The sequence below is a fragment of the Pogona vitticeps genome, chromosome 3, assembly GCF_051106095.1.
Source record: "Pogona vitticeps strain Pit_001003342236 chromosome 3, PviZW2.1, whole genome shotgun sequence".
In the NCBI taxonomy this organism is placed as follows: domain Eukaryota; kingdom Metazoa; phylum Chordata; class Lepidosauria; order Squamata; family Agamidae; genus Pogona; species Pogona vitticeps.
Window position 1 is genome coordinate 248322251 of NC_135785.1, and position 121896 is coordinate 248444146.

The 121896-nt window shown below is 41.5% G+C and overlaps 4 protein-coding genes across 7 annotated transcripts; 3 read left to right on the top strand and 1 right to left on the bottom strand.

Moving 5' to 3' along the window:
* Positions 1 to 15762: 15762 nt before the first annotated feature.
* LOC110089077 (macrophage metalloelastase) lies at positions 15763 to 22983 on the top strand. Its single transcript, XM_020811856.3, has 6 exons — positions 15763 to 16130; positions 17851 to 18071; positions 18163 to 18308; positions 19578 to 19703; positions 21461 to 21622; positions 22834 to 22983. The coding sequence occupies exons 1-6, from the start codon at positions 16020 to 16022 to the stop codon at positions 22845 to 22847; spliced, it is 780 nt and encodes a 259-aa protein (XP_020667515.2). The 5' UTR covers positions 15763 to 16019; the 3' UTR covers positions 22848 to 22983.
* A 9014-nt stretch (positions 22984 to 31997) lies between these two features.
* LOC110089076 (macrophage metalloelastase) lies at positions 31998 to 38600 on the top strand. The gene is made up of 6 exons (XM_020811855.3): positions 31998 to 32224; positions 33508 to 33731; positions 33815 to 33960; positions 34124 to 34249; positions 36260 to 36421; positions 37642 to 38600. The coding sequence occupies exons 1-6, from the start codon at positions 32123 to 32125 to the stop codon at positions 37653 to 37655; spliced, it is 774 nt and encodes a 257-aa protein (XP_020667514.3). The 5' UTR covers positions 31998 to 32122; the 3' UTR covers positions 37656 to 38600.
* An 18968-nt stretch (positions 38601 to 57568) lies between these two features.
* On the top strand, positions 57569 to 94007 carry TMEM123 (transmembrane protein 123). The gene is made up of 5 exons (XM_020795993.3): positions 57569 to 57760; positions 69348 to 69404; positions 79953 to 80201; positions 84853 to 85006; positions 89607 to 94007. The coding sequence occupies exons 1-5, from the start codon at positions 57706 to 57708 to the stop codon at positions 89629 to 89631; spliced, it is 540 nt and encodes a 179-aa protein (XP_020651652.1). The 5' UTR covers positions 57569 to 57705; the 3' UTR covers positions 89632 to 94007.
* Positions 94008 to 101333: 7326 nt separating this feature from the next.
* BIRC2 (baculoviral IAP repeat containing 2) lies at positions 101334 to 120919 on the bottom strand. 4 transcript variants are annotated; one of them, XM_020795988.3, is made up of 10 exons: positions 120696 to 120847; positions 119249 to 119439; positions 113991 to 114949; positions 113776 to 113875; positions 110986 to 111064; positions 109271 to 109319; positions 107731 to 107973; positions 104476 to 104727; positions 104129 to 104170; positions 101334 to 102056 (listed from the first exon to the last, which is right to left on the bottom strand). In XM_020795988.3, exons 3-10 carry the CDS (start codon positions 114853 to 114855, stop codon positions 101863 to 101865), a joined length of 1824 nt encoding a protein of 607 aa, XP_020651647.3. In that variant the 5' UTR covers positions 114856 to 114949; positions 119249 to 119439; positions 120696 to 120847; the 3' UTR covers positions 101334 to 101862. The 4 variants fall into 4 exon arrangements, with proteins under 4 accessions (XP_020651647.3, XP_020651644.3, XP_020651645.3 ...); XM_020795985.3 differs by having other exon boundaries at positions 113991 to 116099; positions 120696 to 120833; XM_020795986.3 differs by lacking the exon at positions 119249 to 119439 and having other exon boundaries at positions 113991 to 116099; positions 120696 to 120919.
* Positions 120920 to 121896: the final 977 nt, after the last annotated feature.

The window sequence follows — 121896 nt, forward strand, 5'->3', positions numbered from 1 at the left end:
GGTGTATTAATCACAAAGCCTCTGTGTTGGGTCTAGTTTTCTGGTGTAGGAAAAGAGGAAGACCAAATACAAGCTTGATTGATTCCCTAAAGGAGCTGACAGGTTGGGGTTTGCAAGAGCTGAGCAGGGCAGCTGAGGACAGGGACTCATTCACAAGATGGTCATAATTTGGAGGTGACTTGACAGTCCATAACAACAAGTTGATCAACCAAATTCAAGCCAGTCTAGCAGAGGTGAATTTTAATTAGTGAATATCAGATTTAATTCAAGGACACATTTGTTTGTTTGTTTTTTCTTCAATTTTTAAGATCCTTTCATCTGGATTTTAAAAATCTAGGGTATTTCTGACTCTGAGGAAATGCTAGTGTACAGTATTGAGGGTTACCAATACGGTTAGGGACACCTTTACATACAGTGGACCCTTGACTTACAGACGGCTTGACTTACAGACTTTTTGAGTTGCAGACTTCTCTGGCCGCAAAATTTAGGTTTGACTTGCAGCCTGAGAATTGACTTACAGACCAGAAAAAAACCAAAATGGAACAAAAACGGCCTGTTACGGGATTAATCGGTTTTCAATGCACTGTAGGTCAATGGAGACTTGACCTACAGACTTTCTGACTTGAGAACCGCCTTCCAATACGGATTAAGTTCTCAAGTCAAGACCCCACTGTATCTTGTATTTCCTGAACCCACTGAGAATTCCAGGGGGAAAAATTGGTGACAAACACAGTACCCTGATGCAGCATCATGGTTTGCTTTTGAAAAAGTCTGGAATATTATTTGTCCCATTATGTGACATTAATTAAGACAACAAAGTTACGATAATGACAAAAGCAATAAAGCTGTTAGGACAAAAACTGTCCTAGCTTGGATTTTTTTTTTTTTTTTTTTTTTGTTTTTTTTTTTTTGTCTCTAAAAAGTGTAATTTTTAATACAGGGACATTATTTACAAGTTTCCATGTGGCAATGTTTGTCATTTACTTTTCTGGGAATTCTACAAAATAATGTGATTCCAGGAAACTAAACTCCAGTCCATAGGCTATTAAGTGACTTCTAAGTAACCTAGTTCTCCATGTGAGCAGGAGCCAGATGGTTTGGTGGTTCCATCCCTTTTAAGAGATGGGTAATTCTTTCCACATTATAGTCCTACCATTTCCTGTTTTTTCTTCAAGATTTTGTCCATGAATTAAAAGGGGGATCTATCTTGCCCTCTGCTTCAGACAACTGTCTTAAGTTATTCCTATTAAATAAGGAACATTGATTTGTGGACATGGAGCTCTGGAGTCTAATATTTGACCAATATATTATATGAACATTAAATTATATTAGCATTGATGTGATGAGTGATAGTACAGTGGGGTCTGTACTTAAGAACGTCCCTACTTAAGAACAATTCCACTTAAGAACAGCTCCATTTGCTACATTTTGCTTCTACTTGAGAACAAAAATCCAGATAAGAACAGGAAAAAAAACTTTCCTGCTCTTTTTTTAACCTTAGGTCATCTTAGGTTAAAAAAAAGTTCTCCCCCTAGTGGTAGAGTACGTATTAACCAGCTTTGCATTAGTTCCTATGGGAACTAATGCTTCAATGTACGAACACACCTCTACATAAAAAAACCAGCCAGAACGGATTAATTGGTTTTCAGTCCATTGCTTCAAAATTAGCTTCGTCAGAAGTGCTTTTAACACTGTTCCCTAACCTAAGGGGAAAAAAAGAAAAAAATCCCCCTCTAGTGGTAGAAGGCGGAATAGCAGCTTCCCATTAGTTTCTATGGACGGAAAAGAGCAGATACGGATTAAATGGTTTTCAATGCATTCCTATGGGAAATGCAGATTCTACATAAGAACTTTTCCACTTGAGAACCACCTTCCAATACGGATTAAGTTCTTAAGTAGAGAACCCACTGTAGTAAAATGTGTATGGCTTTCTGCTGCATCAGGCACTATGAAGCTGCTATCAGTCAGCACTGATTATAGGTGGGCGGGCCACTGGTCCAACTTACTCCATGATCCTGTCCTTTTCCTGGATCTTCATGTGATGGGACTAATGATGGGGGTATTCGTAATCGTATACAAATATGAATACCCCCATCTCTAGATGGGACACATTTCCACAATCATGTCTCATGTCTAAGATTGCCAGGTCTCAGATTTTGACCCCGAGATTCAAGTTCAGGACTATATTTTATGAGCCTCAAGCTTTGGACCTGAAATCTTAGGGAATTGAATGTTGCCCACCTAGCAACCCTAGTTTTGGGGGTTCATTTTGACATGCACAGAAACACACTTGCCTCTTTCATCATTGTACATGTTCTAGAGATTAGGAACGGCAGCAATGAAGGAATCAGAAGAGATCATCAAGTGTATGGATATGTCACTGGAGACCGAAACAAAGACCATCCACACTCTTGTATTGTCCGTCACCATGTATAGGTGTGAATGCTAGACAGTGAAGAATACTGACAGGGGAAAAATTGATTCATTTGAAATATGGTGCTGGAGATACCCTGGACTGCTTTGAAGATACCCTGGACTGCCAAAAGGAAGAACAAGTAGGTCCTAGATCAAACCAAGCCTGAACAATCACTGGATGTAAAAAATGTTGAAGCTGAGCCTTTTGTGCTTTGGACATGTTATGAGAAGGCAGAGTTCTCTGGAAAAGAAAACTATGCTGAGAAAGATGAAAGGCAGCAGGAAAAGAGGACAACAAGATACAAGATGGACTGACTCCCTTGAGTTTGGAAGACTTGAGCAGGGCAGTTTAGGACAGAACATTTTGGAGATCATAAGATTGACAGATGTTGGAGATGACTTGATGGCCCATAAAACAGCAGCAGCAGCAATAACAGAGCTGCTGCTGGTGGTAGAATGCACATAAAATTACAAATTAATCACATGCTCTTTCTTTCTTCCTCACACAAACAACCTTTTGCTGCTGTCACCGAGGAGTACACCTCTGAGACTTCAGAAGGGTCTGCCCTTAAGATCTGCCCTTAAGATGTGCAGGAAAGGCCCTTTTCAACATACCCTTCCCTTGCATAGACCGGCTAGTTAGGTGCACTTGAAGGACCTTTCAACAGTTCTGCATCCCGACTTTACATTCCATTGTTTGGGAGTGATAACAGTATCACTCCCAAACAATGGAATGTAAAGTAGGGGTGCAGAACTCAGCTTCCTTTTCCCCCACATTTCTATGACTGTACCGGTGTGGTTCAAAATATTTGGATAGAATGCAGTCTCTGAGCCTTGCATTATGGGCATGCTGATTGTGCAAATTGTCCCTATGTGCATAATTTCTGCAAGTCAGAAAATTAAATTTGTTTGGGTGACCTTCTGGTTACAGTTTTCTATGTGGCGATGGGACTGGAAGCATACACAGAGGCCTGCTCACGTTCTAGTTGAAGATCTAAAGCAAAGCAACAGAAAGTATCAGCTTGGCTTTACAGTGGACCCTCAACTTACAGACGGCTCGATTTACAGACTTCTCTGGCCGCAAAATTTAGATTCGACTTGCAGCCAGAGAATCAACTTACAGACCAGAAAAAAACCAAAATGGAACAAAAACAGAATAAAAACTGCCAGTTATGGGATTAATCGGTTTTCAATGCATTGTAGGTCAATGGAGATTCGACCTACAGACTTTTCGACTTGCAGCCACCATTCCAATACGGATTAATTCCGTAAGTAGAGGGTCCACTGTATCTATGGACGAGAGCTTCCACTGAGGTGGTCACGAACAGCTGAGAACCCAAACCCATCTCATGATCTTGACTTGCCTGTGCAGCATGGTATTTAATCACAGCATGCTTTTAAATGGTTGTTTCAGATTTGAAACAAATGACATGTTGCTTGCTTCACTGAATTTCAGGCACCAATTTATTGTACTGAGTATGCAAATTCCAGAGTGGGGGAAGCAAATATGTGGTGAAAGCATTAAAAAGCACTGCATAAAAATAAAATACCTCTTGGTATAACCTTTCAGTCCAGGTACTAAAAGTTGCTTCTCCGAATAGCTACGTTGAGTCCAGCTTTCCTTGCTGATATACCCCCACCAGAAAGCATTGGGGTTTGGGAATTATATTCCGAGGGAAGATGTATAAACAGTAATTTGCCAGGGGGGAACCTTGGAACCATAGCTACTGACCTCGTTGTTTTTCTCATTCCAATGAGTTTCTGACAGGTCTAGGCAAGAGGCTGAAATGAACCAGACAGCCTTGCTTTACCTCCAAGATAACTACCCTATCTTTAGTGCACTCTTAGAAATGAGACAGCAGTTTGCATGCTATATAAAAACCCACACACATCTTCTGAAAATCTTTCATGGTATGTTCTGGCGATTCTAAACAAAACAAGAAATTCTTCTGGTGTTTTTTTTTTTTCTTCAAAGAAAATAAATCCTGCAGCAAGTAAAAATGGAGCTTAATTTTTCTGCACCATAGAATACATGCTATGTGCTGGGCAGCTCATGATTATGAGAAAAAAAATACTTTCTTAATCTCCATCTGATGCCTGGTTTATTGAGCAAGGAGGGACATTTCAGACCATTTCTGTAAAGGCAGCTGAGTCATGCCACAGTGAAAACAAATGCAGAAGAGTTCTGTCAACATGGGAAAGAGAGCTATTGTGACATATAAGACTGAGTTCCTTCTGGCTGCTCCAGTCTCGCAGGTAGATGGAGCGGGTGACGGACTCATTTGGTTCCCCTAAGCAGTCTGTAATTTCCAGGACACAGTTATTTCTGGGTGTGAGAGAGACAATTTACACAGCCAAGAATTACTGCACAGAGTTACATCTTTTGTGTTCTGTGTTTGTAAGAGACAAGGCAGAAATATCAAGAATATGTGAGAGAACTGGTTGGGGGGGGATCCCAGAAGCTTGGATAGGTTGCGCTTATATGAACCTTTTCAGGAACTGGAAAAATGGTAGGCCTTGTTTCTCGCTAAGGAAACCCTGGGATAATTTGTAATTAAGCCACCCTTCCATCTTTTCATTCAGTCTGTAAATTTTTCTGTCCTACATTTTTTCAATGAGTTGCAATAAAATACAGTGGTGCCTCGCTTGACGACGTTAATTCGTTCCAGCGAAATCACTGTAGAGCGAAAACGTTGTCAAATGAAATTAAAAAAACCCACTGAAACGCATTGAAAACCGTTCAATGCATTCCAATGGGCTGAATACCTGCTCGTCCAGCGAAGATCCTCCATACGGCGGCCATTTTCGGTGCCTGTAAAGTGAGGAATCCATCCTAGAAAACAGCAGGGGACCATTTTCTTCAGCCGGTGGCCATTTTGAAACTCAACGATCAGCTGTTTGCTGATCGTCGTAAAGCGAAAATCGGTTCCCGAAGCAGGGAACCAATCATCGCACAGCAAAAAAAACCCATTTAAAACATTGTTTTGTGGTTGCAAAAGCAATCGCAAAGCATCAACGTAAAGCGGATTTGTCATAGAGTGGGGTAATCGTCCAGCGGAGCACGACTGTAGTTGAATTTTTTGAAACAATCCAATGAATGCTGCTGTTCTTGCTTATACAACACCACTCCTCTGATCACTGACCTGCAAAGCGGCAACACCAGAAACATTACTCAAGAATGTTATCTATTTCATTATCAGACAATACACTAATTATCCTTGTGAAGGAATTGGATTTGAATTATGCTTGGTTACAATGTGCTGACCACAGTATATTTTACTTATTTATTTAACATTTATATCCAAACAGTTCAGATATTTAAAATAAATAAACATTTAAAGGTTAGAAACATTGTTGCATAACATGAAATACAAAAATGTAATTTCAGCTTTCTATTTCATTCTTCATAAATAATGTTTATCGCTACTGCACTGCTGAGCCATTTTCTGAGATTACAGAATTCTCCTTCTGCACGCCTTTGAACTTGGCAGGACTATCTGGTGAATTGGCATTCATGTTTATTAATACATTCCCAAGAAGGTAGCTGTATTGGTCTGTTGCAGGGGGGAAAACCCACCTCTCATGGTACATTTCAGACTAACAACTTTTTTTTGGCATAAGCTTTCATGGACATAGGCCATTCCTTCAGACACATGAAGTACTTACATACAATACAGGTTTATATGCACATTAGTTTAAGTTATGTGGGTGGAACAGAATGAAATGGGATAGAGGAAAATGTCATTTTCTTTATAGCTGTAATTTTCTGTGTCCCATTTCATTCTGTCTCAGAAAAAGGGGGCTTTGCTGAGTAGCTTCCAATGTGATACCGAAGAAAGATATGTATTTATAAACTACTTGTTCAATTCAGTTGTAAGTATATTTCCAGCAGCATACTCTGGAAATAAACTAGGAAAATATAGCAATGAAGTGTAGTACTATAGTGCTAGGAAAGCATATCATCTCAAGAGACACATTTCCATTGGCCGGCATCCTAGTACACCAGAAGAAGTCCCCCTTGAGTACAATATGCTGACCACACTGTTTGTATTATATTTCCACATTGGGCCACATTTTTTCTCACCAAGACCAATAATCCATACTCTTGTATTTCTGATCACCATGTATGGGTGTGAAAGCTGCACAGTGAAGAAAGATGTCAAGGGGAAAATTGACTTGTTTGAAATGTGGTGCTGAAGAAGTGCTTTGCAGATACCCTGGACTGCCAGAAAGACAAACGAGTGGGTCCTGTATCAAGTCAAGCCTGAGCAATCTCTGCAAGTAAAAACGTTGAAGCTGAGGCTGTCATACTTGGACACATTCTGAGAAAGCAAAATTCTCTGGAAAAAACAATAATGCTGAGAAAGGTGGAGGGCAGCAGGAAAAGAGGAAGACTAAATATGAGGAAGTCACAGGCTTGAGTTTATAAAAGCCGGGCAGGGTGGTTGAGGACAGTACATTTTGGCGAGCCCTCATTCATAGGGTTGTCATGAGTTGGAGGTGACTTGATGGCGCATAACAACAACAATAATAACACACGTGCCAGTTTATATGAATTTTCAATTTCTAGTTATGAGCATTTGTATGTTACATAAAACCCACTAACACTCCTGTGGGCCTTAAGCATTCTATACCACACAATATATATATTTAATTCCAAGCACTTGAATTTAATTCACTGGAAGGACAGATCCTGAAGCTGAGGCTCCAATATTTTGGCCATCTCATGAGAAAAGAAGACTCCTTGGAAAATACCTTATTTATTTTATTTTATTTATTTATTTATTTGATTTATACCCCCCCAAAAAAAAATCTGGCCTATAAGACCACTCTAGGCAACTTGATGTTAGGAAAGTGTGAAGGCAAGAGGAGAAGGGGATGACAGAGGACAAGATGGCTGGACAATGTCACTGAAGCTACCAACATGAATGTGACCCAACTCTGGGAGGCAGCGGAAGACAGGAGGGCCTGTCGTGCTCTGGTCCTTGGGATCACAAAGAGTCAACATGACTTAATGACTAAATAACAAAAATTCTAAGCAAATCAGAAAATACACCACAGGTCACTGAATGCAGGCTTGGCTTGGTCCAGTTTGGTTCAGTTCCATTCAGTTTGGTTCAGATCAGTTTGGTTATCTGAATAAAGGTTAGCTACAGCATGGTATCTGTTGAAAGCATGGGATTGTGCATAAAAGCATCCCAAGAATGGGCACCAGTATACCTTTCTATTGATCCATTTTTCATGAAGTCCCTTCCCCCCCACCCATCCCACTGCCATAAGGTTGGAAAGTTTTCACCAGACTGAACAACCTGCAGGACCAAGAGGTTCTCTCCAGAATTAGAGCCCATTTTTTTCCGCTGTGCATTTTCAAAGTCTGGCAGCAAAAGCTGGAAAAAGAGGTTATTAATATAGCATCTGAGATATCTTTAAGAGAGTAAAGGCCTCTCATGACCAAAGGCCTTAGCTGGTGGCTTACTTAGCTTGTGTATAAAACCAGAAACTAAAGATAACCACTAGTATCAATGTTTTCAGTGTATCAGTTCCTTTGCATTTAGAAGCGTGAAGTCTCAAAAAAAAAAAAGAACAAGATCTGTCAGAAGGATCTGAGGTGAGGCTTAAAACTGTACAAAATGAATGGTTTTCTTTATGAAACATTAAGACAGAAATCCTTTCTAGATTTAAGAAAATAAAAGACTAGCAAATCTTTTCCTTATTTATGGCCAAGAGGTACTGTATCAGTAGTTACCAAACTTTAAACAAAGAAATGACATAAAGTTGAAGGTTTCATTTTATCACAATGATTTTCCTGGATTTGAATTTCAGGGCACCGTGCCACACGAAGTATTCTTGAGCATAACAATTTACTGTATTTCTTTTGCCTAGTTTCTACAAAGTCTTCTTGTGAATTGACTTTAAAAAATCATTTTGAACCAGCTGTTCACAGTTGTGATCCTATACACATTTACCTCTTTAAACGTAGGGGTGCTTAATTCTGTCCATTCATTAATAGCATTGTGTTGTGAGAGGAGATTTCATATGAAAACTGCATGTACACCAAAACAACAAAGCAGTAAGAGAAACCATAGAAGAAGAAATTGTTGAGAAATAGAACAAAGATTTAAATTAACAATTACAATAAGCACTTAATAAACAGTAATTCCAAGTGCTCTTAGCTTTAACCTCCCAAGAAACACCAAGTTACTAGTAATAAATTCCAAGGGGAAGCATTAAACCCTACCCTTCACTTTGATCCCAATACACACCTCCTAATGGCTACTTTCTTTTAAGTAATTAAAATGTGGGTGTATTAATCACAAAGCCTCTGTGTTGGGTCTAGTTTTCTGGTGTAGGAAAAGAGGAAGACCAAATACAAGCTTGATTGATTCCCTAAAGGAGCTGACAGGTTGGGGTTTGCAAGAGCTGAGCAGGGCAGCTGAGGACAGGGACTCATTCACAAGATGGTCATAATTTGGAGGTGACTTGACAGTCCATAACAACAAGTTGATCAACCAAATTCAAGCCAGTCTAGCAGAGGTGAATTTTAATTAGTGAATATCAGATTTAATTCAAGGACACATTTGTTTGTTTGTTTTTTCATCCATTTTTAAGGTCCTTTCATCTGGATTTTAAAAATCTAGGGTATTTCTGAGTCCGAGGAAATACTAGTGTATTGAGGGTTACCAATACGGTTTAGGGACACCTTTACATATCTTGAGAATTCCAGGGGGAAAAATTGGTGACAAACACAGTACCCTGATGCAGCATCATGATTTGCTTTTGAAAAAGTCTGGAATATTATTTGTCCCATTATGTGACATTAATTAAGACAACAAAGTTACGATAATGACAAAAGCAATAAAGCTGTTAGGACAAAAACTGTCCTAGCTTGGATTTTTTTTGTCTCTAAAAAGTGTAATTTGAAATACAGGGACATTATTTACAAGTTTCCATGTGGCAATGTTTGTCATTTACTTTTCTGGGAATTCTACAAAATAATGTGATTCCAGGAAACTAAACGGTCAGCCAATATCCTGTTGCGTGGCTTCACTGGAAGTGACATCACTGGCAGTGATGTCGCTGGAAGCAGCAGATGGGTGCAAATTAAATACTGTAATTTCTCCCTCTGTTTTGCTGCTCGTGTGCATATGAAGTCATGTACACCCTGAAACTGAAAAACTCTAACTCTTTAATTAGCAACAATTTGCCAGTGCTAGCGACATCACTCACACTGCACATGTAGAGCTATGCAACAGGATTCAGGCCATCTCCTCTGAGTGGAAGAAGGTTAAGACTAATATGACTCCACTATGTTATTATGATGTTATTATAAAATGTAACTGCCTTCTGACAACAGTTTTGTTAGCTACAAGTCCACTTTTAAATATAATTTTTACAACTCATTATGACCAATACAAATTGGCTCTAGGCTACCTGAAAGATCACATGCTCCCAACAAACCCACCCAAACTTCAGAAGCCCATTCAGTGGGGACTTGAGAGATGGCCTTCTCTGTACCCACTCCTGGGTGCCAGAACAGTTTACTGGGAGAAGTTAGGTTTGCTTCCTTCCTGCTGTCACTCTGCCAACAGGTAAAGACTGGTTTATTTAGGCAGAGCTGTGGTAAATAATAGCCTTCAAACCCACAGGGTTTCAGCTGATGCTCTAGTTTCCTTGCTTTCTTTAGGTAAACTAGTTTTAGTATGTTATTAAGAGATTTTCATTATAATAACTTTAAACTTCATTTTACTGATAGCATGAGTTTAGTTCTATTTAATGTTCATAACCTGTAGTATTTTAATTCTACCGTTTTTAATTGTTTTGAAAGCTGTGTTGGGCCTCAGTTTTAGTGGAAAGGCAACAAACAAAAAAGGAAACAAGCAAATGGGTATAAACTGGCATTGAAACTTGGTATAGTTAAGGAGACATTTTAAAAATAGCAAAGGCATGGAGAAAGACTGTGCAGGAATAAAATCTTTTCCTTCCCTCTGTCGTTTTCTTTCAGAAATTAATCTAAAGTGGAGGAAGTGGAAGACCCTAGGCAAATGCTCCTCATTTATCATCCTATAACATCTAATATTTCCTCAGTCTCAAACATTTAGCTTTATCCCATTCAATTAAGAGCTGTAACTTCTCCTCCAGAATGACGACTATTTGTTTGTTTCTTATATTTTCTTATCATCTTTTACGAACATGTAGGTTTAGTCATTAACATTCTTTGCCACAGTTTCCTGGACCATTCTTCCTTTAATGGAAAGTTCTGCTTCTTTTAGTATTTTGCAATCAATAGACGTGCAGCACTGATATCCTTACAGTAATTTGATCCCTCATAGGTGTTCAATGTCTACTGGTCCTTGAACAAATCTCCAGTTGGCAGAACCAGACATTCTTGATTTGATATGGTACGTAGTTACAGAGCTTGGAAATTAACTTCTAAAAGTAGTTACAGGATCCAAAAGCAATCAATTACCTACATAGTTGCAATGAGAGTGATTCTTGGCTGGCATGGGAGGTATCTTCCCCCCCCCAAAAAAAATTGGGAGGTGAGGTGCTCTCCATCCCAGTTCACAGCCCATTTCCCATTTCTCAAATGTAACTTATCTAGAAATAACTCACTGTCACAAGCTGTTTGTCTTTTCCCATCAAGTGTTGTTATCTTCACACGGGTAGGAGAATACAAAGCAGCAGCATGAGGCGCTACACAAGATGACACTTGAACCAGATGCTATTCTTTTTCTAACAATACTAACAACTTTGTGCCGTGAAGTCAATTCTGACTTATTGTGATCCATTTTGGAGCTTTGTAGGTAGAGAATACACAAAAGTGGTTCACCATTCCTTTCTTCTAGAGACGCCCTGAAATTGTGCAGCTTGCCCAAAGCCACACAAGCTGGCTGAACTTTCCAAGAGGTACAGTGGGGAATTGAACTCTCAGCCAGATACCTAAACCACTAAGTTATCCAGCCAGATCTTTCTTTCCCTACCACCTTAGTAAGACCATTCCCCCTTAACTAAAAAAGTAATTCTTAAAGTTACAGTTGCATTGCAACAGGACCAACATTATGCCACATAACATTGTAATCATAATGGCCAGAATCCTGTTGGGTGGGTCTTCCTGCAAAATGGGAATGGTGTCATTAGAAGTGGCAGATCACTGCTAACTTCCTTTCATAATTCCAGGATGTAGGCAACTTCATCATATTCCAAGACACCTCAAGACACCTAAAAATTACAAAAGGAAACTTTTCATCGTCAGTGAGCTGCCACTGCCAATAATGTTATTCTCATTCTCTTGTGGAGTAGGATTTCAGTCAATGTAATTTAGTTTCATCTTTGTTGTTGGGAAAGGAGTTTCAGGGAGTTTTTAATGAGTTACTACTTCCAAGTTAAGATACATTTGTATCCAAGGATTGGTTATTTTGGCTTCCGAGGCAGAAAAGCCCAGGGATACACGCCTCTGGAACAACCTCGTGCGGCCCCGTCGATTTTTAAGACCCAACTAAAAACTTGGATGTTTAAGCAGGCCTTCCCTCCAGATAATACTTAATTCTTCTTTCTCCATTTCTTCTTTGTCATCTTTCCATCTTGAAGTATCTGTTTATTGTTTATTGCTTATTGTCTATTGTTTTATATTTTTTATTTTGCTATACAGTATGTATTTGGTTTTTGCATTTTTATTTGTCTGGAAGCCGCTTAGAGTAGTCGCAATGACCAGATGGGCGGGGTACAAATAAAATAAAATAAAATAAAATAAAATAAGTAAACAAACAAACAGAAATAGTGCCTGGAATCCTGGTTATGTTTGCATAAGATTTGTACGGCATGCCATAGATAATTGCTGCTAATTGATAAAGTACCAGATCATGTGTCAGTTGTGAACTCAGTCACGTGTCCAGTTTGTAGCCACCTCATCAATGAGCCTCAATTAGCCAGAGCAAGTTAAGGAAACCTAACACAAACACTGATAGGATTATTATTTTATCTTTAATATTGTCTTTCAAGGATGTAAGCTGCCTTGGGTCCTTTTTAACAAGAAAGATGGGGTATAATGTTCATTCATTCATTCATTCACTCATTTACTTATTTATTAACAAACAAACAAACATTTTATGTCTTTTCTTGTCCCCTCATATAAAGTACTTTTCTTAATAGCAGGGGTGTCCAATGGATTGGAGGGGTGTCTCATTCCAAAATGTTCAGGGGATGCCTCTCATTGGCCCTGTTGACAAGCTACCCTCATTTAATGATAGAATTGGCCCTGGCACACTACTTTACCTGCTTTCACCCATCATCTTCCAGAGATGCAAGACTATAATACATTTGAGGTGAGGTCAGAGATGGTTGCTAAAAGCCCTCTCATACTTCGAGAGCTACAAAAAGAGACATGCCATCATGAGGGGCTGCTAATCTATATTTTTATCTGCAAAATCCTTCGCTTGGTTCTTAATCATGCCTTTGATAATGCCATGGTTGCCGATCTGCCCTGAGAGACAAAATATTCCAGGAAATGCAGGATCTGGGTTTGGTTTCTTTTGGTTGAGAGAACACTGAAAACTAACAGTGCAATTCTAACACAAAGGCATGCTTGCTGTCTAGAGCTAGGAATAAAGAAACATCTCTTTTGTCAGCAGACACGCTCCTTCAACTGACTGATCTCAGAGGTCTGTGAAAGAGGAATTTGCCTGCAGAAATGCCCTGCTAGATGAGGTCTGCTAAGAAAAAAGCCAATAAAAGGGTGGGAAAGAGGCATAGTGGGTGAGGAGCTGGGGAATAATAGATCAGGTTTGCTATGCCCCATAAAGTGGTGATTAAACTGCAGTACTGAAATCTAGCTTCTGCTCACAACCTGAGTTTGATCCTAATGAATTCAGGTAGCTGGTTCAAGGTTGGCTCTATCCTTCTGAGGTCAATAAAATGAGTAACCACATTTCTGGAGGATGAAGTGTCGTTTGCATAATTATGTTGTAAACTGGCCAGATCCTGCTTCACTTCTATGGGGTGGTATATAAGTCAAAACAACAACAAATAATTATACTAAGCTGAGAGTAGTCCCAAGTAATTCCCAATATCTCCAGTTTCGATTAAGTTTGAATGCAGAATAGCTTCATGCAGACTTGAGTTAGTGCAGTTGACCCACAGATACCTTGGCTAATTAGGATTGTGCCCTTACACCTCATCCAGGAAGCATCTTTTCAACACCCCAGAAATTTTGTTTTGTTGCAGATATCATATAGAAATATATGCAGAAATCTGCCTACGATGTAGATGTTTTACCACATTGCTACCCCAAAATTGGTAAACAATGGCCAAAAACCTGTTGCTTAGCATAGTAAATCATACTAGGGTAGGCCTATTAAATCCATGGAGATTTGGTGATGCAACTGTTCCATAAGTTCAATTGGTTCAAATAGTCCTATTCTACTTATAACTTACTACTCTGAAGTCACAACTATGGCAGGCGCATTTAAATCAATGGAATTTACACAGAAGTTGACTAACCATATCCTCATTGATTCATTGTGCCTACTCTAGTGTAATTTACTATGCTAAGTAACAGGGTTTGGGCCAATATTTCTAGTTTTAAATGGTTTGAATATCTTAGTGTTTAAACTGCGTAAAATAATGTTAAATATTTTAAACTGTTAAGTTGTTTTATATGATTTGTTGGACCCCACCCTGTGATCTTGTGTTATAGCACCCTATTGTGATATAGCACGGAAGGAAGGAAGGAAGGAAGGAAGGAAGGAAGGAAGGAAGGAAGGAAGGAAGGAAGGAAGGAAGGAAGGAAGGAAGGAAGGAAGGAAGGAAGGAGGGAGGGAGGGAGGGAGGGAGGGAGCGGCCAGGGTGGTCACTGGATATATCTAAATTTGACCATATTTAACCTGTCCTGGGCTAGGGTATCAATTTAGACAGACAGACAGACAGACAGACAGACAGACAGACAGACAGACAGACAGACAGACAGACAGACAGACAGACAGACAGACAGATAGATAGATAGATAGATAGATAGATAGATAGATAGATAGATAGATAGATAGATAGATAGATAGATAGATAGATAGATAGATAGATAGATAGATAGATAGATAGATAGATAGATAGATAGATAGATCACAATACAAGTATTTTTAAGACACAGAATTTGTCTTATCTCCCCAAAAAGTGTTACTTGAAGTACATACATAGATAGGCATCCTTCAGTCTTGAGAGACTATGGTAACATGCTCTGTATGGAGGACTTGGAACAGCGTCTAGTGTGGCTGAGAAGGCCAATTTGAGAGTGGCAATCCCTTTCCGTGTTGTTTTGATGCTATATGCAAAGCTGGAGTGTCCTCTCCAGAGCACGAAGCCTGGGTAAAATAATATAGAAGATAGGCTGTTACCCAACCAGCAAATCCACCCTCTCCACGTCAGTGAAATAGTCCAATGGAAAGGCAAGAGCCAATACAAGTGGTTTCAGTGACATCGCAGGAATTGACAGAACGACATGAACTGCCTCCGGGACTCCGACTCTGGATTTTGCCTCGAGGTTAACTCCTGAAGCCTTTTCCATGAGTGGATATAGCCACAAGGCAGTGGAGGTTTAAATTTCCTTCTCCTAGATGGGCTGCCTCCCAAGGCTGACAAGCCCCAACTACCCGATACTTAAAGTAAATGTTCATATAAGTGCAAACTTGCATTTTCTGGATCTGTTTTTTTTAATATCATGAAATAACCTTTCTTCCACACCCAAAAACGTTCTTCAATGCAAGTTTTTTTAATCCAACTGGATGAAAGTGAAGTATTTGCAAAGGTTCCTCTTTTTTTTGCAAGGATAGAAGTAGAGTATTCATGGACGCAAACAAAACACAGCTCTACTAGCAAGCATTTTCATTATTTATCTATATATTAAATATTTGTTAGCTCCTTTCAAGATTAACTTCCATCAGCTCTTCAGAGACTTTGGGCAATGCTTTTTATCTCCAACTGATTCTCTGCATTCCACACTTCTTTCTGACTATCTATTCTAATCTCGTAGTCTCTATTCTAATCTCATAATACCTGTCTATTTCTCTCCGTCTCTCCTCTTCCCATTCTCTGTCTCTATTTCTCTCCCCAACATCCGCGTGCTTGCATGCACACATGCATGCGCCCCAAGGGTGATAAAATTTGCTTTCTCCTATTCTTCCCAGACGCTTAAGTGGTTTTCTCATCGGATCATAAAGAAGAGATAACCAAACCACCCACCCATTCATTCTCAACAAGGAAATATTAGCTAATCTATCTGACAAAGGAATGGTCCACAACCGCATTTAAGGAAGTCGGCTTCTCAGTATAGTGTGGTATTCAGCAAATGACACAGGACAATGATGTAGACCATTTCCTATGTGAAACTGGCACGACTTCATGTTTTCATTTTCACTTATTGCAGAATTCAAATTCTAAAAATATTACACAAACATTTTTTAAAAAACCCCGCAAACATGTAAATGTGACAAACTGAGTCATGAGGGGGGCACCACCAGATAGCTAGAAAGCTCTATATAAGTTCAGCCTTTTGGGCTGATAGACATCACAGATCAAAGACTTCCTCCATCAATACAGAGCATCCAGGAAAGGCCATCATGATGAATTGCCTCCTAATCTTCACTTCACTTTTTCTGCCTTACAGCTTTGCCATCCCTATACCTTCTAATCTTGAAGAGCCAGGTACTGGAGACCTGAAGTTTCTTGAGGTATGTAGCATCATCAATGCTTTTCAGCATTATGTCCCATGAATTGTCTTAATTTGAGTTGTACTCAGAGCAAATGGAATGGAATGTATAAGTACAACACTGATTTGAAAACTAGATTTGTTGGGTCCAAAATTGTAGTGGGCATTTTGATTTTCATTTTCTTTCATACCTCTGTAAGTAAAATGTAAATTTTGTAGATGACATGTGAAGAATTACATATTGACCTACATCCCACCTTTCTTGCATTGTGGCATGCAAGATTATGTACACTCGGTTCCAAGACGGTTTCTGCATCCAGCAGACCAAGAGCAGAACATAAAAAGCTACCCAAGATATTTTGCTATCTAAGGCAAAGAGGATTATGTACACCCTCCAATTCTGCACACATTGGGCATCAGGGCTTTCTGTTGAATATTTCTTCATCACTGGTGGTGGAAGAATGTTCTCCATTACATCTCAGGAAGCAGGCTAAGTTAGCAGGATGCAGCATCTGGCCCCTACGACAACCACCTCACTCTTCCTGATAATAGGACTAGTCCTAGAGGACGTCTTGTATTGGCCAGTCTCATGTTAGTATTTGCCAAACATGGAGAAGCAGAAAGAGCTATTTTTCAAAGTGCTGGTCGCTTGACGGGCACCTGTCTGGTGGCATGGACAGCCCCTTCCCAAACAGCAACTTCTGTTTCCGTTATCATAGCTATGCACACAATAAATACAAACAAGATACTGGCTCTTGAGTCAGACCATTGGTCTCGACACCCATTGGCCATGGATCTTCAGGGTGTCACCCAACCTAAACCAACAAATGCATTAATTATTCAAAAAGAAGGACGGGAAAACTGTGTCTCGGGTCTGCTGACAATGTCCCGAAGCAGAGGATGTTTTTGTGTGCATTTGTTTGTTTCGAAACATTCCAGGAGAGGAGTGTCTTGATAGGAGAAGTGCCACATCAGCCCTAAAAATACAAAAATCAAAAGCAGAAATGAATGCCTTTTCATTTCTGGTCTTATTTTTAAAGCATTTTCAGGCCTGGTCCATCCCACAGAGGGAGCTTTGGTTGATTTAATTAAAATTGATTTATGGCAATCCTCACAGGGGATTTCTGCGTATGGAGTACTCAGAAGCGGGTTGCTGCTCCCTTCTTCTGGAAGGGGAATGTGCAGCTTGCCCACGGCTACACAAGCTGGCTCTTCTCGCAGCGAGCAGAGAGCGGAATCGAATTCCTGAACCTAGGCTTTGCAGTCAAGTACTCCTTTTCACAAGGGACATGGTGGCACTGCGGGTCAAACCGCAAAGACTCTGGGCTGCAAGGTCAAAAGATCAGCAGCTTGAATCCACACAGCGGAGTGAGCTCCCGTCGCTTGTCCCAGCTCCTGCCAACCTAGCAGTTCGAAAGCATCTAAAAATACAAGTAGATAAATAGGTACCACCTTGGTGGGAAGGTAACAGCATTCTGTGTCTAGTCGCGCTGGCCATGTGACCACGGAAACTGTCTTCGGACAAACGCTGGCTCTACGGCTTGGAGACAGGGATGAGCCCTGCCCCCTAGAGTCAGACACGACTGGACAAATTGTCAAGGGGAACCTTTACCTTTGCCTACTCCTTTTCACTGAGCTCCCCTACCAGCCACAGAGGGAGCTAAGGAAGGAAATTTGACCCCTGCACTTACCAAACTTGTCCACTTCTGCTCTAAAGTGACTTCTAAAATTCCCCAATCCAGGTGTATCTCGATAAGTTCTTCCCATCCGTTCATAAGACAGCGACTCTTGGCCTGGAACAGCGACTCAGGGAAATGCAGAAGTTTTTCCATGTGACCGTCACGGGGAAAATGAATCGTGAAACACTAGAGGTAATGAACCAACCTCGCTGTGGTGTCCCAGATGCTCCAGGATACAAAGCTGCAATAGGATCAAGATGGGGAAAAACAATCCTTACTTACAGGTTGGTTATATTTCGGCTTCATTTATGCTTGTTTTTGAAGCACCAAAAAGTACTGCTTTCTAAATATTATTTTTCTCCCTGTGGCCAAAAGGATTAACAACTACACCCCTGATATGCATCCAGCCAAAGTGCGGGAGGTGATAGCAAAGGCATTCAAAGTGTGGAGCGATGTGACCCCACTGCAGTTCAGGAGAACAACAGGGCCTGCTGATATTGAAATCCTGTTTGCCTCTGGTGGTAAGTCTTCTCACATTATTCCGCTGGCTGGGGGTAAAACAACGCCATACCACATGTTTTTCCCAAGCAGAGGCACAATGTAGCCATTTCCAAAAATGAATGAATGGATAAACAGAGATAGAATTTCATTTTTAAAGAGAACTGTAAAATCTCTGGCTTATGTTGTTGTTGTAAGGAGTATTTTTACATGCCACGGAATATGGTTTTAATTTATGCCCTCTTTTTCTCCAAAAAGTGGAACCCAAAGCAGTTATGGAATATATATTTTCTACAAGGAACAAGCCACACGGCATAGCTGAGATCTTTTGCTCATTTAAAGATATGAAAAACTCTCAATCTTTGTTTTGTTTCATTTCTTCAAATCCGTGCAGTTTCTTCCCATCCGTGTTTCCTATTGGGCCAAAAGACTTCGTGTGCATTCATGTCTATTTTAAACACATTTGCCAACTGTGTGCATTTACTTGCACATTTTACTGAATACAGTACCTGTATTTCCCACTTTAGTTGCTCTTATCCTAAAATGTGCACACCCTTTCTCTGAAATACCATGCAAGGCTTGAAAATATACAGTTCCTGAAGGCAAAATGTTTCTTCTGCACTGAACCACAGGGGGAAAAAACTACTTTGAATCCAACAAAACTCTTTTCCAAACAGAAGAGATTTTTTTTAACCCTATGTGCTGAAAAAAATAAGGAGGCTGGCTTTGGTCACTATGAATGGAACAAGGGGAGATCATTTGTTGATTCTTCTTAGACAGCAAACTGTCCTGAGCAAATCCTGACACAGATGACAGAATACAGTACAGTGGTGCCTCGCTAGACTATGATACTCCGTTCCAATGAAATCGCTGTTTAGCGAAATCATTGTCTAGCGAAAAACATTTCCCCATTGGAATGCATTAAAACCTGTTTAATGTGTTCCAATGGGGAAGAATTGTCGTTGTCTAGCGAAGATCGGCCATAGGAAAGCTGCTTTGCGAAACACCGATCAGCTGTTTAAATCGCTGTCTTGCGAAGCTTAGGTCCCGAAAACACCTGTTTGCGAGCACGGAGGGAGCTGTCAAAATCGTCATCTAGTGAAAATCGGTTTGCGAAGCAGGGACCAAACATTGTCCAGCGAAATTCCCCCATAGGAATCACTATCGCGATTGCAAAAAGCCAATGGCTAGCGAAAAAACTGTCATGCGGGGTAACTGTCTAGCGAGGCACCACTGTATTTTGGTATTAACAAAAACGTTATTGTTCATTTTACATTTACTTTCATTTTTAGCACATGGAGACTATGCCCCTTTTGACGGTAGAGGAGGAGTCTTGGCTCATGCTTACTTTCCTGGATCAGGCATAGGGGGAGATGCTCATTTTGACGAGAGTGAGCAGTGGTCAGAATACAACCGGGGTAAGGCGTTCTTTAAGTTGCATTTTTATCTGATTGACAGATTATTGCTTGTGTTTCTTCTATTCCATCTTTCAGTGAACAACATAACCACAGAAGCTTACAAGTTATTAACTATAACCAAAAAAAGTCATAATTCATAAAATAATAAATTTTATGAAAAATAACCTCAGGGATGAGAGCATTGATGGCCTCTGGTATACACCAGAGGTGGGGGGCTCATCCTGCCACTCTGTGATGAGCCCCTTTCTGATCCTAGAGTGCTCCTAGATAAAAGCTTCTTGAAATATTAAAATTAGCTGTCAACCTCTTCATGTTGTTCCTCTCCTAACTGAGGCTGGATGTCATCATAGCCATATTGACTTTGTGTTGACACAGCCCTAAACAGGAATGTTATGTTGCATCCAAAATAGTTTCCCAAGTTCTTCTAACCGTAATGTCTTTTTTCCCCTTCCTACTTGTCTTGTTTCATGTCTTTTACCTTGAACGAACAGCTTTCAACATGATAATCCGCACTTTTCGTTTCTGTTTTCCAGCTGCCATATGTTAGCTTTCTGCCTTTTATGTATTCTGATCTTTATTCGTGTGTTCTAGTACTTCTTCATTGTTCACCTTCTCGATCCAGAACATGCTTAGATTGATATGAAACTCAGAATTCACCTTTTTGTGTGTGTGTGGCTCCCACATTTTCATTTCCAAAATTGTATCAAAATGTCACAAATAAAATGCACGTTAATACATATGTTAAATATGTACATTTAAAGTATCTTTTGATGGAAAATAATATCTTTCCATGGCATATCCTGGAACAAGTTTTACTTAGGATCTCCCTTAAAACCTTGTCATCACAATATCTAGAAGGAATAATATGGCACTGGCTACTTGTATACTTGACATTTTGAGGCGAATCATCCCCTCTTCTGCTTTTACCATTGGCCGGCCTTCATATATGGTTGAGTGAACAATAATGATAACTAGAGGTGGGGATATTCATATACGAATACCCCAATCTCTAATGATAACCCTTGTAGAGATCATTGCAACTTCAACCTATGCTTGAAGACAACAATGGTCAGAGCGGGTCTAATATCAGAGGAAATAATATTCCATACAATGGGGGCTACCACACTAAAGGCCCTGTTATGTTAAAAGTGCAGTGTAGCCATCAGAAACAGGGGCCACCCCCAGGACTGCTTCAGAGACCAAACTGGGTATGAAAACAGAAGATAATCTATAAGACAAACTCAATTTCAGATGGAACAGCAATGAGTGTGTCTGCAGTACCACAAACCCGATTACAGTGGTGCCTCACTTAACGGCGATAATCCGTTCCAGGAAAATCGCTGTTAAGCAAAAACATAGGAAAGCGAAAATAAAAAGCCCATTGAAATGCACTGAAAACCTTTCAATGCATTCCAATGGGTTAAAAACTCACCGTCCAGCGAAGATCTTCCATACGGTGGTCATTTCTGGTGCCTATATAGAGAGGAATCCATCCCTAAACACAGCGGGGAGCCATGTTTATTACCCAGCGGCCATTTTGAACCCGCCGATCGACTGTTAAAAAAACATTATTTTGCGAAGAATCGGTTCCCGAAGCAGGGAACCAATCATCGCAAAGCGAATGCAAAAACAATCACAAAAACGTCGTCGTGAAGTGGATTTGTCGTAATGCGAGGTAATCGTAAAGCGGGGCACGACTGTACCTTACATGCATTATACTCACCTGTGTCTCTTCTGTTTTTTCTCCTGTGTTTCAGAGACCAACCTGTTCCTTGTTGCTGCACATGAATTTGGCCACTCTTTGGGACTGAGCCATACAAATGTCCAGGGGGCTCTGATGTTCCCTTCCTATTCTTACAGGAACCCAAATAACTACAAACTACCTTATGATGATAGGCAAAGAATCCAGAGATTATATGGTAATGTCAGTGTGAAATGCTCCCACAATGTTTGGGAATGTCCTTTCCCTCCCCCCCTTTTTTTTAAACCTCAGCGCTGAAAAGCTATATTGGATATGCAATTCTGGGGATTTTGCTCTCAAAAGCTAACTTTCCTGAACTCTGGTGTCTCATAATAATAAGGGTCTCTCTAGCTCAGAGGTTCTCAGCCTTAGGTTTTCAGATGTTCTTGGACTACAAACCCCCCCCCCCCAGGAATCCTGATCAGCACAGCTGGTTGTGAAGGCTTTGGGGAGTTTGACAAGAGCTCAAAAAGGTGCCAGTTGGGGCGCCCTGGGGACAAATTGGTGTGTTTGTCATGTGGGTGCTGGGAAAAAAAGAGTGAAACAATCTGCCCCATCAATGCACCCCAAAAAAGGGGGTACAAATTCCCATCCAGACATGCTCTTGGTCTATTTTCCTTTCACACCATCAGAGACCCAGCCACCATTTCAAGACTGGCCACAGGGCTATAATCATGTTATTTTAAAAAGGATTAAAACTATTTAGGGAAATAAAATCACCTTTCTGAAGAAAGAGCCTTCCCTCTGCATTTGTCTCTTTAAATGTTGTTTTTGTATAGTGTACACAGAAATGGCCTACGGCTCTATATTGAAACCCAATATAAAATATACCAAAGGTTTTGTAGCAGAACTTAGGGTCATGCTATAAGGGAAATATGTGTGAAATAATCACACTGTCTCTTCAAATATAACTGAGCAGTCAATACATCTGTGGCTGCAGAAGATTAGTAATGGTGTAACTTAAAGTGTTTCTTGCATCATGTCAGATAACTAACACATTTATTATGGCATAAGCATTCATGGATCGGAAGTGCCATGAAAAATGTGTGCATGTCTCTTCCACCATCTACTGGGGAACATGAAAAGACAGGTGCTATTGTACTTATGTCCTGCAGATGGATTCATTCATTCATTCATTCATTCATTCATTCATGGGTGGTCACTGTGAGGACAGAATATGGGACCTTGGTCTGGCCCATCAGCCCTCTTTCTGAGTTCATAGGCCATAAGAAATATGTTCAATGCCAAGATACCACAAGACAACTCTCTGGTAATGGCAAAGTGAAATGTCTTCCCGAACAAATCTCATTTAAAGATGCTTGATATACAATCGTCCTGCTTGCACGCTCATTCTTGACACTTGAACAGTATTTTTTTTCTTTTCTCCAGGAAAAAGAAAATGAAACTCTCGTAGAATCTTCTTAAGCATCTGAACGACATGGAATGTTTACATATTTTGCACAAGTCACGTTTATTTTAGAAAGGAAAAAAGTGCTTTTCAATAACAAAGCAATTAATAATAAAGCAACATGCAATCAATCAAGTTATTTGCCTATGCATTCTTTATTACAAAAGCATCTCTCCTTTCCTTTAAGCAAGTTTGTCAGGTGTCTTGACAACAACAAAATCAAAACAGTTAATGCATACAAAATAATAATCATGTGTCGTCAAGTCAATTCTGAATCATGGGAATCGTTTTCGGGATTTTTCAGGAAGAGAGTACTCAGAAGTGGTTTCCCATTCCCTTCTTCTGGGAGTGCCCTCAGACTGTACATCTTGCCCACGACTACACAAGCTGGCTCTACTCATAGGAGGCACAGTGAGGAACTGAACTCTCAACATCTGGCTCATAGCAAAACCACTGAGCTATCCAGACAACACATACTAAATAACCAAATCCTAAAAGACCGGGGGGGGGGACATAAAGAGGGAACAATCACATTCCATAAGGACACTAACAAAGAACACCTTTCCATAGCAGCCACCATGCTGTCTTTCATACAATACGGTAAGTTGAAGAAACATTTGTGCTGAAGAACAGAGAGCAGAGGTAAGGGATTTGTGGCTGTGCAGATGTTGAACAACAGTTCTCACCCTCCCTTGCTAGTAACTATGGTGGCAGGGCTGATGGAAATTGGAGTCCAAATTGGCTTGTCCCAGACAATATGGAAGATATAGTTCAAAAAAAATAATTCTTCCCAACTCTGGCTAAAGATTTCCAAACAAGACATCTAACATCGTTCATAATCAGATATTCAACCATGCTAGGAAGTCTACTCTAAAAAAGCAATGTTCTAATCCTCTGACTGGGTAGCTTGGTAGCACACAACTCACAAAAACAGGCCAGGCATTATCTGCATCATTTATAATTCTAGTCTCTGTGATGTTACCCTCCCAGTTCCAATACATCCATGAGGTAATGGGAGAAAAGGTACCTTTGCTAAAGGGATATATCATGATGCTAGAAGGGGGGAAGGAGGGAGGAGAAACAATCATTCTGCAGCTCCACTTTCTATTTTTTTAAAAAGTGAACGACAGTTAGAGGTATACATTGCGTGGTGGGCAGATCTTCTGAAGATGATGCCAAACTGTTTGGATTGCTTAAATTTGTTTATTATTATTTATTTATTTAAAATACTTTTACCCTTCCTTTCTCCTTAAAAAAGATCCAAGGCAGCTCACATCATTAAAAAAACACCACAATATTAAAAGCTAAGAACAGCAAGTTATTCAAATATTTTTTAAAAAAATAATACTATATTGAAATGTTGGGTATATATAATAACATGGTGTATTTGTTAACATGGTGGCACTGCGGGTTAAACTACAGAAGCCTCTGTGCTGCAAGGTCAGAAGACCAGCAGTCGTAAGATCGAATCCACGCGATGGAGTGAGCTCCCGTCGCTTGTCCCAGCTCCTGCCAACCTAGCAGTTCGAAAGTATGCAAATGCAAGTAAATAAATAAGTACTACCACGGTGGGAAAGTAAGAGCGTTCCATGTCTAGTCGCGCTGGCCACGTGATGATGGAAACTGTCTACTGACAAACACTGGCTTTACAGCTTGGAAATGGGGATGAGCACTGCCCCCTAGAGTGGTACACAACTGGACATTTGTCAAGGGGAACCTTTACCTTTACCTGAGGCATACCTGTAAGCTGCCATGCCTTTGAAGCCAGCATTTATAGTAGGAATTGAGCACCATTTCTGTTCAAGCTCATTTAAATGTTTTATTCATGTTTGCTTGTATTCAAATACCTAACCTAATCCAGCAGGGTGGTTGACATACAACTCTTCAGATGGTCTTTACCTGCAGCTTCCTAAAGTGGACGCCACTACAGCAGATAGTGACAGATGATGTGAGCTGCAAACTACATGTAAAAGGACACATTTTGCCCACCCACACCATCGGGCAAAGGGCCAGACCTTTTATAGCTGTCTGGGTTAAGCCATGTGCAGCGGTCTGGTGTGAGGGAACTTTCAGAAAAAACAGAAGTCAGAAGAATACCCAGCAATCAGGAATGGAAAGGTGGAAGGAAAGAACAAATCAGGAGCAAGGAGTGGCCAAGAAATCTAGAGTACAGGAAGAGCTTATTCTTTGAGCATGAACATACAGTGGTGCCTCGCTTAACGGGTGCCCTGTTTAACGATGAATCCGCATAGCGATGTGGATTTTGCGATTGCAAAAGCAATCGCATTGCAATGTTCCCTATAGGGGAAAATCGCTTTGCAATGATGGCTTCCCCCCCAATCATCGCAAACGCCCCGTTTTTGCACAGCTGATCAGAGGGGCCAGGGATCTTAGCAAAGGCCCCACATCAGCTGTGCGAAAACAGGGCGTTTGCGATGAGGGGGGAAGCGATCGTCCCAGAAAAGAGCCGGGAGCCATCTTCTCCGCTCCAGCCCCCCCCCACCTTACAGCTGATCCGCGCTGCTTGCCCAGCAGGTAAATAGGCAGTGGAAATGCACTGGGGAAGCCTCTGAAAGCGGCGCTTTGCCAGGGTGGGGGTGGGTGGGGGTGGGTGGGGGTGTGGCAGGGGCAGGCCCACCACCCCCAGAGCCCCCCTCACGCCGCTTTCAGAAGCCTCCTGGGGCTTTTTCAGCAGTGGAAATGCACCTCTGAAAGCCCCGCTTTGCCGCGGGGGGCGCGGGAAGGCGCTGGGGGTGGGGGGGTGGCGGGCCTGTCCCTGCCACACCCCCACCCACCCCCATCCCAGCAAAGTGCCGCTTTCAGAGGCTTCCCCAGTGCATTTCCACTGCCTATTTACCTGCTGGGCAAGCCTGGGCAAGCTTCTAAGAGCAGCGCAGATCAGCTGTAAGGCGGGGAGGGGGAGGGGCTGGAGTGGAGAAGATGGAAAAATGGCCACCCGCTGTGTTTTTGCCCTGATTCCTCGCTTACCGGGCAGCGAAAATGGTGGCCAGATGGGGGAATCGTTGCTTACCGGTAAGTTTTTCCCCAATAGGAATGCATTAAATGGAGTTTAATGCATTCCTATGGGTTCCCCCCTGCCACATAGCGATGTTTCTGGATAGCGACGTTAATTCTGGAATGGATTAATGTCACTATGCGGGGCACCACTGTATTTCAAGAAGCTGCCACCTGCAGTTCACTTGTCCACCACATGTGGGAGCTACGCAGAAATCCAGTGATTCCTGGTGATTTCTGGAACTGCGTCTTCATTCTTTTTCTCAGATTACAGGAGCCAACTTGCAATACAAAACTGAAAGCCTTTTATTCCTGCAGCAAAGATATTCCTTGGAGCTTTTCACTTATCAGCCAGGCTTCCAAATGAAGTTTTTGCATACCAGGGGACAAATCACAAAACAAAACAGTCCACTTTGTTGAGATAAGAAAACTTTGTGTGAGAACAAACAAATATCTTTTACCAGTTAAGAGAAGTCTGCTTCTAAATGTGGAGGTGGCCATTTTGTGCACTTTGACCTTTCTACTACTTTGCTAAAATAACTCAACAAACATTTAACAGGTCCAATGCTACAACCTGAACTATTATATATAGTTCATCAATACATTTGTATGTGTACAAGATTACATTTGTGTAATATTTTAAATAAAATAATAAATAAATAATCTCAAGGATTATACAGCCTTCCCTTTATTCTTTCTGGACACTTATTTGGTGTCTTCTTCAGTTATATAAACCTGCATACGCTAATATGTCTATTCATTTTTTAAAATCCCATAAAACCTTTTAGCATCTATAAAATAACAGCTTATATAACTGTTGTAACACATTGTACAGTACTTAAAATCTGTTATACTCTCAGAGCCAGGGATGATAACAAACACTTTCTTTGATGCACATAATCCTTCAGGCAATGCAGAAGATCTGCATCCATATACCACAGCTTCCTGGATAAACGTTGGATTATTTTGCTCTAAGAAGAACAACAGTCAGCCAAGATTTCATGTGAAAGATAATATACAAAAGAAGAGTTCAATTAGCTCCACCAGAGGTCAAGGAAATAAGCCCATATGTAGTCAGCAGGGCAGAACAAAACAGGCCGCGTCATGGGACTGAAACACTTCAGGTCACCCTGCTAGATGACCTACTATGGTAGGCTGACCAGGGGAGTGTGACCCTGTTGGTCCTCCTAGACCTCTCAGCCTCCTTTGATACTGTCGACCACAGTATCCTGCTGGATCAGTTATCAAGATTGGAGGTCTAGCATTATGCTGGCTTCATTTCTTCTTCAATGGCCAATGCCAAAGAGTTTGGCTCAGGAAAGCTGTTTCATCCCTGTGGACACTACAATGTGGTGTTCCACAGGGGTCGATCATCCCCCTTTGCTGTTTAACATTTACATGAGGCCTCTGGGAAAGGTCATCGAAAATTCAGAGATCAATGTCATCAGTACGCTGATGATATGCAATTCTATCTCTCCTCTTCAGCAGGGGAAGCTGTACAAACCCTAGAATGTTACCTGGCCACAGTTATGGACTGGACAAGGGCAAATAAGCTGAAACTGAATCCTGACAAGAAGGAGATCCTTTTGCTGGGAGGGCATCCTGATCAGTTAGGGGGCCAGTTACCTGATCTTGATGGGGTCACACTCCCCCTGAAGAACCATGTGCGAAATCTGATCATGTTTCTTGACCCGGCCCTCTCAATGGGGAAACAGATCCTGGCTGTGGCCAAATCAGCCTTTTTCCATCTGAAGCAGATTGCACACCTCCATCCCCTTCTCGACAGGAGATCCCTAATAACACTGGTTCATGCGTTGGTAATCTTGAGGATTGACTACTGCAGTGCTTTCTATGTGGGGCTGCCCTTGAAGGTGGTTCAGAAGCTGCAGCAAGTGCAAAATGCAGCGGCCAGGGTGGTCACTGGATATATCTAAATTTGACCATATTTAACCTGTCCTGGGCTAGGGTATCAATTTAGACAGACAGACAGACAGGCAGACAGACAGGCAGGCAGGCAGGCAGGCAGGTAGATAGGTAGATAGGTAGATAGGTAGATAGGTAGATAGGTAGATAGGTAGATAGGTAGATAGGTAGATATTACCTGCTGTAAAATCAACTGCATCCTTCAATATAGTTAACACTAAAGTTGTTCATTTTAAAGGTACCACAAGATTCTTTATCGTATATCTGATTTTCTCAATATATGTGAGAAAACAGATATGGCATTTTAAAAAAATCCCCTTAACCAGAAGGCATTTCAGGAGCCAAAGCTAGGCTTTGCTAATGAAACAACCTAATCCAACATAAAATAGGAGTGGGCAGTCTCCTTTTTCCAGTACACAAACACACATAGGCAATATTCCAGAGAACTGGGAAATCTGGAACTGAAAATACAACTGTGGAGCTTCCCTCAAAGTAGAGCCAAAAAGCCTTGATCTGCTTCTCGTCCCCATTCCAGAGGGGCAGGAGAGATTGGTTGCTGGCAATGCATTGGTGCAGCAACAGATGTGTTTGTATTGTCTTTATGGTGAGGTGGTGTCAGTTTGTCTCTGTGGAACTGATACTGCAAATGTTTTGGCTGTGATGTGTGTCCACATTTGGGCTTACTATGTTCTGTTTCAGTCCACTTTTGGAAGAATTCCTAGCAAATGATAAGCCATATCAGAAAATTCACACAATCAGTTCAGCTTGAGTGGGTACAGCCTGGGGCGATTTCACCAAAAGCATGTCTTCATTTATGTATATTTACATTGTCACTCTACCTTTGCATTAGCCAAGTACCACTAAACCAAAAGAACAACATAACTTCAAGACAATATAAATCCCAAAAACAGAAGGACTTTGTTTCATTCAAATAAAACCCGACCTCACTGTAAACATGCCAAAATTTGAAGGGCATGCAAGGAGAAATCACCATTGTGGGTTGGTTTGTTCGTTTAAACAAATTGCTTTGTACGCACTGGATTGCAACCTGGCTTAGTTATGCTTAGAGTAGACCCACTGAAATCAGCAGCATTTATGTCAGCTAAACGCAGCTTGTCTCAATAACTTCAACAGTTCTCCTCTAAGCATGGCTGAGTCTTGATCCGAGGCATCATTAAAGACTCACAAAAACCTTCAAATCAATGAATAATATAACTCACCATTAATAATTTAAAGTTTAAGGATTAATGTTTAGCCTCCCCAAAATAGGCAACAATGCGGAAGGGCACTTTGGTATTCTTTTTGAAGTCACGTAACTACTGGAACTTCCTTGTGAGAGAGGGATTTTCCAGGTCCTCTGATACATTACAAAAATCTGTTGTTAGATAAAGCAGTCTAGTTCCCACAAGGTGGTCAAGGATTATTTACACACTAGAGATAAACAGTCACCATCTGATTTTATCTAAATGAGGAGCTTAACCTGAGTCACAGGCGGTGGGAATGAAGCTGACAGAGCAAAATCCACAACTTAATCATCTTAATTCCCCCCCCTTCCCTTATTTCAAGACATGAGATCCATATTAATTGAGACTGGATAATTCGAAAATTCGGAGATCACTGTCATCAGTGGAGAAGTTGCAACATTGGGCCAATTTTTCATGTTGTCCAAGTGGCTTTTGCAGTCTATGAACTGGGCCCCTGTCCCCAACTAGGAAACAAAAATGCTGAAAAAAGTAAAATTGCCTCTCCTGGAAGTGTTCCAGTTTCATTTGTTGCTGTTGATTTGGGGACTCTTAGGGGGGTCACTAAGCATTGCCCCGGTGGAGCACAAGGTGGGAAATTGGTTCCTGGTCCTCAGAGCCATGACCTAGCTATAAGTAGCAATGTACCAGATGAAGACAAATTATCTATACCAAAATAAAAATAACTGATGTTTTCATTTTAAAATGGGAGCAGAAGAACCCTTTCAGGCTTGTAGGGCACCATGGGACACCATGGAGGGCTGGACACATACTGATCATGCAGTGGAAGATGTGTAGAGCATTCTGTTGACTGGGTAATAATGCACTAAACAGGGATATATATTGTTATTCCGAGTAGAGTAGAGTCATAGATATGTGAGGAATTTCTTAGGCAACACTAACAAATCGCCCAAAGAGACCTTTGGGTAGTGTGGGCGGCATATAAAATAAATAAATAAATCCCCACTTATTTTAATGAGTTACTACTCATTACTACTATTAGTTACTACTCACTACTACTTCAGTTGGGCCTAAAATTCAGTTTAGCCCAAAAGCATTCAAAAATATCATATGTAACATATTTTTCATCTAACTTTGCTGACCCCTCTCATAGAACCCCAGCTCCTCAACTCAAAATTTCTATCTATCAGCCTGCATTTTATCCACCTTATCATGTTACTATGAGGAAAATCTGTTGGGTTCTGCATGCCAGCACTGGAGAAGGCCACAACTAAAAATATTCCTTTCTCTCTTTCTTTCTTTGGTACACAGTAACTAGAAATGCAATGGTGTTGATGACCTTGGCCTTGGTCTCCAGTGGCAGGTAAGTGAATTGAGATATACAGCAACATAACAATAATAAAAGAATGAATAACATCAACAAAAACATTCCACAGTGTGTGTTGCACTAAAGGTACAGTAGAACATAACATGTCAGTTGAACTTCCTCTGCTTGTCACTTTATTGCAACATGTGAAAAGCTGGTCCGTGGGGGGAAACACATTACAGAATAACATCAAACCATTTCGAATTTCCAACAGTTTAACAGGCAAGGAGCTACATTGCTTGCAGGGGGAGTTTTGTTGGAGGTTATTGGAGTGCAATGCCTGTTTTAAAGTTTAAAGATTAATGTTTAGCCTCCCCAAAATAGGCAACAATGTGGAAGGGCACTTTGGTATTCTTTTTGAAGTCACGTAACTACTGGAACTTCCTTGTGAGAGAGGGACGTGGTGGCGCTGCGGGCTAAACCGCAGAAGCCTGTGCTGCAGGGTCAGAAGACTAGTAGTCGTAAGATCGAATCCACACGACGGAGTGAGCTCCTGTCGCTTGTCCCAGCTCCCGCCAACCTAGCGGTTCGAAAGCATGCAAATGCAAGTAGATAAATAGGGACCACTTCGGTGGGAAGGTAACAGCGTTCTGTGTCTAAGTCACACTGGCCATGTGACCACGAAAGATTGTCTTCGGACAAAACGCTGGCTCTATGGCTTGGAAACGGGGATGAGCACCGCCCCCTAGAGTCAAACACGACTGGACAAAAAATGTCAAGGGGTTTACCTTTACCTTTAATGCCTATTATGCCTGAGTATTCCTAATGCTGAGAGGGGCCAATGAAAGTCAAACAATAATGGGAAGGTCCCATGTTCTCCATGTCTGATCTAAGAGCTCTTCCAGACACAGCATTTGTTCTACCCCCATGATGGCAAAAAGCAGGGGATTTACTAGGATTTGCCTCCATAGATTTGTTTACACACCCAATTTTCCTTGCTTTAAGGAATATGTTTCTCATCATGGACTTCTAATGGGAAACCTTAAATTCCACCACCAGTGTACAAATTAAGCCATGCTTTCAGGAAGAAAGAGAAAGGAGATCAAAGTCATTGGAAAATGCATTATATAGAGTAAGATAAGAAGAACATCATATGGATGGCAGTGGAAAAATACTGATAACATCAGTGTGGAACTGAATACTTGGAGGTGGACAAAAGCTCCATCTGGAAAAGACCCAAGACACAAAAGCATTCTCTCAATGGAACCCTTTCAATGAAGTGTGCTACTTGACACCATTTGAACCATACAGAGAACAGGTTACTTGCTTTTTAATGAGTACTCGTCCAGCTTTCTCTGCAAAACAGCATGTTGTAATAAGTCTCACTAGCAAAGCTAAAAAAAAAAGGTTGGGCAAGTCAAAGAAGGTGAGGTTGTACATTAGATGTATTGGCTGAATTCGGAGCCAACTTTCATTCATCCTGTGTTTTTGGCAGATGAAAGAAGAAATAGGATGGAAAATAGGGGGTGCAAAGTGGCTCCTGGTTAAGTATGACATCAATTGAAATGTCAACAAGGAGGAGGAGGAGGAGGGGAGTGGATATCATTTAACGCTTCCTCATAATTGTTTTGGAATTCTGACACTTGAAAAAAAATGTTTCAGAAACATGAACATAAAAAAAATGGCAAATGCCTCAAAGTGAGTCATTCAGACTTTTACAGCATGTCACTGGTCAGGCTTATATAAGCATTGGTCTCCTGGGCTGTGAGACATCAAGGCCAAAGACTTGCTTTTTTCAGTGTGTTGTGTTTGATAACTTCCACCATGAGACATGTGATGTTGCTGTGCTTTATTATGTTGCTGTCTTGCAATTCTGCCTTTCCGATACGCCGAAAACACCCAGCCAAGGATCCAAAATTCATACAGGTATGTGGTTATCATTGGATTATCGGCTATTGCATAGAACTGTACCTGGAGGGCATGTCCTGCTGCTGTGTTCTCAGAAGAGGTTCCATTACCAGGATACTTTTTGGTGATTTTTACCTAGGAAATATAATGCATGGCTTCTTTCTGTATTTTTGAACATCACAGCTGCAGTCATAAGCTTAGGTATTGGCTCCATTGTGCTCAGAATAGATCCACTAAGGTTATCAGGAATAACTATTTATTTCAATGGGTCTTTGCTAAGCATTACTAACTCTGGCTCTCACTTGGAGAAAAAAACACATAGAGAATTTTGAATAAGGGGTGGCTCAAAACGACACAGAACTGAGAAATGCATACATCTGTAGACATACATTAAGTGGAGGAACGTGGATGGAACACACACTCCACTTGGAAGTACTGTAAATGTCAAAGGGAGAGATTATGTTTGTCCTAGGAATGACATAAGCAGTCCTTCTTTCACATCTAGGTTCAGACATGGGGCCTTTATTAGTGGTTGCTTTTAAAGGGATGTGAAATACTCTCACATTCATTAAAGGGAAAGGAAAGCCAAGTGGGAGGGGCTGTATAAATTATTAGTAATAAACTATAAATGAAAAATATGTGGTGTTCTTAAGTCTGCACCAAAATAAGTTTTTGAAGCTTCCCAAGAGTCAAGACAGAATATGTCTTTCCAGAGTTATATAAATATCTTTTTATTTAACCTAAACATTTATTACTGCCTCTGGGAGACAGTGGAAGACAGGAGGGCCTGGCATGCTCTGGTCCCTAAGAGTCGGACACGACTTAATGAATAAACAACAACAACAAACATTTATCATTATCCTTAGATCTCTTTTCATGCTGCTGCTTTTTTAAAAAAAAATCTTGCTCTTTTTAGCAGTCTTTATGCCTTTAATTTTAATTCATGATCTAGAGGGTGCAGAACTGGCTGAAAGATGGGATACAGATCTAAAAATTTAACAACATAACTACAGAGTATAGAGTTCAGAAGCACATGAGAATCCCGTATCTTAATTTGTGATATTTTGAGGGATATACAGTATAATAAGTTGTAATTCTGCATTTATTTTCTTGAAAGTAAGTCCTGTTGAACCTAAGAGATTTACTCTTGACAAGATTCAGCAGATATTGTAAAAGTTAACTTTTGGACTACCTTGCTAGCTATGAGTATTTTGGAACTTTCCCATGCTACAAGGCATATATAGGATTGTACTGTGACAGAAACAAACTGAATTGTTTTCCCTCTCTCCCTACATATACAGCATTACCTCAACAGGTTTTTCCCAAATCTGGATAAAAAAATCAAGGAAACTCTTGAAGAACAAATTAAAAAGATGCAGAAATTCTTTCATTTAACCATAACGGGAACAATTGATGAAGAAACGGCAGAGATCATGGAACAGCCTAGATGCGGTGTTCCTGACGTCTTAGAATACAGTACATTTCCAGAAAGACCGAAATGGAATAGGAATTCCTTGACTTACAGGTATGTTGTTTTAGCTTTTAGAGAAATGATTCCAACTGTTTTCAAATTAATATTACATCATTTCCCCCCCTCACTGTTCAAAGGATTAAAAACTACACTGATGATTTGTCTAAGCGTACGGTGGAAACGACCATGGCAAAGGCATTAAAGGTGTGGAGTGACGTGACCCCCCTCAAGTTCACAAAAACAACAGGACCTGCTGATATAGAAATTTGGTTTGCATCTGGGGGTAAGACGGCTTAAGTTTTTGGTTTGGTTTTGTTGATGAATTTCAGAGCTGGAGTGGATTATGGGCATTGTGTTGGGGGTGAAAGCAACTTTTTCAAGCTGCAGATGGGACCATCTCTTGCATTGCAGGTGATATTTTGATTTCTCCTTCCTTTCCAACGCAGCCCATGGTGACTTCTATCCATTTGATGGGAGAGGCGGAACCCTGGCTCATGCTTTTGCACCTGGATCAGGCCTGGGTGGAGATGCCCACTTCGATGAAGATGAGGTCTGGTCAGAAACTAACAGAGGTACAGCCATTCTATAAAAATACAAGCCCCGGGTCTCTGCTCCTTCCTTTGTGTTTCAGGTAGGAATTACAATATTGCATGGAGATGCAACCTACAATTAATCTCTGTCAATGTAAATTGTGTCTGTGGAGTTTGTCAAGTAATGAATGCCAGGATCACAGTTTTGGGCTGCAGAGAAACCTTGCAGTCTAGACAGAGGTTGGTTGGGGGAAAGTAATCCCTCCTTTGCAAGGCTAGAGGCTGCTGATCTCGTCAATTTCTCTGGTAAATTTCTCTTTGTCACTCACTGGTTTTCCTTCCCTCTTCCCATCCAGAGCTGCCACATCCCACACTCCCTTCCTTTCTTCATCTCCCTCCCTCTCCTCTCTATGTTCATGTGTCAGGCTACGGGGAAATCTGGCAATCTAGTCTGTTTTTCTTTCTTTCTGTCATACTGAACTAGCGCTATGCCAGATGGTAAGAAATTAAAAAATTAAAAATAGCACTACTACAACATTAATCAGCATCATCTCATTAATATTCAAGGAAGCAATGCTAAGAGTAAATTCTAACTCTTGTCCTTTGAAGATGCCGGCCACAGAGACTGGTAAAACGTTAGAAAGAAAAACCTCCAGAACACAGCCAAACAACCCGAAAAACCTACAACAACCATTGGATCCCGGCTGTGAAGGCCTTTGAGAATACATTTAACAAATACTTAGGTTTTTGATTAAAACTAGCATCTGTTATATAATACCAGTCAAAGTTTTTATAATTTGTAGTAGTAGTAGTAGCAGTAGTAGTGATCTGCAAGCAGGGTAGAAATGGAGTTCAGAGCCATGTCTCTCTTTGTGCTGAGGAGTGTTTTTCAAGGTGTTCTGCTGTCTGAAAGGTGCTTGTTCCCTCTCTCCTTTGCTGCCCCTTCCCCCCCAAAAGGTGCTTGCCTTGCCTTGTCTTGGCTGAAAATGTGCTTTTCAAGGAGTTCTGGTGAAAAGGTGTCTGTTCCCTCCTTCCCTCCCTCTTTTCTTTCCTTTTTTTAAAATCTAAGTCATCTTAGGTTAAAAGGGCAAAAAAAGAAAAAAGAAAAACTTCTGCCCCTAGTGGTAGGAACGGATTAAGCAGCTTTGCATTAGTTCCTATGGGAACTAATGATTCGAGTTACAAACCGCTGCTCGACTTAAGAACCAAAAACAGCCGGGACAAATTAAATGGTTTTCAATACATTCCAATGGGAAAATTGGTTTCGACTTACAAACTTTTCGAGTTACAAACGGACTTTCGGAACGGATTAAGTTCGTAAGTAGAGGGCCCACTGTATAGTATTTGCAAGAGAAATATATTTCCACAATGTCATTACTAGAGGGAGTCAGATGCCCTGTTATGCATAGGGTTTGTTATTAAAATAGTTAATATAGTTTAGCATCTTGGCAGGGGGGGCTTGGAATTGATCCCCCGCTGGTACATGGCTCCTACTGAATTTTGCATTATTATTCCTGAATCTTGTAATACCTCTAAATACAGTGGTGCCTCGCATAGCGAGGTTAATCTGTTCCGGATTAACCTTCGCTATGCTGAAGCATCGTTGAACGGATCAAAAAAACCCATTGGAACGCATTAAACATCGTTTAATGCATTCCAAATGGGCCAAATACTCACCGTTCAGCGAAGCTTCGTAATGGCCGGCAGCCATTTTCGCGCCCTCGCCTCGCTTAACGAGGGCGCAAAAACGCTGCGCGCGGCCATTTTGGGCCATTTCCGGGCTTCCAGCGGCCATTTTGGCCGCCGAACAGCTGATCGTCGGGCTTCGTTTTGCGAAGATCGGTAAGTGAAAGGCTTACCGGTCTTCGCAAAGCGAATTTAGCCCTATTCAAAAAACGTTAAGCGATCGCATTAGCGATCCGAAAAAATGGATCGCTATGCGATTTCATCGTTATGCGGTGCGCTCGTTAAGTGAGGCACCATTGTATGTGATATATATCTCATATGACGTAATTAATAATCACTGCTCCTATGCTTTGCTTTCTGTTTTAGAAGTTAACCTTTTCTTGGTCGCTGCTCATGAATTTGGGCATTCTTTGGGTTTGGCTCATTCAAATGTCCGTGGTGCTTTGATGTACCCTACCTATGGCTACAGGAACCCAAATACTTTCCAACTTCCAGAAGATGACAGGCGTGGAATACAGAGCCTCTACGGTAATATCTTTTACTCATGTGAATGTAGTGGGTGGAGGTCTGCAATTAAGTGACACGTTTCGGTATCTTAGGTGCTGTAGAGCTGTAGCTGCTGGAATGCACACTCGGGCTTTTCAAATTCATTAAGAATGTCTGCATTGTCTGCCTGTCACACAGACAGTATTTTGCAAGGGTTTGCCTCTGTGACATCAGGAAGACCCATCTCTTCGCCTCAGGCTTTGGCCCTCTAATCTCAAGAAAGGGGACAGTGCTGATCTGGCAAACCAACTTGGCAGTATGTTAAGAAAGATAATCCTATTTATGGTATCACTGTGGGAAAGATCCTCTCTTTGTCATTAGTCACTAAACCTCTAAACTGAGCTGACCCCTGACATTGAACTGCCTGAAACAAAGACAATTCCAGGTACAAAAGCCAAATGAAGAAACCAAGGAGCTTGCATCCTCCACAACTCAACATCTGCCATCTGGAACAGCTGCCTTGCCTTGCCTAATAGTAGAGCTAGGCCATGGTAGGCTCAAGATGTTTTGCTGCCTGAGGTGGAGGAGGCAATCCCCAACCCCAAGATGCAGAACAGCCAAGCCCACCATATTGTTTTGGCACTGGAAGTGGACAAGTCCCACTACAATAACAAATTAAATAAGTTTCAATTGCCTGTTCTTTTATGGCAGTCCAGCCCTACTACTTGAGGCAAGCTGCCTTGCTCTGCCCCATGTGATACACCATTGCAGACTATCGCCAGGCCTTACCTTGCTCCATATGATGTATAGGCAGGCCTTCCCAACAGAAAACTCCTGACGATTTTTCCTTTCCTATATCTTTCTTTGATTTCTATCTTAGTCTAGGTGCAATGTTTTTAAAATTATATTGTTCTTTATTGTAAGCCACCTAGAGTGGGCTAATATGTCCAGATAGGCGGGATAGAAATAAAATAAATAAATAAATAAATAAATATAATCCCCATCTTCGCACAAGTGCTGCTAATGAGCCGCAGGATTATTTCACAATACTTTGGTGCATCAGGAGATAGACAGTTTTGGTAAATATGTATGCAGCACTACGACCACCCCCACCAGATCTTTAGTGGAACGGGGAGAACAGCTGCAAACTAGAGAACGCATGGAGGCGCATGTAACCTTTAAAATAATCTTACCTGGATTCATTTCTTGAACAGTGACTTATTTTTTTTCCATTTCTTTTTGTCCTCATTTCTTTCATACAGGCAGGAAGAACTGAATTGCCTCCATGTGCATTTTAGAAGAAGCAAAGCACTCCTCTTTTGTGTACATATATATATTCTTTTTAAAAGTATTGTATTTTTAATGAAGCAAAATGGCAATTTTCCCTTAAATTTGAAAGGGAGAATGGAATAATTAAATTGAAAAAAGAATGACCAGATTAAAACTTTAGGAAGTGGCTGGTTCAAGGGCTAAAAAAATCTTTAACATATAGGGTCAGATTGTATCTGTGTGTGTGTGTGTTTATGTGTATGAGAGAGGATATAGGCTCTCAATGAGTTCACATAGGTATGCTTTGTGTCTGTCCTCCATCTTGGTTCCCCAGAGGTTTTTGGACTACAACTCCCAGAAATCCTGGGCAGCACAACTAGTAGTAAAGGTTTCTGGGATTTTTATTCCAAGAATATCTGGGGGCCCAAACTTGAGAACCACTCATAGAACATACGAAATGCCAGAAGCATTTGCACCGGTCCCCATAGATTTTCTACTGAACACCAAGGCTGGGCAAAATGAGACTGCTTAGCCTATGTCCCATCATTTCAGATTTTGATGCCCACAGGTGCCTCCAGAACTCTTGGGAGGGTCACAATCTGCCTTTCTTTGCATGTTTGCTCCTACAACCTCCTTCTAAGACAAAAAGTCCATCTTTTGGAGTATTAGAATATTCAAGGGAAACATGTGAAGTCCCTACATCAGGCATCAAAACAGATCAGAATCCAAGAGCATTTCAGCTCGATGAGGATAAACCAGGATGTTCATCCATGCTGGTAAATCTCTGCTACTTGCAGTAGGAATGGATAAATAAACCAAGGACCTTTGCTCCATAGCCTGTTTATCATGACCAGATATGTTTATATGTTTATCGTATCGACCAGATAGGCGGGATATAAATAGAATAAATAAAATAAATAAATAATAAATACATAAATGACATGGAAACCCAGCATGGCACCACCATCTGTCTTGTCTCTTTGCCAGCAAGTTGGGGGGGGGGGGGAGAATCCTTGGTTTGGATTTTGTTTTTTCCTGCCTTGTCAGGCACGACACAGAATCATATCCTTCTAGATTTATATGTCATTATAAACAAACCACCAATGAAATATCTTCCAGTGCCCAGCATGCTACTAGCACTCTTCATTTCATGAACTGAATCCTGCTTGGTCTTCTCTAGAGTTGAACCTGTATTTTTATCACAAAATTGACACTGAAAAACTTTTTATAAAAGTCAACCAAATTTAAGAGATGTTGGAGAAGGTGGTAAAAGATGGTAATCTATTCTGTACGACATTCTCAATGAATTCAATCTGTGGTACGCAAGTGAAAATTTCTCTTTACATTCGAAACTAGTGAGTAACGAAATGTCAAACAATCTACTGTTCTTTTGAAATTGGAGAAATGTTTAAATAAAACAATTCAAGCAGCAATGAAAACAAGGAAGTCTTAAGGAGAGCCTCTCAGGTGGAGAAAAATGTTTTAATATCTGCCATGGGAGAACTACATGCACAGAAACATATTTGGTCCACAAAATAAATACCACTAGAGAATTGTAGTGTGGGATACATCTTTTGAAAGTGTGGCTATGTTTTATGAAAAGCAAAACTCCTGGGAGGAAAAAAGCAAAAAATAAAAATACTACATAGAGGAGACTCGTTCTAACCCAACTTTCATTGTGTTCTGCTACTTCTGTACTTGTAGCAATTTTTTTAAATAAGTATTTTTTAAAATATCATTTATGGTCTGCACACTAACATGGTTGTCTATTCTACCACCTCCAAATCCATCTTGGCTTTACTATACAGGATGCGAAATGGAATTAGGGCCTCAATATATTACTTTCAACAGCTTAATTTGATGTTATGTTGACAACATTTTCTTACATTTAAATTCTGAAATACACCAACATATCCATGCTTGACTTCCATGCTTATGTTATTGTGATGAGCAACATCCAAACCTTAGTTCCGACTGGAGTAGATCCACTGAAATCAGTAGTGTTTACATTCCATTGATTATCCTTAACCATACCAACATAACAAATACTATGTTCATTTCAATGGGTCTCCTTGGCTGGGACTAAAACTGGATGTAACCCTGCTTTTATATCTTGTCATTCAATGAATTATCAAGGCTGAAAAGATCAAGAAGTTCAGAAATAGTTAAAACACACAAAATACAAACATTAACTACAAATTATACTGAAGCAGCATAAGATCACACAATGTCAGAAGTGAAAAACAGATCTGAACATAAAACAAACTAAAAATATTGGAATGTTTTAAAAAACAGTCTTTGAAAAGTGCCAAAATAGACATTAGATGAACCTCTTTAGAGACAGTACCAAAAAACCTAATATTTTGAAGTTTATATTCCTAAGTAGCCACCTAGTACATATGACATAGAGAAGGGCCTATGATTAAAGTCTTAAGTGGAGGTACAAGCAACCCTTTAGGATCCAAAATTTAACTCTATATTTTGCATATAGAAAAAATACAGCATGAATACAATAGCCTATCCCAAATATAGCAGACAACCTATTAAGGAAATTGACCTTACATAAGTGTTGACATACTATTTTAGCTGCTAATCTTGTGGATCTATCTGTTCTATTGGGGATTAGCAATTGGATTTAACCCCGTGTGATTTATTTACATATCTCCTGTACACCAGCTAAGACAAGAGGCAGATCTGAGAGTTGTAAACAGTTTTATGGTTTTGGTGGATGTGTTTTGCTTGCTTTTTATTTGTATTTTTTTAATCAAATAAAGGGAACCACAGTCGTTACTTTGCAAGACCTGAGCCTGGCTATTAATGTAATGCTTTTTAAGTTCTATGGAACTATTGTGTTGCATTAATGTAAGCATCTCTTAAAGGTCATTTATACATTGGGTAGCCAAAACTGAGAGGCGAATTGCAAGAATGTAACCACCACAACAACCATATTATACCATCTTAATTTACACATTACTATGAAATTATGTCAGGGGAAACCTTTACCTTCACCTATGAAATTATACTTGGTCATAATAAAGACATTGCTTGCCGGTGGATCTGAGATTTTGTTACATTCTTGTGGAGCAACAGAGCAATACTGCAGCTATCACATACTATTAAAGCCCTAAAATTCTCGGTTGTTTCTGTGCATGGTTACTAATGCTTTCTCCAACAAACATCTCTAGTGTTTCCATACCCCATCTACTTCAACCCCACCTGTCATTCTACTGAAAATGTGTCAGTCATTAGGAAATACTGGTGTGAAACATTCCAGCAGTGGTCACGAATGAAACACACCAGGAAATGTTTAGGCCTACACAGAGTTTTAAGAGATAAATATTTGGCATTGGTCTTTCACTCTGTTGTCAGGTGGCTGTACTGTGCTGCTTTGTATTGTTTGTACAGGATGGAGAATGACCTTCTTGCATCACAAAGTTGTTTCTGTATATCGTGGGATTCCATGTTTCAGTTTTGTGATGCAATGAAGCTCCTTCATACGTATAAGCACAAGTAACTTCCTGGAGTGGTCAGGATGACATTGAGCACCACCCACATGTATACACAAGACACAGAAAAAGCACCTGCTGAAGTGACACTGGTTCTCTGTGCATCTTGCTGTGGTGGAGGTGACTGAAGGCCAGCAGAAGGCTAGCTCAAACCTTTGATCTGATCCATGAGCTACAGCTGTGAAATAAGGAAGCTAAGATACTCAACCTATGGGACATGGTGGTGCTGTGGGCTAAACTGCAGAAGCCTGTGCTGCAGGGTCAGAAGACCAGCAGTCATAAGATCCATGTGACGGAGTGAGCGCACGTCACTTGTCCCAGCTCCTCACCAACCTAGCTGTTTGAAAGCATGCTAATGCAAGTAGATAAATAGCTACCACCTCGGTGGGAAGGTAAAACGGCGTTCCCTAGTCACACTGGCCACATGGCAATGGAAACTGTGACAACTGAAAGCGCTGGCTCTACGGCTTGAAAACGGGATGAGCACCGCCCCCTAGAGTCAGACACAAATGGACTAAAAGTGTCAAGGGAAACCTTTACCTTTACCTTTTTTAAGATACTCAACCTTAAAGCTCAGAAATATGAAGCTGGGAGTGGACTAAAAAGCTTCCAGCAACTGCGATTAGCAGATTGTGGCATTTCTCGCACCAAATTATAACTTTTCTAAGCTCTGCAGAAGTGAGGCAATTGGTGGGAGAAGACGAGGCATGCAGCTCAAAAACATGTGGTTCTGGTTTGGTTTGGTCCCACTGAAAGCTATCTTCAATGACAATTAAAGTATGCTTGTTGTAAATGCCATCTCCTGTGCCCATGACACTAAAATTTATGGGTTCACTAGGATAAAATCAGAATTTTAGAGTACAACCCAGCTTCCATGGGAATCTAGCACTCTGTTTTTTTTCCATCTTCTTTCTTTGTGCCTTTAAACTCTCTTAAAGTTGCTTTGTACCATGGGTTTTGTAGTCTATAGCTGGTACACACATCTATCACCATTCCTATGTGCTTGAAAGCCTGTTTTCTGTGACTAACATTTTTATCTGAGTGCCAGAGGATGTCAAAGGACACATGATCCTTCACAGGTGATACTTAGTTTGGATATATGAAGCAGGGAATCACAAAGACCATTTTAATATTCATTCATGATAGAAATATTAAAATGGTCATTTTCTACGAGAAGTGCATGTGCATTTCACAGTGATAGCAATTTGATACGTTAACTGTTGTGATGGCATCTTAAGAGCCCCTACCATGTGTAGCTTTACTGAGGTAGTTTAAATTCTCATTTAAAGAGCTCTAGTACTATAATTCAGGGAAGCTCTCTAGCAAAGAATTCTAATTACTTCAGCAAAGTACAAACTGAAGAATTCAATAGAATGGAGTTACAGAGACTGGTCTCAAAGCGCTATAACCTCCTAAAGTAGCTACATTCAACCACAAAAGAAAGAAGCTAGCATCTTGCCCATTGCTTTGCAAATTGGGAATCCAGTTTTGTCCACCATGTCGCCTAGTGCCACACTTAACAAGAATGTGTCCATATTAGCAACAAAACACAAAATAAAGTCCAGATCCCATTGACAGATTATTCGTGGCATGCTGTTGTTCTCACTTGAGCTACTTGAGTGCCCTCAAGGTTTCAAGTGCTACATATTTTCCTCACAATCTGCAGATGTATGCCTTTGTTCAACAAGGGTGGACACGCGGCTTTGAGTTCCAATCAGCTTAACTTCATCCCAAGCATTTGGGATGAGAGCTAAAAAGCCAGGTCAGCCCAAAATGTTTTGCTTCCTGAGGGAAAGGACAAGATATTGCCTCCCCCTCCCCTCCCTGCATTGCTTGTTCAGAAATAAACTGGATCAGTCATTTAAATTTATTTCAACGTTAATGACAGGACAAGGTTCCCCCATTAACAGCCCAAAGGAGCGGCCTGTTTCAGAGAATGCAACAAAGACTGTATGACACAAGCAGGTCTATCATCCAATATACACAGCAATGGCCAGAGCATTCTGGGAAAGGGAAATGAGTGATGTCACTGTTGCCTCCTAGAATCAGCTGTCTGTAAAAGCAGTCTTATTCCACCTAATGGTAGAGCCAGCCTTGCTAAAAAAAAAAAAAAAAAGGCAGAACAATGGATTGAGGAAGAAGGAGAACAAAGAAATGGGAAGCTGAAACAGTGCTTCATCTTCTTTTAGCAATTTCTGACAAGAGAGACTGCAGTGTTAACTGGGCAAAGCAGTGGCTTGGGTCACAGTTTGCCTTTAAGAAGTTCAGGGCACTTTAATGCTGCCTGTTTCATACCCCTTATCTTTTTTATATAAAATAGGTGTAACTGAAGCAGTGGTGCAGTGGAGCCATGGCCTGTTGGGATACACCCTGAAACTTCCTTGGTAACACCTTGGGATTATGGTATACCCAAGCATCTTCCTCAGATTTCCTGCTTCCTCTTAGCTTAGCTTAAGCCTTCATGATAACCAGGAGAGAATTTGATTTTCCAGGAACAGTAGATAATGTTCCCAGTTTTCCCTGTTATAACACCACAGATTTGAGGGTGATTTGGTCTTGAAGTGACAATTAAGAGCCATGATCCTTACAAAAGATCTGTTCCTCGTTTGTTGATAGAAAACAACCTAGCTCTTTACTTTTTTTAACTCTTCTCATACAGGATGAGGGCTGACTATGTTAATTGTTATGATGAATGCCTGCACTTCCCACTTCACTACTAGACTGAAGCCAAGCACAGATATTAGAGGCCATCTGTGGCCATCTTTAAACTAATGGAAGCATCTGAGTGTCGTGGCAGGAGTTTCTCTCACCTCTAAGCTGATGCAAAGTAGTTTGTTTTGTTTGGTGTCTTATCTTCATGACCTAAGCACAAGATTCCTTTGAAGTCTGATTTTGCAAACCACAAAACAACATCCTAATCACCTCTCTATAACATTAACAGGTCTAATTACTGGCTGTCTTAAGGACTGTTTCTGACCTGAGAAACTGTAACTTTTTGTGTGTGCTTAGTTGGAAATCACTAAGTTGGACCTCTTGACTAAGCCAGGAATCAAATTTGCCTGCATCTAATGTGTTTTAACAGTCTTCTCCACTCTATAACACTGGCTTGTGTTTCCACCGTAGACATAAGGGAAACTGTCTTACATCAAATCATCCTTGTGCTGCCAAAAGAACTCTTATATATCAAAATATGGACTCCACAAGACCTCTGAATGTGTCTTGTGGTATCTGGCACCAAGTTGTTAACAGCAGATCTTTTAAGTCCTGCAGTTTGCAAGGTGGTGCTTCCATGGATCAGATTTGGTGTCCCAGCACATCCCATAGATTCTCAATGAGATAGAGATCTGGGGAATTTGGAGACCAAAGCAATACCTTGATCTCATGTTCCTCAAACCATACCTGAACACCTTTTGGAGCATGGTATGGTGCATTATCCTGCTGAAAGAGACCACTGCCATCAGAGAACACCATTGTAACATCTGCAACAATTTCTAGGTAGGTGGTACGTGTCAAACTAACATCCACAGAAAAGCCAGGACCCGAGGTTTCTCAGCAGAATATTGTCCAGAGCATACCACTGCCTCCACCAGCTTGCCTTCTTCCCATAGTGCATCCTGCTGCCATCCCTTCACCAGGTAAAAGACGCGCACACACATGTCCATCCACCTGATCTAATAGAAAAACATGATTCATCAGACTAAGCAACCTTCTTTCATTGCTCCACGGTCTAGTTCTAATGCTCATGTTTCCCACTGCAGGAGCTTTCAGCAGTGCACAGGGGTCATTGTCGGCACTCTGACCAATCTGCAGCTACGCAGTCCCATTATACAGCAAACTGCAGTTCACTGTGTGTTCGAACACCTTTCTATCGTGGCCAGCATTAAGTTTTTCTTTGTTGCAAGCTGCCCAGAGTGGCCCTTGGTTAGATGGGTGGTCCAATCAATCAATCAGTCAGTCAATCAATAAAACATCAAAGCAAAAACTTAAAGGTTATACAGTTGTTGTTTTGTTTTCCAATGCAAATCACCAGTTGCAAATCGCCAACTGCTCCAGGACAAACTGGGGAATCTTAAACTGTCTCCAGATTGGATTGGAGAACTTGGGCAACAAATGGAATCTTGGTCTAGCATTGTCAAGACAAACCTAGATGAGCGTAATATCTTGAAAAACAAAGTCTTCCTCTTTTCCTATCGGTTGACGTGGCTAATTTCCACTCACTGCCTTTAAGCTCCCTCGAATCCGCTTAACATTTCTGAAGGCCATATCCGGCAGTAACCTACACATTTAGCAGGATATTCATGCATGCTGTTTTCGCTGTACATGTATAACCCGCTCCTGAAATCCTTATTAATGAGCCTATTTCTAGTGAGTCAGGTCAACTTGCAAACATAAATAAGAGTCGCCCAATTGAATGTTGCCTTTCTTTGCAAATCACTAAATCTGTGTCCTTAAAACTAGTCTGTGGTTCTCCAAATGCCCCAACTTACAGGGTTTCAATAGCAATTAAGGAGGGGAAAATAGGGCCCCTGCACTCAATATATGTCTCTTTTAAGAGGCATCATAAAACCAATATTAGCCACATTATACTCAGCATCTCAAGGCTCTATCTGCCATCTAGTGGGCAATGTAGTTCTTACCTTGCAATATTTTTACTAGGAGTGTGTATTGCCCCACAGTCCATGCATGAAGAAGGGCACACACGGGTGTGCCCAAACCACCCTGTGCTCTTTCAGAGACACTCCAACTCAATCCTTCTCCAGGTCTGATGTTATTTCTACAATTCTCTGTGGGGGGAAAAAACAACAACCCAATTTCTGTTGATACGGAAATGTAAACTGTAAGGCCAGGTTGCAGAATGAAGGGTATAGGTAGAACAGAAGGATTTATGGCCAGAGCAGCAGCAGTCTACAGAGCTGCATGCTCTGCTTTATTCTTATTTTTCACCTTTTTTCCCAGCCACCTGGAAAATCATGGTTCCTAGAGCAACCACGGATAAGAGAGCCCATGAAGGGCTTTAAAAGGGTAATGGTCCCCTTCCCTTTAATCCCTTCTTAAAAGAGCAAAGCAAGGAGCCTCTGCTTCTCTACACTTTTCCCGACTTTTCTCTCTACCCTCGCCTTTCCTTCTCCCTGCATCTGAAATTAGTGGTGCTGCAGCCACAAAACTTGAAGGATTTAATCAATGACTTTGCAACAGGAAATGCAAGAAACATTCATTTCTTCGCTGCTGCCCCTGGAACAACTTATTTAACTTTTCTTTCTCTTGACTAATTTCTAATCATTTTGCATGAAGGATCTGTGTAGGGTACTGCTCTGTACTTAATAGTGTCCCTGAGCTCCTTGCTCTGCCCCAGAAATGGAGAATTAAATGTTCTTCCCTATTGTAAACCCTGGTCCACTTTTTTTCTCAATAGGAAAAGCAATATGGTTTCTCTGCATTGGGAAGGATCTACTCCTCTCACCCAAGAAGAGAATGTCAGAGAGAAATTACATCATGTAATCAACACCCATCTAACTATACAGGCAAGCTTTTAATTTTGGTTGAGTTGCGCTTAGAATGTTATAATTTACTTCACTGGTTTCCCCTCCAGGCTTGAGCTAACCTGTTGCCAGACCTTGTTTAGCATTTTGTAAATATCTACTTTCCAGCTCTGGGGATTTAAATAAAAGAAGATAAAAATAAAGATCTGTGTGAGGTTTATTTGGGGGCTTTTGAGGTTCATGCTCATCCTAATGGAGTGTTTATGCATTTTGCCTGATTGACTAACTTGGAAACTTTCTGTTTGTGGACTTCAGCTCCAGAATTCTGAAGTCATCATGACTGGTGGCTATGTTGGTAGAGGATTTGGGGACATGTCGCGGAGATGGCAGGAGATAGGAGATGTTCCAGTTTGTGGAATATATCCACTCTTATGTAATGGAACAGGACAAGAATGTTCTTGCTATTGAAAGTTAACTTTCTGGGGAGGAGGGGGAACAGAGAGAGAGAGAGATTGAGAAAGACTGTGCACTTTGATTACAATCAATAGGCAATAATCCAAAACCTCTGGAGAAAAGTGCTAGTCAGACCACTTAAAATCCTCTAATTAGTTGGTGTAGTGGTTAAACTGTAGTCAAGCCTCTGCTTATTTTATTTATTTATTTATTTATTTATTCATTCATTCATTCATTCATTCATTCATTTATTCATTTATTTATTTATTTATTTATTAGATTTCTACCCCGCCCATCTAGATCAAAGGTCTACTCTTATGATATGAGTTTGATCCCAACTGGCTTTGGTAGCCAGTTCAAGGTTGACTCAGCCTTCCATCCTTCCAAGGTTGGTAAACCGAGTACCCAGCTCGCTGGAGAGGGACAAAGTACAGCCTTTCACAATTAAATCAACCAGAAAGTGCTTTAAGTTCACATTTGCTTTTTTGAAAAAAGTATGCTCAATAAAGCTCCATTTCTGTTGATGGAAGTTTCAAGGATGTACAGTTTTCATATTAGAGAAGTGGAGAATGGAATGGGATGTGGTGTCCATTAAGGACCTGCCAATGAAATTGAAAGCGCCTATCAGTTTTAGAGGGACGTGGTGGTGCTGTGGGCTAAACCGCAGAAGCCTGTGCTGCAGAGTCAGAAGACCAGCAGTCGTAAGATTGAATCCACGCGACGGAGGGAGCTCCCGTCGCTTGTCCCAGCTCCCGCCAACCTAGCAATTTGAAAGAATGCAAATGCAAGTAGATTAATAGGGACCACCTCGGTGGGAAGGTAACAGCATTCTGTGTCTAACTCGCACTGGCCATGTGACCACAGAGGATTGTCTTCGGACAAAACGCTGGCTCTGTGGCTTGGAAACGGGGATGAGCACCGCCCCCTAGAGTCGAACACGACTGGACAAAAATTGTCAAGGGGAACCTTTACCTTAACCTTATCAGTTTTTTATTTAAATAAATCACTAACAATGCCCTTTTCTGGGGAATGTATAGCCTGTGGGCAGGGGCGAGGTATGAGGGGAAAATATTTTCACCAACCTAATCGGGGTTATCCACCACTGCCTCCATGCTTCATGCTTCACATGACATTGTGTACAGTATTATTAAATTAATTGTTGCCTTTCACAGACAATTGCATAAAAAAGCAAAGCAAAGCAAAGCGTGCTGCTTATATACTGCCCCATAGTGCTTCAGGCACTCTCTGGGCGGTTTACAAGTTAATTATACGGGCTACACATTGCCCCCCCCCAGCAAGCTGGGTACTCATTTTACCGACCTCGGAAGGATAGGAGGCTGATTCAACCTTGAGCCGGCTACCTGGGATTGAACCCCAGGTCGTGAGCACAGTTTTGGCTACAGTACAGCGGTTTAACCACTGCACCATGAGGCTGGTTATCTAAGGACTTGTAGTCCTTGATATTGGTAATGCTTTATCCTTGGCATATGAAACATGTGGTCCTCCCAGAGTTAGTAAAATAATGATTCCATCATTCCTGCTATGTGGCTGTCTTGTCAGTGGCAAATAGGAACTGGAATGCAACATCTGGAGGGCCACAGGTTTCCTAGTCCCACTTTAGCCCCTGCAGTTTCAAAATAAGATTAGAATACCAGTTTAAAATCCAGTACATACATGAAGTCAGTATGATGTGGTGGGCAGAGTGTTGAACTAAGACTCAAGAGACCTGGGTTCAAATTCTTGCTCAGCTATGGAAACTCACTGGAGGTAGGGTGGCAAGGGTAAACCACTCCTTGAATATTTCACATGCCCTGGCAACTCTATTAGGGGCACCATGAGTTAGAATCAGCTTGACAGCATGTAACAAAACAGCAGCATGGGATTTACCATGCACAGATATACATGGATCTCATTCCTTCTAACTTTTTCTAAACTTCTTCTCAAAGTTTTCAGATATCAGCTCTGCTGCCCTCTAGTGTACCCATCTTTCACCTTTTCATTTTGACTAGCAGATAACCAAAGTTCTGGGCTGATATTTTCTTGCATCCTTGAGGAATCTTTTGCAAATGATCAGTGGAACATAAAGGGAATGTTTATAATGAAAGCTCTGCATATTCTTACCAGTATCTGCTGAAGGCAGCTTAACATTATCTATTCTATAACGCAGGGTGAGATGGAATGTTGTAGTAAAATTGTCTGAGCGAAAAGAAAAATAATGAAAGAAACAGCATTAGGTGGCAGCACAGTCAACACTTGCCCCATGTCTCCTCTAAAACATGACTGAAACACATGAATGAAAATGAGTTAAGAAAAGAAAAGCAAAAAGCGAAACAAAAATACTGTGATACCTTAAAGACCAACAGATTTATTTCAGTTTGTGTTTTCATGTATTACAATCCGCTTCTTCAAACACATCCAACAAATGATTGAAACATTTATACGGGGACCATTTTATAATCAGCTTAAACAAAACCTTTCTCTTCAAATGGTAAATTCAAGGAGCAGTTAGAAAACGTCACGTTAAACTCTTCCCCTTTCCCAGAAGGGGAAAAAAGGTGAAAACTCCCTGCCAACAGAGTAGTGGCATTGCCACTAGTTGAGGAAGATTAGGTAGGTAGGTAGGTAGGTAGGTAGGTAGGTAGGTAGGTAGGTAGGTAGGTAGGTAGGTAGGTAGGTAGGTAGGTAGGTAGGTAGGTAGGTAGGTAGGGAGGGAGGGAGGGAGGGAGGGAGGGAGGGAGGGAGGGTGGGTGGATGGGTGGGTGGGTGGATGGGTGGGTGGGTGGATGGATGGATGGATGGATGGATGGATGGATGGATGGATGGATGGATGGATGGATGGATGGATAGATAGATAGATAGATAGATAGATAGATAGATAGATAGATAGATAGATAGATAGATAGATAGATAGATAGATAGATAGATAGATAGATAGATAGATAGATAGATAGATAGATAGAACAGAGGGAGAAAATGTCTGATCTCTTAACCCTAATATGCTAAGGAACCTGTCTGGAGGGACCTTTTTTAAAAAGCAACTCAAAACTCTTTTATATTATAAAGTTGAATAACAACAAATACAGGAATAGGGCAATTATGACAAAAAAAACAAAACAAAAATGGCACAGGAAGACATGTGGTTTTGTTAAGTAAATGAAGACAGTTTTTTATGAAGAGCCATAAGAAGTCTACAAATGCTTTAGCATTTGGTTTTGCTGCTTGCATAAACTGAACTGCATTACCAGATGTGGGGTAATCTAGGGCCTCTCTATGGAATATAAGATTATTGTCCTCAAGTATGCAGGTATACGACTATTCTGTTCATCAGTACAGCACTAAACTGAAGCTGAATACTGTACAGATGATACAGACTCCCAGCAGAAAGTTAATTGTTTTAGACTACAAATCTCATAAAGAGCCTCGTGGCGCAGTGGTTAAAACGCTGTATTGCAGCTAAAACTGTGCTCACGACCTGGGGTTCAAATCCCAGGTAGCCGGCTCAAGGTTGACTCAGCCTTCCATCCTTCCGAGGTCGGTAAAATGAGTACCCAGCTTGCTGGGGGGGCAATGTGTAGCCTGTATAATTAAAATTGTAAACCGCCCGGAGAGTGCTTGTAGCGCTATGGGGCGGTATATAAGTCCAATAAATAAATAAATAAATAAAATAAAATAATTCCCCAGATACTGTAGCAAATCTCAGAATCCCCCAGATAGCATAGCCCAACCCAGTTCCTAGAAAGACCAGAGAAAGAAAGAGAATTAGAGGTAGTAGAACTTTGGGAATTTCAGTGTCTCTCCTGGTCTCAAGAAAGAAACAAATCTCAGAGTAAGCAATACTAAAGAAGGAAGAAGTGTAAGTGTCCTGTATGAAATAGCTTTAAAGCCTGGCACTTAAAGCCTATTGGTTTTCTTCCTATTGCTGCTGCTCCAACAACACTCTTCTAGCAATTGCATGGAATTCCTTCCCTTTTCCCTTTTGCCTATGGGGGCTACCTAGGTAAAAACCCAACTACACATTGCAAACAGCTTGTCATGGGAAGAAGGAACTCTTTAAGTGGTGAAAACATCTGACTGTCAAAGCAGGAAGTTGTCATTCCACAACATCAAAAAAAAAAAAAAAAAAAAAAAACTAAATCATGGCCACTGGTCCCATCACCTCCTGGCAAATACAAGGGGGAAGATATGGAGGCAGTGACAGATTTTACTTTCTTGGGCTCCATGATCAGTGCAGATGGTGACAGCAGCCACCAAATTAATAGACACCTGCTTCTTGGGAGGAAAGCAATGACAAACCTAGACAGCCTCTTAAAAAGCAGAGACATCACCTTGCCGACAAAAGTCCGCATAGTCAAAGCTATGGTTTTTCCAGTAGCGATGTATGGAAGTGAGAGCTGGACCATAAAGAAGGCTGGCCGCCGAATAATTGATGCTTTTGAATTTTGGTGTGGAGGAGACTCTTGAGAGTCCCCTGGACTGCGAAGAGAACAAACCTATCCATTTTGGAGGAAATCAACCCTGAGTGCTCACTGGAAGGACAGACCTGAAGCTGAGGCTCTAATACTTTGGCCATCTCATGAGAAGAGAAGACTCCATGGAAAAGACCCTGATGTTGGGAAAGTGTGAAGGCAAGAGGAGAAGGCGACGACAGAGGTTGAGATGGTTGGACAGTGTCACTGAAGCAACCAACATGAATTTGACACAACTCCGGGAGGCAGTGGAAGACAGGAGGGCCTGGTGTGCTCTGGTCCATGGGGTCATGAAGAGTGGACATGACTAAACGACTAAACAACAACAACAATGAACTGTACAACTTTTGTACCCTTCTCCTGACTGATACCTTTTAACAATGAGATCCCTCGGATGCTTTGGAAGCTCTCTGTGGACCATGGCTTCTGCTGTAGGATGTGACTAAGAAAATGTCAGGAAAGACCTACTAGCAGAGCTGATCTTTATTTAGGATTCCTCAGAGGCACTTAGGGACGTGGTGGTGCTGCGGATTAAACGGCAGAAGCCTCTGTGCTGCAAAGTCAGAGGACCAGCAGTCGTAAGATCAAATCCACGCGATGGAGTGAGCTCTTGTTGCTTGTCCCAGTTCCTGCCAATCTAGCAGTTTGAAATGCTACAAACAGGTGTGGACGAACAAACCATATATGCCACCATGAACTCCCTGGAGAAATGGTAGGATAAAAATGTGATAAACCAGCTGACTAATTAAGCAATGGCTGAATTTGACACAGCTCCGGGAGGCGGTGGAAGATAGGAGGGCCTGGTGTGCTCTGGTCCATGGGGTCACGAAGAGTCGGACATGACTAAACGACTGAACAAACAAACAAAGAAAGGCCTCCTAGATTTAAAGCAGGGGTGAAGAACTTGCAGCTCTCCTGATGTTGTTGCACTGTAGTTTCCAGAAACTGTAGCCAGGATAGCATCTGCTGAGCATAATATAGGAAGTTTCTCTTTGTACCCATTGCTCCATACACTGTTTTAAAGTTTTTGATTGTCTATACATATTATAATGTTTTAGAACTAACTTATCTTGCTCATTCCATTCCCTATACTTCTGTGTGATTGCTTCAAAATACCCTTAATTTTAAAATTTTAAATTAACTAAGGAACACTACTGTGATGACTGCCCCACCTCACTCCTGACACTTATATTCAGGATCTCATTTGCATGAACCTATGAGAGGAGTGGAGGGACGGAGTCAGCGATATTAGAAGGTTTTGCAGAAGAGATGAAGAGAGAGATATAGAACTTGCAGAGAGAGACAGAAAGTCAGGGAGATAGTGAGAACAGATACTAATAGAGATAAGCTGGTCAAGATAAATAGATAGAGCAGGTGGTGATTAGGTATGTGGCAAGATATATGACATTTTAATGATTTGATTGTATCCATTGAAACAAAGAACATCTGTGATTCTGATTAAATTTAATAAACTTCAATAAATAAGTTCTGTTGGCAGTAACCAGACAAGTGTCCGAATAAAGTTCTTTATATATCGTGGATAAAGGAAATCCACTGGTGGCAGTGAGGAAAAGAGGGAATGTCACAATTGGTATGTGCTGGTGGGAGGACATCGCGTGAGCTCCTTGTTTGGTGAAACAAGCAGGGGCCACGTGGTAAACGTCACAATTACCTTTACACCAATCAAATAACTTTTGATTTTACTCGGCATATTACTTTTGAAATGTTACTCAGTTATACACTTGTTACTTTTTTAAAGTACTGTAACTAATCATAGGTGACTATATGAGTTAGTCATATAGGGATGTGGTGACGCTGCGGGTTAAACCACAGAAGCCTCTGTGCTGCAAGGTCAGAAGACCAGCCGTCGTAAGATCGAATCCACACGATGGAGTGAGCTCCCGTCGCTTGTCCCAGCTCCTGCCAACATAGAAGTTCAAAAGCATGTAAAAATGTGAGTAGATTAATAGGTACCACCACAGTCGGAAGGTCACAGCGTTCCGTTTCTAGTCGTGCCAGCCATGTGACCATGGAAACTGTCTATGGATAAACGCTGGCTCTATGGCTTGGAAACAGGGATGAGCACTGCGCACTAGAGTCGGACACAACTGGACTAAATGTCAAGGGGAACCTTTACCTATACCTATATGAGTTGCTGTTTAAAAAAAACTAAGTATACAACTAAGTTACATTTCAAAAGTAATGTGATGAATAAAAACAAAAGTTATGCCTTATTATTTTGAAGCTCTGATGGTGAGGGATGATGGGGAGTTGTGCTTCAGCAAAATCTCAAAATCTGTAGCTCTCCAACCCTGAGTTAAGAGAGTCCAAGAGAGGCAGCCGCAAAAGGAATAGCATTTCTGACTTTTGCATTATACGCTTTGCATTATACAGTTTCCTGTTTTGTGCAGCTATGTGAGATACAAGAGCTCAATTTCACAGTCAGTTGCCCTAGAGATAAAAGCTGGAAAATCACTGTCTATGTATGATTAAGAACGAAAAATAAATTGGTAAAACTAAGTTTATGGTGCCATTATACATGGGTCCTGGATTCTAAAAAAGACTAAGAAGTACTGCTGAAAGGCAATGAACTAATTTTAACAGTAGGAGTTAATCTGGGTGCATGTTTTCTATTGTGCAAAACCACAGGATGTGGTGCTTCACATGTCTCTAGAAAATACTGCTGTCCTAGTTAGCTAGTTCTATATTATAAACTTCCTCTCTTCTATGTGATCAAGCATCCCTGCCACTCATTTTGTTTTTTTTGCCACAAACTAGGTCAGCCAGATGCAAGAAAATGCCAGAGATCCTGCATTTTTAGCAGCTGTTAACAGCAAAGTGTGCCTTGCACAAGAAAAAGGATGGGGAAAAAAGCTGTGCAATCATCATGTGAAATTTAAAAACAAGAGCAGGAGGGAAGGAACACAAAAGTCCAAAACATATTTTGACCGGATCATGCAGTGTTAGAATCTGCTTTCAGTAATGACTGAAGACAGAGACTCCAAATTGGTAGCATCATCCTGGGGTATCAGGTTTCACCTCAGGTACCGTAGTGCAAATTATCTCTCTTTGTAGATAAAGGATTGGTAGAAACAAAAGGTAAATCACTTCTGAATACTCTCTACCTAGAAAACCCTGAAAAGGGTCACCATAAGTCAGAAATGACTTGGCAGCACATACTTCTTATTTCAGTTATCTGTGCAGAGGTCCCCAACCCGTGGTCCACGGCCCGGTGCCAGTCCGTGGCCTGAGCCAGACTGGGCTGCCAAGACATACCTCCCGTCCCACCCCCTGCACACACTCACCCCGCACAGCCTGTTTGCAGCTGCACGCATGCTCTAGCACGCCCGTGTGAGCACCGCGCTGCCGTTTGAGCATGCCACGAGTGCGTGCACCCAGACAAGCGCTGCACTGCTGTTTGTGCATGTGTGTGCACTCATATGCATGTGCAAACGGTGGCACGGCACTCACATGGGCATGTGTGTGGCTTGTGCAAGAGAGTGCTTGTTCGTGCATGCGCATGAGCACAGGGGCTGCCCCGCCTTCCCGAGCTGGTCCATGGACCAAAAACGGTTGGGGACCGCTGAAGTGCATTCCCCATTGCCATCTGTCAATGCCCGTAGCTCCTTCTTGGCTGGGATAAAAGGTATACATTTTCATTCTTATTTGTACGAGAAGTGACCTTTGCATGAAATGCTTACTTCTGGGCAGTTATTAAAAGTGCAGCAGCCCCTCTACAACAGACATGCAAGAAAGGCTGTGAATGTACCCATTTCATAAAGGGAGCTGAGAGTAAAAGCAAACAGGAGTTTTCATTGCTCAGTCTCCAAGATTAGTATCATTTTTCATGCCATCTATTGAATATTGCAGTAGCTGAGTCTCAGGGACCATTAATCCCCTGATCTGGTGGAAACCATACTCTGCAGCAGAGCTGAGGTATCTGTGGCCTCCAGGTATTTCTGTACTCACATCTCATATCAGATCCAGCCAGGACTGGCTGAAGACCAGCTATGATAGAATGTGTACACCAACTCCTGAAGGCCCACTGGTGCTCCAGTCCAGCTCTGATTTCTAAGTACAGTCTGATTATACAATTCCAAGACATGTGAACAGGAGGGCCATACACAAAAGAGAACCTGACTCCTGCACATGTAATCATTTGCAGAAGATGGATTTTCAGCAGCTGCAGCTTGCTTGAAACTGAAACTTAGCCTGTTGAAATGCTTTCTTTCACAAGACCCTGCAAGGTGGAAAATGTCTTTATTTGTCTGTAGCTGGCCATCCTAGCTGAGATGTTCATAGTGCGACTTTGGTACTCACTGCTGTTTCTCAGCCAAACCTAAACCCAAATGGAGTGTGGGGGGGTTAGGGGAAGAGATGAGAACTATGTATGTCACTGCGAACTGCTTGCATGAAAGGCAGGGGAAAAAAGGGACAATAAACAGATAAGTAAATGCACCTCTGGGTTGTGATTATGTATAATAACAACAATGTCTGGGTCTTTTGCATTCCTAAGACGATGAAACCTGTGTACCTGAAATCTGTCCTGCAAACTAAAGAAACCCTGAAGGTGTGCATCTCATGGCTATTAAATGTTTAATATGAGCTAATACATTTTAATGGATTAAAAACTGCTTACAGAGTGCAATTTGGTAGAAAGTGCATGAGACACTGTAAAGAGCCAGTGCAGTGCAGTAGCCAAAGAGTTAAACTATGACCAGGAAAGCTGTGTTCAAACCCCACTTGGCCATGAAATTCAATGGGTTAGCCACAGACTCTCAGCCTGACTTACATCCTACTCATGTGACTGAGAGAAGGAAGACAGAGGGGGAAGTGCATGCAACTAATAGCTACTCTGTCTAACCAACCTAGTTGGTCTGGGTTTTGTTGTCATTGTGAGCCATCAAATGATGCTGCAACGATTGACTGACTTCCAAAATACTCTTTAATTTACAGCCATTGCTCAAGTCTTGCAAACCTTCACTGTAATAAGTCAGAGCTTTTCAGGCAGGTACAGCTAATAAAGGTTGGAACCTGACTAAGTTCTTATTTAGAATAAGGTCTCTGAGCAGTCTACCTTAAAAGGAAGGCACATGGGGCATAAAAAGCAGCTCTACTGGCTGCCATTCTGTTTCCCGGTATAATTCAAAGTGCTGACTTAACCTATAAAGCCCTAAATGACCTGGGTCCAAACTATCTCAAAGCCCACCTTTCCCATTATGAGCCCGCTTGGGTGTTAAGAACATCAGGAGAGGCCTTTCTTGTGGTCCCACCACCTTCACAGGTATGTCTAATGAGGACACAGGAGGAGACTTTCTCTGTTGCTCCTCCCAGACTTTGGAACTCCCTCCCACAAGAGGCCAAATTGGCCCCATCTTTGCAGTCCTTCTGCAAGCAGGCAAAGAAAGAATTTTCTCTTCAGGCAAACTTGCCCTCATTGACTCGCTGCCTGAGTGACTTTTGGACGGATTTTTGTTATGCATTACTGCTCTGATTGGGGTCACAAGTACTCCTTGTGCTCGCCGTCTCCCAGAGTGCTATTTGCTTGTTCCTTTTTATGTCCATACTTCTTGTTGTCGCGTTACATATTGCCTTTTAATGATGAGATCCACTGTCGGGCACTCCTTGGTTTTTCAGCTTTTAATATTCTCTTTCAAGGATGTGCGTAAGGCACCCTTGAAGGAGAAAACCGGCTGTGCGTGTGGAAACTATTTTAAATAAATACATGTAAATTAACGCTGTCGCCGAGCGCAGCCCTCTCCCGAGGCTGCCTCAGACAAAGGCCCAATGGCGCGCCTCAGCGGGCGGCCCCCCAACCTCCACCCCGCCCGGCTGGGCCTCCTCCGTCCCTCCTCCTCCTCCTCCTCCATCACGTGGCGAGGTAACCCCGGGCATCTCTCTCAGTCTCGAGCCGCGCCTCCTGGTTGCGCACGGAGGGGCAGCCGTTGGACGGCGTGGTTTGGGGCCCGGGGGCTTGGACTCCCGGTGGCCGCCGCATCTCTCTCTTTCCCCCCGCCCGCCCCACTGCACTCGCCCAGTCTGGCTGGCGTCTTTCACCACCCTCCACACACACACACGCGCACACTTCCCGCCGCCAAGCCTTCTCCAGCTTCAGGAAGCTCCTTGTGCGGCACTTGGCGCGCGAGGCGACCATGAAACCCGTGCTGGTGGCCGCGCTGGTCCCGCTCTGCCTTTGCCTGCACTTGGGTAAGTAAGGCGTGCAAACCTCATCCTCCAGCGCCGCCCCAACCCCGCCAGAGCCAGCCGAAACCGTCCCTTCTTCTACGGCCCGGGTCGTCTTCTCTCCTCACTCCGCTCCCCTTGGGCAACCGGTGACTGCTTCGGTGGCCGCTTATAACAGATCGGAGGCGACGCTTCGTGGTGGGGAGAAATGTGAATATTCTTTTAAAATGTTTTTAAAAGAATCCCGTAAAAGCACCGCTCTGTCGCTTGGGGTGCGCACGATCGTGAGCCGGAGGCGTCGCTGGGCGGTAGAGCACATGGTTTGTAGTCAGGCAAACCTTGGGAAAGTTTCCTCTTTGGGGTTACATCCCCCAGAATGATCTAGCCAAAGTAGGCATTGGCTACGAAAGACTGCGGTAAGGATTCCGAGCCTGGCCCTGGCTGATTGACAGAGCTTTAAGAAATCAGAATTTATTAACATTATGGACATTATTATTATGCAGATTGTTGTTGTTGTTTAGTCGTTAAGTCGTGGCCGTCGTGACCCCATGGACCAGAGCATGCCAGGCCCTCCTGTCTTCTACTGCCTCCCGGAGTTGGGTCAAATTCATGTTGGTCGCTTTGGTGACACTGTCCAACCATCCTGTCCTCTGTCATCCCCTTCTCCTCTTGCCTTCACACTTTCCCAACATCAGGGTCTTTTCCAGGGAGTCTTCTCTTCTCATGAGATGGCCAAAGTATTGGAGCCTCAGCTTCAGGTCTGTCCTTCCAGTGAGCACTCGGGGTTGATTTCCTTCAAAATGGATAGATTTGTTCTCTTTGTAGTCCAGGGGACTTTCAAGAGTCTCTCTCAGCACCACAATTCAAAAGCATCAATTCTTCAGCAGTCAGCCTTCTTTATGGTCCAGCTCTCACTTCCATACATCGCTACTGGAAAAACAATAGCTTTGACTATGTGGATTTTTGTCGGCAAGGTGATGTCTCTGCTTTTTAAGATGCTGTCTAATTTGTCACCAGTTTCCTCTCAAGAAGCAGACGTCTATTAATTTCGTGGCTGCTGTCACCATCTGCAGTGATCATGCAGCCCAAGAAAGTAAAATCTGTCACTGCCTCCGTATCTTCCCCTTCCATTTGCAGGAGATGATGGGACCAGTGGCCATGATCTTAGTGGGTTTTTTTTTTTTTTTTTGTTTTTTGATGTTGAGCTTCAGACCATTCTTTTGCATTTTCCTCCTTCACCCTCATTAAGAGGTTCTTTAATTCCTCCTCACTTTCTGCACTTGTGCAGATAAGATACCTTAATAGCAATGTAATTATGCAGTTATTAGATTAGTCAGGTTCTGGAAGGTGAAGTTTTCAGAAGTAACTTTTCCAAACTACATTTCAATGAAGGGAGAGTAACCTGGAAGAGTTTCAGAATTTCAGCTCCCATAATGTGTTGCAAATGGTCATGCTGGATGTAGCAACTTATCTGGTGAGCTAAAGGTTTCAGCTCCTGATGGGAGTGGGTCCTGAGTTTAATTTCAAAGCAGCTATCCATATAAATAATGGGGATAACAAGGCTGGAAGCTCTCCTGGAGAAATCATGAGAAGGTTGCTACTAGAAGATGGAATCAGGTGCAAATCTGAGAATTTTGGAGCTGGAAGGGAGCCTATAGATCATCAGGTCTCTATCAAGGAGGTATAGTGGGGAATCGAACTCTCAACCTCTGGCTCCACAGCCAGAGACCTAAACCACTGAGCTATCCAGCAGTCAAGGCTTTGCTTAATTTTCTGTACTCTGTGGGAAGGTGCATGAGATTGCAGGTGTCCATTATTTAAAATCAAAGTGTGGAAATGTTACAGGATTTTGTAATAATCTTAGTACTGCAGAGCAGGAAGGGACCCTGTGGATCATCGCGTCCAGCCCCTGTCAAGGAGAACTAGCATGGATTTGAACCTTTGGCTTTGCAGCCAGATGCCTAAACCACTGAGCCATCCAGCAGTTTGTTTTTGTTGTGGATTGACTCCCAGAATCCCCTCGTCATCCTGGACATAGTGACTGAAGGATTCTCTAGAGCTGTGAAGTTAAAAACACTAGTATTTTGAGCTCTGTTTAAAATATAATAACTCTTCTCTCTTTTTTTTTCCTGATGTATTCACATAGAAGTGCTGTTGCATATGTAACAGCCGCACCCCACGCTATTTCAGTGGATTTGAAGGGAATCCTGAAGTTTACAAAAGTACCGAAAATTTTTAAAGAGGAGGAAGAAAAGTAAGGTGAAGGAATATCCCAAGCCTGTTTTAACATCCCTAGTTAACTTGAGCGTGTTAACTAGGGATGGGGAGGTTTACTCCCTGTTGGACAGAAGAACTGAAAGCTTTGTGGGAGGAGAAATGGAAATGAAGTTTTGAAGGAAGGGCATGGCTGGCTAATTGACAGGAACAGTGAACCGGAGTAGCCCATTTTCCAACATTTGGTTTAGAAGCTGCCTGGTCTTAGAACTGGTCAGGTTTCTTGACCTGATAGCTTTTCTGCCACAGCCAAAAGAGCATCCTATTAACATAGCTTTCCAGCCACACAAGAAACTGCTATTTTGTTGCTGTTACAAAACAAAGATTAAAGTGGATTTGAGGTCACTGAACTTTATTCTTTGCCAGGGTATCTGCGTGGCAAATTTACAAATTATATTTCGAGTCATAAACAGTGCGGCCTCTTTTTTTGAAAAGGCACTAAAACAGAAATACGGGAGTATTACGATCTGGTGCCGCTGAGCCTCTTGAGATGAGGACTTGAAGCGGCAACCTCAGTGAGAAATCTCTGTAGAGCCAAAACAAAGGCCGGACTGGGTAAACAAAGCTTGTCACATTGAGAGAAAACATTGCCTTAGGAGTAAATTCCATTGATTCCCAGGGAACTTTGTTCTGAGTAAGCCTGCAAATCATAAACGCATTTGCTGAGAAATAAGTACCATCAAAATCAACCTTGTTCCTTGTCTGATTAAGGCAGCCTTCCCCAACTCATAGGTTTTCCAGATATGTTAGACCAAAATCTCCATCATTCTGAGTTAGTAGACCCAAGTGGACAGGTTGGGGGAGGTTAGTGGAGGACATTCCAATCACAAAAGTCACAGGAATGGTATCTAGACCAGTGGTTTATTTATTTATTTATTTATTTATTTAATTTATATGCCGCCCACACTACCCAAAGGTCCCCAGGTGTTCTTGGACTGCAACTCCCAGAAATCCTGACCAGCACCAGTGGTCAAAGTTTCTGGGAGTTTTAGTTGAAGAACACCTGGCGACCCAAGATTGAGAACTATTGGTCTAGACTAGAGAAGAGCAACTGTCAGCCTACAGACTGAGTTCCACCACAACTTAATAGAGGAGAAGGAAGCAAATGTATAGAAGGAAGATGGGGGAAGAGTCTGTGCACATTCAGCTACACATGTGCAATTCAGTGCGTGTCTAATCAGGAATATGTCTCTAGTGGGGTTTACCTAGGTAGGTATGAAAAATTACAGTATAAACCTTAGTTTTCTTAGGTAATTCAAGGAGTTTCTGGCTGGGTTTGCACATGACAGTAAGTTAAGTTGTAATTTGTTGGATTTTGATTTGTTCTATCTGAATCTGACTAAAAAACAAACAATGATTTGTTAGCCAGTTGTGGTGGCGCTGCGGCTAAACCGCATAAGCCTGTGCTGCAAGTTCAGAAGACCAGCAGTCATAAGATCGAATCCACGCGACAGAGTGAGCTCCCGTTGCTTTGTCCCAGCTCCTCGCCAACCTAGCAGTTCGAAAGCATGCAAATGCGAGTAAATAAATAGGTACCATCTCAGTGGGAAGGTAAAACGGCATTCCCTAGTCACGCTGGCCATGTGACAACGGAAAGTGTCTTCGGACAAGCGCTGGCTCTACGGCTTGAAAAACAGGATGAACACCGCCCCCTAGAGTCGGACGCGAATGAACTAAAAATGTCAAGGAGAACCTTTATCTTTACCTTACACTAACCACTGTTAAGAACCATGGTTTGCCACTGGCTTATGAATTTAAACCATAATTTAAATGATTTAACCAATAGTTGGCTTTTTCATCTGAACACAGAACTGTGGCTTTCCCCTCACTTTTCCCCCCGGCTGAAGAATCTAGCAAAAGGGGTGGGAGAGAAAAAGACTGGAAATGGTTTTATTTGTTTTATTTATTATTTATTTACAATATTTTAACCCCACCTTTTTTCATAAAAGGATTCAAGGTGGTTTGGCATGAAATGAAACTCCTGATTTAAGCAACATGTAGTTGATATAAACAATGACTTTGCATGAAGTGGGCATACAGCTTGGGTACTCTTGTCCGCAGTTGTTTTCTGGGAAGGCAAAGGACTATTGGCTCATCATCTAGTTGAATGGAACTTCCATTGAATTGCACATCTTTGACCCTCTGCATACCACCTGATTGCTTCATACCTTAGTGTAGGGAGTGATCAGAGTGTGACCGACTGGATGTTGTTGGACTCGAACACTCATTAGTCTTAGTGGACATAAGAAGTGAGGAATCCCAGAAAGTGCTGTCCAGTAACTTTTGGATACTGTACAGTGGTGCCTCGCTTAACGATAATCCGTTCCAGGAAAATCGCCATTAAGCGAAAACAACATAAAGCGAAATTAAAAACCCCATTGAAACGCATTGAAACCAATGTGGTAAAAACTCACCGTCCAGCGAAAATCCTCCATATGGCGGCCATTTTCGCTGCCTGTATAGCGAGGAATCTGTCCCTAAACACGGTGGGGAGCCATTTTAATTACCCAGTGGCCATTTTGAAACTGCCGATCAGCTGTTAGAAAAACATCGTTTTGCAAAGAATCGGTTCCCAAAGCAGGGAACCGATCATCGCAAAGCGAAATTCCGCATTTAGACCATCGTTTTGCGATCGCAGAAAGATCGTCGTAAAGCGGATTCATCATAATACGGGGCAATCGTTAAGCGAGGCACCACTGTACTTTGCTTAGCTCCATCTTAGAGCCTTTGTTATGAAGTGTCCCCTGTCATTCAGGGAACATGCAAAATTGTCTGATCTCCAGAGTGGTCACTGGGTGCTAGACTGGCCCCTGGGAAATTTGCCTTCCCATATCAAAATCTCTTGTCCTTGTTTTTCAGAAAAGCAAACTGGCTAGAAAATATTGGTCAAATGCTGTGAGAAAACAGTGCAGGGTTTGCATTATCTCTGTCACAGCAATAAGTCAACCTCCCTTGTGCCTTGAAGGAAATTGTATAAATGTAACGTGGAGAGGAATGGAGTATATAGCTGAGGTTTATTCTTAGCAAAACAGCAGCAGAATTGCCCTGTATTATCCTACAATGTTTACAACAGAAAATATGTTAATTCTGCAGTAATAAAACTTGCTGGAAATAAACACTAGTTGCATAGCTGTAAGAGAGTTTATTTATTGCCTTAAACCCAAGGCCTACGTTAGACTTTATGGTAAACACCACCATTCTGTTTCTAAGGGGACATGTCATGTTAGTCTGTTGCAACAGAAACAGCAAAGAATGGCAGAGGGAAAAGTTCCACTGCATTAATGGAACTTTGCCCGTCTCAATCTAGGACATTTACTTCATTCCTGAGATCATGAGGTTTCACATTTCACCCATCAGTCCTACATCAATAGATAGTAATATGGAGCAGACGTGACCAGACACAGAAATGCTGTAGTTTCTTTTGGCTATTAAATTTGTACCCTACTTCTTTTCTGCTGAAGGAAGACCCTGAAGATGGATAACAAAAAACACAAAACAAAAAAACAAAAAAAAAAATAAAGGCAAGACTTGATTAAAAGACAATGCAAATATCAATCAACTGGAAACACAGTTAAAAACTGAAGAAAAGATAGAGCAGCACCCAAACAGTTAAATTCTTTTCAGCAACAGATTTACTTAAAAGGCAAATATCTGCCTACATAAAAAGAGAGACTGTCAGACCTACTTTGAAAGCGTCCCAAAGTCTGAGAACAACCACTGAGAGGGCCCTTGTGAACGAGGATGGTTTTAATCAAGTCTGATCTCCCCTTTGAAGAAATAATGGCTAAACTATAACTATCATGTCTTTGGTACTTCATAAGAATATAGGGTGGATAAAAATCAATTTTTTAAAAAAATCAGATTGATTTAAATTTAAAAAAATAAAAAAACTTAAATAATTATTTTTTTGAAAAAAAATTCAATTGTGGCCTAAATTGTGATTTTAAACAATTTGGTTTATATCAAGTCCAACCTGTAAGAATACAAGACTCGTTGGAAAAGACAGTTAGATGTTGTTGTTGTTAGGCATCCTTCAGTCTTGAGAGACTATGGTAACGTGCTCTGAATGGAGGACTTGGAACAGCATTTAGTGTGGCTGAGAAGCCCAATCGAGCAAAAGCTTATAACCGGTAACTGCAGCTTCCCATGTTATTTCGATTTTGTAAGCTTCAATGTCCTCTCCAGAGCACAAAGCCTGGATAAAATAATATGGAGGATAGGCTGTTACCCAAGCAGCAAATCCCCCCTCTCCATGTTGCTGAAATAGTCCAATGGAAAGGCAAGAGCCAATACAAATAGTTCCAGTGATATCGCAGGAGTTGCCAGAGCATTACGAACCGCCTCTGGGACTTGGGGTCTGGATTTTGCCTCAAGATTAACTCCTGAAGCCATCAGTGGATATGGCCACAAGGCAGTGGAGGTTTGAAATCAGAGTTTTCCTTTTCCTAGATGGGCTGCCTTCCTAGGCTGATGAGCCCCGGCCTGCTTCCTAAGAGTGCGGAGATAAGAAACATAGGCCTCCAGCTGCCAGACCTTGTCGTCCAAGAGGACCACCAGCTGACACTTTGAGCGTTTCTAGCCAGGGACCTCATTTGGCAAGAAAACAAATATGCCACAGGTGTCACAAGTGCGACAGATCCTGTGCTCACCGTCTTGAGCGCAAGGAAAAGACAGTAATCCTGAAGTAATGTTGAAGGCAGCAGGAAAAGAGAAAGACCGAATAAGAGATGCATTAACGCGAATAAGGAAGTCACAGACTTGCATATGCAAGAACTGAACAAGTCTATTAACAATAGGAGCTTTGGGACTCATTCATTCCTGGGCTCATAATGAACTAGAAACATTGGCATTTCTTACATTTTTCTCATAAGTCTTGTCTCTCTCACATTGTCTCTGTGAAACATCAACCTATAGCTAAACCAAATCCGTCTTCTCCTTGCTCCCCATTGTAAGCACTTTCAAACTGAAAATTAAAATGGATGAACAGAGCTTAGTTAATGTTGTATTTTTTAAAAAAAGAGAGAGATACTACAGTGGTTACGCCGGCATTTATGGGAATTCAGAGGAGTGATCTTGTTTTGTAGAAATGAAAGACAGAAGAGGATAGCAAGATTTGGGTGCTCGTGTTGTTTCAACGAGGGATGCTAGTAAAAGACATCATGCATGTGGAACTGAGAAAGACTACAGATCTATAAATAAATACTCAAGGGGACTTCCTTCTGAGTAGATCTGCAGAGAAGTGTACTCATCATATGTAAACCTAGCCTGTCTCTCGACCCCAGATCAGCAAGAAACAATCTCAATTTCTTCTCTCTAAATAGAAGGGCATTTTCTACCTTTCTGTTGTAATCCCTGTTACCTGTTGTGTTGTTTGCCTGTCTCTTATAACACTGGTAGCATTTGGATTTTGTCTTATGAAGCCTTAACATTTTCAGGAGATGGGTGATTAGTAATCTCCTGAAAAGGACAAAAGCTCATCTCACAGCCATAAATATTCCCAAACAAACTGCACCAGAGCACAGAGTGCTGTCCTCTGAAGATGCCGGCCACAGAGACTGGCGAAATGTTGGGAAAAACAACCTTCAGAACACGGCCAAAGAGCCTGAAAAAACCAGAACAACCATTAGATCCCAGCCGTGAAAGCCTTGGCGAATACAATGTTTATATTTGCCTACTTGCATATGCTTTCGTTGTGATCTGGCCATCCTAGGGTTACGATTTCAATGATGGCAGCTGACTTGAGTATTACTAGGCAATTGAGAAAGTAACATTTGTAAATTTTTGGAAACTCTTTGGATGTCAAGAATCCTCCTTTGCAACATAGTGACAGTTTTGTATCACAGGAGTTGGAAATGGCCCTCCAGATATTGCTAGACTTCATCTCTTCTCACCCCTAGCTATCAGAACCAATGGTCGAGAATGATGAGGATGTGGTCCTGGAAGGCCACACTTTCCCCGCTTTTGTTGGATAGAGAAAGAAAGATCCGTGTATAGAGAAGCAGAAGCAAACTTACTAGAGAGCTGAGCAAAGTTGGTCCTCCAGATGCTGTGGGATTGCAGTTCCCATGAGTCCTAGCCATTTGGCAGAGTCAATGGAGAGGAATGATGGATGTTGCAATCCAACAATATCTGAAGGGCTATAGTTTTCTCACTCTAGTAATAAGAATAATGTGTCTTAAAAATCAATTCTGATTTATGACAACATTTTTCAGGGTTTTCCAGGTAGAGAATACTAAAGAAATGGTTTACCATTCTTTTCTTCTGGGGGTGCCCTGGGACTGTTCAGCTTAACCAATGTCACACAGGCTGGCTTTTCTCCTGGGAAGCACAGTGGGGAATTGAACTCACAAACTCTCGCTCTGCAGCCAGATACCTAAGTCACTGAGCTATCCAGCCAGATACTATAGAGCACTGGTTCCTTAACCTTGGGTTACTCAGGAGTTTTGGACTGCAACTCCCAGAAGCCTTCACCACCAACTGTGCTGGCTGGGGTTTCTGGGAGTTGCAGTTCAAAAACATCCGAGTAACAAAGGTTAAGAACCACTGATCTAGAGTACGGAAAACAAAATTGTTCAGAAAAGTGAGTTATAACCATTAGCTTTTTGAGGTTCAATCATTGCAAGTTGTCCCTTGGCAACAGTGTAAATATAAGATGAGTTCCCCTTACTGAATGCTCCCCTCCCTCATAACTTTGCAAGAGAAACTTAGGGGCCATATCAATTTTTATTACTTTTAAATACTTGATTTGCTTCAAGGAACAAAAAGCTGTTGGAACTGCTTTTTAAAAAAAGTTTGGTTTGGTTTCAGAGATTCCTGAGTGGAAGGAAGGCAGGAAGGAAGTGATAGCGAGAGATTTTCTGAATGCCATAAAAATTGCCAAAGACACCTGAAGAATCTAAGAGGTATTTCAGTTAGAGTGAGTTAGAAACTGTGCTTTAGGGCCTTTCAATTTCTAGGTGCCCCATAGCAGTGAGATATTGATCTTTTGTTGATAAAGATTTTGGGATAAAGATACAAATCACATAGAGACAAAATGGCTTTGTGTACCTGCAAGATGTTATGGAAGTGGCAGAGGGAGCAAAATGTGGGCCCAGATTGCTAGTTTCAAATGATAACTTCAGAATGTAGAAGGAGACTTGACTGAGGTGTGTGAACTTCGTATGTTTTGGCAAGTCCCTGTTGAATGTTTGCCTGTGTGTGTTGGGACAGAAGTCACCAAACTTCTGTCAAGAGAAGCTAGCAAATTTTGGTGGTAGCCCAGGATCCAGCTAGGTGGGTGGGGTCCATCTCATCACTGCAAGATGAGGGCTGCCATCTGCCCATCCACGTGGAACATTGGGTGCAGACGGGCAGTTCTGTTTTCTTTACTTTTACTGGCTTCATGTGGGGTGGAATGGAGAATCATGGCCTTTCTTTTCTTCAGAACACAAAGCACTTACCAGTAGGGCCAGTGATGCAAAGACTGTACATAAAATCCAAGACTCAACAGTAGGAGAAAGGGGATGGGTAGGCAGTGCAGAGCCAAATAGGGCCAAGAAAGCAGGGTAGATAAAAATCAATGATTTTTTTTAAAAATCATGTTGATTTAAATAAAAACCAGCACTGAAAAATATAACCTGCAAAAGGTCAACGAACTATACCCAGCCACAAGGACCAGTGATTACTGCATACAAAAGACGAGCTAATGACACCCATCAGTCACAGTGACAGATAATCTCTTCCCCTTATCACAACACCCATCAGTCACAGTGACAGATAATCTCTTCCCCTTATCACAAAAACATGCTGATCACCATAATCACCCAATCTCCTGAAAAGGACAAAAGCGGTTCCCACAGCTATAAATACTCAACTATCCAAACAAACTGCACCAGAGCCCAGACAGTGTTCTGACTCCTGTCCTCTGAAGATGCCGGCCACAGAGACTGGTGAAACATTAGGAAGACCAACCTTCAGAACACAGCCAAAGAGCCCGAAAAACCCACAGCAACCATCAGATCCCAGCCGTGAAAGCCTTTGAGAATACAAAATTTGTAGATCTTGCAGGAGACACGTGTGTGGTTCAGACAGAATTTGATAAACCATTGTTTATTGGAAAGAGGACAAAGCTTGTGCCTAGACTTAGAAAAACAATTCAAGTTTGGGGAGTGTGTGACACTCCAGGAATGCTGCTTCTGGCATTCCTCATCATTGGCTATGCTGGTTTAGGTCTTATGGGGAGGTACAGTCGAGCAACAACATATATTCATTGCCCCTGGTTTCTTGATCATTAACAAATCAGGGTATAAAACATAGATCTTGTCTGATATCACTGGAAACTGTGCTTTAGGATAAAAATCAGGATAATTTTCAGGGGTGCAAGAAGAGTTTGATGGCCCCAAAGATATACTTGGTCTGATAAACTATGATTTATTGAACTAAAGTTTGACAGCTGAACCAGGCTGTACTCACAGAGCCTCGATGAAGCAGGGAAATCTCACTGAGGTCTCTAGTCTCCTAAGTTTCATAAGATTTCATCATGAGAATGAAAGATCCATCAAATAGGATTCCAAATATATCTTCCTAAGGCAACTGTTGCATGAATTAGACCTATCCCATTCTTTGATAATCACAGGCATTGCATATATCAGTGTGAATGTCTCCTATGTGCATCATATATAATTAGAATCTGGGTGGGTGGGTTGATGGAGGGAGGGAGGGAGCAACGCAAAACAAAAGAAACCACCAGAATGCCATTCGAGCACGTACAAGATTTCTTCGAATAAGTTTTCAGGGGCTGCAGTCCACAAAAGTTAATTCCAAATAAAGGTGCCACAAGAAACTTTGTTGTTTATGCAAGTATACTCATGTTTAGTCTCACTGGTTTTAGTGGGATTAACATGCTCCCTATGGGCTGTGCAACTGCTTAGGTGACATTCCTCAATTACTGGCAGGTAGTTGGAAATGAAGTATATGGATCCTACCTGGTGCTAGCCTCCTTTACTGTGGGGGTGGAGGAGACAGGCAGACACCCATCAATCTTGGAAGGCCATACATAATGCTCAAGCTGTACAAGTATGTGTTGCTATTCTTAAAACTTTTATGAACTGCTGGATAGCTCAGTGATTTAGGCATCTGGCTGTGGAACCACTAGTTGGGAGTTCGATTCCCTGCTGTAACTCTTTGACAGGTGCTGGACTCAATTATCCATAGGGCCCCTTTCAGCTCTGTAGTTCTAAGATGATTATTATTAGCTTCCATGGTGACCAAAAGTTATTGAGATTACTCAAACTTGTGGTGCATAAAGTTTAAATAATGCAGATATTTATCAGTATGTGTGTGTTTTTTTTTGTTTCAGCAAGAGCTGATGATAAGAATACCAACATCACCAATCCTTCAAATTCTGTAGCACCAGGTAAGTCTCTGTATAGCTTCTCCTTCCACCACTATCATGTACCAACATCCAGCCCTGCTCTCCTTAATAATCTCTTTTCCAAGCTAAAAAGGCCCCCAATGATGTAACCTTTCATCTCAGATGAGTTGTGCCAGCTTCTTTAATCATTTCATTGGCCCTTCTTTGCCCCACTCCAGGTTCACAACCTTTTTTAAAGGGTTTGTATACAAATTGAATTGGGGATTGCAGTGGTTAAATGAGAGAGTCTTTAGTCTTTAATCTATTAAGAGCATCTCTAATCTAGTTCTAGACATCTTTCTGACTGAATATGGAGTATTTCTACATTATAGGTTGAACAGATTAATATCACTTGGACTGCTGTTACTTACAAACTACGAAATCCTGCTATTTCTAATTCGATGAGCTGCTTTGGATTTCTGCTGTAGTTTAGGGGAGTGTGTGTGAACTCTCCAGTAAAACATTTGGAGTATGAAATGGAAAATTTCAGGAATACTGTAGGTTGGAGCCATAATAGTCTAATATCTGCTATTGTTGTGAAATGTAGATACATTGGTAGTTAAGATTTTGATGTATTGTAGAAATGAGCTGAGACTACACATGAACAGGAGATGATGTTAAGAAAAGAATTATTTGCAGCTGCATTCTGCTGCCTTTCCCAAGGCATAATTTTGAAATTGAGAAATAATTTATTGAAAGAGAAAGTGGGTCATGGTGATCAATTCTAAAAGTTGCTTTATAACTTTAGGAAACAACAGTTGTCAACCCTCCCAACTTTTAATGGTATCACTGGCTGAAATCGTAATGATCCCATGTAATCATACAGTGTGCATTGCTGGGATCTGTATGCCTATAACCAGAGATAGATGTCACCATAGTTATTTCTAAGGATGGATGCTTGTTTACAAAATGTAAGAGCTCGCTCAGAGAGAGGGAGAGGACTGAATTTGTGACTAAATATGGCCCATGCTGTACTTTCCCCCCCTTTCCCCCTTTCTTCTGCCTAGAGTGGTCTTAACCGACTAGATAGACGGGATATAAATAAAATAAATAATTAATAAATAAATAAAAATTCCCCAAAGTACAAATGGGTAGGAAGGGACAAACCAGGCTGTTCCTGAATAAGAAGGCATCCTGGAAGCAGCACAGTGTTAATTTGTCCAAAGACCCTCAGACTCCAGAAGCAGCAAGAAAGAAATGCACTCTTCCAAACTGAAGTAAAATCCATGTATCTCGCTGCAAAAGAGACCTGCAGAGTGGTCTTGCACATCTCATTGAGGAAGAGGACTTTGAAAGTTGAAAGGCAGGAACTCTGAGACAATTGTGAGTCCCAGCACCTCTTCTTTTTAGTTGCTGCCTGCTGGGTGTTTTGACATTCCCTCCCCAACTGCTTCCTCAAAGGCAGGAAGGGAGGTGAACAGAAGTGCAGTGGGTGAAAGACACTCTCTTTGGCACATTACTGCCTGGCCTCTATTTCCTTTTCATTCCATCTTCCATGACATAAGAAACAGAGGAAGGAGCAGGCCAGGCTGCTGGGGGTTGCGGAGGGGGGGGCAAGGTCTTTTCTTCCCTCATGCAACCTGGATTTGTTTTATATTACTACCTTCTGAGGTAGCAGACTTAAGTTTAAGATGTTGTTAAATCAAATTGATTTACATTTTTAAGGGTGTGTTTGTGTGTGTCTGTGTTTAAGCCCGCAATGAGGACGTTTTGTTTTCTGCTTTTGTTTCTTGTGATCACCCATGATAACAGGGTGACCTGGCTTTGGCAGTAAAGTGTGGGTTCTGTGCATCTGGGGGTGCCAAACCCCCACAGCAGGTTTGGCACCCCATGCATTTGGCCCCAGATGTTTTAGGAGCTGGGCAAGATTTCCAGCAAATTACCACTGGAGGGTGGGAACATTGGCATAGGAGGAGTTGGTTGTTAATAGTTGTTTTTCTGCCCACCAAAGCCCTCACAGTGATGCACAGTAGAATGTAGTAGAGCACTTGCTTAAAAAAAAAGCAAGGGTGGGTGAAATATTCTCATTTGACTGGCACTGGAAGCTCAGCTGAGTTAGAACCAAATTAACTTCTCTTTGGAAGAGAGAGTCGTGCAATTGAGGTTCTGCTATAGAGAGAGCCTGCTCTCCTGTCATCACCACAGTAACCTCTGGGGTGGTGAGATTTCTAGCAGAGTTCCTGCCGAAGATCCCAAACACCAGATGGACTTGATGTGGGATATGTCTTGCCTCCTTGTCTTTCAGGCCAGGGCTTTGTAGATCAACCCCAGAGCCTTGAAATCAATGTGTGGGTATTTAGGTTTTCGCTTTCTTTGTTTTGTTCTTGTTGTTGTTTCCCTTTCATGGTTAGATTCAGGCTTCTGTTGTTTCCATTCATTTTCTCCCTGCCACTTAGCTACAATTTTCTTGAAAAAGTGCCTTGGATTGTAATGGAAACAGTGCTTGCAGGGCCAAATTCTTAGGACTTTCAAATGACAGGAATGGTGATATCAGCCATTCTGCCCCACCCTCAGCTTCCTTCTTTGTTGTGATGTTAACTATAATCCATGTAGTGACTGGGGGAGAATGGACTTTCCTAGGAGCAATATATAGCCACACACCCTCTCTGTTACAATGCAGAATGTTTGAAGGGATTGAATAGGCAGCTAAGAGCCTTAAGCTTTATAGAAGACCCACTCCTGGACGAACCAAAAACTGCTAAAACTTATTTGTACATGCAAAACCGAAGTAAGAACCCACATTTAGGGGCCAGCCTTATAGAGGAGGAGTGTTGACTTTGGTCAGCAACTGCATGGCAAAATTTGTCTGCAACACCAATGTTCAGGTGTCATATGACCCGTATTTTGGTGGTCCTCCAGCTGATTAGCCACTAACTGGTCTGCTTCTGTCTTCTGCATTATTATACTCGAGTTTCAAAATCTTTCAAAGCACTGAAATTGAAAATCCATATCAGGGTTATACTTTCATTTGGTCAGCTAATAATATACTAGAACATATTCAGGCTTTCAAATTCTTTAAATCCCATCATCGGGCAGGATATTGCTTTAAAAGAAGGAGGCTGTGGACTAGGAAGGAAGAAGGGCTGAAGAGGTGTAGAAGTCAAGTCTATAGAGAATTTTAAAATGGCACAGAGAATCAGGGCACAGGGTTTTGCAGATATCCAGGGTTGGTTCTGTCAAGTTACTTCTGGGAAGAAGAAATAAAGGTTAGTTGATTCCCCTTTTATTAAATCTACTTTCCTTTCAAACTTAGCAGAGTTTGGACTGCTCTCTGAATGAGAAACCTAAGGAAACACTCTCCAGTTCTAATAGTGCTTGGTGACACTTCTTTCATTGGCCATCTTGTTCAGATATTGTACAAACATGCTACATGTATACCTCTTGTATCCCCACAGCAACCCCCTCTTGAGATACATGATGCTGAGAGAGAAAGGGTGATTGACCCAAGAGCACTGTTAATTTCATGGTTGAGTGAATCCAACTCTGATCACTGCACCATCACATTGGCTTTCTTAAAACAAAATAAAAAAAACCACAAACACAACACCTCCAAATAATGACTTTATTCCTTCCCCATGCCTTGGGGTGTGTGGGTGGCCTCCTTTCACAGTTCCTCTTCCTGTATTTCAAGGTCACTAGAACTATGAAAGCAAGCCTCCATTTTTGGAAAGGCTCTGCCTAAAACTTTTTGTTAAATGCTGTATGCATAGCTATTTAGGCCCTTCCTCCTTGGTGCCACCTGTTTCGAGAGGAAAAATCCACTCTGCACTGTCAGTTACCTGCACTCATGAATCAGCTGGAAGAGGTGGGTGAGAATTAACTTGAGGATCTATAAAAATTCTCCAGATTTCGCAAGGTGTTTTTCTTTTTTGAGACCGATGCTTCGCAAGACTTTTTTTTAGACCAATGCTTCGCAAGACTTTTTTTTTTTTAGACCGATGCATAGGAAACCTTGCAAGACGATTTTTTCACAAGACGACAATTTTCGCAGAACGAATTAACATCATCTTGCGAGGCACCACTATATATGAATATATATATTTGTCTATCTATTCTTCTCTTCTCATGAGAAGACTCCCTGGGAAAGACCCTGATATTGGGAAAGTGTGAAGGCAAGAGGAGAAGGGGACAAAAGAGGACGAGATGGTTGGACAGTGTCATCGAAGCTACCAACAGAATTTGACCAAACTCCAGGAGGCACTGGAAGACAGAAGGGCCTGGCGTGCTTTGGTCCATGGGGTCACAAAGAGTCAGAAACGACTTGACAACTAAACAACAACAACATCTACTGTATCTATTTTTGATTCCCAACAAATATTTATAATCATTTTTAGAGATATGCATGAACCTTGTTTTGGATGTTTGTGCCTGTTTGGTCCCTTGCCTTGGCTCCCTGGACTGTGACCCACTGGCCAATTGGAGTGTGTTCCTCTCCTCCTCAGCAGGAACATGGGTTTGCTTATCCTGTCTCCTTGTCTGAGTGGGCAATCAGCCTAGGAGCAGGGCAGGGAAACCCACATTCCTGCCGGGGACTGGCAGAATATCTGAAGAGGAGCACATGCTGGCTGGTGAGTGGGGAAATCCAGCCAAGGGTTTGAAGAAAAGGGTACACACATGTGCTTATGATCCAGCACAGAACCTCCAATCTGAGGTTCGTGCCCATCTCTAACGATTCTCCTGACTGGAAAACGTTTATTTTGCTGTTTTTTGTCCAAATATACACCTGCAATTTTAACATTTGGGTCAGGAACAAAGGCACTGAGGGGGAAATAAAGAGGGAAAAGCAGTATAATGTTTCGTCGTGGATTAATTATCTGCTTGGAAAGAGCCGCAGTTGGGCATTGGGCCATGTGCAAGTCCCAGCAAGATTTGCTGCAGGTTGCGAGTCAGCTTTCCTGCCCTGACAAACCACAAGATGCCATTCATTTCATTATTCCCCCATTTTTCTCTTCTGTCTTTGAGAACAGCAGTGAACTCCGAATGCAGTGCAAATGTTTTTCAGCAGTCCAGCAGTTTTAATTTATGTTGCGTTTAAAAGGAGTGTTGTTGATTCATGGTCCTGCTCTTTTTAAAAATCTTTGTTCTGTTCAGTGATGAAAGTTCATGTATTTTGTTGTAAATAATTCTGAATTGGAAGTTTAAACTTTTCATTCTAATGATTTAGAGTGTGATTTGTGCTGTTCTTAGGCACCGCACCCATGCCATAAAAATGTTCAGTATGAAAATGGCCAGTTGTATCCCTTCAAGACCGTAGGAGGAATGACTGATCATGTAAAGAATGCTGGAGAAGGACCCTTTTCAGTCCCAAAATAGTATTTTAGGGACAAGATTCGAGGTCATAAACACAGGACCTGGCATTGTAAACATGGGTAGAGGGGGCGCACTTTGCTTTGTCATTATTTTCTTCAGTGTTAGACTAATTCTGTTGCATGTAGGCTCTACACACGAGCAAGAGCCCAAATTTCCTGGGGTTCCTGAATCTTCGTGAATTCATAGAGCTTCCAAATTGAAACTGTCTTTCATTCTTGCATGCCATTCCATTCACAGGTCTGTTTCATGGTGATGAGATAAATTGGTCTGAATAGATCAGTTGTGGAGTAGAGTTAGCAGCGTGACTTCTATGGCTTTAATTTTCTCTCTTTTTTAAAAAAAGTACTGAAGTAATGCATTAAGTAAAGCCGATTTTGATGTTTAAGGAACACTGTCCTCTCTTGGAAGGTCTGTTTATCAACATTTTTTAAAATCTGGCATGTAGATGTATTTTATGTCTTTCTGTGTTTCATACATGCTTCAAAAAGGAACTAAGCTTCCTAATTGCTACAAGGTGAGTAGATCCATGAAAGAATCCAATGACTCTTAAGCCTTAATTAATGATATGTTTTTTGTAAGTATGCATTTGAACGCCACTGTATGACAACAGAGGTGGAAGGAACTTGTTTGGAGATGTCTGTAATTTTGTTTCTAAACCCACAGCTGACATGTTTACAAGCTGACAGAGACAGCTGCTTTCTACAACTTCCTTTAAAGTGTTGTTTTAAAAGCCAGTTGTTGTAACTAGAGCTGCTTTTGCAACAGACTTGTTAGTTTTGATGCCATAATTTCAACAATATTCATTTTTCTTCCCAGAAGTAAAGATTTACTAAAATGTAGCTTTTTCCAAGTGTTAAACAAAATTGCTCTAATAAAAGGAGCATGCTGACAGCTGCTGGTATTCCTCTGTTCCCGCATGACAAGTGGGAAAAGCAAGTGGCCCCTCCCTGAAGCCCAGGAGTAGCCAGTTCTGCGCTAAATTCACTAATGACCTAGCTCAGTATCAGGCAGTTTCAGTAGTGTTATCTGCAATGTGCAACTATATCGGTCTGATACCACTTTTAATTGTCAGGACTTTGTTCTAATGCATCTTGGGATTTGTGAGATCCTTTGAGGAGTGAGATTCTTAAAGCCTTCTTCCTTTGGACTCCCCAGGGGTTTGAGAAGGGGCCCTTAGAACAGATTTTCTTCCAGCTACCACCGCCCCATCTTAATCTTCTACTCTTCCTGTTGCCCAAATCTGCCATTGCTCTGTTCATCTGATACCTTCTCCAAAAACGTCCCACCACTAGCTTTCTGCCTGATTCCAAATCCACTATATATAGTCCTTCCCCAGGCTCCATCCTTGCTAGGGCAGAGGAGAGAAGGGACGGCTTTGGGATTTGTAGTTACTTTTTGAAGTAACTTTTCTGCTCTGCCAAAACCTTTGTTCTTTCCTCTCCAGCACGTATAGGTCTTGTCCTCCTTCAAGGGAGGGACTGTGTCCTCTTAAACATGTTTGCCCTCCAGTTGTTTGGACTAACCTCGAATTCTCAGGGGATGCTGTTGCTGTCATTTTCTTGAACTTCCTCCTGAGAACCAGCTTTTCTATGAAGGCTCCAGCTTGGTCCCTCACAGATCCCATGCACTGGTCCAGTCCTCCCAGTTTGTTGCCCCCAAGCTGCTCCAGGCTACAGCCTCCATAATACTTACTCAATGGAACTACTGGTTACAGCTGATGGGAACTGCAATCCAAAACACCTGGAGAGCATTAGATTTTGGAAGACGACCTTGCTGTATATGACCCGCTAATTTAGCCTAAGCCTGTGCAGATAGCTTCTCTTCCCATCACTGGCTCTCTGTTTTTTTTTTGTTCCCTTGTGTCACATTTCGGGTTGCAAGCTCCTCAAGGCCAAGATGTGTCTCTTTGCTTTCTGTGAAATATTGTGTTCAGTGCCAGTGTAGATGAATCATATTTTCTCCCCTTCTTCAGCCAATGAAGAATTCGTTATAATGATCCAAATTACCATGGCATAACAGTAGAAGATTTAAGAGGTGCCACTTCTTTTCCTGCCCTACATGTGGCCCTGCTGGACTGTCAGTAAGGAGAATGGCTGCTTAATCCTGCCTAGTGGACTCTGAGCTAAGAAAGCTAAATTAATTGGGCTCTTCATTTGCAAGACCTCCTAGTGGCCTTTTGAAAAAGGAAAGCTAGTGATGGCTCTTGATGGGCAGGAAAGCTGCTGTTGCTCACCTTCACTGTTTCTATGAATCTATTTGTGTGTTCCCCCCCCCATCTTATGTCCCTTCCAAAGGCTATTTCCTGAATCTGTTCATGAAAATGCACACCCATGATTCTCCTTTTACCTCTGTCCTGCTTTCCCTGTTTGTACAGTCTTCCTGATCTTGACAAAACCTGTCTTCCAATCCCTTTTTTAGCCTCAGGCCACTCATGTCTCATCATGTTGCCTATGAATCAGTTTCTGTTGCCTATGAAACAGCATTCACCAGTATGTTAAGGCTAGCAACCATTCACCCGGATGAAGCCAGGTGATGATTTGCCAAATGGTAACTTGCCACAGAGTTCCTGTAACTATTGACGTGACTGGGTCAGTGCACATGGCAGAACGGAGTGAAAGAGAAAGAGAACTGAGTTGTTAGAATTGACCCTGTTACTTCTGGCTGTACAAACCAGGACTTGTACTTTGGGGGATGTGTTCTATATTTTAAAAACCTTCCCCTGTGTAGGAAAGGTAGCCAAATGTGGTGTAGTGGATGGAGTGATGACTAGGACTCTGGAGACCAGGGTTCAAATCCCCACTTGGCCATGGAAACTCATAAAATAACTCCTTAATTATCTCCCTTAACCTTGAAAGCCCCATTTGAGTCACTGTATGTTGGTTCTGACCTGATAGCACATAAGTAACTACCTACCGTATGTTTCCGTGTAAAATATGCCCCCACATATAAGATGCCGCCCCACTTTTCTAACCCAGAATTTGTTTCTTCTCAAGAAAGTGGAGGGGGAGAAAGCACTTTCCTCACAAGAAAGCACTTTCTTCTGAGGAAAGTGCTTTCTCCCTTCACTTTCCTCTTAAGAAAGCACTTTCTTCTGAGGAAAGTGCTTTCCACCTGCACTTTCCTCTCAAGAAAGCACTTTCTTCTGAGGAAAGTACTTTCCCCCTCCACTTTCCTCACAAGAAAGCACTTTATTGCAAGGAAAGTGCTTTCCCCCTCTACTTTCTTTGGAAGAAAGTGCTTTCCCCTTCCACTTTCCTCACAAGAAAGTGCTTTCTTGTGAGGAAAATGGAGGGGGAAAGCACTTTCTTGCGTGGAAAGTGAAGGGGGAAAGCAGGAATCATCAAAGCGCTTTGATTCCTGCTTCCCCCCCCACTTTCTTCTGAAGAAAGAGGAGGGAGAAAGCACTTTCCTCACAAGAAAGCACTTTCTTCTGAAGAAAGTGCTTTTCCCCTCCACTTTCTTCGCAAAAATTGGAGTGGGAAAGGAGGAATAAAAGCACTTTGATGATTCCTCCTTTCCCCCTCCCCCTCACTTCTGTTTATAAGGCAACTCAAATTTTTTAATCTAAATATTTTAGAGAAAAGTATCATCTTATACACGGAAAAATACGGTAAGTAGAATATTTTAAAAATTGAATCATGTATTTGATGTGAGTCTGAGCCCCTCTTTTGACATAGCTGTATCTTCTCCTTGGAGAAAATGTAACAGCAGCCCTAATGCATGTCTGTGTCTTCCATCTTTTTAGCAGAGGCCAAGTTTCAATTGCCAAGGTTAAAAAGAAAGAATGGAATGTGGTTTCACAAGTTCTGTTTGACACTGATATTTTCTCATCATTTAGGCTCCTTATAATAAGCATTGCATTGTAATCAGCAGTTTGAGATGCCGATGAAACAGGGTGGATAAGGATATGAATTCATAATAATGGGAAATGAGGCTTTAAGATGCGGAACAAATTCATTCAGATCATATTTTTTAAAATGCAATCTACTTAACTTATACTTCTTTAACTAATACATGAACCGAAGCAGGATTATCCTTCCTAGTTTTCTGAATTTTGAAATTAAGGAAAATTGTTTTGGCAATAATAACATAAAAGCTTGATCATACTGAAAATTTTTTCAAATATGTTTGTATTCAGTAATGTATGTATCTGAGTGTAGGCTTTTGAATGAAAATAATTTCTTTAAATGATATGGGAACAGAATGGAACCCACTTAATGTTGAAAAACGAGACGCTGAAGTTAATGAATTTGTCTTTGTCTCTTGAGTCCAGTAAAGAAGAGCATAATTACTCATGTGTTGTGCTAGATATTCTGATAAAAGTTATTGCTAATTATATTTAGCATTTGTAGGGTGATTAGAATGTTCACAGCACTTCACATACAGAATTTAGGCAAGAGGAAATTGTGGCTCTCCAGACATCGTTGAACTTGTTCCTGTTCTTAAGTACTGTCAAGTTGCTTTGACTGAAGGTAACCCTATGAATTCATGATCTCTTAAACCATCCATGTCTGGCCCAAGTCTTTACAAAATGAAAGCCATGGCTTCTTTTATTAAGTCAATCTATCTCATATTAGATTATCCTCTTTTCCTACTACATTCCACTGTTCCCAGCATTACTGCTGTCTTTTCAAGTGTGGATTCTCTTCCTCTGGTAACTCCATAGTATGATAGTCTCAATTTAGTCATTTTAACTTCTAGAGACAGTTCAGGCCTGATTTGATCTACAACCCTCTTATTTGAGGTTTGTGTAAAACATCTCATACAACACCACATATCGAATTAATTGATTGTTCCCAAGTCAGCTTTCTTCATTGGCCAGCCAATTACATATTAATTAGGAATACAATAGTGTGGTTCAGTGGTCCCCAGCCTTGGCCCTCCAGATGTTCTTGGACTTCAACTCCCAGAAATCCTGGCCAGCAGAGGTGGTGGTGGAGGCTTCTGAGAGCTGTAATCTAAGAACATCTGGAGGGCCAAGGTTGGACACCACTGACTGTGGATTATCTTAGCCTCTAGACACATCCCCTACTTTCTTCATAGCTGGCCTTCCAAGTCTCAATCTTCTTCTGTTTTCTAAGTGAATTTGGATTGATGATTATATAAAGTGCCTCAAAATCTTTACAGTCAGTTATTTAATTGAATTATTGTTATGGGGGAAAAAGATAAAATCCATGTTGTACAGTCTTTTTTGTATATATGTTCTGTTGTCATAAAACCGCAATTTCACCATGTTTGCAGGTGATCACAGTTCAGGAAGCAACAGTACTACTAACACCACACAAAAAGCAATGAACGTTACAGCCTCCACTGCTGTGACTTTTAACATCACAACCACTGTCAGACCTACAGCTACTGTCAATGTCACCACTGCTGCCAAGATCACAGTCCAGACTGCCACTACTAAAGCTGTGAAATCCACAACAGGCAAGCCTGCATCACCTAATGTGACAACTGCAACTCCCAAGCCAGTACGGCCTTCTCTGACAGGTATGTGTTGAACAATTGGACATCAGTGGTTATCATCCAGGAGACATCTGCTGTGTGCTGCCCAGTTTGAAATTTTAGTTTGGGATTGTTCTCCATTCTTAAAATTGGAAGGGTGAACTTTTTCCACTCTCGAAGGACTCTGAGCAGTTTTGTAAACTTTTAAAAGGCCAGAAGACTCCCCAGACTAGTGATGATAATAATAAGAGAATAAGATCAAAATATCAGAACAGGTTGTTCAAAACAGGTCTTCTTTTAATTTGGTCAGATTGTTTGACATGTCCTTGTCTGATGCAAGAGGTGATAAGTGCTTGAGAGAAGCATTTTGACTCCAGCTTCACCTGTGACCCCCCCCCATTTTAAATGAAGAATGGGAAGTATTTAATTAAAACTGCAGCGATGGGCACTTGGAATAAACAAAGATCTAAGACAGTGGTGTCCAACCTTGGCCCTCCTGATGTTCTTAGACTACAGCTCCCAGAAGCCTTCACCACCACCTCTGCTGGCCAGGATTTCTGGGAGTTGAAGTCCACTTAAATTCTAAGACATCTTAATCATGCTGGCAATGTGTTTCTGTGCATTATCTGTTACAATAATAATCTCAGGACTGCAAAGCTGGAAGGGACCCCAAGGGTCGAGTCCAGCCCTGGTCAAGGAGGCACAGTGGGGAATAAAACACACAACCTCTACCGAAACCACTGATCTATCCAGCAGTTTGTGTTAATCAACAGTAGCTTTGGCAGCACAGATACTAAAATTGGAATGATCGCGGGTTATGTTGATGTCTAGCATTTGTGTCCTACTTTGCACTTAAAAACAGGGTTTTCGGAAATCACCTAGTTGTCAAAAATAAATGTAAGGGGAAAATGTAATAATATGAACCAGTCAGAACTTGGAAACCTTATTTTATTTGGACTACAGATCCCAAAATCCACCAATCAGCATAGCCAGCAGCCCTCAAAAAAGTAACATTTCCAAGCTGTGCAAGCATTGATACACAAAACAACAAGTTATGATAAGAAACAGCATTATAGGAACTGCGCAGAAGCTTCTTTGCAAATGCAGCTTCTCACAGAACGTCAGAAGAGAAGACAGCAGCCTTGCTCTCTATAAGTATCTGGGTGCTAGTTTTTGAAACATCGATCTAGTTTGCAAAGCTCTGGGCATCGCAGTTCAAAAAAAGGCATTGACAAACTGGAACGTGTTTAGAAGAGGATGACAAAGGTGTTGAGCAGTCTGGAGGCCAAAGTTCTTAGGAAGAAAGGTTAACTGGGATAGGTATGTTTAGCCTGCAGAAGAAAAGATTAAGAGGTGATAGGAAAACTATTTTCAAATATTTGTAGGGCAGAGTTGTTCCTTGTCGCTCCGGGAGATAGGACCTGAGCCAGTAGGTCTGAATTACAAGGGAAAGATGTCAACTGAACATTAGGAACAACTTCCTGGCAGTGTGTGCTATGAGCTGTATAACCTGGTGTCATATGGTGGTGGAAGTTGTGTTTCCTTCAAATGGTTTGATTAGTAATTGGATGGCCATCTTTTAGGGATGCTGTAGCAGTAAATGAGCTACGAAGGAGCTACAAAGAGGTTCAAGTAGAGATTCTTTAGGATCCTTTCTAACTCTGGTTCTATGTCTGAAAGTTCTTTCGTATTTCTCCATTGGAGATCCAACTTAACGAGCCAGAAGGACAACTGAAGATACTGTAATCCCTAAGCTAGAGGAAGGCTATTGGTTACATTCTCCTACATTGGTGTTTTCCTTAGAACTTCAGGTTCTTTCCATCCCAGTTAGTGAATCTTGGTGAATTCCTATCAAAAGGAACTGAAACTTAGTTCTTACCCATCCCAACACCCCGCCCACAGAAATTGCCACAAATGAGAGAGGAAACTGATACTAGTTTGAATGGCCTCCCCAATGGGAAGAACTGTCATGACTAGACATAGAATATTTGTATCCTTGGGGATACAAATGCAAATATTGGTACCACAGATGCCTGAGAGGTCTAGTCCCTTCCCCCCCCAAACCAAACAGGTCTAATTACTGGTCACTATGGCTGGCGTCATTCTAGTTGCACCAATCTGGAAAACAGCCTGGCCAGCGCTTCCTGCCTCCCCACGCAGCCAATCACTCCAGCCAGAAAGTGGGATGAGGAGTCTCCCTGCTCTGCTGTTGAGTGGTTGGCTGTGTGGGGAGGCGGGGAAGTGCTGGTCCGGCTACTTCCACTATTGGCACGACGAGAAGCATGCCAGCCACTCACGCTGTGCAGCGATCAATAATTGGACCTGCCTGTTCAGGACAGTGGAGGAACTGGGCTTCCCAGGCACTTATGGTGCCGATATTCTTATTCGTATCCCTAGGGATATGAATATCCCATGTATAGTCATAACTGCCAAGTTGTATGTGCATTTTGAGGGACTAGTATAAGAACATAAGAAGAGCCCTGCTGGATCAGGCCAAGGGCCCATCTAGTCCAGCTTTCTGTATCTCACAGCAGCCCCACCAGATGCCTCTGGGAGCTTGCAAGACAACTAGAGACCTGTCTCCTGATACCCCTCCCCTACATCTGGCATTTGGGGGTACCATCCTTTTAAGCCTGGAGATTAGAAATCGCCACCATGGCTTGTAACCTGTGATAGACTTTTCCTCCAGAAATCCTTACAATCAGTTATTAAATTGAATTATTATTATGGAAAAAATAAAATCCATGTTGTCCACATTGTACAGTGTTTTTGGATATATGTTCTGTCCAATCCCCTTAAGGGCATCTAGGCCAGATGCCATCATCACTTCCTGTGACAAGGAGTTCCACAGGAGTAACAACATGCTGGGTGAAGAAATATTTTCTTTTGTCTGTTCTCACTCTCCCAATACTCAGTTGGACTGGATGTCTCCTGGTTCTGGTATTGAGTAAGAGGGAAAAGAACTTCCCTCTATCCACTTTATCCATCCCCTGAATAATTTTACATCTCAAACATGTTCCCCAGGTGCCTTTTCATTAGACTAAAGAGCCCCAAATGCCATAATCTTTCTTCATAAGGGAGGTGCCCCAGCCCAGTCATCATTTTAGTCACTCTCTTCTGTGCCTTTTCCAGTTCCACTATGTCTTTTTTGAGGTGCGGCAACCAGAACTGTACATAATACTCCAGATACGGCCTTACCAGCGTTTTGTGCAATGGTGTTATAATGTTGGCTTTTTAAATTTTCAATCCACTTTTTAATGATACCTAACATGGAATTAGCCTTCTTCACTGCTGCTGCTCACTAGGTTGACACTTTCATCGAGCTGGCCATCTGCACACCAAGATGTCTTTCCTGATGCGTCACGGACAGCTCAGTAATCAGTCTGTAACCTGGCAATGTATTTTGAACTGTTTCTGAGGATTTTGTCTGATATTTATTTATTCACTTAATTTGTATCCCGCTCCCATTAGTGTCAAGGTATTATTCTGTGCAGTTACAACATTTACAATAGAAAACAAGAGTAAAGGTAGAAACATTAAAAGCTGTAACAGTAACCCTAAAAATAGATGACACCGACTAATCATCCAGAGTGGATGGAGGAAATGGGGCGGGAGGAGAATGGGTCTGCTAGGGTTGGTGTGGAAAGCCTCCCTAAAAAGCAATATTTTTAATTGCTTCCTAAATGTGAACACTCCTCTGGAAGCTGGTTTTATAAAGTTGAAGCCACTGCAAAAAAGACCCTACCTCTTGTAAAGGATTTACAGTGATGCCTCGCATAACGGGCGCCCCGTTTAACGACGAATCTGCATAGCGACGATGTTTTTGCGATCGCTTTTGCGACCGCATAACGATGTTTCCTATGGGGGAACATTGCTTTGCGATGATCAGTAAGCTGTTTCACTTACCGATTTTCGCATAGCGATGTTTTTTCCCCAGCTGATTGGCGGTTCCAAAATGGCCGCCAAGTAAAACAAGGACGGATTCCTCGCTTACCGGGCAGCTAAAATGGCTGCGGTATGGAGGATTTTCACTTAAAAGGTAAGTTTTAAGCCCATAGGAACGCATTGAAGGGGTTTCAGTGCATTCCTATGGGCTTTTTAAGTTCGCATAGCGACAAATCCGTATAGCGACGATTTTTGCTGCACGGATTATCATCGCTATGCGGGGCACCACTGTATATAGGCCTCCCTCAGGATGGCCACCCAGAGGAGCTGGAACTGAGGTGATTTTATGGGTCAGGCAGAGGACATTAAGGAAAGACACTCTGGCAAGTAACATGGGCCTGAACTGTGGAGGGCTTTGTATATGAGTGTCAAAATGTGAGTGTCAGGTTCAAGGGGAGCCTCCACATAGAGGGCATTGCAGTAGTCGATCTGGGAGATGACCATGGCCTGTACCAAAGTCCCACTAGTAGGTTTTCAAAATGCCTTCCACTTGGTCTTCAAAATGCCTATCTCAAGTCCAGGAGATCTGCTACAAATCAGAGCAAAGACAAGCATGGGCAGCTTGGGTAGATCCAAGGGCCAATATCTTCCTTGCCAAAACTGAAACCATGGCTTGCTTTAAGACCAATCAGTTTAATCAGTTATAAGCCTTTTGCAAAAAGAAGCTAAGTAACGAGACTGGGTACAGGGAAGAGGACATGAAATGGTGGCAGGGACACATGAATGAATTTGTGTGCTTCGTGTTTTTTAGCTTCTCCCAAAGCTGCAGCAGCTCAAGCCTCATCATCGGGTTTCAGCGCTGGGAGTTTCTTGGGTGGCATCGTGTTGACGCTCGGACTCCTGGCCATTGGCTACGTCGGATGCAGAACCTACCATGCAAAAAGGGGTGTTCAATACCGAACCATGTAAGTTCTCTGTGTCTGTGGGGGGGGGGATGCTTATTTGTAGGAAACACAAGGCAGAGAATGTGTTCTTTTCCCGATTGTCATTTTTCACCACTTGAGCCAGATAGAACAATGGTCTTCCTTGGTAGAAAGCAGCTTATTGTGTTCCTACATTCTGTAAGTTCAAGAGTCCCCAAGGAAGGTTTACAGTGGCATGCAAGTACAGTGGTGCCTCGCTTAGCGATTGCCTCGTTTAACAATGTATTCGCTTAGCGATGAGGTTTTTGGAGCGATTTTCTGCTCCGTTTAGCGATGTTCCCTATGGGGAAATTTCGCATAGCGATGTTCAGGACCCTTGCCTCGCTTAGCGATGATAGTTTAGGTCCCCTGTTTCGCTTAGCGATGTTTCGTTTTCGCTAATTTAAAAGCGTCTTAAAATGTTCAAAAACTGTTTTAAATGCTTGGGATCGCTAGTGCACCTTGTAAAACCTTTGCAAACTTAATTTGGCTTTGTTCTGACTCTTCGTTAATTTTTGGAGAATTCCCCCCCCCATTGAAATGCACTGAACTGTCGGTTTGACAGCTGTCAAACCGACAGTTCAATGCATTTCAGTGGGGGAGAAAAAAATTCACCAAAAATTAACGAAGAGTCAGAACAAAGCCAAATTAAGTTTGCAAAGGTTTTACAAGGTGCACTAGCGATCCCAAGCATTTAAAACAGTTTTTGAACATTTTAAGACACTTTAAAAATAGCAAAAACTGACATCGCAAAACGTTTGGAATGCATTGAATAGGCTTCAATGCATTCCAATGGGGGAAACATTGTTTCACTTAGCGATGTTTCCTATGGCGATTTTCGCTTAAGGACGGTAATCTGTTCCCATTGGAACAGATTAACTGGTTTTCAATGCATTCCTATGGGAAATGGTGTTTCGCTTAGCGATGTTTTCCCATAGCGATGTTTTTTTGGGAACCAATTAACATCATTAAGCGAGGCACCACTGTATTCTTCCTTGTTATCTGTACAATCCGCTGTGCATTGTATAGATAACAATCCACTGTGCACAGAAGCTGTCACACTAGTGTGATGTAGTGGTTCTAGCATTAAAGTGGGACTTGGGAGATGCAGGTACAAATCCCTACTGAACCATAAAACTCACTGGATAACCTACAACCACCATGCACTTGTCTCAACTTGGATCTACTTCACAAAGTTGTGTTTCAAGGATGGTAGAACCATGCATGCTACCTTTGGCATATTGAAGAAGAATGGATTAGGGTTGTAGCAAATAAAATAATAACTGTACGTGAATGCTACTGTATTGGAAGTTTGGTCTTACCTCCAATGTTGGAATGTCAGATGTTCTTTTGGACCAGAACTCGCATCTCTCACGCTGTTCAAACAGAGGAATATAGGAGTCTGAGTAGCCAAATTACTCTGCTTGCTTTAATCCCAACTGTGTTATTTGTTGCTGTTCCTGTGATACAGAAAATCAGCACACTATTCCATCACTAGGAATTTCAGATGGCCTTTGTAGTCATACTTAACAATGCGAGTGCTTTTTGTTTGATTTGAGATGGCTTTCTTTGATCTCGTTGGCATCAGCAGAGACCAGGCGCTCTGTGATATCCTTCTTTTTGAACTATTTTAGCCACTTAACGGATTTGTCCCCTTTCAGCAGCAAACATCCCTACCCCCTGCTGCTGTTTACAAAGCACCCGCCTTACAAAGTAGCACGTAGTTTGATCCAGACCTAACTTATGTTCTAGACCCACCCTTTCATTCTTGCAAAGAGCTACCATTCCACTCTTTAATTATGGTGGAATAGCTCATTTCCATGCACGGATTCTATTTTTAAAATGTAAAGTACTTAAACTGGGGGCAGGAGGCGGGGGAAGAGAATTGGCATGTGTGTAATCATGGCTAGGATTTTCATTCCTGACGGTAAGGAAGGTCAGAGGCCATTTTATTTTTTCAATTTGTTTTTGTTTTCCCAGTTGTGGATTTCTGTTTGGCCGTTGGCGCCAATTTAAGCAAAGAATGTTCTGCCACGTGCAAGGTTAAGCCACTCTTTGTGATTGTATGGAGACTGTCTTGCTTTATCCAGAGCTTGGGAAGGTGACTTCTTAAAAATAGACCACAACTCTCAGAATTCTTTAGCTGGTGCCAATGTTAGCTGTAGGGTTGTGGGATTTGTAGCTCCAAAATGGACTTTTCTAGGTTTGATGTTCCTGTGATATGATAGTATTCCACTTGTATTCTTGACACATGTTTCTTATCCAGGCAGCTGGTACCCTTCTTCATTTTCCTGTTCAACTTCCATGTGCCAGGATTAGAAAATAATTTGCACATCATGAGGCCGGAGTATTTTCTGCCCCCATTGGTATTTTACTATTCTGAAAAGCAGCAGTGTTGGGTTTGGCTAGGTCAGGGACTGGGTTTAGTTATGTACATGAATCACTTTAATCCAGTGAGGCGTCTGCTCTCCCCTGCATAGATGGGCACCTTATTGATAACCAGTGTGTGTGATCTGCTTCGGTTTGCAGGTGCCACAGTTCAGTGAAAAACAGTACTAAGTATTTACATTGGCTGGAATAAAAAGCATGCCACTGATGAGAAGCAGTAGATGCGTTGGGATGTTTTTTGTCCGAGTTATTTTTGGTTTTGTCTCTTGCAAAACAAAGGAGAAAGACAGGGACCTTCAGTTCAACACCTCAACAAGTGACAGTGTTGCAAAATGTGCACTGTACAATAACATGTGGCTCCAGGGAACTACAGTGGTGCTACAACTTGCGAACTTAATCTGTTCCAGAATGGTGTTCTTAAGTCGAAACGTTCATAAGTCGCATCGGCATTTCCCATAGGAATGCATTGAAACCTGATTAATCCGTTCCAGCTGTTTTTTGTTCTTACGTAGAGGTATGGTTTGTAAGTCGAACCATTAGTTCCCATAGGAACTAATGCAAAACTGGTTAATCCATCTTCTGCCACTAGAGGGACAAATTTTCTTTTTTTAACCTAAAATGACTTAGGTTTAAAAAAGGGCAGGAAAGGAGGGAGGGAACAATGGGGAAGAGAGGAAGGAAGGAAAGGTCATCACTGGGGCACACAGACACCTCAGACAAAGGTTTGTGCTTTTAAGCACAAAAAGAGAGAAGACACAGAGAGAGAGAGAAGGGGGGGAGAGAATGTTTGGAGTCTCAAACACATTTTAAACAAAGCACATTTGAGTCTAAACTGCATTTTAGAGCAAACCAGCCAGCACAGCCCATCACAGAATATTTTCTGGTTTTTAAGAAAGAAAGACTTTGGAGTCTAAACTGCATTTTACAGTCTGCCTGCATCAACAACCAGCAACCATTATTCCAGCAAACAGACCCGCCTCAGCACAGAAAGAGAGCATAAAGAGAAAGAAAAGACAATTGGGGGAGGGAAGGGGGAGACTTGAGTCTAAACTGCATTTTACAGCTTGCCTTCATCAACAGCCAGCACAGCCCCTCACAGAATATTTTCTGATTTTAAAATAGACACACTTTAAACCCACACATTTTAAAACAAAAGAGGTCACTGTATACAAACCGTAGAAGCCACAGAACGCAAAATAAATAAATGAATGAATAAATTACATTTTAGAATTACTGTACAGTCTAAATTCAGGTGTTTTGTTTTGTTTTGTTTTGTTTGTTACATGCATCACTAAAAAGATAAAACCCAGGAGGTGGACTTTTGAGGATTGCACTCACAGGGAAACCAGTATATCTGATGGATGAGCCCGTTTGATGCCCAAATCATAGATGCACCCTGATTGTGTTGGTTTGTGAACATAAGAAGCAACTTTATACCAGGTCAGGCTGTTTGTCCATCGGGCCCTGTCCTGTCTGCTCTGACTGGTTGTGGCCCTTCGAAGTCCTCCATGGAGGATGTATCACTTTCTACCTGACCCTTTTAATAGGTTGTCAGATACTGAATCTTCAGTCTTTTGCATACTTTACCATCCGCCTGTGGTCACTTGTTGTAAGGCTTAGCAAATACCAAATCTCACTGAATGATCTGGGAGTCCCATGGAATTTACAATCCAAAGGAAATGTAAATGTAAATTACCCTAGAGCAGTAAGACAGTGGAACCAATTACCTCGCTAGGTGGTGAGTGCTCCAACACTGGACACATTCAATAGAAACTTAGACAACCACCTGGCAGATATCCTTTGATTTGTATTCCTGCATCTAGCAGATGGTTGGACTTGATGGCCTTATAGGACCCTTCCAACTACTTTACAATTCTATGATTCCATGAAAATGATCAACTTTTGTTGAATTCAAACCAACTTGGGTGCACTCCAGAGGCACTGGACTCATCTCCAGTGAACATGGCCATTGATTATGCAGGCTGGAGTTGGTAAGCTACATGTTAGGACCAGTGGGATATGTTTTTAGCCTTTTTGGGTGGGGCTGATGGGATATCTGAAGACCAACAGTTGCTCTCTGTGAGCTACACATAGGCTTGTGTAGAACCGACTGAAGTCCCAAGGCAGCTGTAGAAGTGTCACTCGTACTTTTAATGGTCTTGTGTATTCAACTCTGGTGTCAGTTATAATACACAGTGTTGTTGTTTTCTTTCAGTGATGAACACGATGCCATCATTTAAAGAGAATACTCTATAGATGAAAAGAGAACCTCACACTGTTATCCTATCCATAGAAACATTCTCTCCATGGAATAAAGCCTTAATGCAAAAGGGATCACAAGCTACACAAGATGCTGGATTCTTTTCATGACGTTCACCACGCTGCAAGAATCTGTGGGACTCCGAAAAGATTCTGAATACTTCCAAGTATTTTAAGTGAAAAGCGCCAAATGAGGAAGGCACAACTGATGCCTTCTTAAATGACCACTGTTTCTTTCTTTTTCTTTTTCTTTTGGAAAAGGGCTTAGTTGTAAATTGCTTCTGCTTAACGCACAGGGGAACGCAAGTGTTGGTCCCGTAATAAAACATGATCTGTGCCATCAGTGTGGTGTGAACATCTAACTTTGGTGGCTCTGTAAGTTGCACAGTCTTTTTGTAGAACAGATAAAGCAAACCAGGCTGGACAAATAACTGCTTCCTTTTTTTCAAAGTCAGCAGGTGGATCCAAAAGCAACATTTTCAGATTCTTTGTATTCGATTGGTGGAATGAGGGGTCGTCGTTTTTTTTGCAAAGGAAATATGTTTTCTTAATAACTTGGGGAATTTCAGGCATTGTGTGTGCCTTGTTGAATGTGTAAGAAAATATTTGTCTAACATTCTGATGTGAAGAAAGGATATAAGAGGTGGGGGTATGTGCAGGATGTTGGTGTTTTTGTTTTTGCATTGGAGAAGGTTGCTTTTATTTTACTGTTATGTTGCTTTTGAAAATAGTGCATCTTCTGTGTCTCAGTCCTTACTTATGTGTGAGGTATATTTTGAGATTTATTCTTGCATCGAAGACAGTTTGGAAGAAAACTATCCTGAAATAACATTGGCTTGCAAAGCTTTGCAGATGAAAGTAACTTCCAACGTAAGAGCATATGGAAACAATCACTTAATTAGTCCTCCATGTGGCATAGTGTATTTCTTTACTTTTTTTTATTTAAAAAATGAAGCCTACTAGAGGTCATACTCATTGGCTTTTAGACAATGGTCCATATCTTGCCATACTTTTAGTTGTTTATTAAGTTGCCTACATTCATACATAGGCTGTGTCAGTAATATTTGTACTTATTCCTGTAGAGCACATCATGCTGTTGAGAAGAGAAACAGAAATTTATCGAAGTTTCCACTGGGAATGTTTGAATGAGCACTTTTTAAAAACGAGGTCTGGGACAGATTTACTCTTTTTGCCTTTAAAAAAAAGGCAGGGGAAATTCACTATTTTTTAAAAAGGTTTTGCTTCCCATAATATAGGCAACATATTTATTCCACTTTGGTCTCTGGAAAACAGATTCTCGTTTTGAATTAAAACCATAGATCAGATACAGTGCTTGGAAAAGCAGTTGTTGAATGATAGATCCCAGAAACTCCCAGCCAAGATGGCAATTGTGAGTCATAGTTCAGAAAAACAAATCTTCTAAACTACCACCCCTCTTTTAAGTATCTACAGCACTTGAAAGAATTGTTCTGATTCCAGTTTTACTTTTGTTTCTGCTAATAAGGTATGTGCACTCTTCACTAGTGAAGAGTAGCTTTCTGTACTGTAATGTCTTCGGTTTTGTCTTAAGCACTGACCTCCTACTGTCTTAAGGGGAGGCATTAAGGTCTTCCAGTATTTTTGCTTGCTTACTTACTTGTAATTCAGGGTCTCCTCCCAAGTCTTTGAATGTAATCAGGTTTATTTTGCCTCCCCAATACGTAAAAATGAGGTAAGGTGCAGATAGGAGTTTTCCATTTCAGCGGTCAGATTGGTCCAATTTTATAGGTTGAATTGGGCCTAATCTTCAATGTTATTTCAAAATCAGTACACAATCAATGAAACCAACCTAAAAGATTTTATGTTGATTATTTTTAGACCAAGTGACCAGAATCCTGGTTTTGATTTACGTATGTATCACTTAAAATGTGTATGTCACCATAGGAAATAGCCACTAAGTAATGAGGTCATATTACTAAGTGCATATCTGTTGCACAGTTGGGCTTCTTAATGTGACCTGTGCCTCGTTGATTGTCCCCAATTCCCTATGGCAAGTTGCAAAATTTTATGTTCTGTATATGTAAATCATCAACAGGATTCTGGCTCTTAATTAGTTAGCCACTGCATTTCTTTTGTGCTTGTTGTATTATAGCAATTACTGGGATGATTACTTGAAATCTCACTTGTTTATGGAAGGTGCATGTGTAGCTGGATAGATATATTTTTGCGTTGATTCAGCCCTCGTGTAGAACTGTGTCAACATAACTGTGTCTGCTATGTCGTATGGTGATTTTACCACCTTGGGTTCATACGATTCATCTCTGTGTGAGGGTTCAAACTTTACCTCCTCTGGTTTCAAAAGAGACACTGGAGACACTTGCATTGGAAAATCATAACTATGCTTTGTTGGAACATGTAACAGTAAGTCTGTATGCTTGAACCCAATTCCTGCATTTTCTCTCGTTGCCAATGAGTCTAACGAGGGCATCCAAATGTCTTTATTAAAGGGGTTATAGTTTGAATCATTCCAAGGTCCCTTCAAAAACGGGTTACTGCTTTCCATCTCAGCAGCCTCTGTTTCAGGGTTTAATAATGGGTTGGTCTCCTCATCTCTCCCCTCGATTCATAGGGGTCTTCCTCTCCTCGAAAAGGGGCCTACAGTCCATCAGGTATCACCTCTGTGCTTCCTCCAGATGCCATAACCACTGCTCTTTTTCTTCCCTTTCTACTGCCTCCTTTTCCTCCCTGAGCCGCCTGCGCCACTCTCTGGCTTCCGACTCACCCCGGTAGGAAGGACGCAGTGGAATCCCCCTCCTCCATCTGTAATCAGCTTCTTCCCTAGGGACCCGCACCTTCTTCCATTTTCCAGTCCACGGGTCCTCAACCCATATCATTTCCCAACCTCCTGGTATTACGTCCACCTCCCTTTTCTATCTTCCATTCCTGCCTCTATGACACACCTCCCTCTTTCTTCTCTTCCCGCCAACTCACTCCCCGTCTGAGTGGCTACTGTCATCTTTGACAGTTCCCGCTCTAATTCCTGGATATCAACTCCCTGTGTTTAGTCTCAACAAGTGGTCTGTCTGTGCCTCTTGTTCCTTTTTGAGGGAGGATGACACTCCTGCGGCGAGAGCTTCCACCCTCTCGCCTTGCGTCTCACACTCTGCCACTCACCCCAGGAATTTACAGAGCTGAAAAATAACTCCCCCCCCCACCTCTCTGCCAGATGTGACAGAGGAGAAAACAAGAGCTTAGCAGTGCTTTCCCTTTCCCATCTCTCCACAATCTGAGTATACGTAGGTCTGGTCTGATGTTATTCATGCATAGACTTGAGAAGCAGATTAGATGATTTTCTGGAGGTCTTAAAAGAATTTTCTCAGCACCAGGGATAATCTTACCAAACATGGTACCCAGGTATGTTCAGCTACATCTCCCGTCATTCCCACCCAGCCAGGATGATCATTAGCCCTGCAGGTTAAGGATTATGGTAACTGCAATGTCACAGGTGGAAGATGCTTGGTTGGAGATAGGTTGAGCTGGCACTTCAGCAGGCAATTTTTGCCATTGTTGCGATAACCAAGATACAATAAGCAAAAGAAAACACATCACATCTACTTAATTGTTCAAAGGCCATAGCGCATTATGTTGCATGTAATTTTCCTGGAAAATTTAAGGCCTTCCAATAGGAAGCACCTGTCCAGTCTTGGCCATATTTGCAATCAGGAATCATCCTGAGCATGTCCAGTCTCTGTACCCGTGGGATGTTTGTTACATCTAGGTGATGCTGCACACATTCATCCTAATGAGAAATATCCTCTTAGCGAGGATATCTACACATTAAGAACTGGGTGAAGGGAATGGGAATCATCCATCATATGGAATGATGCTTAACTGGGAGAAGAGCAAGAAAGACGATCTAGCCTCTTGGATTTTGGGACGCCATGCTGATGTTAGCAACTGATACCGTTTATAAAAATAGGTGTTAGAACTTCATTCTTCCCGGGATGTTTTGTCATAATAGTTTTATCTGTTTTCTCGAGATTCATACACGTGTGACACCTGTTAAAATAGTTGACTTTGTTCATGAAATGAAAAGAGTAAGGCTTTGGTTTTCTTCCTATTTTTTAAATCTCTCTTTTTTAAGTTTGCCAGCTTGTAAGCAAAGAACTTCATACAGTTTAAAAAACCACACACACAAAAAGTAAAACCAGCCACTTTTTTATTTGGAATAGCTGACATTTTGCAGAAGAAATATTTAGTTGCTGCATTTGATACATTTCTCTATGTGTGGTCACCTGTCTACAATCTGTACATGCCTTTAACTGCTGTCTTCCTAATTTTTTGTCCTCACCAAAAAAAATAAACATGGTAAAAACAATAGCTAGTTTGCAGTGTGAATGTTTAATGTGTTAGAGATATTTGAAAATCATTTACTTCTGCACTGGGGTGTGCATGTTATTCTGTAGTAAATATGTGCAAATTATGTTTTAACTACAGTTCTCAGAATTCCTCTGGAGAATTCTCAGACCTGTAATCTAGAACTGCAAATCTGCACATCTCTATTCTGCAAATTAAATTTAAAGACTAGTTAGTGCACCAGGGACATGGTGGCGCTGTGGGCTAAACTGCAGAAGCCTTTGTATGCTGCAGGGTCAGAAGACCAGCAGTCGTAAGATCGAATCCACGCGATGGAGTGAGCTCCCATCGCTTTGTCCCAGCTCCTCACCAACCTAGCAGTTCGAAAGCATGCAAATGCGAGTAGATAAATAGGTACCACCTCGGTGGGAAGGTAAAACAGCGTTCCCTAGTCACGCTGGCCATGTGGCAACGGAAACTGTCTTTGGACAAGCGCTGGCTCTACGGCTTGAAAATGGGATGAGCGCTGCCCCCTAGAGTCGGAAACAACTGGACTAAAAATGTCAAGGGGAACCTTCACCTTTACTAGTGCAAGAATAAGAAATGTGTGGTCCTTGCAGTGCTGTGTAACACCAGAGACGAGACCAGGGAGGTTCTCACTGGAGTGCCGTCCCGTAAGAAGACCTCTAGGAGTATACAGACCACTCCACCACTAACCCCTAAGCTGGTTCACCAGGGTTCAGACACCAGGGATTTAGAGATGGGAATGAAGGGGTTAACCATAGCTACCCAAACAGAACCTGGGTTGGCGGGAGAAGAGGAGAGAAGGTGGGAAGTGGTGGAGGGGGGAGCAGGGGATATAAATAGGGGCCAGGACGATATACTGGGGGGTTGGGAGATGATTTGGCTGGAAGATCCCTGGACAGGAAGATGGGAGCGGCTAAGGGTTCCCAAACAAGAAGCTGATTACAGGTGGCATCGGGGACTGCCCCAAAGACCATCGTATTGGGGGGAGACAGAGGCCAAGGAGTGGAGACGGCGTTTGAAAGGAGATGGTAGCGAGAGAGGTAGAAGAATGCCGGACATGGCATGCCAAAGAGATGCAGCAGATGAGATCTTACCTGGACCGTGGGGTACCTTTGAGGGAGATGGATCCCCGTTATGGGGATGGACTGAGGATGAAGAGACCGTTCCATTATTGATTCCAGAAGGGGTTGAGGAGGAAAACCCAGAAACTGAACCAGTGTTGGCAGGACCCTGGGACCTTAAATCCCTTAACCCATTTGAAGAAGGCTTGTGTTCACCCTTGCGGGATCCGTTGATCTCGCAAGAGCAGTTTAAACCAGAGCCTGTTAAAGAAGTTAACCTGTTTCCGGGTTTGTTTGCTAAAAATGAGAACATATCGGTTGAACCTTCCCATGCTGTTGGTTCGTAAAATCCTGTGGCCCCAAGCCAACATGGCCAGTGATGATGAGTGTTGCTTTGAAAGCTGCATTGTCACAACTAGAGATGGAGGTATTTGTAGACAAATACAAATATCTCACCGCAGGTGGAAATAACCGTCCATTCACCGTTCTGCCGCGGGTGCAGCAGCGCCTTCCTATCACGTTGTGCTCCGCAATGGATTAGCCACTCTGCAACCTGGTAGAGAGGCTTGTCATCCCGCCTCCAGCCAGGAGTGGCTAATCCATTGCAGACCCTCGTTCTTTCACCTGCAAGGGGATATTCGTATTCGCCTACGAATACAAATACCCTCATCTCTAGTCACAACTTTGGCAGCTCCCTTAAACTCTATGGAGTTCAGGTTAACTTAACTCAAGCCCAAGCTAGGCCACTGTCTGTTGTGCCCTAAGAACTCAGATCCAGTGTGAGGCCTCATTCATGTCACCTTGTCAGGTCATTCTCAAGGTCATCTTTCCCTATCCTGTACCTGGAATCTTTCTGCTGAGTATTCCCCCATGTGGTGAGACCTGGTAAGTACCATAACAAGACAGTTTAAAATTTTTCAGTGGGTTGTGTTGAAACAGCAAATACTGTGGAATGGGAATCTGAGGAATTTGTAGGAAAATGAGCAAACTTTTATCAGATAGCAATGTAACTACAGTCACAAACCTATACAACTGTCTTTGCAGCATCTGGGACCATGATGTAGTAGAGAAATGGTGTGATGACAACTTAAAAACTGCATTGATGACAATCCGTGTTAAAGAGTTTACTGCAAACAGGCTTTCTCAACCCTCTCTGAACACTGAACCCGAGAAATTGCCATCGAGCCATACAGCAGGAATTCTACCACTGGGCTACAGGCCTCCTTCCCCAATTACACACGTGAACTAAAACCGAATGAAAAACAAGGTCAACAAACTCATCTGCATGAATTGATTTCAAAGGTTTCCTAGTGGTGTAAACTTTCCTGCAGCTTTAAGCATAAACAGAAAGGATTGTGATGTTGACTTTCTGAAAACCTCAGACCAAGTAGAAAAATGGTGTTTATCTTTGCACATTGGCTCCTTGGGCCAACTCCAAACTAGAGCACCAAAAGGTCACAGGAAGTTAAGCTCTAGTTACTGGCTTTCTATTTTTATATGAACGGCTCCAGCGTCACCAAAAGGCATTTCTTCCTTTGAAGAATCCTAAGCACTGTTTACTGTACAGTTGAATCCTGTAAAATGCAACATACCAAAGCCACACATCCTTAGAATGGCACTGCTTTGATGTTAGGGTCTAAGTTAGCTAAAGCAACAGGAAGCAAATTATTTAGAGCCCCACGTTCCTTTAGGAGCAGTCTGTTAAGAGCCATGCACCATTCAGGCCTTCATTTTAATTATACTGTGCCCTTTTCTCATTAAAAGGACCCAAGGCAACTTTCAAAATAATCAAAAAGACGAACATTCAGGCAGTGAAATCAATAACAATATTAAAAAACAATTCAACATATGACATATTAGAATTATTTGGCTCAAACAGTAAATTTAAAAGCACATTAAGGGAAAGATTTATAGCATCCTTCATCTGAAGGGGAAAAAAATTCCTTGGCAACCTGTCATTTACTGAAACCCGGAGTAGAAAGGTCTTGGGCTGCTGGCAAGACAAGGAGGAGATGGCCAGATGGGCCTCCTATAGAAGGGAGCAGCCACCAAAAAGGCCCTCTATTGTGTCCCTGTCAGGAAGCACTACTCTAGGTAGTTTACAAGTTAAATTAGAAATCCCACAGAGCCCACATAACAATATATACAAGTTCAATTTTATTGTATTGGCTAAAAGCCGTCACGAAATGCAAATATGATCAAATATGAACAATATATACAACAATGTGGTGATAAAAATGCAAAAAAGAGGAAAAAACAAAAAAAGATTAAAGATCAATATTAACAGCTTCCAGGCAACTCAGTTATTGAAGGCAGCTTTGAATAGCTGTTTTCCACAATTTCCTGAACATGATTCCTTTTGAAATCCGGCAGAAGGTTGTGTGAGATCATGGCTGTCCACGTCTGCTTGAACTTAACCTTAAGTAAATTGGGGCTTGATGTACAGGAGTGCCTAGCCCATACGCAAGGGGTCACCTTAATGGAGGAGGCAGAGCTCCTCTCCATAGAGATTGGCCACCCCTTGTCCTGTTCTTGGACGTGTTGGCCTTTCAAATTTCTTTTGGCCTCAATAAAGAGCCTCGTTCCAAGGCAGCTTGCTGTGTCGTTCTGAACCAGACACTGACTTAACACCCATCACCGTGCTGTTTGATTCAAATGGATATCGCCACTCTGGGGGGAAAATGCCTCCTTTAAAATCGTGCTGCTTCATTGCATCTTGGGATCAGGAACAAAAAGTAAATGAACTAAGCAGCTGTTTGCTTGCTGTTTGACATACTGTTTGGAAAATAAAAGTAGGAATTATTCAGTATGGAATAATGCAACAATCTGTGCATTAACAGCTGTTCGAAAGAAGGTTCTCTTGTCAGCACATATACTCTGTTGAGCACATTGATATCACATCTTTATTCTGCCTTCAAAATAGCTCCTAACAAAGCATGAATAGTCAAATCAAAACATATTTTAAAAATCCATGTTGAAAAGGAAGAAAGCAATTTACCATACCTATTGCATGAACTGCCAAGGTGGTTGAGAGGGTGGTGGCCAACCAGCTTCAGGCGCACCTGGATGAAACAGACACCCTGGATCCATTTCAGTTGGGCTTCAGGCCGCGCTATGGTACAGAAACGGCATTGGTCGCCCTGTACGATGACCTGTTGAGGGAGGCCGACAGGGGCAAAATCTCCCTGCTGGTCCTCCTCGACATCTCGGCGGCCTTTGATACCGTCGACCACGGTATCCTCCTGGGGAGGCTCTCTGAGTTGGGAATTGGTGGCTCGGCACTTGTATGGCTCCGTTCCTTCTTGGGGGACCGTCCCCAGAGAGTTCAGCTTGGGGAGAGCGTCTCGGCCCCATGGAGTCTCAATTGTGGGGTCCCACAGGGGTCGATTATCTCCCCAATGCTGTTCAACATCTATATGAGGCCGCTGGGTGGGGTCATCAGGGGGTGTGGAGCCCGGTGTCATCAGTACACTGATGATACTCAGCTCTACATCTCCTTTCCACCTACCGCAGGAGATGCCGTTCTGTCCCTTCAGCGCTGCCTGGGGACCGTACTGCAATGGATGCAGAATGGGCTGAGGCTGAACCCGGACAAGACGGAGGTACTGAGGGTGGGCGCCCCCACAGCTGGGGGTTTGGGAAACTCCCTCTCTTTCGGGGGGGTGACCCTCCCTGCCAAAGATGGGGTCCGCAGCTTGGGGATCCATCTGGACCCAGCGCTATGGAAACCCAGGTGGCGTCGGTGGTCCAAACCGCCTTTTACCATCTTAGGCGGATAGCCCAGCTGTGGCCCTATCTCGATGTGGGGGCGCTCACTACCTTGCTGCATGCGCTCATAATCTCAAGATTAGACCACTGCAATGTACTCTATGTGGGGCTGCCTTTGAGGCTGCTGCGGAAACTTCAGGTGGTGCAGAATGCAGCGGCCAGACTTCTCAGTGGTGTGAAAAAATACCTACACATCTCACCCACTCTGGCCGCATTGCATTGGCTGCCCATCCACTTCCACATCGACTTCAAAGTGTTGATGTTTACATATAAAGCCCTAAACGGTTTAGGGCCTCGATACTTGGCGGAACGCCTACTCCCACCAAGATCTACCCGTGTCAGTCGCACGAGCCAGGAGGTGAGGCTGAGGAGCATAACGCCAAGGGAGGCCTGGAAGGAAAAGACAAGAAACCGGGCCTTCTCGGCGGTGGCTCCTCGCCTCTGGAATAATCTACCTCCTGATATTCGCGCGGCTCCCTCGCTGGGTATTTTTAAAAAGCAACTAAAAACATTGATGTTCCGGCAGGCCTTCCCCTCAATCAATTCCTGACCTCCCCTTCCTCTCCTCTACCTTCTTGTCCTACCTTGTTGAAAGTTTTTTTATGTAAAATTGTTTATATATATATTGCTGTATGTTTTCCTGTAAGCTGCCTAGAGTGGTCTTAACCAACTAGATAGGCGGGATATAAAATAAATAAATAAATAAAATATAACCATTTTTAGCTTCGCACCTAAAACATGAATTAGCAGCTGTCAAATGTGTCTTATGTAGGGAAGGTCTCCCATAAATAGGCAAAGAGGGGATGGAAGCATGTTTTCAGAATATATTAAACGAATTGGCAGGTTCATGTGGAAGGAGATGGCACTTCACATATTCCATTCTTTAGTCACATTTATAAAACAGCTTGGTATTTTGCGAATGTAAGATTAGGAACACAGGTAGGAAGAAAGCAGGAGAGGTAACTTTTCTTTTTAAAGTAGGAATAAATGAACATGTGCTAGCAAATGAAGGTATTTATTTATTTAAAATATTTTACCTCATCTTCCTCCTTAAAAAGGGACCCAAGGTGGCTTACAGCATTAAAAACATATTAAAAGCAGTAAAATATTCAACTATTAATGAAGAATAACATATTTAAAATGTCAGGTAAAACCATTTACAAAAACAGAGTTAGAAGCAAGAAAATATAAACTATCCTGTTTATTGTCTCCTAGACAGTCACTAGCAGCTTTTTAAAAAAGCCCCTTAACAATACAAACAAATTGTCCAAATACAAAATATAGTTACGGGGGTGGGAGACAGAAGCTGAGGCCAATATACTTTCCACTTTGCTACCCTCACTAGCCACTGGTGGGAAAGCTAGTGTGGTATAATGGACAGAGTGTCAGACTAGGCGTCAGGAGACCCAAGATCACTCCCTACATGACCAAGAAAACTCACTAAAGGGTGGTAAAGATAAATCACTCCATGAATATCTGACATACTTCAAAAGCTCCATTTGTCATTGTAAGTGAAAAGCAACTTAACAGCATATAACAGCAACCTTCACTACAACCCTGTAGATTAAAACTAAGAGATGGATAAAGAGCAAACATGAAATTAAGGAACTGGAGAGGAGGAAGAATTTCCAGTCTCTCACAATAATTCTCCTAAATGCTGCTGCAACTATAGCAAAGAAAAAGGAAATGAGACGATCTGGGGAGAGGTTAGAGACCTGCCCAGTGTTTGTGCCATTGTTAATCTCCAAGCACAGTCTGTTCTCTGCAGACACAGGAAAACCTCATACATGTGAGTCAGAGACCACAAGGAGAAAGTGATCATACTATGAAGGGTAAAACTTCCAACTGTTTCAGTTGCTCTACAGGGGCACTAAAAAGCAAGTATCTGTAATAAACTGATTGCAAGGCTGGAAGCATTACCAGAAGCCAATTAGTTTTAAAATATTTGTGGTCTGGATCCTCCCATCACATATTAATGCAGGGGTAAATCTGTAAAGAGAGTCATGTGTTCTTGAAATCCAGCTGCTTTAAAGCAGGGGTCCCCAACCCCCGTTTTGTGGGCTTCGCAGGACTGGGCTGCAGAGACAGCTCTCCCCCCGCATGGTGGGCGTGGCATGCCCACCCGCATGAGTGTGCCACTCCCATCCAGGAGCGTGCCCCACTCACCCGCACAAGTGCACCATGCCCATCTGTGAATGTGCCACGCCCACCCATGAACATGCCACGCCTACCCACAAGCGCTGGGGTGCCCCTGCCCCTTGCACATGGACCCCATCCCCCAACTGGTCTGCGGTTCCAAAAAGGTTGGAGACCACTGCTTTAAAGAGTATCTCCTCCCCACCCCACTCCAAGAAAACGTGTGCAAGGCTAAAGGACTAGAAAGTAACCACTTCTAAAATGGCATTATAGTCAGCATAATGCTACAATTCAGAAAGTAAATTCTAGAATAGAATCTTCTATTCGTAGCATTTATTTCATAAAGACACACAATATTATATTACATATCTTTAGTTTTATTGCTATGCATCTATAATACTGTCAGAATACAAACATACAAATGAGAATGTGAACATCTTGGTAATTTTTCCAATTACTTCTATAGCCATTATGAATGTAAGTCCAGAAGCTCCAGTATAGATGTTCCAGCTTTTATTTACAGCAATACTATATAAAAGATATCTGGGACTAACGAAGGCCAATCATCCAGATGTGCTTTCTTCATTAACAGGTATGTCTGCAATTCACCAATTGTAACAAACCATGTATTGACCACACTTTATTTGTTCCAAGGCACTGTGGGAATTATTGTAAAAGAAGCTGCCTGCCTAGAATAGCAATCCAAGCAGTTACCTGAGGCACAGTTAACCTGCTAAGCGTGCACTGAGAATTGTTGCCATGTTAAATGGATCTTGGTCAGCACCGCTTGCCTTGTGTTCTGTAATTATTTTACTCAGCAAAGTGTCTTGGGCTAGGCTAGGCTGATCAAAAAATACAAAAAAAACCCTATGCAACTTATCCACTTCAGGAAAGGAACGTCCGCACAGTCCCCTTGATTGTCCCTCTACAAATAGGGCATTTTCTAAGTGAAGGAGCACATTCTTTACAGACGACTAAATGGCCACATGGGATAAAGACAATGGACACTTCCTTGTCCATGCAAACTTTGCACGTTCTTTCCTCTTGTAACCGTCTCAGCTGTTCTTCCATAGGCAGGCCTGCAGAAGAAGAATCCATTTATTATACACAGAAACATACCATACTAAACAGCAATAAAAGGACATAAACACATACCCTGTTTCCCCGAAAATAAGACCTAACCAGAAAATAAGCCCTAGTATGATTTTTCAGGATGCTCATAATATAAGCCCTACCCCCAAAATAAGCCCCAGTTAAGTGAAACCCTGCCTCCACCCTTGTGCAGCAGCCAGATGACATGACTCTATCTGAATAAATAAATAAAAATAAAACATCCCCTGAAAATAAGCCCCAATGTGTTTTTGGAGCAAAAATTAATGTAAGACCCTGTCTTATGTTCGGGGAAACACGGTAACCATATCTGCCATGCTACACATTGCTTTCCTCTCTGCAGCCACCATTGCAAGCTGATCTAGGTATCAGACCTTCACTGAGATTACTCATGTATGTGTATGTTAAAATACATAGAAATTCTTCTTTACTCAGTGTGCTCATTCCTGAGTCTGTTCTGACCCATTTAATGCTAAATCTGTAATTTAATAAACTCTGCAAGAAAATGTACATTATATCTGTGTAGATGTATACTTATATCTGTGCTTTGTGTCTCACCAAGCATAGATATGGATCAAGTGGGTTCACTTCAAAATGCAGTCTGAACAAAGGTCAGTCACAACTTTAAAGCAAGCCTGAGGGCAGCTTTGACTCTCTGAAAAGTCAAAATGCAAGATGTAAATGCATGTTTATACTTCTGTTTCATGATGGCATTCTTAGTATATATGTACAGGTACTTTATCCTCTTGGAGAAGAAATATACAGATTTCAGACGTACTGTATATAGAAATCACAGGTTTGCAGATGAAGTGGACGAGAGATTTTTTTCTTTTTAGAAAGAGAGGCAAGCAGTGGAGCCCCAACTACCTTCCAATCTTCTCAGTATTATAGGACACCCCCCAACATCCACAGGATCATTATCCACTGTTTTACTTATCTGCGGTCTAAAAATATTAAGAGAAAAACTAGAAATATATATATATTCACAATGTATTTACCAGAACTGACCACTAGAAGGAGACATACACCATATTACAGTGGTGCCTTGACTTACAACCATCACAACTTATGAACCATTCCGAGTTTGCAACCAGCTCCAGCCACAGCATTTTGCTTCAACTTGCGACTGGAGCTTTGAGTTACAACCAGAAAAAAAAGGCAGTGAATTCAAATTGCTAATTGTTGGTGTTAAGGAGGCTGCTTCTTTCGAACTCTTTCGCCCCAACGGTTCGAGTGTGCGCGTTTGGAGGAGGCTTCGGACTGCCTGGTAAGGTGCCGCTTTCTACTTTTTAAAAACTGGCTATTCTGGGTGGATTTTGCAGCATGGCTTTGGGTTGGGTGGTGGGGTTAGGTTTCTACGCTGTGATGGGTCTTGCAGGGTTGTTTTCCCATTAGTGTGTTTGCTTTTTGGGTTTTTCTTTTTGCATTTCCGATGGCTACTGCAGTCTCTGTTTGCTTTTTGGGGTTTTCTTTTTCCATTTCTGATGAGTCTTGCAGGGTTTGTTTGCTTTTCTGTCCCCCCCCCCTTTGGCCAGAACGGATAAATCACGTTCCCAATGGGTCTTGCAGTGTTGGTGGGTTTTTTGATGATTTTTTTCTTCGACCAGTATGGATTAATTGCATTTCAATGCATTCCTATGGGAAATGGTGCTTCAACTTAACGACCATTTTGAGTGATGACCATCTTCCGGAACCACTTACGTTTCTAAATCGAGGCACCACTGTATATATTCTTGTTATTGAAGAATATGGAGCAGGGCATCTGACTCTCTCTACTGGCCAGTTCTGGTAATATGTCATGAAAATACTTTTTCTGGATTTTTTTGTTTTTCTCATGCTATATAAATACATCTCATCCCTGAATTGTTTTTCAGAAGCATCAATAGTTATGCACAAGAAGAGTTTTGCAATTTGAGTGCTGAGTGGGTGCCGAAACATCTTCCCAGTATAATGTTCCTGATATGATTGTTATGGAACTTTTTACACAGATCCCATTAGCAGTCCTAACTCTTCCAAAAACTGCCCAAGTTTCTGTACTTACCTGAAGTATCTTCTGCTGGAACATATGTCATATTCTTTTCCACTAAGAAGAAAAATAAGGTGTAATGTTAGCTGGATAATTCAGCTATTTGAATCCAGTCACAGATGAACTCTTAACTTTATTCAAGACACATCATAGATTTCCTGAAACAAGTTTCCTTTGTAGTATCCAGTGCCTACAATTCAAATAAATGTTGTATACAGTTCACCAGTATGCATCTCTCACTCATAAAAGTCATCTCAATAAAATCCAATTAATGTTCTGTGAATTGCAATAAGCTGAAGTTGCCACCCAAAAGGAAGCAACAAGATGTTAAGATACTAACCAGCACATCATAACAAACTCACCAAACAAGTCTTTGTATAACACAGGATCACATTCTTGTAAACATCTTCTGAATATGCTTGCAGCTGCATTTCCTTTCACCAAGATGGTATCAATCAATTCTCTCGCTTGTAGAGGTGTCTGCGTTTTTTGTTTAATAACTTGGTGTTCAGTGTCAGTTATTACTTTGGATGTTAGTAAACTTTCTAGGATGGGAAGCACACATATCAAGCGCTGAAACAATGCCATTCGGTTCTTTCTGATTAAAGCCAGATCTGAAACATAAATGCAAAATATGAGAAATGTACAATTCTCCTTTCCCCCAACCCTGAGTCTTAAAAAAAATAAGCAGATATATAAATTTGCAGAAGTTCTGAGATCACGTTGGGGAGAGGCATGATACAAGCCATTCCTTATCCCTAAGGCATGGGTATTAAACAGTGTTACATTTGCACTAACTTCACATCTTTTTATGCATGAAACCAAGGATTTAGAAAAACAAATGCAATTTAACATACTGTAGCGTGTTTCAAGTTTACTCTATATATCTAAGGTTGCAGTTCTCTGGCCAACTTGTGAACTGGCTTTAATGGGACTTTTAAGTAAATCCATCCATTGTGGTATAATAGATCAAAAAACAAAAACCAGAGTGTGTCATTTTTTTTAGTTATTGGAATATCTGCCATTCAACAGAAGTCTTAAACTTCTAGTTTCAAACTAGGACCTACCTTTAACCTATTCAGGCATTCAGAATCTCACTTCTCTGTTTTTGTATCTGCATAATGGAGCACTGCTTTTGCAATGCACTCTAGGTGAAGTTATAACTGAGAGGCTAAGGTGGAAAGCAGCAATTCCTAACCCATCAGATGAATACATTATGTCGAAATTAAGCAAGGAGTACAGTATATTAAATTTCATGTCAGATGCACAGTAAATGTTTACAAAAAAGAACCACTGCCAGAATCATACAAGCAATGTATGCTAGGCATAAGTAAAATGGCTTAAGTAGTAAATTGTTGCTTGTGCTGTTGTCACTATCTCCATATGCATCTCTTCTAAGTCTGTCCTTGAGAGGCCCAACTACCTGATACAAGTTGAGTTTTGTCTGTGGCTTATAATCCAGTGCTCTACTGAGTATCCTTTCCAAGAAAACCTTGACACCTAAGATTTCTTTTCAGGAACTCAATATTTTTTTTCTCAGTCGGATACTACTGGTGTATGTTACCATTTAAAATGCATTTTATTTTCATTATAATATTATATAACACACTTTATTATTGCCACAGCTTGCTTTGATATTGCTTCATGTAAAATGTTTCTATTATCACTAAGTGCCCTAAGAAAACCATGTATTCGAGGAGAACATTAAGTGAATCAAATCTTTGGCATGCAGATTGTAACAACCAGTTATGTATGACAACTTTATTTTTGCAGCTGGGTTTCAACAACCTTCCACAGATACTGCATTAAAGTGAAACACAAAAATGCTGAACTGCGGCATAACTCCCATCCATCACTAGAGTGTGGACTTCAGGCCAACAAAGCAACTATCTAAGTATCCGAATTTCGAAGACTACCGTGTATCCAGATACCTAGTGTGATGTACTAGACAGAATGATTGACTAGGACAGTGGTTCTTAACGTGGGCGAGAATTTCATTTTTCAGGGGGTAGAAAGAAAAGGGGCAGCGTGGGGGCGCTGGAGCAGAAGGGGGGCAGTAGGGGGCGCTAGAGCAAGCCAAACTTGTGAAGATGGCTGCAGCCTTTGCATGAATATATATTTTCCTCCTATTTTAATTTAGTTTCAGACTTTTTGTCTTGAAATTTTTAGTTCCTGCATTTGTTTTTATGCCCTTTTTGTATTTATTTTTGCGTCTTAAAATTCACTTGCAACTAAATCATTAAATGTTACTTTGGGGGGCATTTCATTTTCTTGGAATTTAATTTTGTTTTCAGGGGTCATTGGATTTAAGTGTCTTAAATAAATGAATGAATGAATGAATGAATAAGATATCATCACCGCGGGGAGGGGGGCGATGATAACTTCCTCAATGGCACAAGGGGGCGTTTCTTTCAAAAAGGTTAAGAACCACTGGACTAGGACACAGGAGGCCTAGGTTCGAATCCCTGCTCAGCCATGAAAAAATCACTGAGGTGTAGAACTGGTAAAACCATTCATTAAACATCTCACTTATCTTGAAAGGTAAGTGAGATATTAGGGATGTTACAAGCTGGATCTGACTTGACAGCATATACAGTGGGGTCTTGACTTAAGAACGGCTCGAGTTAAGAACATTTTGACTTAAGAACCGCTCTCATAGGAAAATATTGACTTGACTTAAGTACTTAGATTTGAGTTAAGAACTGAAAAAAAAAACCACGTGGGAGGCAGGGAAAGTGCAAAATTTGAACTTTCAGTTAACTGTTGGCCAGTGAAAAGGGTGCCTGGCTGCTTCCTCACTCCTCCCAGCGTTTAGAGAGTGGATTGGGAGACAGTCTTCAGACTGCCTGGTACTGTACTGCCTGGACTGTATTTTCCCTGCCTTCCCTGAACCTTTCTTGACCTAAGAAAAAAAGAAACAAACTATCCCCCTCTAGTGGTCGAAGGCGGAATAGCAGCTTCCCATTAGTTTCTATGGACGGAAAAGAGCAGATACGGATCAAATGGTTTTCAATGCATTCCTATGGGAAATGCAGATTTGACCTGAGAACTTTTTGACTTGAGAACCGCCTTCCAATACGGATTAAGTTCTCAAGTCAAGACCCCACTGTAACAAAGAATTTCTGAGGTTATTCTGCAAGGATCCCATAAGCTAGTGCATAGCAAACTGATCTCCACTTTTGTCATACCACACATTGGATGGTGGGTTCCAATATTTTCACACTTAGCTATTTTGGGCTTCCAAATTTACAAATGTATGAATAAATGAAATTATTCTATTATTTTTATTCTATTTCAGAGACATATTTTTAAATCTTGGCAGGCATGAAATAATCCATTGAATCATGAATCTTAATATATCTTTACAGAAGTCTAAAAATGTCTTTTAATAAGCAATAATTTCATTCTAAACAGATCTTATATCCTGGTTCTCCTTTATAACCCCTTCTAAATTATTAACGTCTTATATCATTCATTATTTTTAAGAATCCAGCAGAAAAGAATGTGAGAAAAGGTGGTATATTTCCATGATAAATTTGTAAATTCCATATTCTCACTACAGCTGTTTGCCATGCAAGCAGGAACAGAGGGAACCAACACTGGGCTTTAATATATACCTGATGTCGGCTCTTCCAATTGTGTCTCCTTCTCTTCTTCCTTCTTTTCATCTTCTGCGGCAATGAGGTCAGAAACAAGATCATTTATGCTCTTGTAATTCTCTCCAGTTGTTAAAATTTTACTCTGAACCATCTGCTTAACCAGCCTTCTGCTAAATCCCATTTCTAAGGCAGCTTCGACCACAGGAGTTTTCATTATGACTGCATCTTCTGAAGCATTCTCACCAGGTTCAAAGTGAATAACTACAGACAGAAGAATTAATGGCATAATGTATTTTAACATATTTAAATATTCGATCCATATGGTTTGGAGAAGAGTTTTCTATTCAAAATAGACAATATACCAGTGTAGTTTATTTCCTAAGAAAGGGTTCCTCTTCTATTAACTTTTTCTATAATAGAATGCATGGACACACAGATTATCTCTAATAGAATTTACAACTTTACATAATCTCTTTATATATATTTATACATGGCTATTTAAAATACTCTTGCACACTTAGAGCGTAAATACACAAACTTATGAACACGCAAGTTACCTTGTTCCAGGTAAAAACATTTTGTTAAACAGTTACTTAGCTTAGGACTGTCTACTCTGCCTACCAGAGAGCTTTTTATTTAAACATACTATAGCCTCAGCCTGGGATTATACACATGCATAGCATGCACAGAGCTATGAGAATTCCCCTCAAAGAAAAGCAGAGAATTCATGGCTCTCAGGATGCTTATAGTAGTTCCCAACCATCAGTCACCAACTGTTTTTGGACTAACATTCCCAGATGCCTTCACCACTAGCTGGGCTGGCCAAGATTTCTGAAGGTTGCAGTCCAACAACATCTGGGGATCCAAGGTTGGGAACCTTGGACTATAACATCAGTCCTAGGCAAAAAAGGACAACAGTGAAGAATCACGGGAGTTCCCATCCAAAAACATCTGGAAGGCTCCATGTGCCACATTCTTTCCTTTAAAAGGCACAGACCCCAGTTCTCCTCTTGTAGGAAGTGAAAACTAGTCATATCTGCTCCACAGGCAACAGCACTGACCACCTTAGTGCCATTCTGGCTAGGAAATAATCAAATACAGCCTAAGATACAACTCAATCCTTATGGCTAGATGACAACATTTATCGTGAACAGTAAGTATATTTTATGGAGTAAGTCATTCATTGATTAGTATTTCTTTCCTTTCGGTGTTACTACTGTTGCAGGATTATTATTTTTCTTTTTATTATGTTTGTTGTAATCCATTCAAAAGGTTCCATTTCAGGTGGAATAATGAGAATAAAAGAATGGGAACCGAAATCTCCTTTTAAGGCACTCATTAACAGTAGCAATTAACAATAATAGGTCCCCCCCCCCCCCCGAATGCACATTTAAGACACCCAGGACTTTCTCTTTTAAATAAAATGGCAAGAAAATTTATCTGATTTGACTCTTTTCAACATTGGATCTATAGTGTTTGAAATGATTTGGTAAGTAATACTCTGACATTAAAGTGCTGGTGTTCGTATCAATTTCACACGTCAAATCAAGACACTTACTTGGTGGACCAGCATTTTCATCCACATGTGACTCTGAGGTGGAGAGCAGCTACAGAAGACAAAGAACAAGTACTTTAAAAAGCAATTACTTTTGTTTGTGCAAAACAATGCTTGTGCGAACATAATGTGTTTGATAACAGTGAAATGGTTTTTAAAACTTTATCCTAAACATCTACAGGTGGGAAATGCAACAGCACTGTCCTTGTTGGGAGACCACTACTGGTGACAGAGATGGAAATGCTAACCATGCCTCTGTTCTAGGTTGGGCAATTCATAACACTCCAGAGCTTGTTAGACTGCAGCTCCTGTCTGCCCTATTATCCAGCACAGTCAATAAGGAATGGTGAGAATTGCACTGCAATAACATCTGGAGGGGGGGTCATGGTGGCGCTGTGGGCTAAACCGCAGAAGCCTGTGCTGCAGGGTCAGAAGACCAAGCAGTTGTAAGATCGAATCCACGTGACCGAGTGAAGCCCGTCACTTGTCCCAGCTCCCGCCAACCTAGTGGCTCGAAAGCATACAAATGCGAGTAGATTAATAGGGACCACCTCAGTGGGAAGGTAACAGCATTCCGTGTCTAAGTCGCACTGGCCATGTGACCACGGAAGATTGTCTTCGGACAAAACGCTGGCTCTATGGCTTGGAAACGAGGATGAGCACCGCCTCCTAGAGTCGAACACGACTGGACAAAAATTGTCAAGGGGAACCTTTACCTTTACCTAACATCTGGAGAACCCCAAGTTGCCTACCCCACCTTAACCAGAGTGGCAGCAAATTTTAAGTTCTGGCCCCAAGCCCACAAGGAATCTTGCTGGCACAGGCAAAACCCTCTGCTCACAAGTGGACAGAAGATCAAAGGGCCAATCCACACTGTCAATGCTTGGAGCAGAGAAATGGGGAAATCCTTGAATGTCCATCAAACATTCTATGCAGATTCGAACAGAGAGCAGATGATAAATACAAATATTTTTCAAGTGAACTTCTTTGCAAATGTACACCCACCCACATCACTTTAAGCAGTGACCTGCAATTCTAGAAGTAGAATACAACTATGTGTTTTATTTTATTATCTCTGTGTCTAGTTTTTAAAATGGTGAAGTTACATAATAGTATTCTCTTACCACATCTTAATCATTTTAGAATCTCAAGAGGGGGAATACAGAGTGGTGACAATTTTAAATTGAAATTATCACCACCCTTAGCTTCCTCTCCAATTCTGCCTTTTTCATTCCCACTTCCACTTTCATCCTGCCCTCTTCCCCAAAGAACTACCATCTATCTCATCACGCATCTGCAGACCAGTGCAATTCAGCTATTACTACCAGGAAAATGAGATAAATTTGGAGGTATACAGGCACACACATGAACATGGAAACTCAATCATGGAAACTCACAGATATAGCATCTTTCTGAAAAACATCAAATTACTTTAGTCATTAGGTGTCTTAGTTTGGCCTGCAAGCTCATACATACACCTGCCCATCTGTCTCTTTGACGGCTAGTACTGGACAAGCCAAAGGCAGTCTGCAATAGCAGCGTTTGTAGCTAGCACGGGCAAGATTAGCACATAGTCCAGTTTTGTAAATTTGTGGACCAAGAGGAAAATAAAATATAAAGCTCTTAAAGAATATGTCAAATCTGCTGAATTTAGACCTCTATTGTTACACAAGGAAAAAGAGTATGTTGACATTGAAAGCAAAATAAAACATGAATACCTGCTCAAGAAGATGAGGGAATCTTGCTTGAACGTGACGAACAAATTCCTGCCCCTTCCTATGAATCAGGTACTCACATCTAGAAGATGAAACACATTAAGTTACAATTCTAATATATAAACCAAACATTGTACGTTACTTCCCATATCTGCAAACAGAAGAGATTGAAATAAAAATATTTCCACAGTAACGCAGCCTGTCACAAACATCTATCTAGCTATCTATCCATACATACATACATACCCTGCCTATCTGGTCATTATGACCACAATTACTACTGTAGCCTGTTGTGAACATCTTACAGATAATTTTTGAGCATAATGCTCAAAAGAATACATTAAATAATAATAATTAAGAACCGATTCTGAATGATGTATGGAACCCCAAAACAGCTGAAATTTATAAAAATGTGTTTAAACACTAGCTGAGAACAAAATCACATCTATGAAAACAGATTTTTCTACTGATTAGGTCAATCCACAGTGGGTGCTAGCAGCCAGGTCAATAAGAGTGAAGGGAGAAAGACTTTTTCACCTCATCTACCTCCCCACAGAGGTTGCTGCTTCCCCACTGAACGGGGACCACACTGACTGCTGCTGGAACATTTCAGCTGATAAGGACCAGCTGTTCCTCCCACCCACCCCATGTTCACCTTCCTGGGTGGTTGAGGATAAAAACAGCAGAACCTGTTGTTTAAGTCACTACTTCTAGGGAGACGCAGGGGCATATGTGATTAAGTGATTGGGAACACAAACCTTGGGTGAAAGAAAAGATCTTGTGAAATCACCTACAGCAAGACTGTAGGTTGAATGGGCTAGAGGTTGTTTCCAAAATCCCTGTGTGAGAGGCAGAGTTCAATGGGAGGAATTATGTCGTACCTAGATGACAGCTAAGCACTTTGAGATTGGAAAGGGTGGTGACCAGAGAAATGCCTAATGTAACTGCAGATATAAAAGGCATAAAACAATACCCTTCTGCATTCCATGCAGTTTTATGTAGCTTCCCCTGGAATTGCCATTATACTTCCAGGGGAGTATTATTATATTAACCTGCTGCACTTTTACATTTGCCACTGATCCTATACATATATACAGGAATGTGCCTGGGTGAATCTCAGGGGAGAGGCGGGGGAATGTAATGCTCCTATTTGTATTACATAAGACAGAGAGATATAGCACTGAGGGTTGACACCCCAGATGAGGGAAACGTGGAATGGATACTTGAAACCTATTCCATGTTTCTGTCCTTCCTCCATCCCTCAAGATCCAGGCCATGCTGTCAGCTCATCCTCCAGTTTGATGGTACTGCTGCTGAATGCCAAGTCAGACCATAATGAAACATTCACCATCCATGGCTGGATTGTGTATGAAGGGGGTGACCTGGTGTGTATACTGGAACCTGGGCAGATGAACTGGATGGGGTTGCCCTTGTCTGAGTGGGTGTTCACCAGAGCAAGGAAGCACACACTGCAATTGGTGAGTAGGCAATTGTGCTGAGGAGGCAGGGAACAGAAGCATGCTTCAGCTGGGGAATGGACGGGAGTGCAAAGGAGGCAACAGAAGGATGTGTGCAATGCCCACGGAACTCCTGTTCAGGTGCCACACCAAACGACCGAACTGCAGTTCCTGCCTGTCTCTAGAAATAACCATATCAGGGCTGAAAAGCTTGTGGATTCTTTTCAATACCTGGTGGGTCTCTTTATCAAAGCTAAGAACCATTGTGTTTATATGCAAATCACTGAATACACCCAATTTCATCTCTTTTTGTTAACCTAACTGGGTTGGACCTGGGGGCTTTGGGGGTCTCTAGACAGAGCTAGAAAAGAGCTCTGTCTAAAATCCTGGAGAGATGCTGACAATCAGAATTGACAGTACTGGACTGGATGGATCACTATCAGGTAGCCTCCCACATCCTTCATATTTAGACAAGCATGAGTCAGATGATATGGATCAGCAACCTGTGACAGATATGCAAATACTCAAGATTTTTACTCATTCCATTGGACTATTCATTAGTTTACTGTACAGGCAACATTTCATTGTTGAAATGAACACCTAACCAATAGTTTATAGAAGTTGCCAATTTTACATTACTCTGACATAAAGAACAGGGTCCATGGGACACAATATCTGTCTAAATCCTAGGCTCAGAGATGTAATGCTCTCATGTTCTTCTAATATTACAGCAATCCTCTGACAGTTCTGCTGGAAAAGTAGCTAAGGGCAGTCAGGTGCAAATCATGTTTAAAAGCACCTCTTAAATCAAATCATAAATTTATCTAGTCTAACATCTTCTTTCCTAAAGTAGCTAACTAGATGCCTCCTGAATGCTCATGTGCAGGGCACAAAGGCAAAAGTCATTACACTTCCAGTATCCATTCAGTATCATACTACACAAAGTATTACATGGAGGAAAACCAATTAAGATCAGCCTTTAGAACATATATGCTGCACTGGTTCTGCTACAGTAATCCAAAACTGGAACAACAGGACAGACTCCAAATTCTGACTATTCATTCATGCCCAAGAAGGCTTTGGGCTTATGTTTTGAAAAGGAGGTGTCCACCCTGCATTAGCTTTTGAAGCTGAGTTTGTGATGTAAGATAGCAACCTGTTCAGAACATGTAGCACACTACATGAACTGCTCCTTTTAAACCCAACAGTCTAAAAATTATCTCAGAAGGAAATGCCTTTAAGACAGATCAAGAATAGACATGCCTTTTAATTAAAAACAATAGCAAGGTTAGGAAACTCATCAGTCATTGTTTCAAATAAGAATTTTTAAATGTACCTTGGAAACCATTTAGCATGTTCAACCCATGGATCATCCCCAGGCTCCCAGCATCTGAGTCCACCATCACAACAGAAGCATTTGACATCATCATTGCGACCTTAACAGTAACAGACATTTGCAGAGTTTGTTTTTAAAGGCATTCAGAAAATAGTTACACATTGTTCAATAATGTAAGGAAATCTCTAGCCATCTAGACGAACAAGCTCACTTACCTACATAATAGAAGCCAGCATCTGCAAGCCACTGTGGCTGGACTGGAACGGTCATCGGCCAAGTTTTAAACGTGCCAATACGTGCTGTGTAGGTCCGCATGTTCAGATTGGAGGATGTAAAACTGGGCTGGCCTTGCATTTGTTCCACAAAAGGGCAGTATGGAAAGTGCCTCTGATGTTCAGACATAGCATTATCCTTTGGCTCCCAGTTACTCAGCTGACCACCACATGTAAAACAGGCCACCTTGTCTCCAGGCCCCACATAATAAAAGCCAGCTTTTGCCAAAGACGAAGGTGACATAAATGACAAATGCCATGACTTGAAAGTGAGCAATCTGCCTTCCTCTGTGTTCACTGCGAAGTTACCCGTTTCATGTCTCAAATGTGACAGATCTTCTACTGCCTTCGATGTGACGGGATCCTGGGGAAAACTGGAAAACCTTTCACTGAAATAGCCAACTTGATCCAAACTTGGTGTTCGTGTTGGGGAATGTGAAGAAGTAAGTCCACCCAAGTTAGACGGTGGTGAAAAGGCAGAACGCAAGGATGTGCCAAGGTTGTTCATTGAACTCAGATTCTGGAGAAAACTGCAGCTAGGATAAAGTTGTCTATGCTTCTCCAGAGGGTTGTCACCTTTCTTCCAGTTGTCCAACATCAAGCCACAACTGTAACATTTGACTTTGTCTTTCACACCAGTATAATAAAAACCAGCACGGGCAAAACTCCTTTCAGACACTGGACAATGCAGAGGAAAAGTCGAAAATGTAGACATTCTGTAGAGTTCACATGACAAGTCGTACTTCAGTTCACTAACATTACCGAAGTTCTTTAATTTGGCCAGGAATGAGTCAAAGGTGTTCATCATGATGAAACAGGATAGGAATAGGGGATGAGTCTGAAGCCGGGGAGATAGTTTTGTGCAAGCCTGATTAACTTCCAAGCCATGATAAAATAAGAACCTGAAAGTAAAACATTACATGCAATTCCTTATTTAAAATGCTTCATATAAAGTACCCATTTCATTCAGTACTTTCTGACTGAACAATCTGGGGTTTTTGTTTGGTTGGTTGGGTTTTATTTACAGTACCCTCTTCTGCCTTAAAACAAGTTCTCTTTTTCCTAATCAGTAGTAATGTCATTCTAGCTTTAACTTTTTTGAGGCAGAGAGAAACTAAGGCAATCTTAAAATAAAGGAAGGTTCATACAGAAACTAAACTAAACATGGTGAGCTTTCACAAGGACCACTGATATCAAAAGATGTCGAAGTAAAGCAGTGTAAGATCAAGCTGCATTGCTGGTTTCCAAATAATGCAATACGCTGAGCAAAAATCAATCTAGATACAACACTATGTTTTGACATTCTCCCTATGAAAATATTTGTTCTTTGCCACAAGTACATCTTTTCAATAATCTTTACCAAGATCATATTTAAGAATTTCCTTTACAGTGTATCAAGAAAGCAACAGAACTATTAAGACAGAGGTGAGCTCTCCTACCACTATGAACTTGCTCTGGGTATTAACAAGCTTGTAGCTGCCCTGGCTCATTTCCTTTCTTTATGTCATCATTCAGTCTTGCAACAAAATGTTAAACAGGTTGCTTTAATACTTTTCCAGCAGATAGCTGTGTTAGTCTGGTTCAGCATACATACCAAAAGAATTATGGCACCTTGATGACTAACAAATTTGTTTCAGTGTGAGCTTTTGACAATTACAATCCACTTATGTCCGATGAAGTGGACTGGAAACAGTGAAAGCTCACCCTGAAGTAAATCTGTTAGTCCTTAACTCTGTGGTGTTTATTTTTCTTATACATATTATAATTAGATTGTTATCAGGTTTAACATAATTATGTTGCACTATAGGAGGAAAGCACATTCTCTTATTATGAACTAAAGCATCACAGCAGGTCATGTTTATTAAGAGAAAAAGTTATTTTTGATAACAGTGAAGTATAATTTGAGTGTGCAAAAAACTATCTCCCAGGCTCCAAACTCAAACCCCTTTCAAGGAACTTAGGCAGCCATGTTGCAATATAGGGGTTCAGGAGAAGAAACTGTATATAATGTCAAGTGTCAGAAAATCACAGGGCCTTTCAGATTACCAAGACCTGAATGAAGAGAAAAACAAATATATAAATGAGCTTCTTAAAGGACAGTAATGGAGTACACATGTAAATTATTAGAAATATTCAAGGGAAATAAAGTTTAAACTTCATTCCACACAGTTAAATTATTAGGCACGGATGAAGAAGAGTTTGTCTATATCTATAGTTACAAAGGCTTTGTACTTGAAAAAAGTTGACTTAGCTCTTAAAGTGCTTGTTTTGTATACAAGTTGACCCTTGACTTACAGACGGCTTGACTTACAGACTTTTTGAGTTACAGACTTCTCTGGCCGCAAAATTTAGGTTTGACTTGCAGACTGAGATTTGACTTACAGACCAGAAAAAAACCAAAATGGAACAAAAACGGCCTGTTACGGGATTAAGCGGTTTTCAATGCACTGTAGGTCAATGGAGACTTGACTTACAGACTTTTTGACTTGAGAACCGCCTTCCAATACGGATTAAGTTCTCAAATCAAGACCCCACTGTATGCTGAAAAAAATAACAAGGCACTGATATATTAACATTGTTGACATAGTGTTTGAGCAGTTAAGTTTGGCTGCACAGTTCAGGGTCACGTTTCTGCAGGAAAAACACACAAAATATGCTGGCAGAAAAGAAAAGCTAAACTATATTTTGCAATACCAGTCCCCCTACATTGCAACTAATCTGATTTACACAAGACTGCCAGTTAAAATGTTAAAGGAAAGGTGGTGGTTCTTTACCACACACCACTTGGTTCCCTAATGAACAAAAGGGGTGGAATGAGCCAGAGCCCCTTAAGCCAACACCTACATATTCATAATAAGTATCCTAATCAGTTAGGTACTGAAGACTTCCATGTACAGAGATGCAATGCCATATGCAAACTGGACATCCTTTCAACTGTGTTTCGAGACGGCTGTTGTTACATGAATGGCATATATCTAAATAAATAAAATATGTAACTATTGCAAAATTTATTGGGAAGGGTGCAAAGCTTAATGGAAAAGAACATGATGTGCATGCAGAAGACCTCAGGGTCAACCTTGGCATCTCATGCTAAAACTGAAAAAAGTCACACTTATAAGCCACTGCCACTCAGCATACATAATTACAGACTACAGTGGACCCTCTACTTAAGGAATTAATCAGTATTGGAACAGTGGCTGCAAGTCAAAAAGTCTGTAGGTCGAATCTCCATTGACCTACAATGCATTGAAAACCAATTAATCCCATAACTGGCAGTTTTTATTCTATTTTTGTTCCATTTTGGTTTTTTTCTGTTCTGTAGGTCGATTCTCTGGCTGCAAGTCGAATCTAAATTTTGCAGCCAGAGAAGTCTGTAACTCAAAAAGTCTGTAAGTCGAGCCGTCTGTAAGTCGAGGGTCCACTGTAGAAGGATCAAATTTACATCCGCCCATAGTAACTGTTCTAGAAAAAAACTTAAATCATCCCACTAGACCTTATGCTGCATTGTAAATAGGCCAAAGTATAACTGAAGCACTCAAGTATTTTCCTTACTTAGACAGGTTTCCTCTCTTCCCTTTATAGTTTTCCATCTTTAAGGCCCTTCAGATATAGTCCTTTCATATCTGTTATTTACAAAGGATCATGAACATAAATCATGGGAAACAGTAGTAATAATTCTACCATAGTAATTAAACTAATTTTATCTCATTCCTTATGAAATGCAGAACAAGGAGAGGGGAACATAGCCATTTTATATCTACTAATACAGTACTATGATCTTTTTGTTTCTTGCATAATTTTTAAGTGTTTGGCATTCATCAGAATTCTACCTAGCTCTACAGCATAGAAGAAGAGCTTTTGATGGGGTGTTTTAACATATGATCATTTTTATATTCAAACTTCTCTATATAGAACATTGTGTATGCTTCCCATAACATAAAGTAATGTTTTCTTAATTTTGTCTTAATTTGTACTGATGTGACTTTTCTGTATTTGGAAGTCAGGATCTCTAGGGTCATAAAATGAAGATATCATGCATTAATGCCTATGAATAGTCAGGAATCTGGAAAGCTCTATAACCATAATTCTTCAAAATAAATATCTATAAATACACTGCTTTGTACTGAACACTTCAAGACTAAAACCACACTGAAATCCTGTGCACTTATGCAAACAGGTGTAAGCTCTGGAAGCAGATTGCTATAAATTAAAAAATTACCACAGACATTGCATGTGGTAACATACTGAAGCATGCAACTCAGAGTGCAACAGACAAAGCCTAGAGAAATTTTAACTTATGGCAATTCACATCTAAAAGTTACACCACTTCTATAACTGTGTAAAAAGATTCCAACCACTATGACCCAAGACTCATGTCAGGAAGTATTTGAAGAAAGAATGTCTGTGGGTAGATATATCATATATGTAGCACAATATATGGAGGATGTTTTCATAAAGTGAGGACAAAGGGACAAACATAATGCAAGACAATGATACAAAGTGCTAATGAAAATGAGATCAATGCAAAAGAACAAAAACCTGAATGCACTCTGAGATAGTAGGTATTACATGAAGGAAAATGCAAGGTGGACTTTCATCTAATAAAGTAGCAATGTAATATTAACAGTGAACATTAATACCAAGTCCCAGGCTTGGAAGAACACCACTAGACTTCATATTGCATTATAGGTATATAAACAAAGCACTATGAAAAATACAAAAGTCTTACTGTAAAAGAGACCTGAAAAACCTATAAACTTTAAATAATCTTATCTGGGATACTTTTAGGTTGTCTGTGACAGACTATTGCACCTGGACCAGAAAAAAATCTAAGTAGAAGAGAATGTTAGTAGAGCTATTTATTAGATTTGTATTCAAGAAGGCTGACTCACACAGGTTTGGGGAGATGGAAATGGAAAACTACAAGGGTGTGGGCCATATCAAGAGGAATGAATGGATTGTCATGTGATGGAATGACAGCAAAGAGAGTAACAGCAGATCACATTGCAAAGGAAGTGGTGAAAAGAACAATGGGACTGGCATAAGAATAAAATACCAATTACTACAAAATGATATTGAATGATAATGTACCAACATCTACTTCTTTCATGTCCTGCTTATACTGCATCATTAGCTAGCTTGTAACTGGTGAGAAAATAAATCCCATTATCAAGTGTACAATTTAAAAGGGCAATATTTACCTAGCTTTAGAATTGGTCAGTCATCCCATTCTGACTCTTTCAGCATCCGATAATTGGGTTGTCCTATCTCTGGATATGTGGATGTGAGTTATTTAGCCACACATTATTTATTTAGCCACTTCATGCCATGTAATTCAGCGTTCCACTGGTTATGCTATCCAAGACTAATGGGATCAGAAGTCCAACAATATCTGGGATGCCACAAATTGCAAGCACAGACGTTACTCCAAACCCAACAAATAAAAGCACTACCAAATAGATGGTTAAAATAGTTCGTTTAAAAAAAAACCAGAATTCTACTAATATCCTTGCAGCAAGCAAGGCAGAGTAAAAAACATTTTAAATAAATTTAAATAAAACTTTTTGCTTTAATTGGTTTTGCCTTTAAAAAACCCAACCCAGAAATATAACTGACCCTATTATTATTATTTTTGTTGTTGTTTAGTCGTTAAGTCATGTCCGACTTCGTGAGGTGGCTTATTCCAAAGGAAGAATACACAAGATTTCTGTTTTCCTAAACACTCTTCACCATATTAATTCCTAAAACAATCCCAGGAAAACCAATGGAATTTATACATTTGCAAACAGACTTTATTTGCACCATACGTACCTGATATCATATCGTGTGCACCAATGCACCATAAAATGACTAAACACTTAAAAAATAATTAATATATGATTCTTGGAATTTTTTTAACATATCGTTCTAAGAATTATGAGTGAAGAGCAGCGGAAAACCCCACATATTTAATGTATGAAGCACAGCCCTGCGGATGCTTAGTCACACGTCACATCATCTTGCATGACGGCGATTTTGAGCGATTTGGGGCCATTCCGGAGAAACTTTTTAGTCACGCGTGGAACTGAAATTAAAGGGGTCAACTCAGCCATGATTAACTTAAGTCCCACCGACCCTAAGGGTACTATGCTTTCTAACTTAATTTGTCTTTTCTTTAAATTGTACCTACATTTCGCACACGCCCATAATTTTAAAATTGTGCAACGCTCTGATGCGAGAGTCATAAGCAGGTCATCTGCCCTTTCGAGTCACTATGCTTTTAACTCCGCCCGACAACCCGGCGGGACGAGAAGCGGTTTGAAAATACGTTATTTTTTTAAATGGTGTTTTTTAAAAATATATTTTTTAAAAAGAAATCTTTAGGTCATTGTGCAGAGCAGACGACCTTATTTAAAATTTCACTTTTGCGAGCAGGGAACGACACTCTCCCTTCGTTCTTTTTGTTTTTACACACACTCTCTTCCCTAGGTAAGTGGAATACAACAATGCCTCAGTAACGCCTTAGCTACTCCTCAGAAAAGAACGCTCATTACCACCCGGAGAGGCGCGGGCGCAACCGCCACAGAAGCCCCGCCCACCTCCAACTCTCTTCTCTTCCCCCCCCCCCTCGCCCTCGCGCGCGCGCGCGCACACGGCGTTGAATCTTACCGAAGCCTCACTTCTCCAACAGACCCAACGGTTGAACGAAGGGGTAGCCGACCCGTCTTATTATATATACGTAGCAGGCTCAGCAGCTCAACAGAAGGAAAGGGAGGGGAAACTCCAGAAAGCACGCGTGCCGAGGAGTGGACGCGGGCCGTGACCCCGCCCCCCCACTATAAAAGGAAAGCGGGGGGCGGGAGGACGAGTGACTGAGGCCTTTCGGACTCTTTTGTGCGCGGCCCCGCCTCCTCAAGCATAACAGCTGGAATGGGAGAAGGAGGAGAGGAAAAGAAGCCGCCAATCGCTGCGTTGACCGTTGTCGCGCATGCGCACGGGCAGGCCAAGGGCGTTTACCTCAGCGGCCTTGCCTTGGTTGAGGGAGGAAAAAAAACTAAAATTACAGATTGTCAATTAGGCGTTGTCGTCTGTCTTTCCCTGTAGAAGAGAGTGGCGTCGGACTTACTTGCGTTTGAATACGAGTGGTTTGCTTGGTCCTGTTTGTTGGGACTTGGTGGGGGCTGAAAGACAAGTATTAATTAGGACGTTTCCTTTCTAAGCTTCAGTCAGATGATATTATTTTCGCCCTGATCCTTCGTAGGATTTTTTTTTCGCCCCCTTCCGTAGTGTGGGAAATCCTCAGAGGCTCCGTGAAAAGGGGGAAAGAGCGGGTAGAGAAACTCTCGACGTTTACTTTCGAAATTAGTGAAAGAGTCGTACAGTAAAAATGACCCACAGGGAGTTTCGCGGCTCGTGTGATCATGGTAGGAAAGCCAGGTGGGTTGAAGGGAGGTTGTTTGGTATTAAAGTCATTAAGCCACCAGTTTTAAGATGGCTTGCTTGTAGGAGAAGGTGATAGACGTAGGCTGTGATCCTGTGCCCGCTTACCTGGGAATAAGTCCCGTTGAGGTCAGTGGGACTTTCTTCGGAGTGTTCGCATTGACTTCTGTCTCGGCCCAAGGAGTTGTGGGGTGCGTGCCATACACACTTCAAGCTGCACCTGGAGTTTCGGGAGGGAGGAAAAAAAATTCTCCGAATCGCTGTCTTTTTAAAGATGTAAACACAAAATGCCAAAAGATTTGCCTTACTTGCATGAGGGGGGGGGGGGCTATCTTGTCTTCGGGCCCATCTATATTCGTTTTTCTGTGTTTTGTTTTGTCCATGTTTTGCAATTATTGTCTCTTCATTCTTTCATTTCCAGCACAGGGCA

What these genes read in the sequence shown, in the direction of transcription:
- LOC110089077 (XM_020811856.3), top strand. Translation starts at nt 16,020, where the DNA reads ATGATGAATTGCCTCCTAATCTTCACTTCACTTTTTCTGCCTTACAGC. An exon ending in GAGACCTGAAGTTTCTTGAG is followed by an intron (nt 16,131 to 17,850) that starts GTATGTAGCATC and finishes TCCCCAATCCAG; the next exon opens with GTGTATCTCGATAAGTTCTT. An exon ending in AATCCTGTTTGCCTCTGGTG is followed by an intron (nt 18,309 to 19,577) that starts GTAAGTCTTCTC and finishes TTTCATTTTTAG; the next exon opens with CACATGGAGACTATGCCCCT.
- TMEM123 (XM_020795993.3), top strand. Translation starts at nt 57,706, where the DNA reads ATGAAACCCGTGCTGGTGGCCGCGCTGGTCCCGCTCTGCCTTTGCCTG. An exon ending in AGTACGGCCTTCTCTGACAG is followed by an intron (nt 80,202 to 84,852) that starts GTATGTGTTGAA and finishes CGTGTTTTTTAG; the next exon opens with CTTCTCCCAAAGCTGCAGCA. An exon ending in GGTGTTCAATACCGAACCAT is followed by an intron (nt 85,007 to 89,606) that starts GTAAGTTCTCTG and finishes GTTTTCTTTCAG; the next exon opens with TGATGAACACGATGCCATCA.
- LOC110089076 (XM_020811855.3), top strand. Translation starts at nt 32,123, where the DNA reads ATGAGACATGTGATGTTGCTGTGCTTTATTATGTTGCTGTCTTGCAAT. An exon ending in AATTTGGTTTGCATCTGGGG is followed by an intron (nt 33,961 to 34,123) that starts GTAAGACGGCTT and finishes TTTCCAACGCAG; the next exon opens with CCCATGGTGACTTCTATCCA. An exon ending in CTGGTCAGAAACTAACAGAG is followed by an intron (nt 34,250 to 36,259) that starts GTACAGCCATTC and finishes TTTCTGTTTTAG; the next exon opens with AAGTTAACCTTTTCTTGGTC.
- BIRC2 (XM_020795986.3), bottom strand. Translation starts at nt 114,855, where the DNA reads ATGATGAACACCTTTGACTCATTCCTGGCCAAATTAAAGAACTTCGGT. An exon ending in GTTATACAAAGACTTGTTTG is followed by an intron (nt 104,171 to 104,475) that starts GTGAGTTTGTTA and finishes TTTTCTTCTTAG; the next exon opens with TGGAAAAGAATATGACATAT. An exon ending in TCCAGCAGAAGATACTTCAG is followed by an intron (nt 102,057 to 104,128) that starts GTAAGTACAGAA and finishes CTTCTTCTGCAG; the next exon opens with GCCTGCCTATGGAAGAACAG.